The sequence below is a fragment of the Lichenostomus cassidix genome, chromosome Z, assembly GCF_008360975.1.
Source record: "Lichenostomus cassidix isolate B80296 chromosome Z, HeHo_3.0, whole genome shotgun sequence".
In the NCBI taxonomy this organism is placed as follows: domain Eukaryota; kingdom Metazoa; phylum Chordata; class Aves; order Passeriformes; family Meliphagidae; genus Lichenostomus; species Lichenostomus cassidix.
Genome location: NC_139511.1, coordinates 63,993,354 through 64,137,532, shown reverse-complemented (window position 1 = coordinate 64,137,532; position 144,179 = coordinate 63,993,354). Strand labels below are relative to the sequence as shown.

The 144,179-nt window shown below is 42.2% G+C and overlaps 1 protein-coding gene and 1 long non-coding RNA gene across 3 annotated transcripts; both read left to right on the top strand.

The window, feature by feature from the left end:
* Positions 1 to 14,093: 14,093 nt before the first annotated feature.
* On the top strand, positions 14,094 to 15,854 carry LOC146425086 (uncharacterized). Its single transcript, XR_014847104.1, has 2 exons — positions 14,094 to 14,194; positions 15,718 to 15,854. It is a non-coding gene; the product is annotated as an uncharacterized LOC146425086 (long non-coding RNA).
* Positions 15,855 to 50,785: 34,931 nt separating this feature from the next.
* RAI14 (retinoic acid induced 14) lies at positions 50,786 to 138,547 on the top strand. 2 transcript variants are annotated; one of them, XM_085041742.1, is made up of 18 exons: positions 50,786 to 50,912; positions 61,541 to 61,632; positions 100,103 to 100,233; positions 119,176 to 119,264; positions 121,050 to 121,114; positions 124,333 to 124,390; positions 124,587 to 124,657; positions 126,079 to 126,185; positions 128,427 to 128,605; positions 129,255 to 129,283; positions 130,222 to 130,308; positions 130,903 to 130,989; positions 131,689 to 131,749; positions 132,070 to 132,188; positions 132,703 to 134,214; positions 134,994 to 135,143; positions 136,285 to 136,350; positions 136,553 to 138,547. In XM_085041742.1, exons 2-18 carry the CDS (start codon positions 61,597 to 61,599, stop codon positions 136,628 to 136,630), a joined length of 2,925 nt encoding a protein of 974 aa, XP_084897868.1. In that variant the 5' UTR covers positions 50,786 to 50,912; positions 61,541 to 61,596; the 3' UTR covers positions 136,631 to 138,547. The 2 variants fall into 2 exon arrangements, with proteins under 2 accessions (XP_084897868.1, XP_084897867.1); XM_085041741.1 differs by lacking the exons at positions 50,786 to 50,912; positions 61,541 to 61,632 and adding an exon at positions 93,835 to 93,957.
* The last annotated feature ends 5,632 nt before the right edge of the window (positions 138,548 to 144,179 follow it).

Sequence of the window (144,179 nt, the reverse complement as noted above, 5' to 3'; positions counted from 1 at the left end):
GCCTCCTTCCTAACAGCCAGCCTGAACTGTGTTCTCAGTGAAGGCAGTATCAGCCAGAGACTGCCTACCACATATGCAAATTTCTTTTAAAACACACTCTTCTGCTTGGCTTAGTCTGAGGTCCTGCTGCAAATTAATTTCTGCATCCAAACTGAGATTCATGCCTTGAAGGAATTTGCCATGTGACACAGGATCCTGCTACAATGGGCACTGCAGACAGGAAATATTTGCTTCTGGGGAGGAGAAACCCCAAAATTACCAGAATTTCTAGTGGTCTTGTTGGAAACAGTACAACTTTTAAATTATTTCTCTAGTTAGGCTTGGTTTGACTTTGCCTTGAGGAAAGGATTTTCTTTTTAAGTTTTTTTTTAGGAGACGTAGCATCACTCTACAGAGATGGGCTGAACATATCAACAGACTGAGAGTAGCCCAGAAAGATAAAAGGCCATCAATGAAGCATTGACAGAACATCAGTGGCCACCTACGAACATCTACTCCAGACACTGCCTCTGGCAGAGTTTGAGACATCTAGTCCAGAAAAGACTCATAAAGAAAATCAAAGAATGAAGATCTAACTAACATCAGAGGCAAAGAAATTTGTATACAATAGGAAACTGAATACTGGGGGCAGCTCAACCCTGGGCCAATGAACTTTGAAACAATACAGCTCTATGAGCTTTGCCTGTATGAAGTTTGAAGGAAAATCCTGTAAAAGTATGTGTGTTTGGAATATTTTCCTTGTCACATCCTGGCCAGAAGATAAAGTAATGCCTGATACTCTACCACTTCAAATATAGTGCTAGAGGGTTTTTATTTGCTTCCCGAATTTTGGTGACAAATCAAAGCAAGTAGGACGCTCCACGTGCAGTGAGCAGAGCAGCAGGAGCTGCCACAGGGGCTCCCAGTGTTGCCCAGTGTGGATCCCTGCAGTGGATGGAGACACTGGAGGCAGTAGAAGGAAGGAAAGGAAGGTGAATAAGGGGAAAGAAACATTTCAGCTGAGGCCAGAGCCAGCTATCTAAAACATTCATTGTTATATACAGGCTTCATCAGCAGAGAGAGGAGGCAGCCCTGCTTGCCTCCATGCCGGGAGTGCATTGCATGTCTGCAGCTTGGTGACAAAGGACACAAATCCTGCCCAGTGCCACACATCCCTGTTAATTGAGGAAAAACTGGAACTGAACCTGGAGAGAGACACTGCAGTGGGGTCTGCGGGAGGATGCTGCCAGGGAGCCTGGGCCAGCTGGAGCTGCTGCTGGCAAGCACTGCCAGCAGCTGCTGTCCCTGTGCTGGCTCTGTGACAGTCACAGGGGTGGGCATGGGTGAGTTATATACCCTGTTTTCTCCAGCAAAGCACCATTCCCATTCTGGTCCCACTGGATGAAAGTCCTTAAAGCTGTGTTTTCATCTTCCTTTGCTTAGCCAAGAGTTGATGTTGCTTCCTTGGTCCTCGAGGAGCTGCACTCGGTGCTCGCAGGTAGGATGCTGAAGGGGCTTGAGAAGCTGCTGCTGGCCCCAAGGACCAGGGGGAATTTGGGAATTCAATACTAAGGTGTATCTCAGAGCTGCTTGTGGAGGCTTGTGAAGGTCATTCAAATACTTCCTCTGAGGCCCACAAGAGGAGGATGTATCTGAGCAACCATGTGGGTTGGATATGCTTCTGAGAGGGAAAGAGCAAGATCAGAAAACACAGAGAGATCACTAGTCTAGATTACCAAAACCATACATTAATAACTTGAAATTCTCCTTTACACAGGACATTTTCTGTGCCTCTGAATTACTGGGGCTCTGCTTGCCAGCCCTGCTGTATTTTGGCTGCACAGGAAAAATTGTGTGTAGAAAATCCATTCTTTGAGAAATCCAAGGTAGAAACTTGGTGAACATATTTTTATCTAAATTACCCTCTTATGCCAATCCATTTCAAAATAGTGTCTATAATTACTCTGGACACATACTTAAACAACTAACTTATTTTGCTCTTGTGACACTTGTTAAGCTTTTTTTGCCTCCCACATGCTTTGCATGGCACAATGTAGTGAGCACTACCATCCTTGAGCAACCACTAGGGAATTTTGTATCATGAACATCTTGCTGGGTACTATAGCACATTTGCAGATGCTTGTGTGAGAAACCATCTGCTTTTAAACTTGTGAGAAGTATCAGTAAAGAGCACATGACTAGAAACATGGGTTATAAACATGGGCTATTTTGCTATTTCATTTTGGTTTTTTAATTAAAATTGGTGTGTATCTGAATAGTTGACTTAAAAGGTAATGAGACAGCTCATCACAAAAGAAAAGTGACTAAAGAATAGAGCAATGCTATTTAAGAGGCTTATTTCCTTCAGTCTTGCTTGAACAAGAGCAGCACCATCTGTTGCTCTCTGTGCTGTCACTCACAGCAGCTTTTTTTTTTCTGCCTAGATGACGATTAGGAGAAATGAACCATATGCCAGAGAAATTAAATGAGGAGGAAAACGTTTATTTTCAAGGTAGGCTTAGACTGGAATAATTTAACCTGATCCACTGGATACACAGGGCTGAATCACAACTGCTTCTGTGTTTTACAGAAACAATGCTCAATCTATGAGGCTTATTTTTAAACCTGGTAAAAGCAGTGCTGATTTCCCATTTCTCCAGCAGTCTTGCAGTGTAGGAATGACCCTCAGAAAGTTATAACCACTGAAGATGGAAAATACATTCAAGGCTTATTCTGATCCCTAAATATCAGGTTGAGTATATTCCTCAGGGTGCATCTTATCCAAGCAGCACCACCCATCATTATCTGGTTGGTTGAGGAGCTGCATTTCTCTGGACTGCATTCCTGACACTTGCTCCCAGAAGGGTTAGATGGCACTGTGCTGAAAGCCCTGCTTCCAGCTGGAAGCTGTCTGACAGCCAGGCTCTCACATTGCTGTGGCTAACCCCTGATAGCAATGGTGGAAAATTCCTCTCTGTTTTCCTCCAAGCAGCATGAGCCAATATATGAAAGAGTGTCTGGGCTGTGAAGCAGACGTGGGCAAGCCATGGAATGTGAGCAGGGATCTCCTGGGCTGTTAGGCTTGTGCTGTTCATCATCCTGTAGCTCATTCTCATAGGTGGAGATCCTTGTCCATGGCTTAGCAGAGGAATGCTGCTGTTTGTCTGGGTTTTGCAGCTCTCCCTTAGTGAGAGCTTCCTCTGGGGAGTCCAGACAGTGAGGATGGCTGAAGCCAAGGCAAGCTGGGCAAACTCTGCATGCTCACAGACCCAGACTTGGGAGAAGGGATGTTTTATTTCAGCTAGTCTGCTGTAAAGAGTGTCTTGTCTTACTGTCTAAGTTATTCAGAAAAACATTTGGCAGTTATAATCCTCAGGTTTGATTGTTTCTTGCACAGCAAGGAATGTGCTTTTTGCAAGCAGGGGAGTAACCAAAGTCTGCAGGGCAGAGCAGTAGCACCCAGGAGGACGCTCAGGGCAGAAGTCCTGCAGCAGTCCTGTGTTCCTCAGGGCACAGTGTTTGGTGGCCACAGGATATCCAGGACCCATGCCAGACCAGAGGAGAGTTCCCAGGAGCTGCACACCTCCACCTCACTGCAGTCCTTGCCCCTTGCTTTGTCTAGGACTAGTGCCAATAGTTTCCTTTGTCTGAATTTTGAATATGAGGTGAGGAAAACAAATTACACTGTTCTGAGCAATTGAAAGAGGGTGCTGAAAAAGTCAGAGGAGACTGGCAGCTGCTGTTCTCCTTTACTTCAAGGCTGTGTTTGGAAAATTGGGTATCAGTGTTATGGTTCAGATACCTTAGGGGTTCCTGATGGAAAATGTGACTTCTTCCACTCCCCTCCTCTTACCCCACACTCAAGTGTTCGGTTTCTTTACATAAAATATCAGAATAAAACTGACATTTGTTTCACATCAAGTCTCAGTTTTCACTTAAAGTTTTAAAATGTGAAGAGAAGTAAGGGGGGAAAAAAGGTGGTTTGCTTCCTGCTTTTTTGGAATGGTTCCTTTTGTCATCCCACTGAAAAGTGGGAATATATTAAAAAAGAGGGGATAAGGGAAAATTTTAAAGGCAGAAAGAGAGTAAGCTAAAGAGCACAAGTTAAAATTTCTTTCTTTGTAATTTGTTTTTCAGAACTACACTAGGTTACTTATTTGCACTTTTCATATTAAGATTTTGGTCCAAAATCAAAGCTGTTTCACAAAAGTTTTCAACTTCAATGACATTACAGACTTTGATGGAAAAATACTCATCAAAATAGTTTGAGGATTCCTTCCTGTGCAGACAGAATGTGCATGGGCTCTCTGGAACTGGCAATACCCATTCAAGATGTCCCTGCCACTTGATGAGCACAGGCCAGCACAATTAGCTGGAGGTGGGTACACTTTTTAGCCACACAGGGCACAGCCACAGCTGATTAACACCCTCCTAATGCACCTCTGTCTAGATCAGGGAAGAAAGAAACAGTAAATGCGAAGTTAAGATATCATTGCACTCCATTAAAAAATGCTTCATGTAGGAGCACTGGTGTGTCCTCTGCGAGATCTGGGAAACTGCAGAAAATAAATACCTACCTCAGGGCTTGACTTTTGTCTGCTCTGGTTTGTATGTTGCAATAAAATAAAGGGAATATCTCAGAGGAAGACAACAAAAGTTAAGGACAAACAGTTCAGCCTCCAGTGGTGGGCTCTCAGCTCCACAGATGAGAGGCTACAGCTGAAGATGCTTTGTCATGGCAGGAAACATCTCCCAGAGAGCAAGTTCAAGTGAGACTGATGCACAGGAAGAGGCACCAGGCAGGGAAAGGATGCAGGAAACTTCATATTGGAGTACTGGACACAAGAGAATAGTGTTAAAACCAGAATAATTTCTCACTAGAAAGGCCACCAGGGTTGGATTTTACCCACAGAATAAATCAGAGATCACATCGCTGTTGGGGAGAGCAATTCTGAGAGCATGCACTGGTGAAGATGCCCAGGTAGTGTTGTGTGCACAGGAGGTAGGAGATTTCAAGAATCTGAATGCAACAGCCCTGTCAATCAGGCACCTTTCAGCTTTGGGCCTTGGACACCACATGATACATGCATAACCCCAAATAAAATATCATTTTAATTAAGTGTAGGCTTCACCTTGTTTCAGTTTTAGCACAGAAACCTGAATCCTCAATTCAACACTCTGCTTCAACACAGCCAGGGCTTCCTGGCAAGCATAGCACACCTCAGGAACCAGTGCCTGTGTACTCATGATCTTATGAGCCCAGGAGCAGGAGTGAGAGAAAGAGTAGTCTGAAAGAAGCTTCCAATCTTGCCTCTTTGGTTTCTCTCTTTAGGCACTGTTTGCATCATGCCGTCCTCACTCCACCATTTACCTTCCACTTTCCCCAGCCCTGTGGAAAATGTTGGTTAGATCCCACAGAAAGAAAGGTCAACAGAGAGTTGTTTGATTGCTTGTAGCTGCCAGGACGCTTACCAGCACTGTCTACATGTTTCCAAGTCTTTTTCTCTGTCATTTGAGCCAACACCCCTTACTCTGCAGTCACCCAGCACTATTCACCTCCATGTCAGGACAACTGCCAGCAAGGAAAACCATAACCTGGCCTTGAGGAGTCCACAGAGACCAGCCACAGCTGCAGGTTATCCTGAGCCAACATTGTTCCTCCTGCCAGCAAGAGGAACAGCTTCAACTGTCCTGCCCAGATATTGAAATCTCAATATCTCAATATCCCAGCACATTCTCTGAAGCACTGCTGTCTCTGAAAATATGTAGGATGGCTGCTGTCATGCCAGTCCAAGCACATCCAAATTCTTTTCACCTTGGGTGAAATTTGGATGCATGTACTTTACCCAGGGCTAAAATATTCCTTATGTCCTGAAAGTGAATATAAAAATGGTTCTACAAAGCCACAAAAACACATTCTTGAGAGCAAAAGAAATATTTTCTTGAGTTTCAAGTCCAAGTGGGTTTTTTTTTACTGTCCAAACCTTGATATTTGTTTCTTACAGGTATGTTAGATGTCCCAGTATGATGAGACCTACAGTCTCATACCACAGTCAAAGGCCTTCATTCAAACAAACAAAAAAGGAATAATATCCAACCTGATAGCACCGCAGTGCCTGAAGTAGTGTAGGAAGAAAATGAGAACAAAATGTTGTCTGAAAGAGGAGCTGACAGCAAGTTCACATCAGCTATATTTTTGCTCCTTTGGCTTTGCATCCATTTTAGGCTGCAATGGTCTTTCATCCACACTCCTGCAGAGAAGGTGAGTTCTTAGAACAGTTCTTCCCCTTGAATGTGCCTGTGATGACACAGAGGCACTCCCCTGCAGCTTTCATATGCAGTCACAGCATAGAAAATCAGTGTCAAAGGAAGTTTATGAAACAGTCTTGCGAGGTTTGAATAGTCTGAAGACTATTCAAGTCTTACAGTCTCAAAACTGGTGGAAAACACATCTCTCTCTCCCTGCAGCAGTCTGGGCACTGCCAGGAGCCACTGTGGCTACACCTCTCCTGCTAGTTCAACCTGACCTTCAGAACCCTGCAACACTCATTTCCAACAGCTGTCAAACAGAAACCCTGAATTCAGAGCTCTCTCTGCAGTAGAGGCAAGCTTGGCAGGAGCTATAAGCTCATGGAACAGCCATGTGAGAGTTAAACATGTCAGTGTCATGGTAAAAAAACAAAGTACTTCACAAAAGATTCCGTGCTACCCTATCTTAAAATACAAACAGGGATAATAATCCTGTTAATTAGGCTGTCTGAGAACAGCATCAATGTCTCTCCTCTACACCTCTATGAACAAACACTTTAGATGCAGCTGTTACTTCCTGGCTCATCTCTGACCTTCTGTTTTGAGAAAATAGCCCCTCATAGCTGTGAAGAGAAGCTGGAAAACAGGACCCCAACACAAACAAAAATAGATGCACCTTCTTTATAGGGCTGCCCTGATTGCTCTGGGATTTATCTGATGCAGAGTAACATTGCCAGAGGTGCACCCATCTGAAGGCAGGAGCACAGTGGGGCAGTGACCTTGCACAACTCTGAGCATTGTCATTTATCATTACTAACTGCAGGTGTTTCTCCTGTATGTTTTTTAATCTCTGTGATGTGTGGAGGGGGCCCTGCTGTATCTGCTTGTGTTGAAGATGAGGGATCTTTCCCCAGCTGCCTCAACCCCAGTCTGGGAAAACCCCAAGGATGCCCCATGTTGCTGATGCCATGGCTTTGGCTGAGAGTGACACCAGCACCCAGCCTGAGCCCTGCCACACTGGGATTCACCTCTGCAACATAAATAAAGCCAGGAAAACTACTTCACATGGCTAATCTGTGCATTTTTAAAGGTTTCTGGGGAAGGAGAGGAGTGCTGGGGCTAGGTTTGCATGGGAAGAACGAACTTATGGGGAATAGGTAACGGGGCTGGTTTAGTCAGCACTTTACATGGTTGAGTATCAGTTAAGTAATTAGTGTAGTATAAAATGAAATGTAATTTATGTAAGGATTTGAGAACTGTTATGAAAACAACTGTGATGTAAGACTAGGTTTTTCTTGCTTAAACTCTTGCTAAAATTACAGGAATTTAACTGTCCTTAGCATCACTTTCCCTGTACCACAAAGACCTAGAAAAATAAATAGGCTTTTCTTCATGAATTGAAGACATGCTCCTCCAGCACCACACACTCCACAAGGGGTGAATGGTTCAGCACACATTGTGACCTGCTGTTCCCAAAAGGTCGTGTGGGAGAATGGAGACACACAGCCAGAAATGCCAATGTGCGGGAGAATAAACAGGGAAACAGGCAAAGAGGTTGGGGGGAACTGGGAAAGGAGCTGTGCCAAAAGGGTTTATATGGCAGAGGACCCCATGGCCTAGGTGAGTATGCAGACAGTTTCTGAATTTGGTACACACACTTGATAAATCTCAACAGATTCCTTGGAGCCATGAGAGGATCTGTGTAAATATGTGCATTTCAGGTGAGATGAGAATTGTATGTGAGGCATGGGGAGGTTTCACTACTTTGAAATGGGTGCCAATGGGGAATTTGTAGCTAGTGTTTAAAAGCACTCCTGCATGTTCCATTTGGTACTTGGAACAGACCTAGGTTATGAAAATATTGTAAAATAATAAGCTGTTCTTACACAATAATGTTGAACAATGCTCTGCAGTGTTTGTCCTTTGCTATGGCAAAGGCTCCAAAAAATAATGACTTCCTAGATCAGAGTTCTGTAGATAAAATACAACTATTGTATTATCAATAATGAGTTATGTTAGTTTAGAAACCTTTTCCTGTAGCCAATTTGTGAGTCACAAGATGCAGTGTTCAAGATCAGGATCATTTTAAAATGGCAAGAATGCAGCAGAAGCCCCATTCTGAACGAAGGCTATGAAAGAGCTTTTGTGCCCTGGAATCTTGATATTTTAAAGTTTATTCACAGAGACCTACTAAATGGAATGACTGTGAATCCTAAAACCTCCCTAATTAGGAGATATGGAGACAGGAGTGGATATTGGTATGCATATTGGAAATAACAGAAGTAACTCCATGCAAGTAGGGGGCACATGGTGACCTCCTTGCAAGTTAACTGCTGCCAGAAGATATCAGCTTCACAGGCACAATTTATTCTCTGTGCAGGTAGGTATCTCACCTAATGCACTGTTAAGGCATGGATTGACACTGTGAACCCATGGGTGATTAATAGGATGTGTCAGTGTTGGGTGGGCAGGCCATGAGCTGCCATGCAGGGCCAAGGTTGGATTTATTCTGGGAGAAACAAGCAGAATCTGCTGTGGTCCACGAAAGCATCTGAAACAGTGTGTTGGGGCAAAGGATTAAAGGAGACACCACACAGCAGCAGGAAAAGGGTCAGGCAGGCCAAAGGGCTGTGTTCTTCCCGACTGGGAGAACTCTGGGTATCAGCAGCAGTGGAACAGACAGGCCAGGGCTTTTGGGGAGCACCAGCTGTGCAGCTGGGAATCAGAAGGAGCCATATGGGTGACTCATAGCTCAAAGTGTGACAGGGAGGCTTATGTGGAGCTCAGCTATGGCGCCTGGCCATTGCCCAGAGGGAGATGGATCCTGCTGGAGAAGAGCCTCATCCAGGGCTTGGGATGGCCTGAGGAAAACCAGCTGCAGCTCTCTCATGTAAGGACAGCACATCCACTGAAGCTCCACATCCTCTGGCAAGTACTTGAAGTTGCTCAGCCAGATGTTGCCAAAGAGAAGATTTGGAAAGAAGTGACCAGCAATGACCTGCAGTCAAGGTCCCTCCATTTTGATTTTCAGGCTGAGCAGAGGTCACCTCCAGGCAATGCAATTTACACTGTGACAGACATAAACTGGTTACTGCTATCTGTAATGTATTGATCCCAAGGATTGGTGTGTTTTCTTATTTTTTATTCGTATTTCCTTTTTTCTTTCTATTTTCGTTTCCTTTTCTTTTTATTTTCTCCTCTTATTCCTTTTCTTTTTTTTTTTCACTTTCCTTTTTATTTTTTCCTTTTCCTTTTTTTTTCTTCCTTTTTCTTAACCTTCTACCTAGTGCCTTCTGACCTCCTCTGGCAATTCCATGGCTGATCATTTGCTTGAGGTTGGAGGCAGCACACAGAGCAACCCCAGCTACTTGGAAGAGGGCTCTGGGAGGCTGTGGCACTGATGCAGCACTCTCGCTCATCAAGGAAGGAGGGAATTCTCTGTTTAGCCAGGTTTAGCTGCCTGGAGCTGGAAGAGAGGCTTGTAGTACCCCAACCTTTTGGATGGCTTCTGAGAAAGCTGAGGGGTGGTTTTTTCAGGTACCTGAGCAATGAATTCCAATGATGAGAAGTCCGGTTTGAGAACCATAAGGACAGCCAGTCCCACTGAGAGCTGGCACAGCCTAGCAGGGCAGGCAGATAAGCCCTGCTGAAGGGACAGGTTGTGAAAAATTTGTTGGACCCAAAGGGGCAGAAGTGACAGACTTGGAGAAGAGCACAGGGGCTTCTCTGGCCAGGCCAGGCACCCTTGCAGCTAAAGGGTGCTGCTTCTTTTCTTCTTCTTTTTTTTTTTTTTTTTTTTTTTACCCAGGACTGGTGGCATCATGAGGAGAATTGCATGTGTTTTGCCTAGCCTTTTTATGCACATTCACAGCTGATATTTTGCAATTTTTTCCTTTCTAATTGCAAGTCCCTGCTATAAATGTACTTCCTGTCCATATGTCTCAAATAATTTTACAAATTATAGCTGTATGGCAATGCAGTTGTCATTATTTGACAAGTAGATAAATCAAATAGAAGAAGGAAAATTGATTTGTCCATTGATAAAATAGTCTGACAAAGTTCCCCCATTCCCAGGCATCTCCTGCATCCAGTGCTGGGACTGGAATATTCTTATTACCTCCAAAACAAAGTTTGAAGAAACACCAGAATATCTCAAATGGAATTCTTTCCAATTTTATTCATAAGATAGCATTACACCAGCAGTCACATAAATTCAAAAACATAATGTGCCAGAGATAAGTAACTGCTGAGAACAGCATGGTAGCTGGATTACATGCTGTTTGCTAATAATCTTCTCATGTAATGTGGCATACATATTGCAAAATGCAAGCACTCAGACTTGCTTAAGTTTTGAATTGGGAATAGAATCCACATGACAAAGACTAAGAAACAAATGTTTGAGATATGCAGATTGATCTCTATCTTCACATCTGTTCTCAGAAAGGCAGGAGAAGAGGCAAATATAATGCAGAAATAAAGCAGATATACAAAACGAAATAGAGAGGACACAAAATTAAAGTTTCTCAAAAGTCCTTATTTCATGAAATAGAAAAAATCCTGGAGCAAAACACAATACTACTGTGTTTCTCTTAGAAGTGTCAGGTAAAAATGTATTTCTAACACAACCAAAGTAAATTTACAAAGCTGTAGACAAAAATATCAGACATATGCTTGAAGTCTCTGCAGGGAACATCAGCAGTAAAAAAACACAACAGCCACAGTGGCTCTACAGCTCAGCAAAATCTCCCAGCATGATGTGATGAAACTGAATTTGCACCCAAGGGAAAAACTCATGTGATCAGGGAGTTAATTTTGATCCTGGGAGTAGCGTTGATGAGTCCAGCTTTGGAACCAGGCAAACTGTTCTGCTGGCAATGTTGTTTTCAAAGATTTCAAAACATTTGGGGGTGGTAAGAAATGTTTTCAAAATGTACATTGAGAGTACATTTTTAATACAGTGATTAAACAAACTCATGTGGTGAAAACACCAAGAAAGAAACATACTGTGAGGACTTATTACTAGAACCTGCACCCAGGAGAATTCAAATCAGAAACTAGAAAAACTGTGCAAACAATGCATTGGCCAGCCTTTGGTGTGCCTGGCAGGTACTCTGCTGGAAGATGTGCTTGTTTCTGCCTGATGGAGGAGAAACAGGTTGGTGTGGGGTGGGCAAAGGTACACAGCAGATCCAATTAGAAGCTCTGCTCAGTCTGTCCAGCACAAGCCAGCCACGAGGCAGCTCTTCTAGGTGAGGTTGTAGGCTCCTTCTGTAGTCAGTACAGACTGTAAACTGAGAGAGTGAAGCACTATCTATCCCAGATATCAGCCCCAAGAGATGCTGAGCTGCTTTATGTGGGCTTCTTTCTGTGTTGTTTGGACTGGGAGATGAGGCAGCTTCTAGAAACTTCACCTTCAGACGAAGATCTGTGAGGTAAGCACCAATTCTGCCTGATGGTCCCTTCTGATCTGATGTGACCCAGCAGGAGTGGCTGCCACCACCTGCTGTCCTCCCTCTGGCTCCCCTCAGCTCCCACCCACCCACTGCTCTAACCAACACATCTGTTGTGAATGGGGATATTGGTCACTCCTGGCTGTATCTATATCAACACTATTCAGCAAGAACAGATTTTTGTCTCCAAACCCAGCTTTTTTCCCTGCACTTCAGCCATGCTCAGTTCTTTGTGTCCCTCTTTCAGTTACATTCCTGCTTGGTGGCATCTCTTTCTGCTTTCCCCTTCAGCCTCCCAAGCCCTTCACAGCAGATTCTTCTTCCTCATAAACTCTGACACATTTTCTACCGACCTTAAGACAGTCTCTCCTTTACACACTGGGTGTGTTTGTCCTGGAGCAGGCTCTGTGCCCCAGGCACAAGGCAAGAACAGCCCACTGGGGTCCCAGCAGAGGATGCCAAGTGCCCAGCGGGTCCTGTGCTCCAGCATACTCCGCCATGTCGCACTTCCCACTCATAATCTCAAACAGAAACAGAAGGTATGGAAAATGGTGCTGAAGGAGCTTCCTCCGGGCAGTGCCACGAGACAGTGCTCCGTCTCCCTCTAGTGATGCCTGGGAGCAGGGAGGCAGTCCCTAATCCATCTCAGACAGGCTTTTGCCTCCTCCAGCACACAGGAACCCAAAGCCCTCCCTGACCAGTGGTTCCCATCCCTGTCTGCAGGACAGAGCTCTGGTTCAGGGTTTGAATTATTCATTACTGCAAGCACCAGTCCTATGGAAAAGCTGCAGTCTCTCAGGCAGCCCAGTCTAGCAGAGGTCATGCTAGAGCTCACATGGGTCTGCTGCTGCCAGGTGGTGCTCTCTGTGTCCGGAGAAAACCATCCACAGGAGCTCACAAAGTGGTCTTGTGCCCCGTGGGATGTGACCAGTCTCCTCGATGTAGCCATCAGTCCTGTGTGCTGGGTTTGGCTGGGGCAAGTTAATTTTATTCACAGTACCTGGTACAGAGCTCTGTTTAGGACTTGTGCTGGAAGCAGTGCTGATAACACAGGGATGATTTAGTTACTGCTGAGCAGTGCTCACACAGACTCAAGGCCTTTTTTGCTCCTCACCCCACCCACCAGCAAAGGGCTGGGGGTGCACAAGAAGTTGAAAAGGGGCACAGATGGGACAGTTGACCCCACCTGATGAAAGGGGCATTCTACACCATATGGTATAATGCTCAACATATAAAGCAGGGGGAGAAGAAGGAAGCAGGGGGGACGTTGGGAGGGGCTGTGTTTGTCACCATTATGTCTAATGGACACGGCTTTCCTGGAGATGGCCAAACACCTGCCTGCCCATGGGGAGCAGTGGATGAATTCCTTGTTCTTTTTTGCTTCCACACACAGCTTTTCCTTTGCCTGCTGAACAGTCTTTACCTCAGCCCGCAAGTTTTCTTACTTTTACAATCCTCTCCCCCATCGCATTGGTGGGGGGAGGCTATTTGAGCCAAGCTGGTGGCTTAAACCACATGCCCTGTTCAGAAAATGCCCTGGATTACTCTCCTTTTTCCAGGAGAAAACCCCCCAAACCTGCTCTCTCTATGTAGCCTCATGCAGCAGGCAATAAACGTGGTGTCAAGAGATGAAAAGACACCTCGGTCACCTGTCCTGGCACCAGGGCTGTGCTGGGCAGTGTCCTGGCAGCAGCAGCTCCGTCTGCAGAGGGCGGTGGGACAAGCAGAGCGGGGACAAGCGAGGCAGGACAGGACCCGGGGGCAGGGAAGGATGCAGGACACGGCGCTTCCCGCAGAGCCCGCTGGATGGCACTGACAGGTCTGGGATGGAGCAGCTCTCGGAAAAGGGCGTGAAACAGCTCTAGTGCCTGTGCCGTGAGCCCACAGGTACTCAGGGCTCCTAATTTTCTGTGAGCTCCTTAGGCATGACCGCCCTGCAAAGGAGGAGCTTCACGGCAGGATGATGGATGCTGCTGAGGCTGCAAGTGCTGTGCTTTCTGCTGTGTGAATGGCCAGCATCACCTCTCTGGGGCAGCTGAGTGCATTTTCTCGGGCTAAAATCCAACAGGTCAGCGCTGAAGGAAGAAAGCTCCTTCTCTGCAATAACCCACCCGCTCCAAACACCGTGAGCTTCGCAGGCTGGCAGACCTGGCTTGCCCTGAGCCTGCACCACCTCCTGGGAGCACGCTGGGGCTGGCGGCCAGCGCAGCCCCATGGAAGGCTCAGTGAGCACCAGAATAAGCACAGTGGAGAAGGCAACATACACCTAGGAGCAGAGATACAATCAAGGAGGGCAGGACTGCTGCTACTTTTTTCGGGAAATATTAGTTGCTGCCTGTAACTTCAGCTTTAGAGATTTTTCCATAGGAATGTCCCTTTTTATTTATTTACTTTTTAGATTTTTTTTTTAGGAATACTTGTGGGTTTCAGATGGTCACATTCACAGAATCATTTAAAATAGTAATTTTGCGATGGACACCCAAGTGGTGTTTGTGCAGTTCAACACTCTGCTCTAGGTAGGTGAGACCAGGTTGCTCAGGCACTTTTCTGGCTGAATATTGAAAATCTCAGAGTGTGGATGTGGAGATGCCCTGCATCTCTGTGGCCTTCTTCAAGATTTGTTTGCCCACATGATGAAAATGTTTTTCCTTCACTCTAATGCTCCAGCTTGTGTCAGTGTCTCCTGTTCATACACCACACCACTTCAGGTGACTTGCCTACATCAATCACACCTTCACAAAAGATAATTCTAGACAGCGACAACATTTCCTTTGCCTCCCAAAGAACCCACTCCCAGTATTACACCAACAGAGTTTTGCCATCAAAAATTACTGCATTTTGTTTTAAAGTGGTATTTTTCAACAAAAGACATTTTGCACAGCATTGGGCAGGCACATACATAAACCCAAGCAAGAGTGTCCTGAAGCAAAGCTTTTCCTCTTGTTCCCCCATCATCAGTGCCCCTGGTAGCCCCGGTGGCTCACAGCAGCCACCCTGGGCAGGGAGCCACGCAGTGTGCAGCGCTGGGGCTCAGGGGGTGTCTGAGCAGCAGAGACACGCCAGGCTTGATGACCTCAGGGGATCAGGGCTGTGACTCACTCGTGGCCTTACAGCGAGGATGGGAGAGCTGAGCCGATCGCCTGCCCTTCTCTCCATCCCACCTCTGCTTGGAGGTTCCCAGCCCAGCTGCAGGCATGGCAAAATGTCTCAAACTCTCCCGAATTGCCATAAACTCTAACCCGGCATGCTAAGGTAAACCAGCGCCGATTTTGGCTCTCTTTCAAGCCACAGGACTGCAACTTGTAATTTCTTAACTGCTTCTCCCATTGATTATCTGGAACTTGGTGGGCGTGGAATGCTTCATTTCCAAATTCAGGGAGCTCTGGTATTCAGGCAGCTGAATCATACATATTGTGCTCACGAATTATGTGAGCTACAAGGAGAAGGAGAGCTTATCTCTGCACTCCCAGGCAATGAATCAACAAAAAGACACCACTAAAGAGCTAAAGCTGAGGGAGGAGAGCAGCATGAGTTCAAAGTCACATAAACTCGCTGGCCACATCTGAGCTAAGCAACCTGGAAGGTCACAAATTCTGCACGACTTCAAATTAACCTAGACAGCATAATGTTCTCTGAAAAAACAGAGCACAACAAGAACAGTATCGTTCTAGAAGCCACCGTGGTTGCCAAGTATCCCATTTAGTTATTCAAATATTCAAATCTCTATATGCAAGTAGAGCAGATCTGCAGAAATATCAGTCTAACTTTTAAACCCTTAATTCCTGATTAATTCAAAGCTTCCACTGAAATGTGAAGGTTTGACTGTCTGTAACTTGTGCTTAAATATTCCCACAGCCAGTTTGCAAAATAAACATTCTCCAAACGAGGAAACAGACACAAAGGTCTCCCTTGACTCTGATGATTTTCTATAATTTTTATGATGACATCACGATTTCAGGCACTAGCCCTTGCTCTCACTATCACATGCTGGATGAATACTACACCGTCTCACCACCTCTTCCTGATCCTTTTGATCCAGGCAGACACACCAGCTGCAGCTGCTGCTGACATTTGTCTGGAGGAAGAAAATTCTGTTCCATGAAAGATTTAAAGATTTTCCTGGTTGATTCATTTGAAGCTGGAATTAACCTTCTGAATTTATTTTGTGAAAAGAAACCTTGTCTCAAGCCTGTGGTGATTTCATTTTGACAAAATAGGAGTGTTTGTATGTTGTGCTGTAACACAGAACTCAAAAATGTTTGAATATTCAAGAACATCAAAGTGAAAGCAGTTTAATATACAAACTAGAAACACGTGTTGAAACAAGGCTTTTTCTTCCATCTCGTGAGTTGAAACATCAGCAAATTCAGTTCCACTTCTCAGAGCATGTCAAATTCCTCATATTTCCATATCCTAGCAGACTTTTCCACACTGCTTGTTTCACCACTTCCACTGCTTGTACCTACACTAGTTTCAGACCTGCTTTGCATTGATACTGGAGTTTCAAGAGTCCTATCACAGTATTTTTACATGTGGGGCCACGTTTTGGGGGGTTGTCTTGGGTACAGCTGTGCAAATTTGCTTAAAAAGTCAACGTAGCACAGGTCTGCTCGGGACACTGGCCAGCTCTGCCTGGCATGCAGTGGAACACAAATGGAGGTTTTTCTGGCTCTAGTAATTACAGCCAGACCTGGTGCTGCTTAATTTAACAGCGTGGCTCAGAGGCCAAGATTTTCTGTTTGCAGAATCACATGGGAATTGTAAAAGGCTCAGAATGTCTGAAAATCAGACAGCTTATCCAGATGGCTGAACAGCATGCTTGGGGACACAACTGCAGGCAGAGAGTTTCAAAAGTCTTGGCTGTACCAGCTATAGGAAGAAAGATTATGACCATTTTGCTTTTATATTGTGTATGGAGGTAGTTATTCAAAGAATGGAATCATATTGCTTAGGTTAGAAATCTAGCCTCTAATCTAGAGTGTACTGTATTGTCCCCCTTTCATTTGGCCGTTCGTAACTTAATTATGCAAAAGTTAGTCTTTACTAGGAATGGAAGAGAAATCACATTCATACTCACTGTTGTTGTTTGTTTTGAAATGGGAAACCATTTTCTCTGCTGTATTTTTCCACAGCAGAAACTAGTCAGGGTATCATGGAAAAGTGCTGACAAAGGAGAACTGGTGCTGAGACAGGCCAGGACAGAGCCTTGGGGGAGACACAGGGAAGCAAGTGCTGACATAAGCACCAAGAGTTCCCTCATTTGGCCACTCAGAGATCACCTGTCCAGCTCTTTCACCATCTTTCCCCAGGACACGTTTGAACTGCTCACCTCAGTCCCCCAGACTGTGCAACCACGTGGTGTTACTGACACAAGTCCCTTTTCCTGTGATGGCCTGTCATGTTGCTGATTTGACATCCAGCCCTGTGACTCAGCCTGGATATGATGGACACCCATCCATCTGTCCAAGGGGACACACAACAGTCTGGTCATAGATGAACCAGTCCTTTTCTGGAGCACACCTAATGAGATGCTGCAGGAGAGGATGTAGCATGTGTCCCTCAGACGCTTGTGGTGGCTCTGTGGCCCATCGTAGCTCAGAGGTTGGCTGCTGTGTCTTCTGAGTCCCACACATTCATTTGATCCTCATTTTCTTCAGGGAGGAAATGTTGGTGTCCTGTGAGCAAAAAGAACAGAACATGGTAACTCATGTTCAGTCACCACCCACATCCTCAGCCTAGCAAAATCTGTCCCTGGTTCATGTTACCCACTGGCCTTGCTGGTGTCCTTGAGAATGTGAGATACAAATTCATGATCAAACAGCAGGGGTAGGTGAGCCTCTGGCTGGCCCTTACAGTTGGCACAGGCAGATGTGCCCTGCATGCACAGTCCCCTGCATGCTGTCAATCTCTTGCCCTAAGGTGAGCAACAAATTCCCTGGGACTGCTTGTGGTGGCACTCTGTACCCTTAGGCATGGAGTGAATGGATGCTCTGGGGTCACTGCAAGCTGCTATTGCTACAGATTTCTTCTTCCTGGCCAGACATATTTTCCTTAAACAGTATCTAGGTTTCCACCTTATCAGTACTCATCCCCCCCTCTTCAGATGTCAAATGCCTGTCCAGGAACTAAAACAACATGACCTTGCAGAGTTTACCTGTTAGCAAGCAGGCTGAAGTTGCTGGTTCCATGGCCAGCACTGCTATGCAATGGCCAAGGAGCTTTACTGTTTCACTTGTGGCTAACAAAAGCTGGCAGCAAGCTTGCTTCTTGCCCCTCTGCCTCATGAAATTGCTGCAGCCCTTTGAACTTGATGGGCAGTAGTGCCAATTAATCACAGCACAGCTGGGAGACCAGCAGGCACCTGCAGGGAGAATGCAGCTACAGAAGGGACAGGGTGGCTGCTGTGAAGGGACTGTGCCTCCTGGATGAGGACATGTGGGTGCCAGGAGATGTCTCCAAGCAAAACATCCAGCAGGGTTTCCTCAATAAAGGACAGGTGTCACCACAGCAGGGCATCCCACCCACCCTGCTGCAAATGGATACCTCTGAAGTCCACAGTCAGACCCAGAGGTGTTCAGGGAACGAATTTCATTTTCAGCAGAACATTATAATTTAATTTCCCCTGGAGAAAAAAAGATAGCTTTTTACTGTCAGTCAGTGAACCTTGAAATACTTGCTTTAAAAAACAGAATTTGGAATTCAGTTGTGTTCTGAATAGAAACTTATCAAACTGTAAATATCACCATCATCCATCATGATAAAGAGAGACAGTTATATTGCAGGAATCATACCACAGGAGATGTAGATCAGCTGAGAAGCCTCAGTACAGAAACCTTCAGAGGTATAAAGAAACAAGATTGCACCATTTTCCTGAAAGGTCAAATGCAATGTTCAAACTAGATCATTTCAGCGTATGAATTAAAGACAAATTTTAAAACCACCAGTATTTTCCCTCTACAAAGTGCATGCAGTGAAAACACATATTTTTCAGTACTAAAACAGTTTGAATAAACCAATCCAACTAATTTTATCAAATTATTTTGTTCAAGTAATACCAAGAGGAAAAAGCCGGTGAAGACAACATGAGAAGCCATGCCACCACCAGCAGACACATTCCAACACGAAACAAAACAGCCCGTGGACTCTGGATGGTTCAACTTTCCCAGCACAACCTAATCAATAATCTCACACGCAAACCTTGCCAATAGCCAGGCTCAAGGCAAACACAGGACACAAACACTGATTTCCCAGAGGGAATGTGGCACCCTGAGTGCATGGGAACAGCCACTGTGCACCCATTGCTGCACACACACCTGGGGCTCCAGGCTGTGAACTCTGAGCCCAAACACAAGGATGTGGTGTTTGTCCCAGCTAAAAACATTTCAGTCCAAACCTAAATTTCACCATCCTTGCTGCCATCCAAATTAGTCCACTATGAAAGGTTCCCAGAGCTGTGGGAAGGGAAGCCCACTTGGTAATATGCCATTAGAGCTAAACAATATATTCACACTTCATTCCCTCTCTTTTGGAGAAGGAGCATGTTCTCTGGGAGCTCTGGCAGTTGCAGTCCTGCCATGTGCCAGCAGTGCCACACTGATGGAAAAGTGTAACCACCACACTGACATGTAATAAGTAAGATGCAGCAGGTAATACCTCACCCCAAATTGCCATTTCTAAAGCTCCACCTGCAGAACCTGAGTCTGGGACAAATGTTCTTTGGAAAGGTTGTAGACCCAAGAGGAATAAAGATGCCAAGAAGAATGATTAACTGTCTAGAAACCTTTTCAGAAAAGTTGAACTAAGGGAGTAGGTTGCCTTGGGAAGCTGAGGGGGCTTCTAAGAATAGGTTAGAGAACATCTGTCGGAAATGGTTAAATTATATTTGATCTTCTCTTGTAGGAGGGGAAGAGACTAGCTGGCCCTTCAACATCCCTTCCAGAGCTATTTTTATGTTTCCATGACAACTCTTTTGCAGATAGATTTTTCTTTGTATCAAGGCACTGGGATACTCTAAGGTGACTCATGAAAGCAGATTTTAGGATTTGACACTTAACACCTACATGTGAATTGCTAAAACCAGTTTTCCCCTAGATGATCCTCATATTAATTATCTGAGGACACTTTTTCTAATAGATCTGTCGTGATACCATTTTTATCTTCTTTGCATCCTCCTATTGAAATTCAGCTAAGGATGGGATGACAACAGAGAGATCACACCCAGTTTTGGTAGGACAGAGAGGGAAGAACAACATTTCCTGCAGTCACTACTAAAGGAAGCTCTTCTAAGCATGATTTTCCAACTGGAATTTGCCCAGGTATTCCAGAATTCAAATCATTGCTCTTTAAAAAGCAGTGTTAAAACAAATGGCTGGTGATAATCTGAATTTGCACTGCCAGGCTGAGATGGGACTGTGCAGCTGCAGCCTGGGGAAGGCAATGAGCAGGAACTGAACACGGTGCAGAAGCAATGCAGAAGATGCTGCCAGTTTGGACATATTGAGAAGGAAGCCAAAGAAGAAGCTGCAAACCAAGAGACCACAAATCAGCCAGGACTGATAAAAGAAGTTCTCAAAAAGCAAATATTCTTGGCCAGGGAATGCACTCTTACAAGAGGTTTCCATAACTGTACTAGCACACAGAATGGAAACAGCTATTGAGTGACACTGAGGTGGTCAGATAGAACAGGTGAGATGGGGGAAATTCACTTTGCCTTTTAGAGACAAGCTTAAATTCTCCTGCCTAAGTGGTATTCTACACCCTCCTTACATAACTGTAGGAAAATGTTAGCTAAACAGGCTCTGCTCTGCTACCCTGAGCAAGCTCTTAGCCAGCCTGGCGGGCAGCTTGGCAATTGCCTGGGATTCAAAAGCCCAGATGGAAAATTCTGAAACAGAAGCTCTTGCCACGTAGCACATTGGCATCCTGAGGAAAAGACCTTGGCCTGGAACCAGGTATTTCTGACTAACAGCATCAACCCCTGGGACAAGCTAGCATGGATAATTTTAATTGTGATTTACACACTGCTTTAACAATTTTAGACAGTGACAAGCACAAGAGTAATAAGACCACACAAGCATCTACTAAGACATAAAGACAGCAATTATGAACTGATGTTACATGCTGTTAAAAAAACAACCACATGCCTTTCCCTCCCTCCAAACTGTTTTTCTTGATTTTTTTTCCTTTTGCCACACCCCACCCCAACTTCAGATTCATGAGACATTCCCACAGGGCCAGCCCAGGCCACATACCCACGGGGGATCTGCTGGTCCCCCAAAATATATCCAACACCCCTTTACAGGCCTTCTTGTCTGGAGCTGCATCCAGCCAGGGATAGTGAAATCTGGGCCACTGGGGTAGGGAAGGTGTCTCACATTGTGCTGCTCTCACTGAGCTAGGCAACAGCAGAAACACAGAAGCTGGGCCAGATTCACATCTCACTTGAGCTAGTATTTAACTTGTGAATAAATTGGTGTGCAGCTGTGGAGAGCGAGATCAAAGTGAGCTATCATGCTCAGAAGGGAATACAGAGTGGAGGCAGCTCTAGGTCAAAGTCATAGGAAAGGCGCTGGGATGCTTAGTTGCATTTATAGTTACTATATACATTATATCATATGTTATGTTCTTCCTGCCTCTGCAGTCAACCAACAAGCCAGAACTGGAGTTCCTGAGGAAATGGCCTTTAGCTCTCCCCACTGTCCCCAGTGCGGCTTGTAGACTCTCTGTTTCTCCAGGAGCATGCAGGACATGGGCTGGGACAGCTGGCAATGCTGCTTTCAGACAACTTACTTAACTGCTGAAAAACTCCCCTAGCAAGGAACTTCCCTTCCAAGGAAGGTAAGGAAGGTGAAAATGTAATAGGCTAAAAGGAGCAGTGGAGTTCTTCACAGCAACATGAGATGAAGATGTATCATCTTATTTTTGGTATCATTTCCCCACACAAGACAACATCCAGGCAGCAGAAAGGGTTCCTTGACTGTGCTTCTCAGTGTTAGCAAGAGTGGGTGATTCTAGCTGTAACTCTAGCTACTTCAGATTAAGTATCTCTGGTCTAAGGGATTTTTTTATTCATTCTGCAGTCACCAGATAGAGCAAGGCAGCTGCAAAGGGGTGATTCACCCCACCCTAAAATAGATGGAATGAGTCATGACCAGACAGGCTTATCTCCTTTCACTGATTATAGAGAGAGACCAGACAAATAGCTTAGGTGAGATGCCACAACTTTCAGATGGCTAAAATTAAATGTGTGGTATCCCACTCTGTAATCACAGAGGTCTGTAGGTTTCCTGGCCCAGTGATTTTTCTGAGAGGCAAATCTCTCAGAAATTCAGAAAAAAAAAAAGCTTTTCCATCTTTCATTTCTGATGAAATGGTATCAAGTGCTCTTGTGTATTTAGAGAAATGTAGACCAAGCAGAGGTCTCAGCACAATAGCAGAAATTCCAGAGGAGGTTAAATAGGGCTCCAGGCAGCAGGACATGAAGAAAATCCAGTCTAAGTTATGTGTGCTCCATAGTGACTTAACAGAATGGAAAGTGTTTATTATTAGTAAAATGCATTTGTGGTCCCCCAGCACCACTTACTCTTGCACTTAAACAAACACACCATGGGACACTTTCTGCAGACACTGAACAAGGAACCAATTGAAGTGCTAGAAAATTACAAGATGCCTAAAAACAGGCCTTTTTCTGCAGGCATTTGTGTAAAACCTGCACTCTCTTCTCCCCTGTGTACATGTTTAGAAATCTCTGTCCTCCTGGCAGAGAAGAGGTGCAAGATTTGCCACAGCAGAGTAGAAATATAGCCATGTATCTTCTCAAATTTTCAGCATATTTTACAAAATAATAAATAATGGCCCATGGCATAGCTTAGGGCAAAGCTGCTAAAAACAAGTGAAGTCGATTCCGCTGGATAAGGTGTGGAGCAGGATGATTACAAGGGTGAAATATCAGAGCCCAGAAAAGACTGGGGCAGTGGGATGGAGAGGAAGAGCAGAGCTTCTGGCAGGTAGCAGAGTGATACCTTTGCACTGCCAAGAACATTTCCTGCAGTGTCAGTGTTTGCTTCGATTGCATTTTCCACATGACATCTGCCAAGGTGGCAGAGCTGCTGAGGAATAAAGCCTATGGACAGTGGCAGTTTCTTGGGAACTTGTGATGGAAATTGAAACACCCCAGCACAAACAAAAGGCCTGTGACTCACGCAGTGAAGGGACACTGTGGGTATAGACTAAGACCTCGAGAAACAAAGGTGAGCTGCTGCTTGGGAGTGTCTGGAACACAAACCAAAGCAAATATATTTCAGCACAGCTGTATTGAAACTGGGGAGGCTATTTTGTTGAAATCCCTAACAGCTGCCTGGGCCCAACCACTTCTGGAATACTTATAGCAATTTATGATGTTACCTCCCATGATGAGGGAGGTCTCCATCACTCCCAAGTTAGGGAAGAGTTAAATAACAGCATCCCAGGATCCCAGGGTGACGTGACTTGGGTGCTCAGACCACCTGGTAAATAGCTACACAAGGGAGCAATCCACTGGCCAGTTGCAGTAGTGAGGAGTTAAAATCCTTGCTTCCCCTCTCTTTAGACAAATAAATCTTTCTGTGGTTGCCTGGAAGGAAAAGCAGGCTGTGGTATGTGGACATCTGGGAGAGATTCAGGCCACCCTTTGTGGTGGGGGAGAGACCAGTGTGGTGAGGCTGCTGTGGGCCACCTCCTGCCCCAGGCTGCTGGATGGTTTGGCAGTGGCCTGACAGCTCTTGCTTCTCTTGCAGCTGCACTGGGATGCAGTGTCCCACAGCAGCCCACATCTGAGGGACATGGGCTTGTCCACACTAGGTTATTCTTTGTGTACCTTCCTGTCCCTTGAGTATGTAGCTTGCCAAGAAAATAGTCTCCAAAAAACCTCACAGAACAGGGATCCATGACCTATGAAAGAAACAGCAGAAAAATTAAATGAGTGAGTTAATAGCCCTTGGAACTCCATTTCCAGCAGTGCTGGGTGTGCCTTCCTATTTACATTTGACAGTGTTTTCCTCACACCATAAGGACGAGTGGCACAGAGCTTGATTTTCTGCACGGAGGCATGGAGGAGCCTGGCAGAGTCAGACCCCATTGAGCTGCTCAGAGAAGACCGTGCTTTCTGCTGAGATGTCCCCATCTGAACAGTCTCCTTGAATGTCTCCTACTGAGAATCCAGAGGCATAGCAGCAGAAAAACACTCTGTGCTAACACTTCCATGCAGTGTTGTTTTGGAAACAGTCAAACATGCCAAGTGTAAAAAAAAAGAGGCATTTTACCTAAAGGAAATGACTCCTGCCAGACAATGAGCTATCAGATCCCTTCCAGATGGAATTTGTATTTTGAATCAACACTGTGCCCCAAGGAACCATGCTACAGAGCAGGAGGCACTGACCTTGGAGGAAGTGGAAAGGTTTGCATGACTCCTCTGTGCCTGCTGCAAATCAGAGCTGACGCTCCTTTTCATGGACATGCAAAATTCATAGCAGTACAATTATAGGTTTGAAAATAGACATGCAATGAAGGGGCTGAAGGGCTCAGTGCTTTTGGAGGTAGTTTGGTTTCTCTCAGTCTGAAACAGGGGCATTTGAATAGGTTATGAGCATGGGAAGGAGTCCCAGATGCAGGAAGAACATATAATGGGGCAGTAGTTTTGATTCCAAATGCAGTGAAATCCAGTAATATCAAAGAGATGCTGATACCAGCTTTATGCACCCTGCTGTGGCATTATGGCCTGACACAGCTGTTTTCTGCATCGTCTCTTTGCACGGCTGCTCCCTCAGAGCTGGACTCATGCCTGGCCACTGTGCTCCCTGGGCTGGCAGCACTCAATCCTCTTCCCTCTGAAGAGCTGGAGCAGAGCAGGGCTGCCTGCACATTATGGAGCCTCAAAGTGGATTTATGCCCTGTTTTCAAGAGAGATATAGGAAAAAAGCTGTCTTATGTGGTAAGCTGTGCAGTGGAGTGATAGTCACAGGGATGTGTTGTCATTTCCTAGCTTAATCATATCACAGGGGGAGCAGAAGGCTTGTGACTGTCCAAGAGACACAGGCCAGCCCTGACCCTCACTGCATCTTTGTCCAAAGACTGGTGGTGTCATGCTATGAGGTGAATCATAGTCCTGGTTTCCCCTGTTTTTATGGAAGATGCAAGTGGTATTGCCCATGGCTGTTACATGATCTGCTTCCTCTTTAAAATGTTCTTCCAAAAACAACATTCCTTCAGTATTATCTTCTCTTTTCTTTTCTCTCCTCTCCCCTTCTTCCTAATCCCTTCTCCACAGACTGGTCATTTGTCACTGTCTTCTCAGACTAAATTCCCCATCAAATCCTCCACCAGTGGTGGAGAAAAGGGGCTGCAAACCTCCTGCATACCAGTCCTCAAGGCTTCACAATGCCTTGCACAGACAAGCCGTTTTGTCTTCTCCAAAACTTTCCAGAGTCACTCCTGTCTCAAAACAGATATCTCAGGGGATGAGGTGGGTGGTAGAGTGACTTGTAAATGCCAAGAAAGCTTAGTGTGGGGTGCTTGAGGAAAAGAAAAGGATCTTGTTCTACTCTTCTCCTTCCATCACTTACCCAGGCTTGCCATGTAGTGAGCAGCTGGTAGATTTTTAATTGAAACATCCACCTCACAACTTGTATTTGGTTTTAGTTTTACCACACTGAAATTACCAGCAGGATGCTGTGAATAAACTCATGTAATTTTTACAGGAGGTCAGGTACTAATTTCGACAAGCTTAACTCAAGCACTTCACTACAGGCTTTTATATAGATTTTTTTCTAGCAGCTGAAGGCAGGGGGCCAGGTCAGAGCTCAGGACAGGGCAGCTTGTCAAGGGAAAGAGGGCCAGGGTGAGGAGAAAACCAGATTGTACATAGTCTAGCACTGCTGTGGTTTTAGTCTCTTAGGATTAAATAACTTCACTGAGAGCAGCCAGAAAACATCTCTAATACACACAGCAGCTACAAGCAGCACAGGCACAGCCTGAGGAACAAGGCGGTGCCACTTCTCCCAGCTAGTCACACACCTGAAACCAGTTGCCATTGCTCACGGCTAACGTCTAGACTGTGCTTTCACTCATCTCCCTCTGAACAACTCCCACCAGCAGCTAAGAAATATCCCCAGGCAGGGAGTGGAGGAAAAAGCCAAAGGCTCTTGCTTAATCCACTTCTGAGTTGCGTTTGCCTCAGAGAGTCACCCCAACCACCGTGCACAAAGCAGAGAGCCAAGTGTTAGACCCTCAGGACTGGATCTCGTTTTCTGGGAAGTCGGTGACTAATCCCCGAGGAATAGTTTGCGGGTGGGAGATGCTGCTCAGTGCTCTGCCTCACAGCTCAGCTCGCCCCCGATGGTGGGCTGAGTGCGGCTCACAGGAGCTCCGCGCTGAGCACACTGCCTCGTGTTGCCCAGTAACTGCGAAAACATCGCTGTTTCTCACACTGATCCTTCCCCTCCATCCCTGCCAGCCTGAGCGCCTCACCTCTGGCTGAACTGATTATCACAGAGAGGCCGGATGGAGAGTGGTCGGACAGACAAGGGGGAAAGGGATGGACTGAGCTCTCCTGGTGATGAAATTCGAAATTTCCTCTCCAGGAGAGACCTAGTTATCCCTGTAGTGGGGAAGAAGCGGCCATCAGGAGCTGCACACTTTCACTGATGGGGAGAGCTGGAAACAGAAAAATGGGAAGACAAAATTTTACTTCATACTGGCTCTCATACACTTCCAATCTGAGGACGTGAATTTATCTAAACCAGGGGATTTAAAGCTCACATTTCACCTCTTGGGGTAGAGTCAGGCTAAAACATCCATCCCCTTTGGCCTTCCTTCTGAGTCAGTGTCGGAAATAAGAGTCTGCATGTCGAAAAGCCCCTTGTGCTCCATCAGGGACAGCAAAAGCTGGGAAACTAACCCATTCCTGGAAATCCCCTGCAGCTCCAGGCTGATGAGAGAAGCCAGAAATGACCAGCATTGCCTTCCAGGAAAGCCCAAGCAGCCTGAAGGGATGTACAAGGTCTGCACAGAGCACCACAGTCACTGGGGCATGCTGTAAAACAGCGGCACTGGGAGCTGCAGGGTGGTGAAGGACAGTGGGGGAGGGTGGTGGAAAGGAGCTTTGGCTTTTTCAGCAGGGAATAAACCAGGAAAGTGAAGATGGCTGAGGGGATTTTGCTTTCCTCCCCACCCTCCTGTGTGGGACTGGAGTTACCAGGGACCATCTGAGAGTGAGCAGGACCAGCATCTACTTCCTCTGCATTTTCATTTTGTTTATATATCTGTATTACTGTCCAGAAGAAATGTCTTCTGCATTCCAGAGAGGGATTATAAAATCCACTCAGGACAAGCAGAATGGGGATGCTGGCTAAGGCATCCCAGGCAGCCCAAGTCAAGGCCTTGGCTGTGCACAGGCAGCAGCCCAGCAGTTCCACATCATTTCCAGGGACTCTCACACACAGGATTCGGCTTCCTTCAGCCTCCTCCAGCCTCCTCCCCCTTCTTCCCACTGATCCCTTCTCTTCCCCTCCATCCGGTTCCCGAGGGAACCAAAGTGCACTTAGGAAGATGCAACTCATCATCCTGGGACTTGCTCAGGGTATTCAAAACCCCTTTCTCATTAGGGTTTTTCACATCAAATTGGTTTGATAAACGTTTTGACCTCTGCATACCACTGATAAACTCTGAGGGCTGCTCCCCTCCTCCCTCTACCCTTACTGTAAATATCTTGCAGATGCTCTGCTCATTTTTGTTCTTTTACAGCCAGCTGGCAACTTTGTTGGCATGCCAAAGAATTTCAGACCTTGGAGCAAAGAGACCTTTTAGTCTTCAGCTCTGGATCTTTTCTCACCAATATGTGAATCAGTTGATATTTTTAAGATTTCTATTTAATTTTGCCATTAGACCATTGCACAAAAAGTGTAGTCTAGAAAATGCTGTCCATTAGAATGAGAATATTAAATGTATGCAGCTGAGAAACATTATGGAAAGGGCCAAGTGAATTTCACAGAAGGTTAATGCCTTCAGACAAAATATTTAAACCAGTCTATAACATTTTCTAATATGGATAGAATTTTCTATTAAATTCCTCACGTGAGGCTAAAAGTTCACCTGGAAGGATCTCATTCAGTATTGAATTTTCATTTGTTGGGTACATCTCAAACATTTCCAGCTCAGTTCCCATATAATAGCATTATTTTCATCCTTATGACATGCTAAAGCTTTTCCACAGAAGAAGCAAAGCAGCTGACAGGATCTGCTAGGTAGTACCACTGTAGGCACCAGCATGCACAAACAGCACTAAGTCCATGAGGCTGACATCTGAGGAATGTGCACAAAATCACGGGAAAAATGTGCTGGACACAGTCGATTTGGAGCCCCTGTGGTGCTGTGTGCTGTGCAAGGAAGCAAGCCAGAGAGAGAGGAATTCGGTTCTGTCTCTGTCAGTGGTGAGAAGAGCAGATGAAGCACAGGACAGGGGGATTTGAGGCTGGTTCAGTACAACCTGTCCGTAATGGAGCTCCTCAGTCTGGACTCTGGGCCACACAAACTCAGTCCCACGGCTCCCAGGCAGCCTCAGGCACAGGCAGGGTGTGGCTGTTCCTGCTCACCATGCACCAAACAGGCAGATGCCCGCAGCAATAGGCTTGTCTGAAGGAAGCCAAGTTAAGCCTGTGGTTTTCAAGTGCTCCCAGCGCTCCTCTCCCATGGCCACCCCCATGCTATTCCCACGCAGCAGCTGGGGGAACTTTGAAGCAAATCACGTATGGGCACTGCCTTTTCCTTTTTCTCCACATAGCCTGTTGGTGCAGTGACTCCTCCAGCACGTAATGTCACATGAGGCACCATGGACATGAGTAACAGGGAGGCGCGAGGGTGACGCAACCAGAGCGTGGGTACAAACTGGTTAGGCAGGTGTAGCTGTTGGGTAAAACATCTACAGAGCTTGGCTCAGAAATTGAGGGGTTAATCTGTGAATAAGTGGGGGAAAGGTGTAATAATGTGAGGATCAGATGGACATGGTGTGGTGGACACAGACAGGAAAGGAACAGAGCAAGAGTGAAAAATCAGGGAGGTGTGAGGAGCACCAGAAGATGGAACATTGAAACTGAGGGAGAACAGAATTTTGAGGTGAGAGTTAGGCTGCTGAGTGGAGTGAAGGAACAGAAGCCACACTGATGACATGTCAGACAGTTCTGGAAGAGACAAATATAAAGTAAAGTTATAGATCCTGTTTCTGAGGCAGAAGTGATTGATTTGTGCATCACTGTTCCTTTTATCCAGCCTACCAAATGAAAGGTTGTTTGCTGTCACAGCATGATTCAGGAATTTTCAAGAACCATTGCTGGAGGACACAGCTGAATACATAGAGCAATGGTGCCTAACTCACTTGAGTCAATGTACTGGTAAAAAAGACAGTGTTTTAAAATCTTTACATTTGCTCAAGTAAAAGATTGCACCCCTGTCCCCTGCACACACAGTATTTCAACTTTCCCCTTTTTCCTCCAGATCCCATCTTTCCCTCTGACTTGTGCTCTGGATAAAGAGGCAATCACAGCCAGTCAGGAGACCAAGAGATACAGGAAATCTGCCTGACCAGCTGCCTACTGACTCCTAGCAAGTGAGAAGGTTAAAGGAATGGATTCACAGGCCACGTGTGCAGAATCAAACTGAGACACTGCTGAATTACTTTCTTCCCCTGGCTCAGCACCACCTCTGAACCACATCCCAATTCATCAGCTCCTGACAACCGAAACACTGTCTCTGAATGCCCCTGGGATGAATCCCTGCCTTGCTGCAGTGCCAGCACACAGCCACCCTGCCTGTCCCCACTAGCATCAGCCCTAAGCCTTTGCAGTCCTTTGGGATGAGTCCCATCCCAGTCTAATCAGCTCAATCAGACTTTCCCCTTCCCATCACAGCTACTGTCAAATTGAATCAAGGTCTGAGAACCTGAGTTTCCCAGTCTGTCCTTACACCTTTGTTTATTATCCATCCAGATCTCAATGCAGAGATGCCTTCCCCCCAGCCTAGTCACACATTTCCTGATGTAGTCTTTTCCTGTTTTTTCCTTCCAGACCCAGTGCTAACTGGGTTATGAAGTCAACCAGCCTGAACCCAAGTTCTCAGCAGTGACCTCTTCACCTGTGACGTGGGGAAGCCCTGCAGCTCACAGCAAGCTGGGGCAGAGGTGCCCAGTGGCCTGACCTGCCTTTTGGGTGTGAGATCTCCAGCAGCAAACCAAAACCACAAAACAAATATAAGTGTTTTGCTGCAAATACATAGCGTAGTTTGAGCTGAGAAGGATTTTCCCACGTATGTATGTTATGCTGCCTGAAGAAGGAGGAGCTTGAGAAAAATTTAAGACAGTGGCCTTTCTAACTGGGGGAGAGGCAAGATGGGAGCACAGGACTTGAATATCACAGTCTGATTAAACTGTGTAGCTTTTTCATGGGTATGAAAGTGCCAGTAGAGCTAGGTGGCTGTAACTGAGGGGACAGAAGGGAAATCTGAGTCTCATCAGCTCACCTGGCTGCTGAGGCAGGGGGTGGCAGCACATTTATCCCAGCATCTGCAGTGTGGAGTGGGCCAGAGGAGTTGCAGGTAAGGGACAGGCCAGCAAAGTAGTACAGGAGATTTTCTATTTTGTTTACTTATTGTAACCTTGTTTCCAGCCTTGTAATGCAAAGCCAGATCCTGTTTCTTCCCAAGTAAACTCTTCCTCTGTCTTTATCCTTACATTCCTCTGCAGCTGGAGGGAGTCCAAGTGGGACTCAGACTCAGTGGCTTTTTTTTTTTTTTTTTTGTTTCCGATAACTAATGTAAATAAAGCGCTGTGTACCCTCCCCATCTCGGGTGTTTGCACTGTGACATCTGTTTAGCTTCATGAAATACAAGGACCCTCCCCTGACTCCTCAGGCCAAATGAAATGGGAAGTAGGCAACATGGCAAAGAAGCTAAAGAAAACCAAGACATTGCATACACAGATGTACTCTGCCAGAGGCATTATACATTGGAAGCTGGTTCTTATCAGCCTGTGGGCACACAACCAGGCAGTCTGCAAAGTTGCTAGGACACAGGCACACAGCTGCAGCACCTGCAAAAGCTGTTTTGTGATTACATGATTATGTAATACAGTGTGATGTAATGTGAAACTACACCTGAAGTTGCTGAAAACCTGACTAGTAAATGCGAGGTTCAGTTTGGCATAGATCTACGTGTCCAAAAAAGCCAACAACCTCCTGCATGCATAAGTATATCAGGCTCTCAGGCCACGTGTTTGAGTCTGTAATACAGGTTTTACTGTTGATGGCTTTCAACTTTGGACACTTTGCTCCACTAGATTGGACTCAACAGAGATAATTTATTCCCGAGAGAAGCAGCTTTGTGTGGAGTACAAGGGAGATGAATCACTTCAGCAAATAAGGGTTCATATCTCTCTTTGCTTGCCCTATCTCCTAGCCCACCAAGGTACTCAGAAACTGCTGATGGCTTTAACCTATAGTGGCCACGAAGGATCCCCAGGAGAAGATACTTGTGTCCTGCTGATGCAGCTACCATCCAGATATGCCCATTTCTCCCCAGTAATGCAAAGTGTATAAGAAGTCCTATGAAAGTTTTTCTGTTCTCATTTAGAAGACAACAACCTTCATAAAGAAATCCATCTCTCTTCTAAATCAGTGTAACTTACAAAAGGAGAAAGGAAGCATAAAGCAAACCTAAGTTTAAGTGACCTGGACATGGGCCTCACCAGAAAAATCTAAAATGCTTCTGCGGTCACAAGAACAATTTTCACTCCATGTTTCTGGACTTTGTAACACACCACCAAAAGCACTCGACATTGGGAAAAGTAGATCTCTTAATAGAAATATTATAGAGTTGTAATTTGCTTAGGCAGCAGTTTCTGTAAAAAGATTTCTTACTATTCTAAGGAAATGAAAAACGTGTGTTTTGGGTTCATATAAAAAGCACAGCCATTAACAGAGAGAGGCCAGTAAACAGCAAGTGTGTTACAGCAAAAATCTTGGTGTAGTGCTATTTTAAGGACAGCTGGATGCTAGACTGCTGTGCTAAAAGACTTTAACAGACTTGTATGGACAAGACGTTTAGCTTGAAGTATAACGGATGGCATGATCAATATTAAATGTAATTTGAAACTGGTTTAGGACAGACTTCACTCTGGGCTTGAGTTTTGGTGCCATGTACACCAGCATGATTTTCTTGTCATCAGAGTCACAATTCAGATGGCACTAATCAGAAAAAATTTTTTTGCCCGTGCTTCATTGTCATGATACCATTAGACCAGCAAGCTCTACAGAGGGACATTGCCTTCACCTTAGCCTGCTTGCCAGATGTTCTTGCAGGCTAAAGGAACATTTTACACAAGATGGTAAATGGCTTGTTTTTCTCAGGATGCCCTCTGTCTTGCAATCTGGAGGCCCAGGATATGTCTGCTTATGGTGCCAAAATGCAGGGAAAGCTTCATGCTTATTTACAGGATTTACTTAGTACATATTGAAACCTCAGTGGATATCTCTGAGTGAATTTTATGGATTGTATTGCTGGCACAGTGGTAAAGCAGAAGCACAGATTTGTACACATTGAATTACACTACCAAATACTTTGAAGTGTGCAAGATTAATTAATACATACAAAATCACTTTTCTTCTCTTATTAAATCCATTAGTTATCTGTGAAACAAATAATTTTGAGTAGGTCTTGGCCACCATTAAACAGTTTTATGGAGGAAGAAGTATTTAAACAGGATAAGTGACTCTAGGTGTAAAACTTTCTAAAATAACTGGATGCTCAAAATATTTTAAGCACTCACCTTAAAAATATTCAAATCTTAATTTTCTCTCATATCCAACACCCAAAATGGAGTTACCCAATGCTGTAATTTTGTAATGACAAATTGGTGTCAGATCTTTGCAAAATCTAGCTCTGCTGTTTAATCTGAAACTGAATCCCTTTGCATTTTTAGCATATCCAGATTAAGCGTTTAGGTCTGGTCTTTTTTTTTTTTATGGAGAATGACCCAGCTGAAATGCTTTGACAATAATTGAAACATGCCCAAGGTCAGAGTGTTGGTGAGGATCCAGGTTTCTAATTCTGGCTCCTCTCTAATTTAAACCCCCTATTTGATGAATTTACTCAAAATAGTGAAGGCTGAAGGCTAAATGGGCTTGTGGTCATGCCTAGAAAACAAGGGTTTTTTTCTGTGTTTTTACTGGAAAGAATTTATATTAATCATGTAAGAATTTAGACTGACTTCTATCATTTTTAAATACCGTCGTGTCAAGGAAATGGGAGGAGATGAGAATTGTACTGTATGTCTAATAAAGGAGATATGACAACTGAAAATCAGCTTAAACAGGGATGGTCTAACTGCAATATTCTAAGTTAATAGTGAGCACATTCGTGGCAGACAGCTAACGGTTTCAAGTAGCAGCTCACTTGCACACCCACGCAGCCCCAAGCAGCATTCAGGCACCCTTTGTGGCATGTCTGCAGTCCTGCCAGGGCTCCACTCACAATGAGTTTCCCAGTTCACAAATGCATGATGCCTGGCTGAAGCAATGCAGGACGAGCTGACCTGCCATGTGAACTTTCCACGGTTGTTTTTGTGATGTCTGGACCCTGTGGAATGTGTAAGTTTCCTGTTTCACCAGTGTACCATGACTTGCATTTTGGGCAGGGAAACATGTAAACATAATTAGATGGCTGGCAGCTACAACTCCCTTTGAAAATGCTGTCAAGATTTGTGCCTTTCATTTCTATTTTATTTGTGATGGATTAATCTGATACTCCTGGAGTCTAACTTGCCTATTGCCTTATGAATTTGGGAGTTTTCCAGCACACTGCTTATGGGTTGCCTGTGCCTGCCTGTCCAGACTAAAAGTGATGCAGAAACTGTATGATTTTCACAAGTCAAGTATTCTTAATTTTAAGCAAATAAAAGATATGATGTGTCATCTGGTTTCTTTCTGGTTTTCCTCCCAAGTATCAAGACACACAGCTTTCAAATACCCACTAGCAGCAGGGTCTAGGCTTTCATAACTCAAAAACATGTGTGTTTCCCTGCTGAGGGTGTTGGGCTGAAAACAGTTATTCTGCTCCCAAAGCAGCCTCCTCCTCTGTCGATGTTGCTGCTCTCCGTGGTGAGGCTGAACTGAATCGATGTAAGGCCAATACATTATCGATCACCCTCTGGGCAGGCATGACAAGATTCACAGCCTCAGGGGCTGTAGGGAAAGGACAAAGGGACTGACAAAGGGCAAGGTCTGCTGCCGAAGGTCAGCAGTTCCCTCCTCTAATTAGAGACACTAATACCTGATTTTTGTAGAAAATACAGACTGGGAACACCCTTTTCACCACCTCCACAGTGGCTAGGTTGGAGATGCAGACTCCTGGTGTCACTGCCATTTACATTTCTCAAAATAAGATGACACCAGAACTTGTAAGGACTCTAACAGCAGGTCTCCACAGCAGTCCCCTGGAACCAGATAAGGATTTACTGCCCTGTCTGTGCTGGGGGAGCAGTATCACAGGCAGATTGATTTCAGTGCTCTCTATGCCAACTGTGATTGCATTGCATAGACAGACGCTTTTCTAAATTGCTTTTCCAGAACATCAAGGAAGGAATTTAAAAACTAATAGGCACAATGAAGATATATTACTAACTTATCTTCAGTCACTTGCAAAGCACTCATAGATGAGCTCCTTAAGCCAGCCTGTGAGAACTGCTTGATGGCTGGTGACAGGGATGTGCATTGACACCCATAAACCCCAGAATGACCTTTCCTTATTTTGCCTGTTTTGTTTCATAATAGTTTCCCTTTCTATGCTGCCACATTCATTAGACATGCTGTGTCTACTATTTTATTTAATCTTTAAAATATGTTTTCTCCTTTATCAATTCTGGACACATATCATCATAAAATCACAGAATGGTTGGGTTGGAAGGGACCATAAAGATCATCTTGTTCCAACCCCATGAAGGTGTCCCTCCCATGAGCAGGGACACCTTCCACTAGACCAGGTTGTGAAGATTTGTGAAAAGTCCCTCTCCAGATTTCTTGCAGGCCCCTTATAGGTACTGGAAGGTGCTATAAGGTCTCCCCAGTGCCTCCTCTTCTCCAGTCTGAACAGCCCCGTCTCAGCCTGTCTTCATAGGAGAGGTGTTTCAGCCCTTTGATCACCTTTGTGGCATTTCTCTGGACTCACTCCACGTCCCTCCCATGCAGGGACCCCAGAGCTGATGCAGTGCTCCAGGTGGGTCTCACCAGAACACAGCAGAGGGACAGAATCCTCTCCTTCCCCTGCTGCCCACAGGGCTCTGGATGCAGCCCAGGATGAGGTTGGTTTTCTGGGTTGCAGGTGCACATGTTGCTGTGTCATGTTGAACTTCTTGTCAACCAACAGCCCCAAGTCCTTTTTCCCAGATCTGCTCTTCATGAAGCCATGCTGGTTGTCCCCAGTTACATCCTTATTTTCCATGTGACTTAGCATAGTTTCCAGGAGGATCTGCTCCATGATCTTGTCAAGCACCAAAGTGAGACTGACCAATATGTCCAAGAACCCTGGTTCTTCCTTATTTCCCATTTTAAAGAGAAGAATGTCGGTTCTCTTTCCCCTTTTCCAGTCAGTGGGAATTTCACAGGAATGCCACAACTTCTCAAAAGTAATGGACAGTGACTTAGTCACTTCATCTGCCAGCTCCCTCACACCCACAGATGCATCTCCTCAGGCCCCATGGACTTGTGCACCTTCTTGAACCTGATCTTGTCCTACAGCAGATGGTTCATTCTCCCAGTCCCTGACTTTGCCTTCTGTGACTCAGGAGGTGTGGCTGGAGCATTTGCTGGTGAAAATTGAGGCAAAAAAGGTTGTTGAGTACCTCTGCCTTTTCCATATCTTGGGTAAGCAGGTCTCCTGTTTTCTTCTGGAGAGGGCTCACATTTTCCCTAGTCTTCTTATCACTGATATACCTGTAGAAGCTTTTCTTGTTGCACTTGATGACCCTGGCCAGATTTAATTCTAGCAGGGCTTTCGTTTCCTTAACCCAATTCCTGGCTGCTCAGACCATCTCTCTGCATTCCTGCCAGCCTGGGAGAGTTTTCATTTCAAGTTCAGGTTGCTCATGCTGTGTGCATAAACCAAACATACCCACAGCTCAAAATTACACACACAGCTCAATTTTTAGGACAAAGTTACAGATCTTTCCTACTTTTCCTTGGTGGCAAGGCCAGCATAAAGAGTCCCCAGTGTACACTCTGCTGGGATGTGAGCTCACAGCTTCCCCAGCTGAGCTGACAGGATTGCTTGGGAGTCGATGCTGTACACATTCTTGCAGCATTGGAAATTTAAGGAAAGTACTGGAAAGTATAGGAAAATACCTAATTGTCTGAAAAATACCTAATTATATTTGGAAATTTTCTAGGTAAAATCCTTCCTGCTTTTCAAAGTCAGAATATTTTTTCATTCCAGCGTGGAAGTTTTGCTGGAATATGACCTTTGTATTTTTATAGCTGATCCAGATCAGGGTTATCATTAGCTTAGGAGTTTCCAAACATACTCTCCCTGCCCGTTCTCCTCCTCCCAGGCTACTAGCAGTCTGCAAAAACTTGTAACAGCCACAGAGGGATCTTTTACTTGAGGCTGTGCAGGAGAATTTTCTGATGCAGCCTCTAGCTAGTATCATACCCATCCTGCTTATCTACCCAGGATGAAGACTATAGGAAATCCCAGTCTAGACCGAAATTCCTAAGCAACTGCTTTTTGTTGACTTTGAAAAATAAACTACATTTGAGTGACCTCTTTAGAGCAATTAGAGAGGTTTTCCAGTGTCATCCACTGTCACTTGCACATTTTTATTATTGCTTTTAAAAACGTTTATAGAACACTTGGACCTAATCACAGCCATCAAGTATTAGTCTCTCCCAGACTGCTACTCCTCAGAGGCAGAGGAGGCTGAGGTGGTCTCATGGAGGCAGATCTCAGCCTAGGGGAAGGACCAGGAGTTGTGCCTCACAGATCTAAGTTAATCACAGCACTTGAACTGCAGTGATTTTTGTCAGCAACTGGGTATGAACATAAGGTTTCTATTCAAAATCTTCTTTGGAAACATCAGAGTTTATAAATAAAAGACAAGTCTATCATGATCAGATTGACATTCCCTCACAGGGTTTTTCTTCCTATTAAAAAGTTTATTCGTGACTTTCCCAGTAAACCCTGTTCAAAGGTAAGAAGCAAACCAAGCAAAGAATGTTATTCTATTTTTATTTTTCTACCATTTCAAGAACGTTATAACTTCTAGAGTTGTTTGCAAATAAACAAACAAAGAAATAAAGATCTACAAGGAAAAAAGATGGATGGATTTTTATGGTTACCAGTGACCACTGTGAACATTCTATCTCATTACAGACTGTATTTTAGTATTTCCCTCCATTAATCTTCTACCCAGTCCAATAACTTGCAAGAACTCACACTCATGTCCTGGAAGGATATCTATTTTCCTTGAAGATTCCTTTTTGGATTTTTGCTGAATGTCAGGGCAGAGCAACCACTTTCCTCTAATGCCCCATCACATCAGTCTGAGATATTAATGTAATTTACAGTTATTCAGAGACCTTTTTTCAATGGCAGAGCCATGTAGTTAAGGCTTAATATGAGTGCAATGGAGTTTCAAATGCATGAATAACTAAAATTGCAAGTACACATGAGGCACCTGATGTGCTAATGGGGAAGCCCAGTGGCAAACTGTGTTCGGTTCCATCATGAAAATTGTGCCCACTTTGGCCTCCTAGAAAATGGGAATTTATCCTTGGTTTTAATTCCTTTTACCTTCAGGGCTTGCTTAAGTGCCCTTCTGCTTTCTAAGGTAATTAATGGGGGAAGCAAGGAGATGTGTGCTCTAGGAAGACAGTATGCTCTGGGAAGGGAGTACATTTTGAGGGGTGATAGCCTGGAAAATTAGTCAGATTAATTGATAGACATGAGTTTTCTTTTTTTTCCTGGTTGTCTGCTCTACAGTATAAAGATTCTCATTGTTGGGGTACCCATACTTGGGTGTAACTCTAGATGTATTAATTAAAAAATAATCTTCAAAAAGATCAGTTCATCAGCAGCAGCCTAGGAAAGCTGAATCTCCTCTTGAAGGCTGCCCTCTCTGCCACAGCTCCTGGGAAGAAACAATGGATGGAAGGAGGGAGAAGGGAGGAGGAGAGAGAGGCAATATCAAAACAAGAGAGGGAGAAACAGAGGCAAACAGAAGGGAGCAAACCACATGGGGAAAAGAAAACACAGGTCATGGAAGAGGGCAAAGGGATGAAGGGGAAGTGTAAAGGAAAAAAATCAGACAAACAGAGAGCAAATGGGCTGGAGAGTGAAAGACAAAAGATGTGGGGGAGAGTTGTGGGGAGGATGAACTAGAGTAAGTTATTTCATCAATTATTGTCATTACTAATGGAAATCTTTTGAAAAACCCTGATGGATGCAAGGTCCTCTCAAAAATTTACACATGTAGGTTGGGAGGGTTTTGAATTTGTTTAGATGCATGGCTATGAAACCCAAATTGTTCTCTGATTAGTGAAGAGAACTGTCAGCATAAATGATGTTTAATGGCTGGTCTTGACACTGGTAAGGATATCCTACACATCTGATTTACAGCCCTGAGGAAATAGATTATGAAAGGATCTTATACACTGAAATTCCAATTTAATAGACTCAGACTATATATCCAACAGGAGCATTGAATGTTCTTCTTATTTTTTTTTTTTTATGGATTTCATCTCATTTCAGAGCAACAAAACTTTAAGATGTGTTCCTATGGATGAAAATTTAAATTAAACATAAATTGGTCCTATTGATTATCTATCTACAGGGTCTCAACCTGCCACTACCTGGGGGTATGATGAGAAGCACTCACTCTCTTGAGCACATCTTCAGAGAAGTTCTGTGGCAGCAAAAAGAAAACCTTAGAATGGTGCATTTGCATGAAACAAAAAGATTGAAGAAAATGACTGTGTGTTGGAATGCTTTTAACTAGCCATAATACACACACCACCACAGATTTTAGGTATTTTTCTGACATTTATACCAGAATCACATTCTTATATCTATAATCTGTTCTATTTTAATAAAAGTGTTTTCTTGAGAAGAAGCTACCTAATTAAATATTTCCAGGACTGGTCCTTAACTGCTTTTAGTATCATTATCAGTTCTGGCCATCGGTGTTTTTTCATTCTAATGCCATAAATGAATGCTTGTCCTTTGAGAATTTCAAGGACCAGAAAGTAACAATAAGCCTCTTCTGCAGTTCCAGACTGAATACTCTGATAATTATTAGTTGATGGGTTATGCGATAAAAAGAATTCTTATTGACAGTGCAATTTATAAGGATAATTTGCTTTTGCTAAAAGGTATTATAGCATTTCTGTGCAAAGATGTGGCTGGCTGAGCTGTGTGCTTAGCCAGTTTTGAGCTGGTCTTTGGTGATGCGACCTAACCCAAAGAACAAGTACATAATCAGATAAGTAGCTCTGTGTTAATGGCACATCATGATTTCGGATTATTAGAGTTTCCACTTAATTTATTTTGTTTTGAAGACTGTAGATTCCAAGCTGGTAAGTAAAGAGAATTAAAAACCCACAACCAACGAAAATAAGCATTCAAATCTACCATCTATGCTGGTATGGCTGGAATGCTGGTGAAGGATATAGGCAGAAACTTAGGATTCAGTGCTTACTCAGCTTTTGTTAACACCCCCATAATTAGTTTTAATAATGAGATAATACCTAAGGATCCAGCCTCTACTGTTACTGGGAGCTGTAACCATGTAAATGGAAGAAATGGCTGCTCAAGCAGAGACCTATGAAACATTAGCCAAAGGAAAGAGTGGAGCACATGGATAGGTTCTTATTTACATGAAGGCAAGAGAAGCAGTGAAAATGTAATTGGATCTACTTTAAAGGAATCTTAAATGTAGTAACGCAAATTATGCCTGTAAATGAGAAGATAATCTGTTTTATTAGATTAAATTGGCACTAAATTAAGCTCTTGTAAATTTTTGTAATTTTTTCGTGAAGTTCTTGACTAATAAATATCCTCTGAAAAGAAAAGTGTTGATGTTAAGTGCAATTCCATAAACAGCAAGAAGCCCACAAAGCAGAAGTCTATGCTAATCTCCTTACCCTGAGACTGACCACAAATGGACAGTAAACTGAAGGGAAGAGACCATTCTCTAACCATTCAGAAGAGGAAGAAATGGGAAACAAAACCAAACCAAAACACAAAACAAAAACACAAACCAAAAAAAAAAACCACCAAAAAAAAAAATCCCAAACCAAACAAAAAGCATAAATGATGATAAATTGCATAATTTTTCTTCCTGATGTCAGGTAATAATTGCAACATAATTACAGATTTTTTTAAACTAATTATCTTAGTTCAATTAGGCCTTGCATGAGGATCATCACATTCTTCACTAATCTGATGGACTAGAGAAGCACAAAACCGTTCCTGATGGACAAATGCTTCTTTGGATACCAGTTGTAGACAGAACTACATGCTACTTTGTAGATTAAATTTTGCTTAATGCTGATGGCAATCTCACTCTGTCATTAACTTGAACTGAGACTTAAAGGTCTGTTGGCATGGCATGGATTCAATTTAATTTGATCCAGCTCTCATGCTTGGGTATCATGTAATCCTCCCTCCTGACGTGCACAGGGAGGATTTGGACCAGGTATTTGCTATGGCATACAAGGTAAATGGAACGTCCTGGTTCTGGTTCCTAAACTGAGTTAAAGTGATGCCTAAAGCAGGATTACATGAAACAAAGCCCAAGATGAAGTTAGGAGAATAAAAGGTGGACAAATTTCTTAAGGTCTTAGGTACATTAAAGGCAAACAAAGCCCCATCGTGAGGCTACACCCAGAAATGGACACCAGGTCACAAGCTCTTCACCTTTTATATGTTCTGTCCTATTAGCATATTGGCCCCTAATTCTTCAATCACACCCTTAGGCAATGATGTCAACCACCCCAAGCCTGCTCACCCCCAATTCACTGTTGTTCACATATTTTGGGGCTCTAAGGCAATGAATGTGTCCTTGGATTTCCATTCAGAGAAAGTGTTTTGGCTAAAGGTGCTGGGAGCAGAAGTTTTAGTGTTTTATATGAAGCCTAGAACTACACACCAAACCTACAGATACATGAAGAATAGAAGATAGAAATTCTTAAGGCATCAAAAGCAAGCATTTAGAAAAAGTCAGGAAGCTTGTACTGTGTCTGCATCAACATTGTGATTTGGCATGACTACAGAGTTAATCTCCCATCATGGTTTGACTTGCAGGGCAACTTTGGTGCATATGAATCGCAGAATCACAGAACCACAAACCACAGAATCAGCCAGATTGGAAGGGACCCACAAAGATCATTAAAGTCCAGCTCCTGGTCCTGCACAGCACACCCCAAGAGTCACACCATGTGCCTGAGAGCATTGTCCAAATGCTTCTTGAGCTCTCTCTGGCTGGTGCTGTGATCCCTTCCCTGGGCAGCCTGTTCCAGTGCCCAACCACCCTCTGGGTGAAGAACCTTTCCCTGATATCCAACCTAAACCTCCCTGACACAACTTCAGGCCATTCCCTCAGGTCCTGTCACTGTCACCACAGAGAAGAGATCAATTAGATTCAGAGGAAGCTCCATCCCAAAGGCCTATTAAATATATTCCAACTCCTTGGAGGCATGGGAGGAGGAGAGTATAGGGGTCTAAACCAGTGATTTGCATTTCTGATGTCTTTGAACTACCTGTGTTGGAAGGAACTTAACTCAGGGGATAAGGCCAAATATTGTCTGAAGGAAAAACTCCCAGCTGGTGCAGTGTAAATATGGGGCCTGAGCTTCAAATGTCTTGCTAAAGCAGGCATAGGAAGTAAATGTCCCAGCTGGGAAGGTGTATCTCACAGAGCCCTGCTACTCATTGTATAATATTCACTCCTCAATGATGGAACAAAGATTTGATTTGATATATTTTGAAGGACAGCATGTGGGACACTCAGGCTCCTGAAACTGAGTGCAGTCTTGGGAAGATGTGGTGCTGAGAAATAGAGGTGAAGGAAAGTTCAAAAGCTGCGTGAAAGCTCTGTCAGAAATAAACGTGAGCATGAAATTCAAAGGCAGGCCTACCATTCCCGTTGGGAATTTCTCATTCCTTGAATTATATTAATAAAGACTCTCAGGGTAAAGTGACCTATTTGCTTTCTCCAGAAAACACAATACTTCAAACAAGACTCTCAAAGCACTGACTGTGTTGAAGGATGAAGTTGGTGGTGGAGACTGAATCTTCACCAGTCCATATCTCATTCCAACCAGCTGCTACCTCACTGCAGCCTTTGAATAATGCATCATCCAGACATAATAATAGTGAATGTGATTCCAATTTCATTCTGCGTACTACTTCATATACAAACTGGACTTCAAACATCTAGATGCAGGATTTTGGAATAAACTACAGGACTGAATTTAAGAGTGATTTAATGAAATTGTGATGATTACGTGAGTTTTTGACCTGAACTGAAACTTGTTGGATATTTAATGGGACAAGGAGATGTTTATGAAACCTGATCCAAAAGGCAGAATAGCAGAGGCTAAGACTTTTGCCCAGCAGGAAATAAATTCTGGATAGAAATCAGATATGGGCCCAGCTAATGACAGAAAATACAAATATATCCAAATGAGATTTTAGCATCTTCATTTAAAATATTTGCAAGTAATAACTTTAGTATAACATTTGAAATATGGTTCAACTATGGTTCCTCAGGGATAGCTCCATAGAGAAAACTATGTTGCGGCGTTTGGAAGGCTCACTTGATAAAAGGGGAAAGGTGACCTACAATTTTTTGAAAATCAAATGACAGAAAAGGATTGTTTATGAACCATCTAGTAAGCTTTTATATGCACAAATGTTCTCAAGACTCTTCCTTTCTTTGAATTTTCTAAAGAAAAACCTCTTGGTTCTCCATATGATTGCAGAAACAAATGCTGAGAAAAGGCAGTGAAATGAATTGAAAATACTTTGGTTTAATTTCATTCCAACAATCACCAACTATCTAATCTACACAGAAAAAAAAAGTGTACTGTATCCATCTGTCTCCACTCTTCAGCATCCATAATGCAGCTATAGTTTTGTTATTCAATTACTTAAAATGGAATTGACAACATACTCACTCCTAACATGTATGCACTGTTTACTTGCAAAGATATGTGTTTTCAAATTGCAGAGTAAAATAAAATGACAAGCAAGTACCCAAGAAAGCAATTCATTCCTAATTACTTTTTGTTCTTTATTATTACAGTTTATTGTAAATGGTTCCATTCCTTCCAGTAATAGTTTCAACCTGAGGCTATGGTTTCTTGGCTTTCACTTTTAAATGTACTTAGAAGTTGATTAATAAACTGTATCCATATCTCTCAGTAATCGTATTCTTACTTGCAGGGCATCAGAAGTAGGGCAACTGATTAGAAACAAATGTTCCTTTTCTGTATTTAATGATTCTTATTAAACCTGAAAGCTTAAGGAATTGAAAGCAGCACCAGATTGTCAGCTGGGCTCTCACTGTCACAACCTGCAAGAACAGATTTCAGTGCCCAGGGCAAAAGCTAACAGGTTCCAGAGTCAGGCTCCATATTCCCTTAGAGATCAGAACCACCAGAGCCTTTTGTGAGATCAGATCTTTCTGCATAAGTTGGCACTCTTGCAAAAAAAAAAAAAGCCTTATTCTCATTTCTTGGGCAGCGATTCAAACTCAAAAAAAGTTCTTTCCTCATAAAGAACTGGTTGGAGCAAATTGAAATCTGTACGTTTTGTTTATTGAAAGACAACAGGTAAGACACTTGAAGATGTTGCTGACCCCCATTAGGAGCTGAAGATAAGAGTCTTAACTTCTAGGAACTCTGCATACCATCATGCCCATGGTTCCAAGGTAATTATTAGTGGATTTGGGCACAGCTAGTCACCTCGCAGCACAAACATGATCTGCCTTAAATCTGAGCACCTCTAACCTGGCATCAGATCAGCACATCTACCACAGAGTGTTTACACTGATGTGCACAAGGCACCTAATGGTTCCTAGAGAATAAAGGCTTGCTGTATGATTAGTGTAACTGGAAAGCAGCAGATGGGTTTGTGTTTCTCTGACTGGGAAAGAAGGGTAAGATTTGGCCTAGACTGAGTCACAGAGCTCTGAATCTGCAGCTGGTCATGAAGGATGAGGAAGTGTGTGGGAAGGAGAAGGGGAGATCACTGTGCTGGTGACCACTGACCATTTGACACAACCCTCACACAGGGTGATGTGATCCTGTGGATCATTCCAGGCAGTCTAATTATTTCTTCCCTCAAGGCCAGAGGAGCCTGCTATAAACAGATGAACTGAAGCTACTTTGGCAGTAGGCAGTGAAGTGCCTGAGACTGAATATTCAAGCAAAAGAGTAAATGTGCAGCATAAAATTGAGAATAGAGGACTTTTCAGCAATGCATTGTACAAATACTTGATGTTCCACATGAGAAAAATTCCACTAGACAGAAAAAATAATTTCAAGAAATCATTTCAAGAAAGCATGAATGATTTCTATTGAGTAGAGTGAACTTATACTCTGGATAATGTGGCTTTGGTGTTTTTTAACTTTGATAATACCAAAGCCAGACCTCATCACTTCATGAAACTCTGCCCCGGGTCCATATTTATAATCATCTAAGTACAATTGTATTACTCTGTGAGGTTTTGGTTTGTCACAGTCTCTGAAGAGTGGTACAGCATATCAAAGATCTACTCTCACTCCTTTGTTTGCTACATATTTGCTGGTAATTAGATGCTTCATTTGTAGAAGTCCTTAAGAAAAGCCTCTCTGCTGGAGCAGGATTACCTGAGATTTATATCTGTCCTTGTGCAAAGTGCAGAAATCTCCAATGTCTCCACACTAAATCACAGTCTTAAACTTCCACTTGTGGATCACATCCCACTTTCCAACCCTTTGATATTTTTTCTTGTGATCCAGGATAAATGCTGTAGCCATCTCTGAGAAGTAAAAAAGAATGTCTGACACTCATTTACATGAACACCAGCAGAGGCAGGGGCCTTTGCATGCAAATATGAATCAGACCCAAAGTTTGATTGTCATGATACCGTGGAAAGGAACCTTGGATTTTCTTTTCTCTTTTTCTTTTAACGATGACAAAAAATTCTAAACAAGTTTTAATATGGTCTGAAACCTTCAGCATCAGAGAAAGCATTTTAAAAAACAAAACAGATGACTGACAAAGCAAGATTTGATTCCTCTGGAGATATAAGGAAAATTCTTTTTCAAAACCTGGAAGAGTGTCAACAAAGATAGAATGCATATGGGATTTTGTACCTCCACAACAAAATCAGCAGCAGAAATTTTGTCATGGTAATACAGCATGGGACAGAAATGGAGTTTCAGATTGCTGATGCAAAGTGCATTAAGAAATCCTGTGAGGAGCAAAGACAAAAAATATGCAGTTTCAAATGCTGTTTGCAAGGTGCTTGGCTTCTCTGTAATGCAAATAGTCATATAAAATATGCAGGAATGTGGTTTTTTCAGGTTTGAATGGGAAGAGGAAATTGATTTACAAATTCTGACTGGAATAGGAACCTTAGAGCAAGACTAAAGACAAAGCACTGCACTCCTGTGTGGAGTGTATATGGCATGTATCTGCCTCTTTCTGTGGGAACTGCTTTGACTTTTGTGCTGCTACAACATAATCAAGGTGCTCGACAGTGTAATTAAATGCTAGGGATTTTGCTCTTCAGTGATCCTCAGATTAGTATAATCTTCTTCTTCGTGGTTCTTGGGCAACTGGCCTTTCAGGACTTTTGGTGGTGTGCCTTCAAAGGGCCCCTTGGGCTTGTGGAGGGTGGAAATCAGCTCTCCACGAGGTGTGCTCTCCCTGCCTGTGGTAGTCTGGTGGCTTCACACAGGTGTTCCCATTGGGCTTTTGGGAAATCAGCCCTCAAGCTTCCAGGGAAGCCTCAAGGCTGTGCAGAGTCTGGATAGCAGGGGAGTTTCTCATAAGTGATCTTGGATCTGTATGTGTGGGGCCAAGCAGAGAGAAGATCTTCCTCTCCCTTGTAGAAGAATGGAGGAAACTTGAGCAAGCCCATATGCACAGAATTTCCATGGCCCTGTGCAAGAGAAAATGAAGCACTCTTAATTCAAAGACAAACCAGTAGAGGCTACACATAAACAGTATTTATGGTATTGAGACCTGAAATACACCCTGCTGATTCTGGGATAGGCTTTAACAAAGCTTTGTTCTTTTCCTCCAGAGGTCTTGATATCTGTTTGATCACTCATATTTCTGCTTGATGAGCTTCTCTGTAAGAAGAAATGAAACACTATTTCTTTTTTAAATTTAAAAAAGCGTAAATGCTCTTCCATTTCAGGCACAGTCTGTGTAAGGGGTGTGTAATTTTCTTTTGTTGTTTCCGTGGGTTTGTGCTTTTAAAATAATTTCAGAATTAAATTTGTTATGGAGTAATTCTGAGGCTCTGTGGGAAAGCTGCATTAGATCATCAAGCCCACTTCCATGCAACACAAAGCTGAGTTTGTCCCTACAGGGAAGATATACAAGATAAACTTATTTTACATTGGATGTTAGTGAAAAGGCCAAGAAAATAACTTTTCCCAGTTAAACCTACATAAATCACTTTCACATCAAAGACACCAACATGCAAGTGCAGATTTCCATAATAATGTCAGAAAGAGAAAAGAAAAAAGAAGACAATTTTTACTCTTTGTACTTAAGAAGGATTGCATTAATTCCTTTTGTGTATTCCAGTAGCTACAACTAAAATGAAAAGTATATCCAGAGGCAGATAATGTCCTTTCTCTCACAGGGAAAGAACAGTAAACTACATTTCTGTTCTCTCCTAACTGGAACATCTATTCAGTCCCACCCAGGTAAGGCTGCTGGGTTTAGGGCTGGCTCCCCAGGGCTCACCTGATCTCTGCTGCAAAACCACAGAAGGGTTTAGCAACAGTGATATAGAAAGCCTGGCCTCATCCCTTGGCTCCTGATTTCTGCTCCTATGGCAGAGGAGGAATCTTCAGATTTAAAGGACAGCCCAGCCTCACAGTGCCACTTGAGGCCACGGCAAAGCAGGACCTTGTGGTGCAGGAAGAATCAGAAAGGCAAAACAACATGAACTTCACAGGAGCTTTCCAAGAAATGTCACCTGGGACTGTGAAGAGGTCAAGTTATAAAGTTATTCTCCTTGCAGAAAGGTGTGCAAATGTGAGTGTAGATGTAAAACCCAGAAGAAAGAAGAATGGTACTTGGAGGCGGACGAAAGTCATCTTGAAAGAGAAAGTTAAAATAATCTAGATAATTCCCTGAAACTATTACTGGATTTTTCCTTTAATCTTTGAAAGTTCAGTTCAAAGTAAAAGAAGTCCCCAGGTAGGCTTTCCTCTCTGAAGATTCTGTTTCAGTTAAGAGTCCAGTGTGAGCAGCTCCAGTTGTGAGTTTCTTCAATTTTAGTGTTTTCCTGTGTTGACCCTCTCAGGCTCACTGCTGTTGCTGTGCAAAGAGCATGGCAACAGTAAAGGCAAAAATTTCCCAACCAAGTTTTCTAAACATACCATATTGTGAAGAGGCATCAATCACCTCCTTTCTGTGCTAACAAGTTATTAAAAAAAGAAAGTGCTCTGGCAGAAGCAGATAAAAATGACAGTTTTTAGCTCTCTCACTTGTTACCACAGAGATCCCTGCATTTATGGGGACATCTGCTACAAAGGATGAAAAAAATTTTACTGTAGGCAAAGAACAGTTTGGGAAAAAAAAACATGTCTCAAAATCTAAACCCAAACTTTCTTTAAATTGTACTTCAGTGAAAAATAACAGCCAGAATGAGTAAACCAAACTACATTCTGATTGAAAATAATCAAACCAGAAGAAGTCTAACAAGAACTGAAAACACAGCACTTAGAGCTTGCAGAACAGGTTTAAGCTGCTTGAAGGATAGCAGGAAGTGATCAGCCAGCTCAGAAGTGTGATTTCCTTTGCAAATAATGGTACTAGGTGGAGATGTGGCCAGTGCTTTGTTTTCTGCCAAAGGCAGTAGCCAGAAGCAGAAGAAAAAAAAATTTAACTAGCCAGGAGCACATAAAAAAAATTAACAATGACAAGGTGAGCTAATTAGCAGATGCTATCAAGACAGTGATAAGATGTGATTAAAGACATCTTTAAGATGCTTCCAGGCCTCTCCCTTCTGGAGAAGTGGCTGGGAATGCATAGGTGGTTTCATTACTGGAAATGCATAGGTGGTTTCATTACATCCTCACTGTGGGTAGGCAATTCCAAGTCAAAGCTGTGTGCAACCTCTCACGTTTTCCAGAAGACCGAGCAGAGAAGGAGGATATTGTCTTCCTCTCCCATCCCCATATCCATGCCTCTGCACAAAGGAATGGAAGAGTATGGGCAGCAAGGCACATAGCCAACATGCTAATAGTTAGATCTTGAGAGAAGCTGCTTGTGTGGGATGTACTTTACTTTCCGCCTCTTGCAGGTTAGGTTCTCTCCATCTAGTTAACAATTTCTGTTAGCTCATACTGAACATTTAATGAAACTCTCAAACAGTTGTGTTTGCCCCATATTAGAATTACAGGTGGAAAACCATGGCTATGGCAGAGTACTGTAGCACATTGAAGGCAAAATTTGGAATAGAGCTGAGCTCATCTGGCTCCCAGCTTAATCCTTTGCCTGCAGAGGCTCCAGCCACAAAACTACATAGGAGTGTTCTGAATAAAAGGCAATGTCCAGCCCTTGGAAGGAGACCCAAAAGGGGGCTCAGTAAAGAAGAGATAAAAGAACAGTCTTCTATGCCAGGAGACTAACCTAGAGTTAGTCTCCTGAGTCAGTCAGGTTCTGAGAGAAAATCAGTTTGGTTTAATGCATTTAAGATTACTGCCACAACAAACCCCAAAGCCTTTGCCTTGGTCTACTGCTTATATAATGGACAATACCTCTCTGGGAAGTCATAAATATGGTATTTTCCACATCTCAAGAATGGAACATTTTATGATACTGTAGACAGAAGATACTATCTGTTATTTGTGTGTCATTTTATATGTGAATGTCCCATGCAAAAAGACCAAAACTCTGTCTTTTTTATATACTGGCATGGAGAATGGAAATAAAAATCATACTTGGCCAAACTATCCAAATGAAGAGATAATGACTAACTAACATTTTCAGATTAGTCACTAGTGACTACACAGAGGTTTTTTGGTGTTTGTATAAGTAGGTAGGAGACTTTCTAACAATACTGTACACATGTATTTGGCTTTTAAAATAACAGAACTTATAGATAACTCAGTAATAAATTGAACTTGTTTTGTAGCTGCTGAGCTAGCATTGCAGGGAAAGTTTGATTTTCCTATTTTTACTGGTTTTATGCAATTAAATTCTCATCATTAACTATATTAGATCAACACTTTGGGGAGTGTTTTTTTAAATTAAAAAAAAAAAAAAGAAAGAAAGGAAACAGTACTGGCACAATGATGGTTGTTCTCAGGTGTATAACACATGCAGAACAAATTGACCAAGGTAAGGACTGCAGATTAGCAGAGGAAAGTATACTTGTGGTGATAATCAAGTGTATTTGTTTAATAACAATACTTGCTACTATTACAATAATGACCCAAAGTTCTGAAGTGCTGATTTCCTCCCTGTACTGTTTGCCACTTCAGAAGGTGTGGATACTGTTGAGAATAGAGAAGATAAGAGCGATTACAGAGATTAAAGAAGAATTTCTCAGTCAGGGAACCCAGCTGTGGTCAGTGGGACCAGTAGATTGGAAGCAGCTCTGGCAATACATGAAGGAAAGCAGCTCTGGTAGGACTCTTGTGGTGGGATGATAGGCAGAGGCTCACTTAACTCATCTGCAAAGTGCACAAGGTCTTGCACAGGTGATCGTTTTGGTGAGATATCAAGGTGGTTTCCCATTGGCTCAGCAGAAGACTCAAGAAAGGGCACTCTAGAGGTTCAGCTTTGAGAAGAAGAGTTTGGCCTACACAGGAAAGAGACTCCTAGAGCATAGCCAGTGAGTCAGAATCTTGGTACAGCTCACTTGTGATTCTCTAAGCTGCTCTGTAACCAAACACAACACCAGTCATTAATGTGGATCCTAAGAAAGAAGTAGCCCACTTCTCTTTCTTCTTAAGTGATCCTTCCTACCTAGAGGTCTGAAAAGGGGGCATTTGACACACAGGGAACCTTTGGAGAGAACTGAAATGCAGGACTTCCCTCATGCACTGAAGCACTTGTGCTTCTTTAAGAACTTGCCATCTGCTTGGCCCCTGTCCCTGTCCCCAGCTTTCTCCTAAGGAGATCTGAAGGCATCCAGAGATGGCAGCCAGCAGATCAGCACCCACCTTCAGCTTGGAGGAGACTGAGTGGAGACCTCATCACATTCTATAACTTCCTCAAGAGGGGAAGAGGAGGGGCAGACACTGATCTCTGTGGTGACAGTGACAGGACCTGAGGGAATGGCCTGAAGTTGTGTCAGGGAGGTTTAGGTTGGATATCAGGGAAAGGTTCTTCACCCAGAGGGTGGTTGGGCACTGGAACAGGCTGCCCAGGGAAGGGATCACAGCACCAGCCAGAGAGAGCTCAAGAAGCATTTGGACAATGCTCTCAGGCACATGGTGTGACTCTTGGGGTGTTCTGTGCAGGGCCAGGAGCTGGACTTTAATAATCCTTGCGGGTCCCTTCCAACTCAGCATGTTCCACGAATCTGTGATTCCTCACACTCCATCACGGACACACCCCCGCCCTGAGCCAGCAGGGTGGTCTCCTCGGAGGGTCCCCCACCCACACCCCCGCCCTCCCTTTCCCCCGTCAGCCCCTCCCCGAGAGGGAGGGGCAGGGCGGCTCCCATCCCCTCCCCTCCTCTCCGCCGCTCCCGCGGGGGCTCGCAGCCTCCTCCATCACGTGGCCGCCGTGTCCCGCCCGCCGCTCCATCCCGCTCCATCCCTCTCCATCCCGCCCCATCCCTCTCCATCCCGCCCCATCCCGCCCCCGAGTGTCCCGGGGCGCTCGGCGCCGCCGCTCCGCCCTTCGGCAGCGGCGCGGATCGCTGGGTGCGCGGCTCCCGGCACAGCCTCCCGGCGTAGCGGGACGCGGGCGCTGCATGAGGTGAGGGCGAGGCTGGGGCTGGGGGCTCGGGCTCGGGGCTGGGGCTGGGGCTGGGGGCTCGGGCTCGGGGCTCGGGGCTCGGGGCTCGGGGCTCGGGCTCGGGGCCGGCAGCGCTCGGCGGCGGGCGCTGTGCACGGGCTTTGTGTGCGGCGCCCACCTGCTCCCGCCTCCGCCGCTCGGCGCGGGGGGCTCGGGGCGCTTCCCGAGCGGGGAGACCTCTGCGGGGCGCAACAGGAGGGAACTTCTCCCTTCTCCTCGCCGGGCGCTGCCGGAGAGCCCCGTTTGCCCGCTGTGGGGGAGCGGGGGGACGCAGCCTGTGAGTCGCTGCCGCTTGGCTGTTTATTTTCATTTACTCTGTAGTTTGTGTTTTGTTTGCTTTGTTTCGTTTTGTTTTGCTTTCCTCTCAAGATGCGTGGCGCGGAGTGACAGCTGCCCGCGGGGTGAGCGGTGGCACGGCCGGTCCAGCGCCCCGCACCGCTGCCCGCCCGCACAGGGGTCTCTGCGGGTCCCTCGGCCCGAGCCGGTCGGGGGTCCTTGGTCCCCGGTCCGGCTGAGCCCCGGCGGCGGCAGTGCGGGTCCCGGGGCGCCCTGATGGGAGTTAAATCCTCCCCCGGAGTGACCCTCAGGTTCCTGGCTCCGCAGAGAAGGGTGGCCCGGCTGTCCCGGTGCTGTCCCCGGGGGTTTGGTGGGAGCTCGGGGAGGGGAGGTTCGCCGCCGGCTCCGCCGGTCCTCCCGCCCCACTGCCCGTATGGATCCCCGTACCCCCGGGCTGCCCCTTCCCACAGCAGCGCGGGCTTAAAAGATCCAGATTTTCTGTCGCTGATGGAAAAAAAATATTAGGTACTCTGTTTGTGGAATAGCATCGAGTTTAATCAGAAACCTGTGCTTCTAACTTCCCACAGGGCATGAGAAAGATTTATCTTCCTCTTGCACTGCGTTTGGCAGCACAAGCCTTCTGCAGACTGCTGTTGCCACTTCTGACATTCTTAACTTTCTCCTTGTGAAAAGAGTAGTTAAATTCTGCTTTAACAGCGTTCCAGGATCTCTAACAAATCCTCCTGTTTGCTTCTATAACGAGTATGAATGTGCTTACTACAGAACTGACATAAACCACTTCCAGTCTAGTGCTACTTTTGTAGAAGCTGTAGTCTCTTTCTTCTTTTTTCTTCTTCTCTGCCCTAGCAGGTTGTAGATTAGCTGTGTCATTAAAAAAAAAAAAAAAAAAAAAAAAAAAAAAGTACATCAAATGCCAAAAATTACGCATACATCATTTTAGAAAAGTCTTCTGGTGTCCAGGATTAACTAGGAGTAACTGAATTTAGTAAATATCTGTCAATGACTTGCTTGGCTCTTGTCTTGGGACACTCATGGAAAGCTGTCAATGAGATTTTATTTACTAATATAAGAATTGCATAAGAGCCATATGAACCAGAGTGAAAGAGCATTTTGAGTAGAACAACGCATAATATGAGCTCAGGGTTCCCTTGATTTGAAGCCAAGCTCAGTGCCAAGAAATAGCTGTGCAGTAGCAGACACCCATCTTTCCAGTCTCTAAAAATATTGGCCCTCTGCTATTCTCTTCCCCTTCCAAGAGTGCATCTGCTAGCAAAGCAGTAAAATGCTACCTCCTCCCGTCTGCTTCTCTGAACCAAGAGATAGATGGATAACATCAAGTGAAGAAGAGACTAGATGGGAGGCTGCTCATCTTATGAAGCGATGTAAGCATTTCACAAGAGGGTTCACTCACTTGCCTCATCTCGTCGTCCTTTTTATATTCTTTCTCTGTGTTCAGTTTTTATTCTCCCCCTCTCTAATGAGGACTTCATGACTTTTTTGAGGGAGAAGCTGTGATTGGAGGAACATGAAAGCTAATTCTTGTGTAAGATGTTGGTAATTTCTAAATCCTGCTGCAACAATACCCTAATCACATTCCTTTTGGGAGCTGATTGTGGGCTAGCTCTCTTTGCACAGGGATAATGCTTGAAATAAGTATAGAGAAAAAAACCAAGGGAAAGTAGAACAAATAAATTCAAAGCTTTAGTGCCTTGCTTAATGGCAGACATAGTAGAGTACTGAAAATGCCGAAGTAGAAGCATAGCAATCCATATCATCTTCTGAGGGTATAGATTTGAGCAGTTGGCTCCTGCTGTGTGTGTACCTCTTGCATGTCTGAGAAGCCAGCCCACTTGCCAGCATTTTTTGGAGCTGCTGCCTAGTGCCTGTGAGTGCATGCAGGTGATAGCTCTGTTTTTGAGGCAGCTTGGGCTTTGATTTCAGAATTGTCAGTCCTGCCTGCTCCTTATCATGGTCTTCAGAGTTCAGAGGAAATAGTGCAAATAGGTGTAATTCTGGTAATATATTAGAGCAGAGCTTGTCCCTTTCAAACTGCCAGAGACATGCAAGTGTGGTGAACTGTGGAAGAAACAGAAGCTCTCCACTGGCACTTCGGAGTGGCTACCAGTCCAGGTGTTGCTGAGGAGTGCTGGAGTGGAAGCACAGAGCAGTGGAAGAAAACATCCTTCCCTTGTGCTGATATCCAGAGCAAGATGGCCAGTAACACCTGGAGGGGATGGTGGTAGTCTGTGTGCTGAACCTGAGATGGTCACATCTGAAGGAGAGCCTCATGGTTAGTGCATTTTCCTGGGAAGTTTTAGGTCTTGACAAGTCCTTCCTCTGCAGGCAGAACTTGCATTTTAAATGTATGCTGTAGTAACTTAAGTATATTTTCTAAAGCTGTCATAGTCTTCTTTTGGTTTTCTGCCTGGAAGCTGCTGCTAGTACTCAAAAGTACTGGAAAACAAGATGTGTCTTACTTTTTTTTTTTTTTCCCTCCCACATGAATCTGTTGAGGGAATGGATAGAGAAGAGAGAAAGCCAAATTTGTTCAGTCATTACAACAGGAGAATAATTTGTATGCTGGTCTGCCTGTGACTCTAACTTCAGTTACTGGGGATATTCCATTTCTTTTCTCATAACTTCTGAGAGGCAGGGAGCTGTCGTGAGTTCTTGCAGACCTCTGACTTCCCAAAGGCACTTTGGAACACCCTGAAACAGCTCTGCAGAGTTTGACACTAGAGTGCTTTCTGAGGACCTTGTTCACAGCTACTTGCCTGAGACACCAGCATGTTAACTCAAAGGCATATGTGAAGATTAGTAAGTCTGTGAAGGCTGGGAGAATTCTCTTAAACACTGTATCTTCTTCTCCAATATTTGTACATCACCAAGTGCTGCTTCTATTGAATAAAAGTTTCAAAAACCTGAATAAAATCAGATAAAAATTGCTTGATTATCACTAGGATCACAGAATCGCAGAACAGCTGGGGTTTGAAGGAACCTCTGGAGATCATCTAGTCCAACCCCTCTGCTAAAGCAGGTTGCACAAGATCATGATAAGGAAGGTTTTGAATAGCTCTAGAAAAGGACATCCAACGACCTCTCTGGGCAACCTGTTCCAGTGCTGTCACCCTCAAAGTAAAGAAGTTCTTCCTCATATTTAGATGGAATGTCCTGTGTTTCTGTTTATGCTGCTTGCCCCTTGCCCTGTCACTGGGCACCCTTGAAAAGAGCCTGGCTCCATCCTCCTGACACACATCCTTAAGATATTTGTAAGCATTGATAAGATTCCCTCAATGGTTTCTTCTCCAGGCTAAACAAACTGAGCTCTCTTAGCCTATCCTCGTAAAAGAGATACTCCATTTCCCTTACCATCTGTGTCCCTCTGCTGAACCCTCTCCAGAAGTTCCTTGCCTTTCTTGAGCTAGGGATCCCAGAACTGGACACAGCACTCCAGATATGGCCTCACCAGTGCGGAGCAGAGAAGGAGGATAACCTCATTCAGTGTGCTGTCCACTCTGTTCCTAAAGCACCCCAGGATATTGTTGGACTCCTTGGCCACAGGGACATACTGCTGGCTTGTGGTTAACTTGTCCACCAGGACTCCCATGTTCTTCTGGATGGAGCTGGATTTCAGCAGGTTAATCCCTGACCTGGTCCTGGTTATTCCTCATGAGCTGCAGGGTCCTACACTTGCCTTTGTTGAAGTTCATGAGATTCCTCTCTGCTCAGCTCTGTAGCCTGTCCAGGTCTCATTGAGTGGCAACATAGATACTGTTCCATGGATATCATCTACCAAGATGTAGGGGCTGATCTTGCTGATGATATGCTAATTTATAACATTGGTAGTCCTCCCAAATAGAAAATACTTGAATTTTTAAGTGCTTTTTATTAAAGGATGGAAACACATGAAACTCACAATTTTTGTGTAATGTTAGAAAAGATGCTCTGTTTTCATCAGCTGAAAGATTTACCCAAGAGCTTGGTAGCTGAATAAGGGAGGTGTGTTATCAGCACAGTCTCTGAAGGTATTTCTACATTAAAGGAGTTTCCAGTAGGATTCCCTTCTAAGGTGTTTATGGGAGTGGAGCTTGTCAAGTGTCTTAGGTAAATTGCTTTGATGTTGCTGTCTAACTCAAGCCCTAATAGATGACAGGTCTGCCTTAGGCTGTTTCAGCATATTAATCCATAAAGTCATGGATATGTCTCTTCATAGATTTAATGTTGCAACTGTACAGTTAGTCATGTTTGACAGTTCTGAAGAACATCAGGTTGAATGGTTGATAACAGAATACTTGGAAGGAAGTAAGTATAAACAAGTACTAGGTGTTGTTATCCATGTGGGTTTCTCATTTAAGAACTGACATTTCAAAAGTGGGACTCCAAGGCATTTTTCTCTATTGCTAATTGTAGCTAGATGCTTTATTTCCAATCTTGTCCAGTTGAACTAAATGTTGAATGTGGAGAAGTCTTCAGGACGTATGTTGCAACATATATTGCAATGTATCTTATGTATGACCAAACTAAAGAAGATGGTCTCAAAATTGAGGGCTGTGCAAGGGAAAGCTTTTTGTTTTAGAGACAGGGAAATTGAAGGCAGAGAAAAAGCATCAGTATGTCCCAGTTCATGCAACAAGTCTTGTCACTTTTGTTGTGCTCTTCACTGACCTGGATGTGTGTTGGTAGACACTTCCAGGCAAAAGAACTGGAGTGGGACTAGAATAAAATTGTATGTAAGGAGGAAATGATGAATTTGTCTGGACTTCATTTGAGTTAGAATTTTACCCAGAGTCTAATACGCCAAGCAAACAAATCAGGTTGATGTCACATTTTGACTTTTCTCTAACTTTCTCCTGTAATTCACTGTGTGTAGGGCCTTGTTAGTGTTAGCTTTCTTCTGGCTGTCTAGAACTGTGTTTGAATACACTGTTAAACAAACTGCATGTATCCTCAGATCAACCAGCTTGCCTGGGTTTGTAGTGGCTGTGAGGCATCCTCAGAGGCTGGTTCTGCTTCAGCCGTAACATTTGCAAATTCTGGGTATCAAAGGGAGTGTAAGGGTACAGAGTTGATACAAAGTGTTCTGGAGCGAGGAGCGAGAGCTGTAGATTTGTTAGTGTTACAATATCTGTGGAGCTCTAACTTCTGGGCTCACATGCGTAATTTTGTACAGTTCAGCACATCCTTGCCAGTGATTTGTGAGCAGATAGAGGGAATGCACTAAGTTACCCAAGGCCCTTGCTATCTCTGATGTCTGATTCTGTTTAGAGTGGGATTAACTGTATATAAATCACTCCCACTCTTGTGTAGTGCTTGGGCTTCGCAGTGCATTTTTCAGTGTGTTTTCGTTAGTAAGTAATAGTAGATTAACCAAGCCAAGAATTATTTGTCTTTATAGGTAACACTGAGTTTATAAAATTCTGTTCCATTTGACTTTTCCTATGATAGGAGGGTGGGTTCCTAAAGATGGAAAAACTGAGCTGTGCTGATAAAGAGTGGGGGAATGTTCCTATTGCTTTTGGTCGCATCATACATGCTTCTCTGATTTGGCCTGAGAAGTGGAAGAATATGCTCAGCTGGATGGAAATAGGAAGTAGTCAGAGGAGGTGGAGGGTTGGGTGAATTTTTTTAGGACAGAGTGGGCTTGCTCCATTTATGTGGGAGCAGCCAAAGAGGCTGAGCAATGGCCAGTGCCTCCAGGCAGTGCTGTGACTTTGGCAGTGTTGGAGAGAAGCTTGGGCTGGAGCACATTCTTGGTGTTGGAGGGCAGGTGAGGGAAGCTCAGGGACGTGAAGCATTTGTGAATGGAGGTGATCAGCAGAAGGGAGGCATTAGTGTTGATGCCTCTGGCTGCTTTGCAGTGCTGGCTGCTGCTAGGCTGTGCTTCTGGGTCAGAGCTGGGCTTGTGGTTTAGAAAGTGATCATCCAGAGGATAAATATGCTGTGCTTTGGGGGAAGATGCTTCTGGGGCCCCTTATTTTCCCCCTGAGAGTAGGTGCAGTCACACAAAGGAGATCATAAATGTATAGCAGCAATGGTTCTCTTCCACACTGCAGACCCTTTTTTCATTTCCCCTCACATCTCTGTGTGTGTTGCCAGATCTTGCATAGAGTCTGTAAATCTCCTCTGTAACCTTGCAAAGTTTAAAAAAGTTTTTTTTAAGTGTTTTTGGGAGGGAAAGGGGAAATTAGTGGACAACATTAGTTGTGCTCTGCTGTGAGAGTGCTCTGTGTGAGGTGGAGGATTCTCAGGGTGTTCTGAGAGAGGTGCAAGATTTTTGACACCTAAATTAATTGAATTCAGCACTTATCAGTGAGGGGTGGCTCATTAGCATGAACACTGTGTGTAATATATGGTTTTACTGTAAACTTCCAGTTTTACTCAGGGAAACTAGGCTTTTCTTTGTTGTATCTCTGGATCTCTGGCCCCCTCAAGGAGTTAATTGTAACATTGTTTGAAAAGTCTTGCTCTGATTTTGATGCAATTTAATAGAAGAGGAAAAAATGTCTGTATTGTTGTTTACTGTGGTTTGCACAAATCTCACTATAAATCAGTGGGGAAGATTATCCTAATCTGTTTCCTACATTTAAACCTAAAGATTGTATTGTGTATTAAAACACAGTTGCAATGAAAATATTGAGGCCAAAGATTACCACCACTTCAGTGTCTCTTGTTTTATAACTAGATAGGTTTACCACCAACCTGAAGATATTTTTTGTGGCTTGTGTTCCTCAAGGCTGTTTCTTGACATTAAGCTAAAGGAAGATGAGATAGAGGACTAGATATTTAATTTTGGAGCTAATGGTTAAAAGCACGTGATCAGCATTAGCTGTTGAGAATCCCTGGAGTTAAGCACTTATCTGCTGCTAACTTGCTGCAGCTACAAAATGACAGTGCTCAGTATTTATTGCCACATTTGTTCTGAAAGCAGAGAAATGCCACTATTAGTAGGGATTGCTTCTTGTTAATACCTGTGATTCATTGCAGAAATATTGTTTTAAAGTGTCCTGATGTTCCCTAGTGAATTTCTAGTAGTCATTTCCTATCTTGTAAAACAGAAGAGTATTAATGGTGCTTCCTTTATCCCCCCTCTGGCAAATGAACAGTTGTCATAAAGCTCTGCTGAATCAGGATGCTGACCTCTTTTTGCATCGATTCCAATAATTGCACCCTTTGAGAGGGGACTTCCTCCTTTAAACAGTGACAGAAAAAGGCAGCCTTACCACTTCATGCATTTTTATCTCCACGGTTGAAGGATCATGGGAATTATGATGCACAAACTGTAATCTTAATATTTGTGTTTAACTATGTCTTAGGGGAAAAATACAGATGTTAGAAACACGCTGAGCTTGGGAATGCTGTTTTTGTGTGCTTAAGCATGCTTTTTTAATCATGCTGAGGATTTGAGTTTCACATTCAGTGTGTAAAATGCACTTACATAGGAGGTGAAGTATCTTGTGGGAAAAATAAGTCATCTTCTTCCAGAAACACTTCTTCCTTTCTCACAAGGGGGAGAATAACATACTAAGAGTGCTTGCAAAGCTTGTTAATTAGTCTCTACTCCAGGTTCCTCAGAGAACAGGGTCCAGCTTTGCAGCTGCTCTGTGTATGTACCTACAAGGAGTTTTCATCTCTCCCACAGCCTTGTAGTTGAGCACTTTGTCTTCCTTGGGAGCTATAATAAATCTTTTGTCCATAGGAGCCAAAAATGCTGAGGGAGTGGGAAGGGGAAAGAAAGCCTACAGCAGACAATTCTTTGGCAGTCTGTATGTGAGGACAGAGTTCTTGTTTTCAATTCCCTGTTCACAGGATTTATTTATACTTCATTAACTGGTCTAATTAAACAGTTTACTTTTTAAAGTCAAAGCATATTTAAGTTATAAAATAAAAAGTCCTGTAAAGTTTTGGATTTTGTGGGATATTGTATAATGTTTCACACCTTTAAAGTTTCTTTACATTGTTTTGTTTTTCATAAAAGTTTGAAGGTTTTTTGGTTTGGTCTGGGGTTTTTTTTGCTGGTATGGTATGTAAAGAAAGCCAGATAAATAATTATATTTCTCTTGTCTGTACCCTGGCATTTCTGGTCTTTGCAGTTCTCATCATCCTTTCTGTTACTAGAGGATAATTTAGGAGATTATTGGGCTCTGCTGAGGTTCAGGCTCCTTTCCAGTGCAGGTTATGTCAGCTCTTGTGGAATTTAAGTGCTTTCTCCAAAGTTTGGGTAGGTGTAGCAGAAACAAAGTGGTGTGCTTCTCTCAGAGCAATCTGAAGTAATTCCTTCTTTTTGAGTGTTCAGGGGTTTTTTTTTGCTTGGTTGGTTTTGTGTTTTGTTTTTGCTCTGTTTTTGTTGGGGGTTATTCGTTTGTTTTGGGTTTTTTTTTGCTATTTTACAAATAGTCTATCCCACCCCAGACAAAGGTAAGAAATTTTCACCTACATCATCAGGTGAAAAGGTTCTGCAAATGCTATTTTCCTTTTCTCCTTTTGCTTGCTAAAGAATGAAACAAAATGCTGTGTGAGCCCATTCTCCTTGTGATTAAACACAAGAATTTTTGAATTAAACCCCTTGTTCATATACCTGGAAGCAGTCAGGGTTCTGACATGGCTTGAAAATGACTGCTTAATTAGACTCAGAGTAATTTAATTTGATTTAATAATTTTTTAACAACCTACAGAATTACCCCATCCAGATTACCTGCTGCTGCTTATTGGAGGGGTGTGACCTTTGGGAAATGTGTTTGTGTGTATATAGTGTATGAGATTTTTTTGTTTGGTTGGTTTTTTTTTTAAAGAAATGTACTTGAGTGTGTCTTATATGTCTGTCAGATAAATATGGGGTTGAACAAAATAACATGTTTAGTTAGCACTGAATGATGCTCCTAAATGGCACCTAGGGTTGTGTATTGTGATATTGTGGAAGTGTTCATATATATATATGTGTGTGTGTGTATATTCTACAAAGAGTATACTGTGTAGTTGGATTTTTAAAACTCATAGTAGAGTTATCATGTAGAACATAGCAACTTGCCTTATAATAAATAATGAGATGTACTTTTATGAAACAATTGAATCTTGCTTTGGTTATCAAACTGTAATCTACTGTTTTTGAAGAGTGATGTGAAACACAGTGACCCTGCATGACCTATTTGAATTTATGCTCCAGCCCCCATTTCAGTTATTTATTTATCTGACTAGACTTATAAAACTTTTTTCTACTTTTTTTTTCCTAGGGTGGAGGGAGGAAGTTTATACAGCTGAACATCCTTGACTTTAAACTGTTCCTTCAGAAAGAATTTGTATAGCAGCTAAAACTTGTAGATGAAAGCAACTGACTGTTTCAGTAAGCTTACTGTAAAACTAGAAATGTGGAACATTTTTACCTAGGTGCATTTGCCAACCCAGATGTTTCTCTCTCATTAAATTTCTCCTCTGTGCTCTAGAAAAAGCACAAAGTAGCCATGCTGTTTTAATGTGCTTTTCGCTGTTATGTTGGATTGGCAACATGTGGTATCATTGAAGCTTTCTGTAGGAAACTTTGCTCTAGACACTCACTTTCCTCTGTGAGAGTCTGCAGCTTGTCTATTGTTAGTTTTATGTGTTTGTCCAACTGCTGCTTTCCTTCATGTGAAAGGGAGGAAAGGGAACATGACTGTGATAGTGCATTGCCAAGTTACAAGCAGCTATGGTTCTTCAGAATTCACTTACAGTTCCTTATGGGGAAGAATCCTAAACAATTCTTCCAGCAGTAACCTCTGTCCTGCTCAGGTGATTCTGTCTGCTGTTGGGCTGTCCTAGTGTGTGTCCTGTATGCTTAAATACAATTTTGATTTTGGTTAGTGGTTAGACTTGTGTATAAAATAGTGGTGGTACTTCTGCTATCCCAGTGGTGATGGGATAGTGAAGTTTTGATGAATGACTTTGCATGCTTAATTATGATTTTGCCACTTTACAAATGGCTGTCTTGATGATAATATTAAAATAGGCAGTGGTCAGAGAAATCTGGTCATGTATGAACATGATGGTGATATATTTGTGGAGATGTAGTTAGTATAACATGATACACAGCTGAGTTTTTGGTAAAGGTTTGTTCTGTTCTTCAGTGGTCAGCTTGAAGCTTACTTCTAAGTTTACTAAAAGAGTTAGAAACTTTCCCTTAGGTGACTGTTAATCTTTTTTGGAGCTTGAGGGCTAAATCCCCAAAAGGTGATAGAGGTATGCAAATTCATTTCTAACTTGCCTGCCAGTGAACTGAATGGTATCAAGTTGGAATCTTACTTTCTTTCTTTTTTGTTTAGATATTGAAGAAGAATAAAAAGCTCCTCAAAAGTTTGGAAGGTTGAATGTGATCACCATGAAGAGCTTAAAAGCAAAGTTCAGGAAGAGTGACGTAAGTATTTCTGCTCAGTTTGATTGCTCATTTTCGTGCTGGAAACAAGTTCTTCACTCCCACCTTGATAAGCTTGTAGGTTAATGAATTACAGAGAAGAAAACTTTTTTCCAAGCACAAAGGCAACAGCTGAGTACAATGTGGAGTAGGCTGTTTCTATTTGTAGAGCCATTCTCTGTAATGGCAATGAACAGTATTTTACTACCTTGGTCCCCATAACTGAATCTTACACATCTCTGGGAACTTCTGTTAGATTGTGCTGGTGCAAAGATTGAAACTTTGTTCCAGGTTTGGGATTAAGCCTAGTAAGGACTTTACTACCCAATCATATTTCTGTCTAAGCCTAATACCATTCTTATCAGTGTGGTGTTTGAGCACTTAACGTAATGTCTCTGCAGTCTGTGGCAGAGTTTCTTTGTCAGCAAGAATACAGGAACCAACTGAGCAATTAGGACAGCTGTGGTTTATCAGTTCTGGTGTGAAAGGAGGGGTGGATATGAGGCTGGAGCAGTGAGGAAGGGAGATGTAAACGTGGAGGTTCTCAGGAGAATCTTCAGAACAGCATTTAGAGAGACACGAGGCTGCACATCATCTTGCTAGCAGGAGAAGTATCAGTGGAGACACAAACTTCTGTGTGTATAGCAAACAATTCTTTCCTTGGAGCAGGGGAACTACTGTAGTGCAGGTCTGTTCTTGTGCCTCTGTTCCTACTAATCCTCATTCCAGGTTTTTGTGCTTCTAGTAAGAAGTCTGTGAAATAAGTGACTTTATGTTTAATTGACTTTCCAGATACTATGTGGAATTTGTAACAAATCTTCATGATCTGTGAAGAATATAGTGTTTCATTCTTAATCCTAAACTTTTGTGCTGTTTTGAAAGAAGTAATGTGTCGTTTGCCATGGCCAGAGTTGCATGGGGTCCTGGAGCAGACATGTTGGATGAAGATGTTTAGTTTTGAAAATGGAGCTTCTTAAGATGTTTTGATGTTCAGGAATAAAATCACACAGTGCACTCAGTGTGTGTTTTGGTGAAAAGATGATCTCATGACATACCATTAGTGTGGTGTGTCTTTAGCCAGCCTGTAATGCACATCAGTAGTAGTGAAGAAGGTGGAGTTACTGTTGTGGTGTAACCTCCAGATGTGCTGGTTACTGCTCAGAAAGTGTTTTGAGCTGCAGGTTAGCGTTTGGTGCAGCTGCTGAATTGGTATCCTTACAGCAGCACTGGTGGATGCTTTACTCCTTCAGTTTAGCAAGAGGCATTTCTTAAAAAGCTACCTCCATAAACAAGGCTAAATATGCCAACCAACCTTTGCTCTCTGGAATATCTAGAATATTCCAGAAATATTCTAATTTTGGGTGCAGAGGAAGACACTTTTAACTACTTAAGCAGAATTTGGTTTTGCTGGTCACCAGACTGAATCAGACAGTGGCACAATGTCTTGTGCACAACGTCTTGTGCCACTTCCCAACAAAAAAAAAATAATATCCCAAGTCTCTGGTGCCCCATCTAACTGAACTTGCCTTTCAGTTTAGCACTGCTGGAGTTCTGTAGTCAGACGTTGTTGCTCCTGTTGCAATGAGCAGCAGCAATTGCTATTCTGAGTTCGCCCACACCACTAAAACCTTTAATAGGCATCTGCCTGAGTAATGAGAGCAGTCTGTTGGCTGATACACGAGCACACTTGGAAGTTAGGTGTGCCCATGTGTTAGGATGACTTCATTCACACTTTGATGCTGCTTGGCTGGGCTGCTGCTCCAGAGCAAAGGCTAAGTGACATGCATGATGAAACCAGACCTTGCTGCAGCGACTGCAGCCACTGTCATAAATCGCACTGGTTCACTTATTCCTGACTTATCTTGATAACTTGTGTACGCCTCTCCCCAAAATCAAGGGCAGTCTGAATGTAATTGCTGTTTTGATACTGCTGCTGTCTACTGGCTGGAGACAAGGTTGACCACAAAGGATTTTTCAGATACCTAAAATTTAGACATGCAGCTCTAAGAGCAGAACAGTCTAAATCCATGACAGTCTGGTTCCCTCTGTTTGGAAGCCAAGCCTTAAGGGCATAATTCAAGGCAACCAACAGGAGCTGTTCTATATTTTCTGCAAGATAAGCAAGAAAAATTATCCTTCTCTTCAATTTCCAGAAGCTGCTCTTAGTTACAGCTTTTGAGGAGGAGAAAAAGGATGTATTTTTAATGGGAATTAGTTGTATTTATATCTGTTCATAAGATGTAGTAACTGCTCTTGGATTGGGGATGAGGGCAAAGTCAGAAGAGATGGATTGAGTATTTTTCTCACTCCTTTCTTAAAAGAAATCTTTAATGTATTCTAGAACTGAAGATGTCTTGGGAGTGTTACAGTACTCCTCTCTGTAACCTCATTGTTAGCATAAAAAATAAAGAGTGGGAAGAATAGGAAGTCTTCAAGGTGTGTGTGAGAAATAGGAATGACAAACATTTCTTCAGCAGTAGGGCTGATAACATAAAACTCTGAGCTGAAATGAAGACGACGAAGGAAATTTCACTGATGTATTGAAGCTCTCTAGGCTTTTCTGGAGTGGCTGAATTGAAAGTATAATTGCTGATATTAAAGTATTTCTTAAATGCCTCTGCCAGAAGGCATTGCTTTGGTGCTCGAGTGATACTGGTCTTGATGCTTGTGAAAGAGATGGCCCTGCTCCCTCTTTTTTCACATCTGCTTTTCTCATTTTGAGGTTATCTGACCCTGCAGGGAACGAATTCAAGGACAAGGAGTGACAGAAAATTACTTTGTGGGGTGAATGTCAGCTGGGTAGCTCTCTGTGCTGTGTTACTGTAGGGTCAGTTCTGAGAGGAGTGGTGGAAGTATGAGGAACAGCAGGACATCCCTTTCTGCAGTTGTTGCTTGGCTGAGTTGCATTGTCAGATCACACCCTGAGAATATTGGCCCAAAAAGCACAAGGATGGGCATGCCAGCAAAGGAGTTGCAGGATCACACAGATAAATGAGGCTGCTGATTTAAATATTCAGCACAATCGGTATGGTCCACAGCTGAGAGATGAGAGTATGACTCTTAGACGGAAGAGAGACTCCTCACTTCATGTTTTTGCTGTATCCCACCTGATTTACTGTGTGTGAAACCAGCTCCATTAACTGGAGAATCCTTTGTCCTTGACACACTTAATCGCTGTGAAATCCTTCCTGGGGGTGACTGTTGCCATGTGAACATGTGTATTTGGAGAGCAGGAATGAGATTTATTGCTCTGTCACAAATGATTATTGTCAAAGTGTGATGTCTAGTCACAGGAGGATGCTTGTAGACTGGGAATCTGTGAGGAGGGTGCCTGGGTGGGAGCAAATGCCAAGACTGGAAGCTAAGCAGTGGATGTGCACACTCAAAGAATGTGTAGACAGCAGAAATGGCAATCGTGTCTCGACAGAGCAAGTCTCTTCTGTCTGAGAAACTGTATTTTTTCAACTCTCCTCATCTCTTGCTTCTCATTATCAAACTCAAAACCTACCCTTTAACATGTAAAAGCTGGCCACCTAAAAGGACTATAGCCTCTTGTTGCTGGAGGCTATCACACGTAACACTTGAAAAAGTTGCTGTAGTAATGCCAGGAGCTATGACTTCAGAGCTGAATTTATTTATGGACAGTCCACAGTTTCTTCACACAATGGAGAATGAATGTCTCTACCAAGTAAGAGAGAAGTTCTTCACTGTTTCTGCTAAGAAAATAAGATTTTGAAAAATAGTAATTAAAACAAAAATGTAGCGACTGATGTCTTACCAGGGCTCTAATATTTGAGATTGGAGTGTTTTCTGTAATAAGTAGTCAGTTTGAGCCTGACTTCAAAAGCATCTAGAACCTTAAACAGTGGCAAAGTGGATTTTCCAATGTGTGAAGATTGAGCCTGCCTAAACATGTTTTGCCTGTTTCTTAAGGATGACAAGATGCTTGTCAACATTTTTAGGCACCTACACACATTTAAATATCTAGCTCTTTGATACTGAAATGATGTAGGTGCGTAAGTGATTTGTTCAGGTAGACTGGATTTTAACCATGTTCTTGGTTATCCTAGAAAAGACATATTGTGTGAAGGCTCTGAAGGTTAACATTGTTTTCACTCTCTTAAATCTATATGTGAAAACTGGAAAGTTTTACGACCCTTTTCTGTGAGTATTGAAGATCATCTGAAAAACACATACTACAATTTGACTGCAGACCAGTTTTCTTTCAGTTGCTATCTTGTCAAATGGACAAGAAGATTAGAATTGGGAATTTTTCCAAACATCTTCAATATTGAATAATTAAAATAGTAGAATGTCTTTTAAAATCAAAAATTGACTTTGCAGTTCAGCAGGAACAGGTAGCAATTATCAGAAGCAGAGCCAAGACAGGCTGGGATTCCCCAATACTAATTACCAGCTCTAACTTCTGGTATTTCTGGAAATGCCTATTTGTTGTACTATTATGTGGGGGTTGAGAAGTTTGCAGTTCTAATGAAAATTTCTGCTTTTTGGCCTTTGCTGTAATCACTGCTCCTTAAATCTCAAAATGATGAGGCAGCTGGGTATGCTGTGATGTAAAATCTCAGTCTTAATGTAGACACTATGCTAATTAAGGCTTGGCATTTCTTTTTAATGCCAAATGTTCTAAGTAGTCAGTTTCCATTTAGCAATTCTTAAATTATAAAAAGCTAAACTACTTGGGGTCTGGAATGGAAGGATTGCTGGGATACATTCAATTGAAATCTGTGTTCTTGTGTGCTTTGGGCTGAATGTGTGGGAGAGCAAAACTTGGGTGGGGCAACTTAAAAGTAATAATGAAGGATCTGCTGCAAACAGCCCTTAAATTGCTTTGTCCACCGAAAGCTACAATCAGCCTAAAAACGAGCAAGTGCTTGAAATTTACAGCATCTACTTTGTACATACATACATATTTTCTTTCAGGATATTTGTGACCAAGAAAAAACCCACATACAAAATTCACTCTGGCAAAAAGGTGAAACGGCAGTTTTGTTTGACCATTGTGCACAATTATTTAGGAAATGAACTACTGAAGCTTGCTTTTATTTCAGTGTCCTGCTTTTAGTGTGTGTTGGGTTGAATCAGCCTGGAACACATCATCATGAGTGTAGCTTTTGCTCAGCTTGCTGTGTTCTGCAGTAGCAGTCTTTGGTTCCACTCTACAGTGTGTGATGGAAGGCTTGATCTCTGGAGTGTATGGAATTGCCCTCAGCAGCCTCTTCCTGGGAATGGAAAATTGAACCTTCTCTCCCTCTTGAAACAGTTGCTAGTTGTTAGGGGTTGAGGTTTCTACCTTCTTCCCCATTTTCTGCTATTTGGCTTCATTCCTCCACTTCTGGGCAGCGTAAGGCTCTGCTCTACTCAGCTTCCTCTCCCATCTTGAATGCTTTGTCCAGGAAAGAAATTAAACATGTTCTGAGGATATTAGAGTAAGACCTGCTGCCTGTTGCAGTCAGTGTAGCATTAACCTCCTGCCTTCAAATAATGTATTTTCTCTATTATTGACAATAGGAATGTTCTCAGAGTACTTGTAAAATTATCTTATTCAGGTGAGCTGTAATTCTGGTGCGCTGGAGCCCTCTGTGAGGGGGCCAATGTCAGCCCATAAATTATGCAGCATCTCTTTTGATGGTGGAAAGAAAATGTAATGGAGAAGACAAGTGAAGACTGACAGATGAAGGTATGGGAAAAAAAGGAAGGGAAGAAAAAAGGTGTGAAAGGCAGGAGAAAGGAGGGACAGTTGAAGGGTCAGAGTTACCACTTTGTTAACTGTTCTGTGAGAAGAAACAACTGGGCTCCTGTGGGTTGCCTGTTTGTCATCTGCCTTGAGATGGGAAAGTACAAAAGGTGTTTAAGGCCAAATACCTTGCAGATATTCTGTAAACAACCTGCAGCATCTCCAAATGTTTGAGACAGAAAGGAAGGGGAATTGGTTAAATGAGAACTGTGCTGTGCTGTTTGGAATTACAGCAGACAAACCTGGGTTGGAGTTAGCTTACTTTGAATAAACACATGGTTATTTCCTTAAACAGGATTATGAAATGGGAGTGAGTAGGAAGGAGAAAGGCAAATCAGCATATGCAAGCTGGAAAAAACTTGTATTTTTAAATATAATGGTAACAAGAAAGGAATTTTTTTTTTAGAAACATTTCTTTTGTGTCCCTTTAAAGGGAGCACAAAAGTTCAAAGGCCTGAGTTTGGAATAGTTGAAAAAAAGCAATTGTAATTTTTTCATTTATTTGTTTATCTTTGGTAAGATTTAAATGTAAAGTAAAATAAATTTAAAAATTATAAATGAGCAGTTTGTGTGTTCTTACGGTGGTACACTATATCCCCTCTTCCTTTTTGGCACTGCTTGTGCCTGATCTGATATGTCCAGCTGTCCAAGTTGTCTGTTAAGACTCATGTGAAGGAGAGGATTTAAGGAATGGCCCAGTCTTTGTGTTTGGAGGCTTTTGCCTTGTTTTTCATTGTTAGTAAAGACAATGTGCTGTGAATATCTGCTGTATTATTATCTAGTGAATATAACACCCATATGTTTTATTTGAGTGGAGATCTCAGCCTTTTCATTCTAGGCTTATATTTGGTAGACTGTGAATGATGCAAGCAGACAATAAATGCTCAGTAATTAGGCTGAAAGAGATGTATTATTTACCTTATTTCAGCAATGAATTCTAGTGCTATTCTTCAAGAAGCTGTTCTGTTTGTGTAACCCAGGAAAATATCCAGTATTAGGGACATGTCCAGCCCTTTTCTGATTCCTTGCACATTGTCACACTTGAGGTGTGCTGAATATATGTCTCATACATGTTCTGAATGAACATCTGTTAAGCTAAAGTGTGGAGTAGAATCAGGGTGTCAGTGGCCACTCTTCCCAGGAAGTGGGAAGTGTGGACTTGTGTAGCTGTTCTGACCTCAGAAAAGCTATTTATTGAGCTATTTTTCCTACTTCAAGACCTAAGTGACCTAGACAAAGCTGCAGCCTCAAGCTTTCAAAAATGCTGTTAAGATTGTGCTCGAAAAAGCTTTCACAGTCGAATGTCCTTTGACTACAGCACAAGGTGTCTCAATTTTTTAAACTCACAGTTTATATCCACATTTATTGTTACCACAGGTACTACCTCTTCCTGTATTTAGGTTGTTATGTGGACTCCATATTTACCTTGAAGTATTTTGAGGTAGAAAACTCTTTAAGTGGTGTTCTTGTTCCACTTGACACTAGTGCTACATCATACTATTTGGATTTTGAGAGGTGGCATAATACCAATAACAAAATATAATCTGAAACTTCATTTAAATTTACTCCTGTATAGCTGTCTGAGGACTCTCATTCCCCAGATATACTGCATGTATATGTCTCAGATGGAATACACAGCTAAATGTCCAGAACGCTTGTATTGACTTGATTGCAATGATAGAAGCAAAGGTATTTTAATAACTTTGCAAATGATGTGGTTACTGATGCATACGTATGTGTCTGACATACCTGTGTGGCTCAGTTCGTGGGTGAATGCCTCTCCTCTTTCATCTTTGCTTCTTTGCTGTGTGTGGTGGAAACTTCTTAGGAATCTTGTAAACTTGGGTAACCTGTCTGCTTATCCAGAGCCTCAAACAGGACCCTTTGAAGTCAGAAGAAAGACTTCAGTCTGCTTGGCTGAGTATTGAATCAAGAATGAAAACCAAAATGGATGCATATGGCAGGCTCCAGTGAAGCATGGATATCCCCTCAATCTAACATGGAAATACACATGGATATTGAGGATGCTCAGAATGGCAGACTATCCAATAGCGGCTTCTTTTTGGGATCTAGAGTAGCTTGAGTTTTTGCTCTGTTCCTCCTGCTTTTTTTCCTTTGGGGGATGATTTCTTATGATATGATGTGATTCTGTTTGACAGGAGCAATAGCAACCCATTACATCTAGTTTCAATCTACCCTCTTTTAGTTTCAAATCATTTCCCTTTGTCTTATTGCTGCAGATCTGCAGAAAAGGTCCCTCTCCACTGTTCTTTACTAGCCCCCTTTAAGTATGAAAAGGCCACAATAAACTATTATGGTGCCTTCTCTTCTCCATGCTGAGCAGCTCTAACTCTTTCAGCTTGTCCTCACAGCAGAAGTGCTCCATCCCTCTGATCATCCTGGTGGCCTCCTCTGGACTCACTCCAGCAGGTCCATGTTCCTCCCATGCAGGGACCCCAGAGCTGATGCAGTGCTCCAGGTGGGTCTCACCAGAGCAGAGCAGAGGGGCAGAATCCCCTCCCTCCCCTGCTGCCCACAGGGCTCTGGATGCAGCCCAGGACATGTTTGGCTCTCTGGGCTGTGAGTGCCATGGCCAGGGCATGTCCAGCCTCTCACCCACAGCACCCCAAGTCCTTCTGGGCAGAGCTGCTCTGATCTGTTCATGCCCAGCCTGTGCTGATACTGGGGGTTGCCCTGACCCAGGTGCAGCACCAGCACTTGGTCTTGTTGAACCTCACAAGGTTCCCACAGATCCACTTCTTGAGCTTGTGCAGGTCCCTCTGTATGACATCAAGTCAAGCACACCTCTTAGCATGGTGTCATCTGTGAATTTGCTGAGAGTGCACTGAATTCCACTGGCTGTGTCACAGATGAGGACATTGAGCAGTGCTGTCCCATGCGTACTCAGAGGCTTCTGAGGGACACCACTCATCACTGATCTCCATCTGGACATTGAGACATTGATGACTGCCTCCTAGATGTGGCCATCCAGCCAGTTTGTTATTCACCAAACAGTCTGTCAAATCTGCCTATCTGCAATTTAGAGAGCAGCATGTTGGGAGAGGCCATGTGTTGATCACATTATTGCTGTGTGCTTATCAGGGGAAGAAGGAGGATGCTTTTCTTTAATTCCTGCGGCTGTGGCTAAGGGAACCTGAACAGCACATCACATGCTTATGCCTTACTCTGTTGAGAAGGACTGCAAGTTCAAACTGTCTTGGAGTGTCTTACTGGCGCAGGAATCGCATACTTAAGGATGGGATTTTTGTAGATTTCTTTTTGACCACCCAGTTGTATTCTTGTCCCACTTCACAGAAATAGCCTGCTTCTGTCTAATTTTGTTGGACTTGTCTCACAGTTGTCTCCTGTCCTGTGTCAAAGTGTAAGAAGGGCATCAGGCAGCAGGCATGCATCCCTGAAGCCCTGGTGTTGCAAACAGGGCTGTGCATGTGAAGTGCTGCACAGCAAGAAGCTGCCCTAGGCTTCATGTTGGGCAGCAGTTTTTTTCCAGTCGTGAATACCACTTCTTAATGCACACGTTGTTTGCTTGTAAACTTGGAGTTGCTCAGTGTGTTTTGGTTTTGTTATTCGCAGTGTAGGTTCCTTGTGTGCAAGCCAGGTCTCGCTTCAGCTGGATTGCTGTGCTGATTATTTAGCATGTTGTGCACTCAGGAGGAAGGTTGTGTTATCCATGTGTTTGTGAGGAGCATTAGCTCAGGTTAATATCACAGCAAAAAACTCTTGGAAGTTTCTGGTGGTGATGAACTGCAGCTATCTCCGATGATGGTAAGATGCATGGGGACAAATGTAGGCTGTTGGGTTTTTTATGTTTGTGAGTAATTTTGGTTTTCTTAGAGAGTCATTTAAGAGAGAAAATGTAATTCACATTAATTTATATTGCTTGCTGAGCTGTGATACAGCGAATGGGACAGGACAGGCATGAACAGTGTGTGAGGAAAATGGCTGCAGGTAAGTTTCTTCTGTTGAGAGGTGAACACTCATTTCTGTTAAATTGCCTAGGATTTTGGGATAATGTATGGCATGTTTTTTCACATGAGCCGGTAAACACCAAAGTTTTCTTTATTATTTTCTTCTTTTAATTTAGGCTAGTGGGGGGAGCATGGGACCCTCCTTTGCCCATAGACACTTGTGTGCACACTTTTCTCATTCACTCTATCTTTGTATAGTTATGGGCAAAGGAGCAACCGCTGTTTCACTCTGTAAAATACACTGAACCTACTTCACTTAGCTGTGCAGTGCTGAAGGGAAGGCACCCAGTCCAATCTGAGAATTTCTAATGCAAAATGGAAGAACATGAAGTAAGTGTTCTTCAGAGACCAAGAAGGCAAGTTTAGTAAATTAACTTGTAGCTGAAATGTGCTTGTCATTTTTAGTGTTTTTCTTCTGCTAACATAAGAATGTAATTATTATGCCATGGAACTCCATACAAGGGAGTTTCCGTGCCTGGAATTTAGATTTATAATCTGCTTCCTCCCACTTCCAGCTCCAATGTATCATGATACTTTTAGATGAAGATCAAGATCAAGTCACTATATGATTTATTCTTGAAAGGCTAAGTTGCCTGTTTGCTGCAGTGGTGTCTCTGGTTGTGTCTGCCTATAAGCTAACAAGAAAAAAGTCTGCTATCTGGAATTTGTATATAAATATTAATTAAAGACAAATTTCCTCCTGCTCTTTGGCAGTAGCAGTTCTTCCACTCATTCTCCTCTCCTGTCTCCTGGAAAACTCCCATAGGTTTAATAACTGTGGCTGGGGCAGAATTCTAATTTTCTTAAATTTATGTTTCTGTTTCTAACACTAATAGTTTTTCTGTTGTTGGGTCCCCTCCTCCCACCCTCCACTGGTCTGTAAATTACCTCAGCAGTGCTCAGTATCTTCAGTTTTATGAATGCCAGGATGGTTTCAGCTCTGTACACACAGTGAACACAATTAGCAAATTGCATTCTTTGACATAAGAAAAACAACCTTGTACATGGTACATGCACTGAAGGTGGCTTAAACAAACTTAGTACAGTCTGATTTAGGGGTGGGGGAATGGATACTGTAAATCTTGCCATTGGAATTTACTTAAGCTGCTAGCTGAACGGCATGAGAACTGCCAATGCAGTGCAGTAAAGGAAGGAAAGGTCAGCAGATTGGAAAAAAGGCTCAACCCCTCATCTTTCAATGCAATTTTTTGCAGCCTTGTGCAGGGGCTTATTACCCCACTTTCACAGCTTAAAAATAAGGGGGATGGGTGGAAAAATATTTAAATGGGGTAGTTGTGGACAGAATAGCAATTCTGCAGTGCTCAGATACTGTGGAAACATGGGGACCATGTAAATTCTCTTTAAGGAGAAACAAGCAGCTTCTACCATGCCCAGATGAACTAGTTTGTGAGCTCTACATAGCTTGGATCTCTGCAGACTGTTCTGACTTTGGTGTGTAAACCTCTGTGTTTGAGTTTCCCTCTGTTTAAAATTGTTGAGTAGTTAGTGTTGCACACTGCCTGGAGATCAGACCTGCTTTGCAGGGCATTTGGGTTTGTCCCAGATCTGTGTAATAGGACTGCATGAGGGTTCCATGAGGGTTCCATCAGTAAGATAAGATTCAGAGGGGTGACTTTAAACATAGACTTTAAACATATTGCTGTAAATGGCCCTGATGATAGTCTTCTTCAATGATCTTTTCTGAGAAATTGAGACCTAAGTTTATGGTGACAAGGGGCTAAGAAATTTGTGGGACCACATCTTCTACATTTTGGTAGTTCAGATGTAGGATTACTTGCAGTTTTTGTCAATGCATGATCATGCTCTGACCTGGAACATGTCCTTTCCTCCTGTTTACAGTGTGTGTGTGGGATTTTGGATGAATTGTCAGTTTTCACACACAGCTGAAATGCATCTTCTTTTCAAGTATGTTTGAGTAATCCATAGTGATTAAGCAAAACAAGTAGGAAAGAATGTGATCTTGCTATATGCCATGATTGTAATGACCCCCTCTTTGAAATAAATCAGTTGTTTGTCAGAAGACTCATGTCTGCATAAGCACACGACATTGCTGCAGACAGGAAGTGCCCTAGTCTGTTGACCTCGTCTCCCAGGAAAAATCAAAAGTTCTCATTAAATTAAAAAAAAAACAAAACAAAAAACCCAAAATCAACAAAAAAATCTCCCAACTTGTCTTAGTGGAAGATGAAGGCAATAATATATATAACCTCTTTCTTTTCTATTGTTTATGAATGTGCAATCTGATATTTAAATTGCTTTTAAAACCTTTTTAATGCAGCTGAAAGGAGTGAGGTCAGATATATTTTCTTAGGGTTATGTTACACTCCACAAGGGTGAACAGGAAATGGTTTAAAATGCCAAGAAGCCCCTATTCCCCAACCAATTCCCCTGTCTTCTTTTAACCAGCTTTATTTCACATTGCATGCTTCAGCTGCTGTGAGCATTTCTGGGTTGAGTATTGGGGAAGGTTTCAGTGTATTCTTAAGTTACATCATCCAAGTTCCTTTGCCTGCAATTTAAAGAAGAAAGCTCTGGATTCTAAATACAATTGTATTCAGAACCAAATATGGTGAAACAGAGATCTTGCTATATGTATTTCTGATCTGTTAGCAGTGGTACGTGTGCTATCTTATTAACACCATTAATGTGAAAAGAATATTCATCACAATTTCCAATTATTACCACCATTCTCAGGAATTTGTGTGTGAATTTATGCAGTACTATCCCCAATTACTGACTTTATTTCTCAAGTTCTAATTCTTCTGTTTCTAGAATTTTTTTTTCAAGGCAACCTTTTATTTTTTTGTCTTCAAGTCTAAGAATAGAAAATTGAAAAATCTTGCATATTGCCAAATGCATGCTCTCACAATCAGCCCCCTATCCCCTCCCCCCAAAAAAACCCCAAACCAAACAAAAAAAAAAAACCTGCCAAAAACCCAAACTCAAATTAAGTGTGGGATATCATACACTTACTGAAATGATTAAGACTGTTTATATCTCTTTGCTGGTTTTGCTTGTCACCTAGAATATCTAGTTAAGTAACACAAAGGAACATCTCGTAGGAAAGAAATTTTGGAAGTAGGTATTTCAAAGAGCTGCAGGGGAAGTAGCTTGTTTTCTGGAGATGCTGTGATCTGTACACAGCGTGAACTTGGGCTTCCTGCTATTCATAGGTGAGGAAAGTCCCTTCCTCTGTGGAGAAGGTTCCTTGCTCTACAGTAAGTCATTCCTTTCTGAGGCTTTGAACAGATGTAGTGAAGGCCCTCCTAACACCTGTTTTCTAGTCTAAAAGCTCATGAAACTTTTCATACCTTACCTGTCTGATTTTAGGGGTGCATTTGGTTAATAGGATAAATCTTGCAAACGTTCACAGTGTTTGCCAGAGTGCTGCCACAATGAACATGCAAGGCTTGACTAGAATTGTACTAAATTCCTTTAAAGAATGTGTGTGATGTGTTTTTTTTATAGTCTTGTCTCTTTGTCAGTTGTTTCAAACACATACACATGAAGTGCGAGTTCCAAAACTAACTTATTGCTTATCTTAAAATGTCCTTAAATAGTCAAATTCGGCATTATCCTGTGCTCTTTCAAACTCAGATATCAATCCAGGATGTCTAAAGCATGACAAAACTAGATAAGCTGACCAGCAGTGTTGATACATGACCAGGAGTTTAAACTAGCTAATCTCCAGCTCCTGTCCTGTTAGGAATATGCAGTTGTGGCTTCTGGACACAGTGATTTGGCTTTCCAGGGTTCAGCAGCTTTGCTGACCACTGGGCTTAGGTGATGTCTTGTAACAGTGTTTGCAGAAGTCAGAAATATTTGCACAACAGTAATTATTAAAGAGGACTAGGAGCTGTGGTTATGAAATCCATCACCCATAGCAATAATTAACACTGAATGGTTGTGTAGAAGGCATGTAGTATGCTAAGAATCTACAATTTGGACTGAGTGCTTGCTATATGAGATCAAAACTGTGGTTGTTGAATACTGTAACTTATTAAACATGGGGATAGGACCTTATAATGAAATTAGAGGGTCTTCTCTAGTCTTTTTGACACTTGCAATTCTAGACTTAATTGGTTTTTCCATGCAATTAATCCTCATCAAATGTGTGATTTGTTGCAGCTTGGGGTTCTAAGAAAAGGCTTAAAATTATAGAACTTCTGGTGTTACACCTCTCCCTCACCCTGCATTTCTGGTCAGTTTTCTGTTTGTTCCTGGGCTCTTTTGGTAGGGGAAGGCACTAACAGAGGAGACAGCTTACTGTTTTTCTTTCTCCTCCAGGAGTACTGTGGCAAAGTCAGCCTGAAACCTTTGCTGGACTTTTAACACTACTTGCTTCCTGCAGGGGTGGGGAGGTCACTTCAGTCTCCCTTTGTGGGAAAAGGCTTAAGACATTTGAGATTGCCTACCACTGTTGAGCCCTGGAGAAAAGTTCTTGGTTGGAAGCAAAACAAAAAAATCTAGAGGAAAAGAGAATACGTCTATTGACATGGAGCCTGAGTTTTATTTGAAATAGAAAAAGAGGAGCTTGCACTGACACGAATCATCATCATTCATGTTCTGTTCCTTGTTTTCTCTTCAGCTGATAGTGGGTGGAGTACAAAAGTATTTCAAGCTAAACTAACTTCAGAAGACACCAACTTGGGAGTGAGTTACCATCGGCTGGGCCTCCATTGTCCTCCTGCAGCTTTGAGGATCTTTTTGGCTTTTCTTCATGTGGCTTTTTTCACACTGCCCCTGAGGCATTGTGCTTAGCAGTGAATCTTAGCTGTTGTTACTGCTATAATGAAAAGCATCACTGCTAAGCCGTGCCTTCTTCCCTCTTCCCATATCCCCTTGCTGTTCCCTCCAAGCTCATTGTGTGTCTGTCTGTACCACAGAAGGCTTGTCCTGGGCCAGGATCTCACTATGCTTAGTGCTGTTATTTTTATCTCCCCTTCTTGCCTTTCCAGTTTGAGGGCTTCTTCTTTTATGAAGTTTTGTTCTGAAATGAAAGCCACATTTCCCACTTGTAAAGTACCAAAGGCAGATGATCATACCTTAAAAGAGACACCGTGCTTGTTTGTGGAGCAGTGGGTAAAATGTAATTTGTGCTATGCAGACATGCTGAACATTAATAAATTCCATTCACCCAAGCTGATGAAAGACTCACATTATCTGTTTCTGGCAAGAATTATATTGCATCTAATTAGGCCCAACTTTAGAACATAGCATTTCATGAGCAAAGTTAATTACAATGCTCTTAGTCTTTGTTACAAGAAAGCAGTGGTGGGGAAAATCAGCAGTTGACATTAATTTGTGTTCTCTTACTTAATGCTTAACTGTCTCAGTGTTTTAGCATGTGAGCTTGTCAGGGCTGCCTTGCACAGCAGTTTCTGGGGAGAACATAATTTCAGCTGATGAGAATGACGGAGAGACAATCTTTTTTCCAGTAGTGGAGAGCAGTGTAGTTTCCTTGTGGCTCTGTCTCCTCAATGACTCAATACAGAGAGTACTTTTAAAGGAGTTAATCAACTATTTTTTTTCTCTGCAAGGTGAGAGTTAGTGTTACTGCTGTTGGGGTTTAAAAGTACCAAACACATTCTATTTGTGGTCTCTCTTGCCTTCCTTCTTGATCCCCCCAATTTAAACCTGCTTTCTGAGCAAAAAAAGTGTCCCTGATTTATGCTGCAAATATGACCACATACCCTGCAGAAGTTGTAAGAAAGTAAAGTGACCCATTTAGGAAACATCTTAAGAGAGTTTGCAGTGTTTTTTGGGATTGGGCAGAATCGGGTCTTGGATTCCTTGGGTTTCTCAAGATCCTTTTGAGAAGCAGAACTACAGAATTGCTAAAGCAGGTAGTACAGGTAGCTCTTTGGCATTTGGCAGATCAAACAAAACAGCTAAGCTCATGCTGCAGCCTGTGGTGGAAGCACAATACTATTCTTGTCAATATAATCAGTTTTTCATGAAACTTGCATGAGCTTATTTATCTTGGAGACTGCTTTCTAGCTTTTGGTGATCTTGGAGTAGGCATACTGGTATAGAATTATAGCATAAATCTCTGGGGGGTGGGGAGGGGAAGGAAATGGCACCAAATTAAATTTTATTTCTAGGAAAGTTCTGTAACAAGAACAGGATCCTTAAACATATATTGCCGGGTTTGCTAAAACCAGCCTTATCAAGGGCTGAAAGTTTCTCTTGGTCACAAAGTAGAGCTAACAGAAAGCTTACCAGCTGGAATCCATTTTTAAAGCTGACAATTTATATTCAAGCATAGGGATGTGATTTCTTCCTGTGCTAAATAAACTTGTTAGGAGATCTGATTCCACTCCGTAAAATCACTGGAATTATGGAAGTAGTGTTGCACTGAACTTATTTAATAAAGCTACTTAACATGGCTGTTCTGGAGACTGTCTTTCACTAAGCATCTGGCTGTACTTGCAATTTGAGAATAATTAAGGGTAGATTTTTTTTCTCTAGTGCTTTGTGCAACGGCACTTTCAACCCTGACGGAAATGTTAGGATAAACTCAACTCTGACACACATCTGCCTGCTCTGTTTCTAATAAAATAAGTAGACCTCTACCTTTTGCAACATTACTATGGTTTCTTCCTACCTGTTATCATGTATGTTATGCTGATAGGCGTAACCTCTTGTCAAAGAATAGCCATATTCTGTCATTGTTTTTAGACTGATACAACTTGCATCCTGTTTCTTGCTACTATTATACTGTTGATTCAGACAAGAAAGAGAATTGTGTATTTTATCACGATCACAATTGTGCTTTGTTGTGTGATATAAATTTTCCAGCTTCACCCTTCAGAGATGGATGTTATTGACTCTTAAATGTCTGAGGATGCATGTGCAGGAATGCTGTCTGCCTGGTGCCTGCTCTGTCCAGGTTGCTGCCTCCTCCAGCCTGGCTGGGTAGCAGAGGTTTGAGGGGAGGAAGCTACTGAGATCCCTCGTCTCGGGAGACATTGCCTAAAAATTGGCTGTCATTAGACACTTTTCATGCAAAAGCTGCAGCTGCTGTACACGGGATACACACAGCATTCTCACTGGCTTTCTCAGGAGCTCTTCCCATGAACCTGTTACCTGGGCAAAGTGCTGTAACCCAGTGAACAGTCAGGATGTGTTAATGTCACAGCAAATCTGTCTGAGAGATTCTTGCATCTCAGGTGAAACACAAGTGAGGAATGGACAGATTCTGCAACACAGGTTCTGTGGTATAGCTTTGGAAACTCTTTCTGTGAGAATGAGCTCTTCATGGTCTTATTTGACTTTGCTTGGCTTCCTCTCTGTCTTCTGAGACCAGCAAGCAAGATGCTCCACTGTAGGGTATTGACATTGACATTGCACAGGTATAATGACTTCCATAATCTTTCTCTCTTAAGACACAAGTCTTAAGTGCAAAAAAGGATTGTTTGGAGTAGATGAACCCAAACAGTTGTGGAATTAGGTTTTTGAGACAATGAGATTTTGCCCTCTTCTGTGGGGATTTGTTGGGACTTGTAGCAAAATGCATCAAACCACAGTCTGCATAGCTGTGAGGAATATAATGCATAGTTGTGAGGAATATAATGCATAGTTGTGATACCATCTTATTTGAGCTGTACTGTTTCTGCTTGTGGTGTTTCAATGGTGCAGTTGTTTTGTGAGCCTGGGATGCTCTCTGGAAGGATACAGAGCAAGTGATTGCCCGTTGAGTCATCTGTGGCAGAGCAAAGACTGCAGCAGAAAAGTATGTTCTTGCATTCAGTGGTAAAAACAGGACTTTGGAGTACTGCCCTTCATAAAATACAAGCTGTCAGTGGCCTCTTCATTAGTATACTTAAATGCCTGATGCAGGAAACTGCAAAGACCTTACTGCACAGGTTTTTTTCCTTCATTACTTGTAAGCTGGCTTGGGTTTGCAAGAAAAAGCTCTGGTTCCCATTGTCATCTGAAATATGAACTCTGCTTTACATTCCTGACCTGTAACAGAGCTATTTCAAAAACATGCTTTTTCTCCTCCAAAACAGCATGTGTTGAATTATAATGGCCCATCCTGCAATGCAGACATTTTAATTTTCAACAGGCATGAATGTCTGCAAGGAGGTGAAAGTTCAGGGTGAGGGGGGAAGGCTAACTCAGAAAATATGAACAGAAATATGTTCCATTCCCAACCCTCTGTTCTTTAGAGCATTCCCACAAAAAGAAATTAAAACCAGAAAGAATTTTAAAATTATTTTTATCTTGAGAAGAACTTGATGCCTGTTTGAGGTTTTGCAAAGTAAGTCATGAATAAAAAGCCATCTTATTTTTGTGTACAACTTCACAGTATTTAGATGGTGGAGGGAAAACATGCCTTTTAAGTCTAAAAATAGATCTGTGATTATGCATAATTTGCGAAGATAACTGACTGCCTTGCTTAGCCTTGATATTTTGGCCTGTAGGAAGGGGAGCCTTCTGGAACCAGTGTTTTCCTTTGAAAGCACTTGACATTCTTCACGCCTTGTAAAGCATGTTGTCTGCAAGTTGTGTGCGTGCTGTTGAGCTGGTTAATTTCGGATCCCATGTATCTGTTGCTCACTGCTCGCCTGGCTCTGTTCCAAGCAGAAGATGAGCGGTTTGCCTAGGGGGAGAGAAGTTCTTGCTGGTGTGGTGTGATTGCAGCTTTTTGTGGCTCAGGGACTGGGCAGCACGAGGGGTACCTGCTGAGGTAGGTAAGGTACCAGTTTTGCTGCACTTCTGATAAAACATAAGGATGGAGACTCTGAGAGAGACGCTGGGAGCAAGTAGCTGAAGAGCTTAAACTGTGGTGGTGGATTGACTTTTGCAGAGTGCTGGAAATGTCTGCTTGAGTTCCTGAGAGAAGAGGAACGTCAAGTCAGATTTTTGCAAACGCAAATCCACGGCGTGAGTGCTGTGTGTCAGTAGAGCAGGGGAGATGGCACAATCACTCCTACCTCCTCAGGCAGTGTGATGAAGCAGGAGGCTGTTACATGTGCTAACATAATGGGGAACGTATCTCTTTTGAAAGGATCTAGAAGTCCTGTTTGACAACACTGTGTACAGAAATGAAGTGAGGCAGTGAAGTGTCTGTTTTCCTAGAGTCTGATTTATGCAGGAATTCACTTCTGACAATTTGGTGAAGAACATTCCTTTTCTTAAAAAAGAAAAAAAGTGCCAGTATCGCATGTTTTGATTTGTGAGTAGGTGAGCTGCACAGATGCAGTAAGAAAAGGCAGAAACTTACATGTGTCTGTTCAGAAGAAATGCTGAAATAGGAGGAAATTGTAAAATCAATGCAATGAATTCTAAACAAATTATATTTTCCCTGTTGTGGCCAGCCTATGTCTTTTGTTGACTATGTTACTCTGGCTTATTGATTATCCCTGAAATGTACACGTGCCTTAATAATGGGTGAAAATTGTGTTCAAATTCCCTGTGGTAGTTTCAGAATACATCCATGGAAGTGTGCATTTTTCTTTTTAATTCAGTGATTGTAAATGTCCCTGTCTCTTGTCTGTGTTCATAGATTGACTGTGAAGTGAATAGTTTGCAAAGAGTTAATGGTTTTGCCTTGTTGAAGACTGTAACTGACCCAGCTGTGTGGAGCACAGGTAAATACAGAAGGTACAGCTCAGTCTGGCTGACTGTGGAAAAGGTCGCAAGGATAATGCACTCTGTCCTCCCACCTAAACAGTTAAGGAAACTGGAATGCTTAACCATGCAAATCAGATACAATTGTACTATTTGAATGGATTCTTTGCCCTTTTTTTTCAGCTGTTGGTGCAAGAAATGCCCTTTTGTGCTGTCTTCAGAAACAGAACAAAAGTATTCTTGAATACTGTGCATCATCGTAGAAGTGTTGAACTCTGTTTTTGTAGGTCTTTCCATTTCTCCTGTGACTGTGTTTATTGCAGGGCTCCACACTATATTTCCCAAATACAAATTAACTTAGACTCAGTTTAGAAGGGCCAATTTCAAGATGAGTCTGCTGTTTGGTTATTTTGAAAGTAAACATGGGTATTTATTCCAGCATGCATCCCAAAATGCCAGGTCTCCATCCCAGAGACTGTATTAACCCAATGAAATAATTGGTATGTTTTCTACATTTGGTGTGGAGAAAGCCTACTTAGATGAATAATTTCATTATGGTACATACTTGTTGTCTGTACAATCCCTAACAAAAGCAAAAAAACAAAACCCCTTCTGTGTGTACAGAAGCCTTCTATCACACCATGGCATTAATACTCACCTGTGTAGTAGGATCTGGATGCAATTATTTACCTCTTTACTTCATGTTGAAATTCTAGCTATGCTGGGAGAGTCGTTTAAGTATGAACTAACTTGGTAGTTCTTTTCTTTGGTGTCCTTATGTCTTGCTCAAGCACGTAGAAGTTGCCTGACTGTATACAAAAGAGAGAAAAATTTTGGTAAAATACATCCTGTGAGTTCTGCCAGGGCTGTTTGGGAATGGTCTCCAAGGTAACCAGGCTTTTCCTGACATAACTCAGTAGCTGTATCTAAAATAAGTGCTGGTAGTGGCTGCCTTGGTACAGTAGCAAGAAACATCAGTTTTTATTGAGCGCAAGTAATTAGCTCTCTGGTTTTAGTCCAGAGTTTTCTGCAGAGATCATCCATGTGAGACAGGCTCTGCCACCTCTGAAATTGTTCAGATTCACTCCCAAGCTGCCAAAGTCAGAAGAAACACTGTCTTGAAACATGGTTGCCTTCTTGGGTTGAGAATAAATCTTTTCTGTGCTCGTCTCCACAGTGAATGTTCCTTCAGCCAACTGAAAATCAGTATCAACTTGCTTTCGTGGGAGGTGCATATGTAGACAGAGGAATACATAATAAAGCCTGGAGTTTTGCCGGGTAATAATATACTTCTTAAACAGTCTTTTTTGGTGGCTTAAAAGTAATAAAAATGTCGCACTACAGCACCTAACTTTTCTACTTACATAGAAGGATTGATTTTATTGCCTTTATTATTGTGTGCTCCAGTCTCATGCAAACAGCATATGGATCATAAACTATATGGTTGTCCCGGGTTAATGATAAGACTCTCTCCTCCGAGAGCGAAGGGCCCCGACACCCCCTCCCCCACCCACAACTGAACCTCTTAGATGGAAGTGAAGAAAAAACTATTTATTTAACAAAACCACGCAGAGTGCCCTACAAGGCACAGGGGAAGGGGAAAAACAAGGTGAAAGGCAGTTATTCAACCTGATTAAAAAGTCCTTTTCTCAGACGCAGTCCCTCTCCTCCTCGCCCCCACCCGGGGCCGGGTGGAGCTCCCTGGAGAGCTCTGCTGTCCTCTGGCCCTCCTGGGTCTCCGGGTGGCAAAGCAGATCGAAGAGAAGGGGTCCAAACGAGGAAAAAAAGAAGAAGAATGGAAAAAACGGGAACAGAGCTCACTCCGACCCCCGTCCAGCACGCAGTCTCTGCCGGGCGACGAATCCTCCCCCGGAGCGAGACTTGGAGAAAATGTTTTCAAAACAACCCGCGTTTCTCTCTGCGGCTGGGTGCAGTTAAAGAGACAGGACCACACATTTTTACACATTTTTTTTCTTTCTTGGGCATATAAGCCAACGATAGGGGATAAAGGATTATCATATCATCAATCCAAGACAATGGTATGTTAGTTTGGACTTTACACTGAAATTCTATCGTTGCTGTTTGCAAAATTGTGGCATCTCTTCAAATAGCAGTGGCATGACTGGCTATAGTGTTGAGGTAACTTAGAGCATGTATAGTGTGTCAGGATGTATGGACTGTGTTGATAAAGCTCAGTTAGACTGGCTGTCATCCACTTTCCACTTCAGTTTTCCTGTCTGACATTAGGTGTTTGGAAAACTTTTTGCATAGACATAGAAATAAAAGAATGACGCATGCTAAAATAAAACAAAGCTAAGGAAGTGGCTAGCTACCCATGAAGCTCAATATTAATCCAAAACTTCTATTTCCAAATAATGTAACATTCTCAGAATGTTTCTCATTTGCCAGAATGTTTACTGCCTTCATTAAAAAACAAGGCAAAACAATTAAAAAAAAAGACCCCCAAAATAACTCAAAACCCCCCCACCAAAACAATATCCCAAAACAAAATTAATGCTGACTCTTTTTTTTTAATTAACAACATTAAATCCATTGCATAAAAGCTCTTTATAATAGTCCATGGAGGCTGCAGGTAACCTTCCAGCAATCAAGAAGCCTTGGCCCAAGGTTTGACGTCTTGTTCAGTCAGGAGCATTTGCCAAAAAGCTAGTGGCACTGGAGATGGCCAGGCTGCAGTGGGCATAGCAGCCTGGTGTGACAAGGGGAGCACAATAAAACCAGTCCAGTGACTGGGCAGGCATTCAGCGAGCAGCCTGAGGCAACGTGTTGTGTCAGGGGCTGTGTACAGAGCCTTGGACAGCTGCAGCACAGAGGTTTAATTTATAGTGACGTTGCAGAGTGTGTGCCAAAACTTTCCTCATTCTGAAGGAAACACTTTCCAGTGCATAGTCGTTCAGTCTTGAACAGTTCTTTAGGGATGTTGAAGAGCATTTTGAGTGTTTTTTCCTTGAGCAGATAGCAATGTTCTGTGGTGAGATTATGGAGGAATTGTCTGTTCACACTTTACTGTAATTTCCATAATCAGTACAGTAATGTTACTCCCAGATTTTGCCAATAGCAGTGTCTTCACTGTGACCTCTTCTGGAAGAGTAACAGAGATAGATTTCACTTTCTTAGCTTTGTCAGCCTCTTCCCATTCAAATAACATACCAGGCCAAAATCTTTAAAATTTGATTTCTCAGAAGTAATTGCAGGGCTGTTGTGAAATACTGTGTGGAGCTTTCCAAACAGAAGTCCTTGATTTTTTTTCTTTCTTTTTTTTTTTTTCCTTTTTATTTTTTCTTTAGTATGGTGAAGAGTTTGAGAAGGATGAGACAAAACTAAAATGTGGTAAATTCAACAGTTTCAAAAAATATACTTTTACTAGCATGAGGGCCAGGTTCTTGAGAGCTTCTATTTAAAATCCATATTTAGGTGCATAAACAAGATATTTAGCTTTCAAAATGGCTGGTTCAACAAATAATTCAATATTTTTATTGTGGGATGTGCATAGCATAAAATATATTTAATGTAAGAGATGATAATCCCATGAAGTTGTATCCTTTCCTAGTAAAAATGTGTCCTCAGCCCATGTCAGAATGACTGTTTTTATCCATGCTGAGGTTTTTATGCAAACCCTGAATTAAAGTGTGGCTGTAGCCTGTCCTCGGTTTAGAATTCATCTGTTGACTCAAGTTACCATTAAAAGCCTTTGCCAGAAGATTATAGAAATTGGTAGCTGGGGCCTGAGAAGACCATGCAATCAAAAGTATTCCAGCTTTCTGCCCAAGTGGTTAAGGCAGCATAGCCAAATCTGGTGGCTTTAAACCATTTTTGCTCTGCTGTCTTTTAAAAAATGTTGGTCTACTGATACAAAGCTGACCTGCTGAATTCAAGATTGCTGCCTCACTTTCCTTTGTTGTGTTTGGATACTCGAGAAAGAGCAGAGAGATCTGCACAGACCCATTTTTTGGGGATTGCTTCAGCACAGGGGCTCATTCCTTAGGACTGTGCTTCTTGGTGAGGCAAAGCATGCATGGGTGGTAGCAATTCTGTTTTTTTTTCTTTCTGCTTTCTGTCTCTCACTGCTGAAGAAAAGCAGGGTTGTTGTTTGTGGTTAGCTGATTGTTAAGGGCAGTGTTTTTAGCCTGGCTTGATCATGGTGCCTATCGGGCTGTACAGGCACCAGTATGTTGTTGGGTTTTGCTCTGCAGAGCAGGAGAGGGAATAGGAGCTGTGGCACAAAAAAACAGTGGAGCTGAACAGATTTCTGTTCTATTGTGAACAGAACAGTCCATGTGAGGGTCTCCAGTCTTTTGTTTCCAGTAGTCCCTGCTGGGGCATATCTCGGGAAGAGCAAACCCTGAGCGTGTGTGACACCTCTCCATAATACTTTCCTACCTGCTTAGTATTTTCAGCTCAAGCAGTTTCCTGCACATGGAAAGTAATTCCAAGTGGAAACTCTTTTCCTAAAATTTGGTGAAGCTTTCTGCCTAACATTTGATCAGCCCCTCCCTTTATAAACTCAATAAACTTAAACTTAAAAACTTATTGTCTGCAACATCCTTGGAAAGGACTTCCACAAGTCTGGTACTGTCTATCTGTTGTTATATTTTGACTTGGTTCCACTTTCTTGTCCGTCACTGTGCTGTAGCAGTTGATCCCTGTCCACCTCCCCCATGTCAGTGATTTTAGTTGTCTTTGTGTCCCCCTTGGTTTAACTAGGCTGAGGTACCCTAACCTGTTTGTTCTCCATACTAATGTTGTTTTGGATCATCTTTACCCTTCTGAAACTTTTCCAGCTCTAGTGCAAATTTGGAGAAAGAGACCAACACCACACGTTGGTGAATACAGTCCATAGTTGTTCTATTTTCTTCTTTATGCCTTACTGATGACTCCTGGCACTTTGATTTCGTATGAATTGGACTAGCAGTCGGGAAACATGGATACTTTTCCTGATTCTCTTGTGTGGTCACTTGGCTTCTAAGTTTCTGCGGAAACTTTGTTTCTTTCTAAACATCTTTGTTGATGTGGGTAAAGTACACACTCTTACAAAGGAAAAGGATACTCTGTGAGCTCAGGCTGACCATGAGTCTGTGACCATCAGTCTATGTTGCAGAGCAAAGTATTACAGCGTGGGGCAATTGCAACATGGAGTTTTTCCGAAAGGCTTTGGAGTAGTTACACCTCAGTTAGTTGCCAGAAATTTTTCCTTGCTAGTTTTGTCACTACAAGAAACAAAACTATTCCTGCTTGTCATTTTTCTTTCGTTTTCATGCTAGAATTGGTTTATTTTTCTGGGAGCCTGACTTGATCTGTGGGTGGATTTAAACCACCTACAATAAGAAGTGGAGGGTTTTTTATATAACTCTTAGACACTGCATGCTTAATTAGGGCATCTGTGCATACTTTCTTAAATGGCACCCTGAATATAATGAGGACCAGAGCAATAACAATGTGCTGAATGGTTGCCATTAACTCTAAGGGATTATGTGAAATATTTGAGTAACTGAGGTATTGATGGCTTCTGTTGCACATATTACAGTAATTAATTAATTGAAGAGTACTTAACCACTTACAGTTGATTACTCTGATTTCCTTCTCAGCAGGTCTTTTTATTCAACTTTTACATAATGCAGAACATTACATCCTTTGCCCCTCAGTGATGTGTCTCCTTAATTGATGTGTATTCTTTTCTTTCCTAGATATTTCAAAAGGTAGGCATTTTTTTGGCTTCCAAATAGTCCCCAAAACTCCTTTTTCCAAAGAAGTTTCATGCTAGTAAGTGTGAAGTAGTGATAAACCACAGGTTGCTTTCAAATTTCATAAAGGCAAACTTTTTAAGGCTGTATTGCTGCAGAAAGGTGTAACAACTTGTTCATTGTACCTATTTAGTTTGTCATGATAATGGCTAATGCATTAATGTAGCTTTTAAGAACAATGCCCATTTCTTTTCCAAGAGAAGGTTTAAGAATATTTATCTTGGAGTCTTTTAGAAAACCCTGCTGATTTGTGTAATACCTTTTTAAAATAGCTGGCCAGATGGATCCAGGGAATGCTTTTGCATGTCACATGTGTCTAACGCCTTTCCTTCTCCTGGGACCAAACTCCATTACATCATATTTTATGATTACAAGACAGAATTTTGGTGGAACTTAGCCATATGGTTGAGTCATCTGCTCTCTTCAGTTTTGGAGGGATTATACTAGCATCTTCAAAAGACTGCTAAATTTATTGGCTTTTTTAACCCATAAGATTTGGAAACCTTATGCTGTCTCTGGCAATGAAAACCAACCCATTTTCAGCTTATTTATATAATCCTTTGCAGTTATTAACTGAATCTGTTGAAGATGCTGTTACAGGATGAAAAAAGAGAAAGGATACTTGTATGTTATTCAGGGTTTCCTATGTCATGAGATGGAAGGGACACCTAAGATATATGACATAGATTCCTAAAACAAACAAAAAACCCATCAAATGCCCATTCTTTGAATTCTTCTTATGACTCTTAGCCATTATCTCTTATTCCATGAAGACTTAAAACCAGTTACAAATCCTTGCTCTCCCTCTGCTCCTCCAGCCCTTCACATGAATTATTGAAAAGCATGTTTTGAAAAAAGATGAGAATTACCTCACTGCTGACTGGCCATTTGCTCCTGGGAACATGTCTGAACCCAGCAGTTAGTTAAAGTTGTTGTGTTAGATGCACTCTGCAGAATCCAGCATAGCCCTGGTGTGCAGCCTCAGTCTTTGAAATGCATTTAGTGTAAACTGATCATGATGGGGAGCATGATTAGGGATATTGTTCAGGTCACTCTTACTTGTAAGCATAAGGGGAAAACATTTTATAAGATTTATGATACTATGTGGGATTTCTCTCTCATGTCAGCACCTCCAAGAACTGTGACAAAATGGTTATAGCTGTAACAGGGATGTTTTTGATGACAGAAAAGGGGCTTACCAGTAGCACAGCCAGCCCACTCACTTTTCCTGAGGTTGTGTGCTCTTTTTCCAGAGAGACTCTGGGCACTGTACTGCCCTTCAGGATTTTGTGCTTTGTTAATCTTTTCATTATAGATTTTTAATTTGCAGTAGCTTTGTACTGGGGAAGTTAAAAATCTCTAGGTTGCTGAGCTCTATTACAGAAAATGTGTGTGGATCTTGTGAAGAAATTAGAATACAAACTAGAGAACCTGCAGCAGGGTTGCTCAGTACAGCAGCAGCACTATTCCTTAGAGGGGGAGGGCAGCACTTATCTTGATCACAGAAGAGTGTCCTGATGATTGTGACATGCAAATATAGTCCAGTCTAGGACTAATTAGTAGGAGCCAAGTGAATCTTTAATTAAAACAAAGGAAGCACATGGCTGTTTGTAACTCTTGTCATCTTGTGTGAGCAATCCTAGTGCTTTTGGTGAGGTGCAGGGTATCCAAATTAGCAAAAGCACTTTAGTGAGAGGACTGAGTGTTCTAGAAAATCACACATTATTGATCAGAATATTCAGATGAAAACAGGAAGGTCACTGATGTGCAGATTGGCCCATTAATACTGGGCTGTGATGGTTGTGCCAGCAGACAGCTCAATCGCTGATCAAATAGGCAAGAGCTGAACCCCCAGCACTGGCTTGGGGCAGCACAGGCTGAGCTCCCAGAGGCTGCCTGGAGGAAGCTGTGGCTCTGATCAGATGAAAGGCAAGGCCATCCTTGCCTGCTGAAAATTTCTGCATGTCATTATTCATCCCCATAGAGAAATGGAACTCCTGCATGGGATGAAGCCTAAGGGAAGGAGCCAGGGTGAGTGCCTGCTTGTTCTTTCTTTCCTTTAGCCTCAGGCCTGCCATGTGTGGGCACTTGATGTTCTGCATACAGAGAGTCTGACGCATAAAAGACTTGTCTGATTCTCAGTGCATGTGATGTGGAGGATAAACAACGTGGGAAGATGTGGTGGTGTGAAATCTCACATGTTCTTCACTGGCAGCTGAAGTGGATTTTATTTTCATGCAAAACAATTGCTTGCTTTTCCCCGTGACTCTTGGATTTATCCTTCATTGCAGTCATGGAAGTAAAAGCAGCTAAGCTTAGCTTGCTGCTTTAATATCTGATTTTTGGAAACTGACAAATATTAGATCTAGAGGTCAATCCACAGCACTAACATCTGTTAGTGGCCTCAGGAAGATCAGACAGATAGTGAAACTTCTTTGCCTTCTTATGTAGTCATGAAGTACTTTTGGAGATTGAGTTGAGTCCTTGAAGACTCCAAACAAAATAATTTCTTGGAATAGGGATTTGTCTCTATGCTTGCATTGTGTTTTGTTTGGCATTGTCATGGGTTTCAGAATAGAAGGCTATAATCCCCTAACAGTGGTTATGTCCTTTACAAGAATGACAAATTCAACTATAAATAGACTGTTTTTCTACTCTGATAGTTTTGAAATGTTAATACATATCTTGTTATGAATTTGGAAATTGTATTTCTTCCTACAATGCCATTCTAGTAGGTATAAAAATATTGTCAAGTGTTTTTAAAACAACCATCTGTAATATTTTCTGGCACTTGTGGAGAATATTAAGATGGTGAAATTTAGTCAAGTAATCTTGCTATTAGAGGGGAAAAAAGGAAACAACCTTCACTGTGAGCTGGAATTTCATGTAGGCATTTATAATACAAACACAAAGGGCCATGGTGGCTTGTACCTTACAAATACATTTTACAGCAGTACATCTTACTGATCAGTTCTGGACTGTGTGCAGTTCTGCTTGGTGTTGAATTATTTCTTGCTCTTGAATGCAGCCTTCGTGTCTGTATTCCCCTTTGAAGAAAAATGGGGAGGAAAAATGGGCTGCAGCTCCTCACTTCATGAAAATCAGCTTACTGTGCAGAAGTTGCAAGATAAGCAATGTTTTGAGAGCTTTAAAAGTAGACATGAGGAAGGATGGAGTCATAGGCCTAAAGTGTGAGTACACAATGAATTTAGCCATTGGGAGTCAAGAAGATTTGTCAAGTACCTGTGCTCTCTGACTAAGTTTACTAGTCAATAGAAACTGGAGCATGATAGTAGAAATCTGGATAGACACAGTTGGCTCTGATAATCAAACCAAGTCATTGAATCATAGAATGCTGATTTGAAAGGGACCCATTAAGATCATTAAAGTCCAGCTCCTGGCCCTGCACAGCACACCCCAAGAGTCACACCATGTGCCTGAGAGCATTGTCCAAATGCTTCTTGAGCTCTCTCAGGCTGGTGCTGTGATCCCTTCCCTGGGCAGCCTGTTCCAGTGCCCAACCACCCTCTGGGTGAAGAACCTTTCCCTGATATCCAGGCTAAACCTCCCTGACACAACTTCAGGCCATTCCCTCAGGTCCTGTCACTGTCACCACAGAGAAGAGATCAGTGTCTGTCCTCCTCTTCCCCTCATGAGGAAGTTGTAACTGCAGTGAGGTCTCCCCTCAGTCTCCTCAGGCTGAGCAGACAAAGTGACCTCAGCCGCTCCTCACACAGCTTCCCCTCTGGACCCTTCACCTCCTTTGGATGCTGTCTAGTGGTTTAGTGTGCTGAATTTACAAATCATCCACTAAGGCATTAAATGTTGAGAGCTAAGGGACTGTTCCTGTCCCTGTCTGTCTAGAACCAGAGTTCAGATGTGTGCCTTGGTCCTTAGGACCTCTCTGGTCTTCACAGACCACTGTGTCTATCACAGTGTTGAGGAATGCAAGATAGTCAACTCAATAGTTGAATAAACAAACTTTTTTTGCAGAGTTGGCAATGTCCCAGTATTTTACAGCCTCCTTACCACTGAAATGTACTTACTAGATAAAAGGTCATGTTAGATTATGCAGGCAATTTCACTTTGAACCTCATGATTTCTTTTTCCCAACTGACCATGAGGCAGTTGTGCAGCAGAAATCCCAAAACTTGAAAGGCGTTATGTAAGTTGCTATTTGACCTTGGTAAGTAACTAAAATCTGTTGGTTAAGTAGTTAATCAGTCTTAAAACATTGTCAGAAGGAGTCTTTTTCATATGTCTCATGCTGATTATCAGTTTCTTGTTTATATATATTTTTATATTTAAGGGTAAAGAAAACCTGAGGATCCTTGGATAGCCATTTGAGAAGTGTGGTCATTTTTAAGTCTATGTTTTGACACCCCACGGATTTTTTTGAAGGGAAGAGCTCCCATGTGTCCAGCAGTAAATAGTAGTTTGTTAGATATGTTTCAGTTTTAGTGCAATTACTGAGTAATTTCAAGATGAGAACAGTCATCTGAGTTCTCTGTAGCTCAGATCTCTAGAACTTTGAGAAAAGACAGAACAATGGGAGATGGTCACTTCAAACAGGATAGATTTAACTTCTTTATTTTTAGAAAGTCCCTTGTGTTTTTTCCTGTGTTAAGATAAACATTGTTTCATTTATACAAATATACACAATTAATTCTTGGCTTTACTTTCTTCTGTCTTACTGAGAGTGATTGTTTGCATGTGGTGTGGTTACTGCTACATCCTTGGCTATCTGAAAATAAAGATAAATCTTCAGTTGTTGTATTGATGATGTGTGAGATGACAAACAATGGACAGTAGCTGGACTTACTGCCAATGCTCTGGCTGTATGTTACTAATGATTTAGATATACTTTTTCTGGTTTTGTTCTAATGCTTTGTATGTTGTGAACTTTTTTGCTCATCACTTTTTCTTTATACCCAGTGGAGTGAAGTGGGTTATGTGAAAACATCAGTAACTGCTTAAAAGAAAAGGTGTGATGTACCTAGATGTAATGTTAGCAGGAAGTGCCACTGTTCCTTAAATGCAAAGATTTATTTATGTCTTTAAAAAAGGCTGAAAAGTAGTATCTGAACCAAAAATACCATCATGGCCTTTCGTATGAAGTGAAACAAGCAGCATGTGTGAGCTGTGTGCCTTCCAACCCACACAGAGCTCCACCATGAGCCTCTAAACTCGCTAGATGAGGGCTGACTGTGCTCCCTGGTCTGGTGAAATGTGTCATGCTCTCTCGGCCTCCTTTACTGACTTTTGCTCTCAGTCTTGTCACTTATCTTACAGAAATGAAGTCTTGCAGCTGAGTCACAAAAAGGCTGCTTTTCTATGCTTAAACTGTGCGTGTTCCCTTCCTGACCTTATGGCTACTCTGCATTCAAAACCTGATTGGAACTGTGAAACTAAACACAGGGCTTTTTTAAAAAACCAAACAAGCAGCAAAGCAAACAAATAAACGTCTCACAAAACCCAACCAAACCCCCACCAAAACAGACAAAAAACTCCCAAGAAGTTTACACAGAAGAAATACAAATATCTCAGCAACACAGCAAACTCTTCAATGCACTTATTTCCACCTTCATTTCCCTCTTGAGTGTTCTTGGAGCATAGCTCACAACCTGCTGCAAATTCCAGTTGCCATTTAAGCAAAGACCACACTAACTTTTTTCTACAACTTCCCTCCCCCCACACCCCCACTCCCCAGACTTGCAGTCTCAGATGACCATTTTAGTCAGGTCATCTTTGCCCTTCTCTGTTGGTGAAAGACCCTTTCATTTCCCAGCTTGTGGTCTCCTTCTGCCAGGAAAGTTTCCGGGCAGCCTCACTGGCTGATAGAAGTGCCCTGCTGAGTGACTTGCTGTTCAGTTACATTATTCTGGGGTTCAGCATGAAAAAATGGTTTGCTTGGATAATAATCACTTCTTTATCTACAGAAGCTACCCCGTGAATGGGTAATTATCAAGGTTTACTGACAATCTGCCGTTAGTCTTTTGTTACCATTCCTTGTCCATTCACTCCAACTGCTTCCTGCCTTCCCTGTCATTCTTTTTATCTCCAATTCAAATGGAGTTCATGGTCCGACAGAAATACAGGCTCCAGTATCAAATGGACCTCATGCCCTTCTCATGGCCAGTTACCCCAGCTTGGCACCATAGCTCAAGAAGTGAGAGGAGGGCAATGGATTGAAGCTTCTGGTTGTAAAATGTGCACAGGATACTTGCATTGCTGCTGCTCTAAAGAGTGGCATTTGTAATCTTGTAAGTTGCAAATGTTTCATCTTCTTATGTAAATATAACTTATATTATTAGCCATCCGTCACCTAAAATAGGCAAAATGGATGGTCAAGCGAAGCTGGAAAAGACTCTTTTGTAGCAATTAGTGCCATTTAGATAATATCACTGTGAATTACTTTGAAAGCCATTGTCACGCTTTGCTTTTTTGACAACTTAATTAGAGGTCTAGACCTTACTTGTGGTGAAGCTAATGAGCACAGCCTCTTTTGGCATGGCCTTGCAGGGCGCTGGCTCGGTCGAGTGCGGTGAGCAGAGGTCAGCTGGCAATGCCACTGAGCTGTACCTATGCCCAGGGCAGCCCTTGGGAATCACAGCAGCTCCTGGCATCTGCTGAGCTCTGAATGTCCTGAGAGGTGCTGCTGCACACTGGAATAAGCTGTTGCTGATAAGATCAACAGCATCCTGCCCTCCTGCAAGTGAGATTTCCACTCCCACCATGCAAGCTTGCTGCTGGCTCCTTACCTACATACCACTGACTCCTAGGTTATAGTGTTTTCAGATAAGCCATTCTTTTGAGAAAAAACTGTCATCTGTTGTTTCAACTTCGAGGCATGTTTTGTTTAGTGAATGCCTTAAGTACAATAAGATTGTTCTTGTTTTTAAAAGTCCCTTGGGAACTCCAGCTCATGTGGACTTCTGTGGATGACCTTGTGATGCAGTGGTGTGCAGTGTCTTTGCTATGGGATTGTTTGTGACGCCAGTCTTTAAGTATTCCTTTCCTTTTCAGACACTGAGTTGCTGAGTTTGAAATTATCAGGAATTTCAATTTGCTACTCAGCTTCCCTGTAGTTCTGATTTCAGTGGAGATAACATAACTCTGTCTCCAGTACATTTGCAACAATGCAAGGTCACTTAAATCATCTCCTGTAGGCTGCATGCCAAAGATAAAGAAACAAAGTTGTTGCCAGTTAATGTTTGCTCAGGTATGTGCTCGTGGAAAATGTACAAGTGCTAAGTAGAACTATCACCTCTTGTTATATGTTATTTCTTGCATGATATGTGCTGGTAATCTCAGACAATTGAGGCTTAATATCCTGATATAGTGGTGATGAAAAAAAGAGTAGGTACCTTTTTTAAACATGTTTTGATTTGTGAGTTTCTCTTCTGGAAAGGAAATTGTTCACTTTGTGACAGAGAAAACAATGTGTAAAATAGGTAGTGCAAGCTTTAACTGTATAAGAAAATAGGCTTTGATGTGAAGGTTCCTCTTTGTGCTCAAAATCTGTCAACTTGTCAACATGCTTTTTGTGATCCCAAATATGAAGAATTTTTACTTGATGTTTTCAGCCCAACGAGTATGATAAGTACTTTATTAGTATCTTGCAATCATAAAATTGGCAATAAATTGTGCTTAGAAGGAGCTTACAGGAGACTTTGCAGCTCTCAGGGCAGTTGCTGTTGTTGTGGAGCTGCGGTTTTGAGCAGTCATCCTGGTAGGGATTACTGAAGGTGATGTAAGCACTCTGCTGGCCTGAGCATTGCCTTTTCTAATCACTAATCATAAACTGGTGATGTAGATCAAGTCAATCAAGTTCTCAGCCTCACTTCACTAACACTGATCACACAGTGCCCTGTGCAAGAGTGACTTTCCATCCTCAGCAAGGCCTTTTCATCCTCCTTCCTTCCAGCTCCTTTCTCAGGTTCCTGTGTGTTTCAATATGAAAAACACTGGACTGTTACCAGAGAGAAGCTTCTGAGTAAGGCCCTACAGCACACTTTTCCATGTGAAAAATGAAAATCAAGAATAAAAAGCCTGCTTGAGAGGGATGTTCAATGCCACCTGATTGGATTTTATCATGCCATCCTTTCAGCTATCAGTGTTGTATCTTAGGATTTGTTAGAGATGACAGATTATCTGATCCCCTGCACATTAATAGGAAAATATTTAATATTTTTAGGCATGACTGAAAAACACTTGTTTTATCAGAAAGCTTACACTTCTTGAGCTTTGATCAGATTTACTTTGTCTCTGCCTATACTGAACAGTATACACATAAAAAAAAACCACAGACAAGCAACAGACTAACTCTTCTCACTGCCCCAAACCTGAAGAAGTACTCAGTGGAGCACTGGCTGTGGTCTGTGAAGCTGAAATATGTGTTTCATCAATTTTGCATGTGTTCACAAGCCATTGTTATTGCAAAATGTTAATTGTTTGAAGGAAGGCTGTTGATAACTGTTTGGCATGTGGCCCACAGGACTGGGAGGTGTGTGTAGGGTGGGGGTGGAGGTCAAGACAACTCACATGTGCAGTCTTTTGCAGGATTAGATTCTTCCAAATTCATTACATATATGTGTTTACGCTGAGATGCTCAGGTTTGGAGTTTTTTACTTTAGTTCTGCATACTCAGTTGACTGACTTGCATATTTGCAGCAGTCCTAACATAAAACAAGCAAAAAAAAGTCCAAACAAAACAAAAGAATCTCCAGCTTCATTGCTGATGAAAAGTACCTGCTTAGCTATTGGTTTTTTCACTCTTGTGCTATAGTAATGATTTTTGTCAAGACCATACTGCTGTTTTGTGTTAACCTTGGGTTTGAAGTGCTCTGCGTGGGTTGGTTGGCTGAGAACGTTAGATGTGGAGACTTCTCTGACGTAAAACACTTTCATGTTACCTGGAAGGGTGGTATAGGAGAACTGAAACTTCCCCAGGGCTGTTTGGTGGATGGTGCTGTGCTGTTTGGATGAGATCTGAAAGCCAAGGGAAGTGAGGAGTCTTGTGATAGAGGGGGCAGGACGTGGCTGAAGAAAGGACCTTACGAAAATGTCTGGGAGGCTTGGAAAAGTGGAATGGGATGGTTTGGGAACTGCAGTGGAGGAAGCTTGATGCAGTGGGTTTATGAATTCAAGGTGTCCAGTAGTGCTGGCCATCCTGTACTCCCGGCAGGAGAGAGCATCTCCCATGTGGATGTTTTCCAGGACAGACAAATGCTGGTGCTGCAGGATGGGTGTCAGTTCAAGGTGAATTTTACACTGAACAGCAATGGGGAGTACCCATGGTTTGCATCATCCCGACAGAAGTTACCTCCCAAGTCTTTGGTGTATACTTGATGATGTGTTACTGGTGGGGTCAAAATGAGGCTAGTATTACAAGAGATTCCAAAAATATGTGTAATGCAACAGTCTGTCGCTTCCTCTGTTCAGAAATCTGTGTTTTCTGATCTGCTGCAGGCAGTAGTGCCTTTGCAATTTTTGATTGCATGAGACACTTTAAGAGCCCTACTTACTTAAATGCCTCCTACTTTCTTGCCATAGCCTGGGTACAGTGTCTTTCTGGGCTCGTATGTATTCTCTGTCCTTCTAGATTTTTCTTGCCCTGAAGAACATGGACAGTAGGGCTAGCATTCCATGTTGAAATGGGTGTTTTTGAGAGTGTATTGCATGCCATTTATTTCATTAGCTGTACCTTTAACTTTTGGAATGCGTTGTACAATGCTGGCCTTTTGAGCACAATGGGAAAGAAAAAAAACAGTTTGATCCTATCAGAAGAATACTTGAACAACAGTTGATGCCTGCATACTTGTTTCTTCTGTGTGAACAGATTTATGCATAATTTCATTTCGAAAATAAAACGAGATCTGTAAACAGATTTATGTAACTTGTATAAAATTGACATTTCAGCTACAATAGTGACACAACATGGATGCCTTAGAATGGAATCTTTATTGCTTTAATGAAAAGATGAATGACTTCACATGAGCAATAGAGTGTAATGGCTTTTAAACATGTTAGGTAGAACACAGATATTTTAGTTTATAAGTAAGAATAACTTGCAGTGCAGTAATGAAGAGAAATCCCCTGTATCCTTTTTGTTTTCCAGGAGCAAAACAAAACTTCCACTACAGTAATGTTATAGATGTTAAATGTGCAATTGCAAGACCTAATAAATGGATTTAGATGTTTTACAACCTCTAAAATTACTCATTCCTTTAACATCTCTGAGTCACAATGCTTGAAAGAAGAGACACTAATTAGATAAAGAACTGAAAACAGGAATCTAAAATGACTGCCAAATACAGATCTAGCCTAGCCACCAGCCTCTACCACTTTCCTCTAAGAAGGAAAAGGAATTAATTATCCAGTTCTGTGTGAAAAATAAAGAAATGTACACTGATAGCTTTTCCTTGACATTGAGATACATCTGATGTTATCTGAGTGTTTTCAGGGTCACTTAATGGCTTGTCTAAGTTCAGTTATAATTATTTCTCAAGTATGAGGGAATCTGTTTAGCTGTACAGATAAGCAGGCAGCAGTTTTTAATTGAGGCATCATTAAGTCTTTCCTTAATTTTGTTTGTGTGTGTTCATTTTTGGGTACCATAAAGGATACGGTTGAAAACTAGAGTAAAGAGCATTTGCTCTTGTAAGAGTGATTCCATACATCATAAAATGTTTTACTGTTAGCAAGAACATTGCTCTGCATCATCAGAGTTACTTGCAGAACACTCCTTTCAATATCTGTGTGTCTCCTCAGTGAAGCTTCCATTCTGCATAAATACTGAGGGGTAATGGGGGACCAAACTGTGTTAGTTCCTCTTTGGTCTGGGATTTTAATGATAGTGTAATTACAGATGGATGTAGTTACCTCAGCAGCTTCTCAAAGGGGAAATTGACACTTTAGATCTGATATTTCTTAAATTTGAAAGTCAGTATTAGTGTGATTACTTGCTTGTACCAGAACACTGAATATTGAATTATATGTCAATAACGTTTCAGTTTAATAGCTGACTATTGAAGGAATATTCATTAAACTGCTTCTTGACGGTGTGACCATTTCTGTACTCTAAAGCTGAATGTTCTTCTGAAAGCTGTTCTGCCAAGGATTTTCAGCAGGCCTTAATCTTAACATTTTCCTGTAGTTAATTCTGTTTCATGTTTCAGAAGTAAACTGATGATTTCATGTCAGGAAAAATATCTTAAAAATGTGTTGTGCTTTTTTCTTCGAAGTATGGGTTAGTGTTGGATTGGACATGTGTATGTGGTGTGTGTAGATTATCATGCTACCTGCCATCTCTGTCTGTCTTTTCCAAGGTACAACACACACACACACACACACACACACACACACACACACACACACACACACACACACACAGAAAAAGTTTTAAAAAAAGGTGCAGAAGTTAGGTGATTTTTTGGTAAGACTGGTTTAAAATTTCTTCATATGACTGAATAGTAAAAAATGCTCAGAAAGAGGTCAAACTCCAAAACAAAAGGCATAATATACTGTCAAATAAAGAGTGTTAACTTTAGAGGTTTTTATTTACAAGTAAGATACATTTTTTTTTTAACATCTGCTTTTAATAATAGGCTGCCTTTAAAGCATGAAATTCCCCAAATGCAGAATAGGCAATGAGTCTCATTTTGGGTGGAGAGCCTGCTGCTTGGCTGGCCCACTCATTGTCATGGAGTCTAAATATTGCTCAGGGAAACAATTTTTTTTTGCTGATGTAATTAGTGCTCTAGAGTCTGTAGAAGTTTATTGCAGTGCTATAAGGATAAAGACTCTAACCTCCTGGATGTGCACTGACCCAGCAGTCATTTTACTGCCATAACAGACTGCAATTGCTCTGTCTGCATGCCAGTTCCTTTGACAGAGCTGCCATTCATGCTCTTGGTTCCAGGTGGTGTTCTTTCAGCTCTTGTCTGTTCTCCTGCACTCTCCCTATTTATTATTGTTGCTGTTATTGTTTATTAAATAACTTTTAACCTGAACACTTTCCCCCTGTTCTGGTTTTTCACAGTGTGAACAGTCTGTGGAGTTAGTTCACATTAACATGCACATCACACACTTTTCCTCACAAGCTCAGACAGAGAAATTTTTGATGTATCTGGAGGAAAAAAAGTCTGTATAGAGTTTCAGGACAAAGTGTTATGGTGGAGGGGAAGGGAGGGCGTTATTTAGTATTTAGGTTTTTTAGGGGAGGTGACATTTATTGAGTATTTCTCAAGGTGGACATTAATATGAATTTAGTAGTAACAGAAGTTGTGTGCAAATCAAGTGCTTATGAACAGGCAGTCAAGCTGGGGGATGAGCTGACTAGTGTCAAAGAGAAAGCCACAGACTGTTGAAGATAACTCTCCTGAGTGTGGTAGGATACCAACCCTGGTTCAAATGCAGCTTTTAACTGCACCATACTGCTTTTGCTGGAGACTGAACACTGTTGTTAGTCCAGATTAGAATGCATGTATCCACCTTTTGACTCCTTTTCCAGAGCTCATTGTGCTGTGATCACATGGAATACAGAAGGTTAACTGTCCTCTGTTTTCTTAGGATCCTGCTAGATTCAACTTGGAGGACTTTTAGAGGAAATGGAAATAGGCTTTTATCCTGAGTGGTCAGAGGAGGAGAGAGAGTCACTGAGTTAGGAAGTCATGTCCTATTCCTGACTCAGCTGCTGAAAGGGATCAAAAAAATTCAGTGGATTAAGTTTGGAAAGATCTGAAAGTAGGGTGGTTTTCTTTTCTTTCAGTAGCATTATGTGAGTGGTTTGTTTGTTTGTTTTAAAGACAAATGAAGGGAATAAAAGCTTGGTAAAGCTAGTTACAGTCTGCAAAGGGCAGTCTCTTAACCCATTACCTTCTACAAAGTGTAAGCTGGAAAAACCTTAAATGTGTAAAGTTTTGGCTGGCTTGTATTGTTAGGGTGGGGTCTGGATAAGATGAGGCACCTCATTGCTTATCCGTGTGGTATATGTCTTGAAGGTCCGGTGGGGCCAGTACAGCTCTGAAATGGAAACCAGGACTAGAAAAATAAAGGAGAAATTTTTAAAACACACTAAGAAAATATGGATTTTTTTTTTCCCCCTGCACTACTCATCTACAGAGTTTCCAAGTTACAGTTCATCTTCAGTCATCACTTAGGCCCTGGCTTAAGCCATTGAATCCTTTGGGAACCTGTACTGCGCAGCTTGCAGGTTACTTTTATGTGGCTTTCCCTGTGACATTTCCTTGGGTTGGGCTTTTTTTTAAGCTTTCTATCATGATAAATGTATGGAGGATCATTTTGGAGAGCCTGTGCACAGTGCTGTACTGATAATATTTCTCCTTTCTTTTCCTTTTCCTTAGACCAATGAGTGGAATAAGAACGATGATCGGCTGCTGCAGGCGGTGGAGAATGGAGACTCTGAGAAAGTGGCTTCACTGCTGGGCAAAAAGGGAGCCAGTGCCACCAAACAAGATAGTGAGGGCAAAACTGCGTAAGTCCAACCTAAACTTGTGTTTTAAGCACCAGGGAGGGGAAAGACCCAGTCCTAGATGCCCATGCCACTTCTGTGAATTAAAACCCAGATACAATCCTGGAAATGAAGGTTTCTTTTTCTTCTGAAGCACAACATATTCTGGAAAGCTCCTTTCTCATAGTCTTTATGTGTAATTCTGCATCTAGAGTGCCATTTCAAAATCACAAACCCATTAAGGTAACTTGAAGGTTAACAAATTACTGGGTAGATTGGGGCCATTTTAGGACAGAGTGCCTTCGAATTTCTTGGCACACTGCAGAGCGCACACTCTGAAAGGTGTACATCTTTTGGGCTATTTTTTCCCATGGACATTATTTTAATAAGGCAGAAATTAAGATGAATTTTCATCCTAATGGGTTTGTCTGAACTGAAACTATGGTGACAGAGTTTTAAAATACTGCAGATGCTAAGGACTCACTAAGTGTTCCTTGTTTTGGTTGAAGTATGGTAACGAAAGTTTTGTGTAAACGAGGTTCCTTTTGTGCTCTCAATGTATTTCATATATACCACTTTTGTCTTCTGTTCTTCCTCTTTTTTCTCCTTTGAACATTCTGGACAGTGGAAGATAAAAGATTCCAGGAAGAAAATTACAGCCAAAAGATTGCTATCCTTAAACTTTCTTTCTTATAGCACAGAAAGATGATTAAGTGGGTAAATGACAAATAGTCATCCCATGACAGAACCAAAACCTTCATAAAATTCTGGATAGATGTGGACACAGGAAGACAGTTTATGGTCCTGGGAAGGGCAGCACAAGGCAGTTTATACCAAACTATAAGTTCTAATAAATTACCTCTGGGTTACATTTATTGAGTCATACCCTGCTTCTTTCTTGGTCTGGTTCAATTTCCTACATCTGCTCTATTTCTGCTCCACATCTGAAGAAACTGAGTGATGGATTGACTCATAATGACCTGTAATTTCTTACAGCAGAAGTCCAAGTCACCAATTACGTCAAGTGGGCTTTCTCCTCCATACTTTAATAGGTTTTTAATTTTTAAAAGTTGCATACATATGTTTTTCTTTTGGCTGTTGAATCTTTGGAATTATGGCTATATTTAGCATTTCATGTTTTTACAATCAACATTAACTCCAGACCTAGATTCTTAAGCTCCTCTTAAGCTGCACTCTATGCAGTGTATCCAGTGTAACACCTAGTCTTCAAATTCCAGGTATAAACCAATACTATGAATTTTTCTACAAAACCACCCGAGACTGAATTTATCAGGATCTCTTAACTCTAAGAATGTATCTAGGTATTGGTGCAATGATTTTTTGGCTTTACATGGATGCAATAAAAATCTCCCATTTTCACTCTTTATTTACAGCTACTGAGAAGTCAGTAGCCATATATTTATATGAATGATGCTGTTAGTAATAATGCAGTTGCAAGTAGTTCTTTCAATTGCTTGGAACAAATGTGAGTTAGTCCTATAAAGATCTCTGGTTCTCCTTGTTCTGCATGCTCATTTAACTGTCATTTACTTTTAATTTTTTTTTTTCTGTTGTGGTTTAAAAGACAGCTTGAGAGAGAACAAAGAAAAGTAGCTCTGCTGTGATGCAGAAATACAGCATGTCAACTCTCATTCTTTCTTTCCTAGTGCTTTGGGAAATTTAGCAGACCTGTTCAGGTTATTTCTGTCTCCATTTTGAAAGATAGAGACTGACAGGTGTAGAAGCAATGACACTGACCTAGAGAGACGTAGCTACCAAAGATGGCCGAGAAATGTTCTCCAGCATGGCTTATTAATACTGGGCTGTGTCTTGTTTGTATTTTTATCACTCCAGAGTACTTTTTTTGGTGTGTATAAAATGGAGTTCAGCCATCATTTCTGTATATACTTGTTTCTCCTGTGTTTGCAGTGTGATGCCAGCGCTTCATTCCTGCTGTGTGTCTGGGTGGCTCACACCACTGTTTGTCTGACCCCAGAAGATCTGCTCCGAGGCACAGACCCTTCTGCAGCCCTGCACTGAGCTCTGTTGGTGTGCTGCAGGAGCATGGTTTGTTAGCTACCCTGTCTGTAACATCAGCAACTCCAGTGCTGGGAAATTGCAATCTGCACAGGATTTTTTGGTGGAGCTGTCCACCCTTGTGCTCAGATTTCATAGAATCGTAGAATGGTTTGGGTTGGAAGAGACTTTAAAGGTCATCTCATTCCAATCCCCCTGCCAGGGGCAGGGACACCTTCCACTAGACCACATTGCCCAAAGCCCCATCTAGCTTGGCCTTGAACACTTCAGGAATAGTTCTTCCACAGCCTCTCTGGGCAACCTTGTCCCAGAGAAGGGACACCTCACCTCGTTCACAGTAAAGAATTTCTTCCTACTACCTTGTCTAACTCCACCCTCTTTCAGTTTGAAGCCATTCACCTTGTCCTACCTCTACATGCCCTTATAAAAGGTCTCTCCCTAGATTTCTAGTAGGTTCCCTCCTGTAGGTGCTACAAGGAAGGTGCTACAAGGTCTCCCCAGAGCTTCCTCCCATGAGCCTTGCACATGGAAAATAAAGCAGTGATTGGTGACAGCCGGCATGGCTTCAATAAAGGCAAATAGTACCTGACAAATCTGTTGGCCTTCTGTGGTTGGGTTACAGCAGTGGTGCCTGAGGGAAGAGCAACAATGTCATTTGCCTGGACATGTAGAAAGCATTTGACACTTTGACACTGTCCTGCACAGCACTGCTGTCTCCAGCCTGGAGAGGCATGGTTCTGTGGGATGGACAAATGCTCCAGGTGGGATCTTCTGAGGGCAGAGCAGAGAGGCAGAATCACCTCCCTTGACCTGCTATTCACAGAATTCTTTTGATGCAGAGCAGAATACAATTTCTGGGCTGTGAGCTGACATTGTTGGCTTATGTCCAGCCTCTTGTCCACACATCCCCAAGCCCTTCTCAGCAGGGCTGATCTCTGTCCATTCTCTGCCCAGCCTGTGTTTGTGCTTGGGTTTGCCCTGAGCCAGGGGCAGGACCACCCCTTGGCCTTGCTGAACCTCATGAGGCTCATGGGGTTTCACTGGTTACGTTTTAGAAAGTTGTCTGCAGTGCCATGTGGGAAGGGAGCTCTTTAGATGAGTGGTCTATTGATCCCTGTGAGTTTGTATTGATGCATTTGTTTACATAGTTAGGTTGAAGCTGAACCAGAAGAACGTGATGGATTCAATTATGTAACAGAGTGCTTAATGTGATTAAAGACTTTGGAATGTGCCTGAAAACAAAAACAAGAAACAATTACACATTGCAATACAGGTTTCTTAGCTCCACCATTGTCTATTCCCTTAAGGTGTGACATGTTTCTTTAAAGACTTTTCTTTCTCATTCTTTTTGCTAAAAACCCTGCAAACAAAATTTTCAATACTGTCCAGATTTTTTAAGCTATAGTAATATAGTATATTATTTTGAACAGAAGGTGGAGGAGATCATTTTTCATGCTTTGAGAGGTACTTTAAAGTTTTTATTTCATAATCAGATGGTTTCCTATTATGAAGTGCTTGCACTGAGAGGAACAGAGGCCAGAACTGAGGATTTTATCTATTTGTCCTGTTGAGTACTGTATGTATCATCCCAGTGAATCCTGCTATGGTGTGCTGCAGCTCTGGCTCAGTTTTGGACATTACCACCTAATGTCCTTTTTGTGTCCTCTTTAGTCCCTGTCCCTTAGGACCTTTACTTTTGGACTTGTTGACATGCAATAAAATGAAGATGCTTAAATTAATGAGGTCTAGGTACCTCATTAGTTTAAGGTATTAGTATTAAGGTAAGTATTTCTCAGAAATACTATTTACAGTTTTCATTTGGTTTAACTCCTCAGCAGTATCTCTTTAAAAGAAGGTATTTATAAAGTACCTTGTCAGAGTAATGAAATTATGGTTTTTTAAGATTTGCTTGACTTTCCACACCATCACCCTGCCTTTGACTAAGTTCTTTCTATAAACAATAAATCACTTTTAAGGCCATGGAGCAAATCCACCTTTGGCATAAGTTGACACAGTCCCATTGTTGCTCCCACTTACATAGCAGAGACTATTGCCAAGCATAGTTGTAATAGAACCTATCTGGAAATCTGACTCTGTCATTGTAGTCTTATTTTGCCAGATAGATTGGTTGTTTTTCCTTTTGGTCCAGCTTCCTTAAACAACAAAACGGGGCTTTCCAGCTTGGAACTTGATCATTTAAATCCACTTAAACTTAACAAAAAAGGGTTTTCAAAGAGATCCCTTTCAGGAGCGATAGGATTGGATTCATTCATGTGCTGCACTTTCCACAAGATCAAGTGTTCAAATGGGTTGTTATTTTAAGAAGCTACTGCCATTATTGAGGGGAAGTGGAGGGATGGGGGTGGGGGAATGATTTTGGAAAGGATTTATGGTGTACAAATGGTAGCACTTCCTTGTCCTGAAGTTATTTTGTCAGTGTGCCAGTCCATTACTGCCATGTTTGCATGTTTCTGCAAGGTACTAAACTAGAAATAAATGCTTTTGGCTATTAAGTAAAACAATAGATCTCTGTACATTTTTTTGAACTGCAATTGAATCAGCTGTTCTTTAATAAAACGACTGTGACAATAGTACAAAAAAGCTTTAGAAACCTCTGCAAATTTACTCTTTAAGAACTCTTTCACAGAACTATTGCCAATAGCTGTTAAGAGAAAGGATGTATTTTCATTTGAAAGAGAATGTTCATGCCTTGGAGGCTGAACTGAAAATAATTTTTGGAGCATATTCCAACTGCAAATACTTGATATTTATTATGTACATTGTATTCATTTTTGTTTTCTTCCTTTTGGATCTTACTGTATAAGGAGCTGGGGATGGGTGAAGAACATCACTTTTCAAAAAGTAGTTAGTATTTTAATTACCTTTGAGAGAGAATATTTCCTTGTACGTAATAATATTTATCTAAAAAGAAGCTATTGGAAGAATACATGGAATGATAGAATAATCTGAATAATCTGAGTTCCTTGTGGGACCCACAAGGAACATCAAAGTCCAGCTCCTGGCCCTGCACAGCACACCCCAAGAGTCACACCATGGGCCTGAGAGCATTGTCCAAACGTTTTGAGCTCTGTCAGTCTCGTGCTGTGAACACTTCCCTGGGCAGCCTGTTCCAGTGCCCAGCCACCCTCTGGGTGAAGAACCTTTCCCTTATATCCAACCTAAACCTCCCTGACACTTCAAGCCATTCCCTCAGGTCCTGTCACTGTCACTACAGAGAAGAGATCAATGTCTGCCTCTCCTCTTCCCCTTGTGAGGAAGTTGTAACTGCAATGAGGTCTCCCCTCAGTCTCATCTGCTCCTCACACAGCTTCCCCTTCAGCCCCTTCACCATCCTCCTGGCCCTAATTTGGATACTGTCTAATGGTTGAATGTAGTTTTTTATTGTGACACTCAAAACTGCCCCCAGCACTCAAGGTGAGGCTGCCCCAGAGCAGAGCAGAGCAGGACAATCCCCTCCCTTGCCCAGCTGGCACTGCTGTGCCTGATGCCCCCAGGACAGGCTTGGCCCTCCTGGCTGCCAGGGCATGGCTGGCTCATGTTCAACTTGCCATTGACCCAGAGCCCCAGGTCCCTTTCTTTGGTGCTGCTTTCCAGTCTCTCATTCCCCAATCTATCCACACAGCCAGGGTTGCCCCAGTCCTGAAGCAGAATCCTGCACTTGCCTTTATTAAACTCTGCATGGTTGGTGATTGCCCAGTCCTCTCATTTGTCATGGTCTCTCTGCAAGGCCTCTCTTTTAGGGAGTCAGTATCTCCTCCCAGTCATCTGCCAACCTACTTAGTATCCCTTCCATTCCTGTGTCCAAGTCATTTATGAAGATGTTGAAGAGCACAGGGCTGAGGCTGGAGCCCTGTGGAACCCCACTAGTGACAGGTCCCCAGTCTGATGTCACCCCATTCACTGTAACCCTTTGTGCCCCACTCGTGAGGCAGTTGCTCATCCATGACTGGATGTGTTTATCCAGCTGTGAGCTGGACACTTTGTCCAGAAGCATCCTGTGAGAGACAGTGTCAAATGCTTTGCTGAATTGCAAGAAGATAAAAATAACATTAACCTGCTTCCCTTGATCAATTTCTTGGCTTCATGGGTCCTTGTCATGAAAGGAAATCACATTTGACAAGCAGGACTTTTCCCTCATGAAGCTGTGCTGGCTGTGAGAAGTGACTGCATTGCCCTTTAGTTGTTTTTCAATACCTCCCAGAATAATCTTCTCCATAACCTTAGCAGGCACTGCAGGGACAATGGCAGGACTGTAGTTTCCAGAGTCTTCCTTCTTGCCATTTTTGAAAGCTCAGACAATATTAACCAGCTTCCAGTCAGCTGGGACCTCTCTGGATTCCCAAGACCATTCAAAATTCATCCAGAGAGGTCTTGTGATGACATCAGACAGCTCTTTGGGTATTCTCAAATGAATCTTATCAGGCCCCACAGATTAATAGGGATCCAGCTGGAGCAGCAGATCCTGCACAAGTTAATGGCCAACTGAGCACTGGCCATTCTTGCAGCCATGGTCCTCCAGATCAGGTCACTGGAACCCCCTCAGCTTGTTGTCAGTGTTGAAGACAGACATTAAACATCTCTGTCTTGTCCATGTCCCTGTTTGTGAGGTGCCCATCCTTATCCTGTAACAGGCTGACCGTATTTCTGCACTGCCTTTTGCCATGAATATATTTAAAAATAACTCTTTCTGTTGTCCTGCATGGTTCTGAGCAGCTTCAACTCCAGCTGAGCTTTGGTCACATGAATTTTCTTCTTATAGTGGCAGCAGCATCTCTGTATTCTTCCCATATCACCTAACCTACACTACAAGCTGGACATAAACCTTCTTTTTTCACCACTTTTCCAAAGCAAGATCACTGCTTAGCCAAGCTGGCCTTCTGCCTCATCTGCTTGACTTCCTACACTTAGAATTCCCTGCTCCTGTGCCCTTAGGAGGTGATGCTTAGAAAGGGACCAGCACTGGTGGACCCCAGCACATTCAAAAGCATTTTCCAAAGGGTCCCTATTCACTAGTTCCCTGAGCAGCCTGAGGTCTGCTCTCCCCATGTCCAGGGCTGAAGGTTTGCTGGCACTTCTCCTCCAGACAACAGAGATTCTAAACTTGATTGCTTTGTGGTCTCTGGGGCGAAGATGACTGCCAATCTCCACTTCACTCACGAGACACTCCGTTAGCAAGCAACAAATCACCCTTGGGCAGCCAGCACCACACAGCCAGGGCATAACTCCAGTGGAGATTGCAGACTGCCAGTACACTGTTATGGCCTGATGGATGTCACACCATCACTGAGTGCTGCTGTGCCTAACGTGCTGCAACTTCAGTACCAACTGGATCCAAGGCAGCAGAAATTCAGTGTCCACCACTGACATTGCAAATGCCTTTTTCTCCATCCTTCTGGCAGCAAAGTGCAGGCCTCAGTTTGATTTCACCTGGAGGGGCGAGCAGTACATGCGGAACTGATTGCCCCAGGGATGGAAGCACAATCTGCCATGGGCTGATCCAGGCTGCACTGGAAAAGGGTGAGGCTCCAGAGCACTTACAGTACATTGATGGCATCATTGTATAGGGATGCACAGCACGGGAAGTGTTTTGGAAAGGAGAGAAGATAATCCAAATTTTCCTGAAGTCGGTTTTGCCATAAAGCAAAGTAAGGTCAAGGTCCCTGCTCTGGAAATTCAGATTTTAGGAGTAAAAGGGCAGGATAGAAGTCATCAAGGTTCCAGTGGATAGGGCCAACGAAATAGCAGTCTATGGCCCTACCAACCAGCAAGAAGGAAACATAGGCTTTCTTAGGCATGGTGGGTTTTTGGATAATGCATATTCTAGAGCACAGTGAGATTGTCAGCCCTGTCCATCAAGTGACATGGAAGAATGATTTCAAATGGGCTCATGAACAACAAGAAGCTTTTGAACAGATCAAACAGGAGACTGAGTGGCCCAAGAGGGCTACTGCATGGCCAGGGCAGGGCAGGATGTGAGGAATGTGCTCTACACTGCAGCCAGGGAGAATGGGCTTTCCTAGAGCCTCTGGCAGAAGGGACTTAAGGAGACTCAAGGACTACCTCTTGGGTTTTGGAGTCTGGGAACAGAGGATTTGAGGCCAGCTGTGCCCCAACTGAGAAAGAAATTTTGGCAGCTTATGAAGAGGTTTGATCTGCCTCAGAAGTGACTGGCACTGAAACACAGGTTGCCGAGCTGAAAGCCATGCTGCTGGCTTCAGATATCACTGAATGGGAGAAACAGACAATGCTCTGCCTCTACACTGACTTGTGGGTGTGGGCAAACACTCTGTGAGTGTGGCTGGACAGATGGAAAAAGACCAATTGGCAGTGCAGAGGGAAATCCATTTGGGCTGCTGAACTGTGGCAAGACATTGCTGTCCAGGTAGAGAAGTTGGTGATAAAAGTACATCATGTGGATGCCCACGAGTCCAAGGGTCAGGCTACTGACAAGCTGTACATCATTGATTTGATCTCTGAGAAAAAAAAAAAAAAAGTTTTAATTTACTTTTATCACAGTATTTAATTTATGATGCTCCAGATGGTCGCAATAATGTCAAGATTTCTGAATGTGGACAAAGTAAGACCACAGGGATCTCAACCTTTGTTTTATCTCCAGCCAACAGATGGCTGAAATCTGGTTCTTACTCCAAAATTTCTTGTAAAGTTTATTTCCATGGGAGATCAGAGTGTAAAAGCTTTTGTCTCTCCAAAACTTTTCTGAAGTTCTTTTTAGGTTCAAATCATGATTGTTCATTTCTTTGTCCCACCCCTCACCCCCCACACCCAAGCCCTGCAGCACTGTTAGGGATGTAGTTTAATTAAGATACTGATATTAAGTTTCCTGAAAAATTGCTTTCCACTTTAGACAAATGCTCAGAAATGCTAACGAAACTCTAGGCTGTGGTTGGATGAATCTGTCCACTGCCAGGATACTAAATTGGGCTAATTAACTTTCTATTACGTTCAGTGTGAGCTGATTGTAAATGTGTGGTGAGAGGGAATGATTTTATCTCCACAACAGAGGAACAATACTTCACTTCGATTTTATGATTTGGTGATACATGAAAAAATCCACATTGCCTACAAACATCACTATATTGACAATCATGCAGGCTTTAAATGAGATCCATGCAGTGGAATTTTTGATAGTAGTTTGTTCCTGGCTCTTGACTGAAACTGACCATTTCTGATAGTTTTGAGCACATGACCTCTCACTGAAAGTTGGAAAACTTCATGATCTAATTTTTAGTTCTTACTTATCTTTTTGACAGGATTTGAAATCAACAGCATCCAGGCTCTATTATACACATTTTTAAAGCAATTTTTATAAGACATTTTAGCATTTTTATATCTTCATGTTATTAGGAGGGGGAAAAAAAGGAGAAGAGGCCATCATCTGAAGAGACAGAAATTAATCATCTTTAGTTGGATTTCAGTTACAAAGATCCTAAACTTCTGGCAAACTGAAACTTTTTACTTTTATCTCTTTAGTGATTTCCTATGTTGTAAATCAAACAAATTCCATGTATTTAAAGAACAAACTCCCTGTTCCCTATAAAGTTCTCTGAGCATTGAGGAGCCTCCCTATGGGTTTTGCATCTTACACACGTGGGGCTTCGTGCAGATGATATCTAAAGTTCAAAGACTAAACAATCAGCCTGCAATTTCTTGTAGGAGCCAGCTTGTGTCTTCTGTACTATATTTGCTTTGCTCACACAGCTGATGGCTATTCTTAAGAACTGTTGTGTTTCATTGTCTATTAGCAGGGCTGTCATCTCAGAGGGAAGCAAATCCTTTCGTGAAGGGCGCTTGCAGTCGTGTTTGGGCAGCCTTTGAGCCTTCTGCCCATGGGCAGATTCAGCCAAACCTGTAATGCAGCACCAGACAGCTGCTGGAACTCCTGTTAAGGCAGCTCTACTTGCTGAGTTGCCAAATACCCAGATTTTGCCAGACCTGGCCAGCTTTCAGCAAGTTCCAGTCGCTTGGATCAGAGCACAGGCTGAATGGTTGGAAGTTTTCGTGTGCCTGTGTGCAAACAGCTGCAGTTTGGCTCATGGGCAGGCAAAGCCCATCCCCAGATCCTGTGGGGAATGTGCCTCTCATGGGTTGGGCCAGAATCAGCCTCCTTAAGGCTGGAGGAGACAGGGTTAAGGCTGCAGTTGTTTTTCAGATTTATATCTACCTAATGGGCTGCAGTTGTTTTACATGTTTTTCAAAGACTTATGCAACCAAATGAGCTGTATGTGTAGATTTTAATTATACCCATTGGCTGTTACTGGCTTAAAAATGTACTCTATTCTAGGAAGGGAAAGGGAACAGGCAGCCGAAACAGAGCAATGTGCAAATGTTGAATTTATTTAATTTGTTTTAAACTTCAAACTGAGGTCTCAGGCAATAGACTATGTTTCACTCTGTTTTCTGCTACCTTCTTTACAGGGGCATTCTCTATTAAGAAATTGCTGAAAAGTAGCTGGAAAGTAACTGAAAAATGTAGAAAAACTCTGAAGTGGCATTTTCCTGCACATGCCTGTGGTCCAGTCCCTACTCCTCTTCAGAAATAAGGAATCTTAAGCAGTATAGTTATTCTGAAATACAAAATAAAAAGTATGTTGCCATTAAATTCTGAAGAGTTTATAAATAATAACTAAGAGGTATATTAACCAGAGATCTAACATATTCTTATATGTTACAAGTAGATTAATCACTATGAGCACATGTTATTGCACTTGGGTTGCAATTATCCTGTGAAGTAAAAGAAGTTCACTTTGTACAGCTTCAAAAAAGATAAAAACTGAAATTTGAAAATTGAAAATCCAAACAGCTGCAAAGAGATGGGAAGTATTATGAGTGTAGGAGGTACAGAAACATCAAGCACAATATATAACCCTGGGCCATCCTTTGTCAGTGCTCCTCAGGTTCATAAGGATATCCGTGCTTGCCAGTTCTTGGAGCACTCAATGCAGTTCTTAAGCCTTGCTGGATTTTCATGCTACAGAAATACTTATTTTTAATAACCTTTGCTGAATTGTTCTCACTCTTTCCAGCCCTTTCCTGGCCTCTTGTTATGCCAACACAGTTTGGGATTTCGCTGCTCTAATACTCATGACTTTCCATAGACTAAGGTGATTATTGGCAATTGCTGACCCACAGGCAGCAATACCAAGTGAGTTGTGTTGGAGGATGAAGGTCAGGGGAGACAGTATTGCTCACATTTTTGGGCTTAATTTGAACTCTCATGGGCCTTGAAAGTGCTGCAGGTGGCTAGCTGGTTTTATCTAGCTTCAGGAAGCAAGTCGTCTTGACTTGGGCACATCCCTGGTATCCTGCATCTGATTTCACTCTGTGCTAAAAAGATGTACCAGAAGGTGTGTATATTGACAAGGTACTTGGACTTTTTATGTGGGATGTGGTGTTAAAGGAACTATCAGAAGGAATCTTCCTTATTTGTTTGCCTTCCTTATCCCTTGGTACTTGGCTTTGGAGGCTTAGCCACACTGCACAGATTTCTGGACTCTTTAAGCTTTCTGAGGCTTCATTGTTGTACTTGGTTAATTCTTCTGCCCTAGAACTCCAAAAATAAAAGAAGTATGTCAAAGTTTCAGACTTTCTGTCAACACCTAGGAGTGCCCTGAAGCTTCTGCTTGCAGAATCTCTGTTGCATTTTGCTGACATTAGTTACTGAGGAATTTTAAAAATAGACACTGTGCAAGAAACTTTATGTGATAAATCTAAATTGTGAGCATTTACGTTTACAATTAATGGTACAAGGAAGGAAAGTCCATACATTTCAGACTTGAAGTGGGAGTTTCTGTTAATGTGGTAATAGAGTTTGCCAAAGAAAACTGTGTATGAAAATGGAACTGCTGGAGCACAACCTGAGAATGAAAAGTACAAAGCTGCTGGGGATCCCAGAAATATCTCTGAAGAGCAGCTGGATGGATATTTTGCTGAGTTTGAAGGCTAAAATCAGGAGTCTGTAGCTTGCCAGCTCCTGTGTTGCATTATACAATCACTTCTTTTCTAATAAGAGAACAGCTTTTAAAGAAGCTTGCCTTTTTTAATGTCCTATAGCTCGAGTTGTGTATGATTGAAAAAAGATTTCTCATGCTACAGTGCGAAGATGAAAACTTTATATGAAAACGGCATTTGTTTTGGTTTCAGTGGTGGTTTTTTTTGATTTTGTTGTTTTTCAGAAAGCTGTCCCAGAATGTATGCTAACACAAAAGTGGCATGTAGGGTTTTTACCAGAGGGTTCTGTGTGCATTGGGGCAGGGCAGATGCCATCTCATGTTAAAACAGAAGGACACAAGCTGTATGCAGCACTTCATTTTGCAGTGGCTGTTGCTAAAGGGGAGAGGGAAAATAATCTCACACAGCTCCTAGGAAATCCATACCTGCCTATGTCAACTTCTTAATATCCTGCACGGTACTCACTCTAGGAGTTGGTTGCTGCAACTTATTAATTGAATGTTTAAAACTCTGAAAACACAGTTTTCCAAGCTTGTACTGGTGCCAGCTCTGATTTGAAAACAAAATGTATTTCCTCTGTTTTTCCTGAGATGATTTTTGCACTCTTTTGGCTGCATGTATGCGAGTGACAGGATAATGACATGCACTGCCACTGTTATTCAAAAGCCACATTTTTGACACTTACTCTTGGGAGGAGATAAAATGGGTGCAGTGTGAAGTTGTAATTTTTATTTGTTAAAAGAAAATAATAAAAAACTCTGAAGAACTACTAAGTATTGATAGTGATTACCTGTAGCTGTCTGATTTTCTTTTAAGGCAGTCTGATCTGCCAAATATCTGTATGGCTCCTCCATAATTAAATGACTGGTTCTCCCTAAGATATATATTGTCTCAAATGAATGACAGCATCTTGATAATGCAGTCAGGAAAGGATGAAGATACTTTTGACTTCCGTAGTGAAACATTCATGGTTTAATCTTAGGTTTAAGGTGAAATTCTTCATGCTGCTCCTTCCTTTTCACAGACGGACTGCCTCTGTGTTGTGTGATGAAAGAGTGGAAGTCAGCTTTGTGTTTCAGCTGGTTTTGTTCCTTGTGTCAGCTCACCAACCACACAGGTACCTGCCTACCTGTGCTGGTGCAAGGAAGAAGCAGAACCCAGAGAAGGCTTGCAGAGGAGGCAGAAGACACCTCCAGTTTCAGAACCATTCTGGGACTTTCCCAATAATTTAATCTGAAGGTGGTAATTTTTCTATTATTAGGTTCAGGGTGTGTCAAAAAGGGCTTGCTTTCAAAATTGTTTTAATGCTGATAAAATCTCAAGCCCTTCACAGATCAGTAAACTGTACTCTTCTACAGTGACTTGTCATGGTGCTACACGTGAGAGGATGCCACAGTGGACTTCCTCCTGTGTGACACCAGGTATTTTCTTCATGCACAGAATGTACTATGCTAGTGGTAGCTCACAGCCCTTTCTCCTTCAAGTCAGGTCTTGACAACTTTGGTGTTTCTGCTGCTCAGCCTGTGATGGAAAGGAATCAAAAGCCAGATATAATATACTGTATTTATTGTGGCTGTTGTTATTGAAGGAGGAGTTGAGGCCTTGAGGGATAGCACTGTAAGCTAGGTGCTGCTTCTAAAATACAAAAAAGCTCGAGTCAGTTCAGAAAGTCAGCCAGGTTATCAGTAAGTCACTTTGTGGCTCAGATATCTGGTGAATTGCTTGCCTGTCTGATCTGGCAGTAGCAAAGTCTTCCACTTCTATATGGCTTTTTTAAATCAGCAATACAAGGTCTCTAGGCAGCTCTGTATCTTTATTTTATCATTCTTGTTTGTTTGTGTGAAGGTATTGGTCAGTTGGGAAACCATAAATCATTAAACTGTTGGCAGGCAAGTTAGACTTTTTAAAAGTCAACAAAGGGTTGCAATCCATTATAAAATTAAGAGGAATGATCTGCTTTGGGGAGGGATGTTTTTACTCAAAATAAACCTTGACAATGAGTGTATATGAGTTCATAGTGTTTTTCAAACATTCTTGCACTTAAAATATTTTCAGAGCACTCAGATTAAAATGACAGAGAACAATAGTATTATACTCTTGCATATAAGTTTGACTGGGTTCCATGTTTCTTCATATAAGTTTGACTGGGTTCCATGTTTCTTATAATAGGAAATAGCAAATACAATATTCACTCAGCATCCATAATTCAACCATGTTCTTTATTTGCTTTGGATTTTGGTAAGTAGTGTGTTGAACTACTTTCAGGCCCTGGAGAAAATCTGTGTTAAAGAGAATGTTAATTCTGCCCTGAAAAAACTCTGGAGCATGACCTTGCCAAACAGAGATTGAACCCTCTGATTGGGTGTCATTTTTCTGCTTTTTCCCCCCTGTTTTTCTTTTCACAGATGAAAATTTCCTTGTCAGAAGGTTACTGTCTTAAATTAAGACTTGATATTTATTTTTTCTGATTTTATCCTGTTCCACTTTACTTTTGTGGCACTTCCCCTAGATATATGGACCACCCAGTTGTTTTAAGCCAGCTGTCAAAATAACATCCAGTAAGAGGATTTGCAGGAAGTAGCTGTGCAAATGGTTGAGCAGAGAACCTGAATATAGCAGATCCATGTCTCACTGCTAATACCACCTTGGCAATTGCCATCAGCTACAGTTTTACAAGTCTAAACCCTAAATATGGATTATTTCTGTTCTTCTACTTATGGTGCAATGATTTGTAAAGAAGTGTTCTATGTGAGTTGAGTAATAAAAACGATAGTCCTTTCTCATTTGAGTTAGACTAACACTTAAATAATTTCTGAAAACACTCATACTTGGTCTTTTGGCGCAAAAACTGGCTCCATCTTGTGCTTTGTCTGTCAGATGCTGGTTAAAGAAGTCTTCGTTCCCTTGCTGGCTTAACTTTGTAACCAAAATGTAGGAAAGTCCTTTACCCTGGATAAGAGATGGGCTTATTTAGGGCAGTTGTAAGTGCTTCACCAGTTGGCATCTCCTATCTGTAAAAAATCTACTGCTTCAGACTAGTTTAGGGATGTCATTCACAGCTGTGCTCTCTGTTCAGTCTTAAAAAGCATCTATCAGTGTGGGATTTTTATCTGAGTAACATTTCAGGTCAAGAAATTTGAGGTCTTGACAAGATTTGGAGGTCAATCTTGTAGTTGTTTTCCAGTTGACCCTGAACCTCATGAAATGAGTTCACTCTTACTCTCAAGGCCTGTTTACTCCAACTGGGCTTTGCATTTCCCACAAAGAATATAGTTTTTCACTTTATCTCATTAAGGACTGAAAAATTATGAGACCTGTACATTCCCAGTAGGAAGAAGCAGTGTCAACCAACTGACCTTTCATCTGCTGCAAAGGTGGGTTTTGAATGCTGACCTGCTTAATTTCTGAATGCAGTGAAAAAACCACTGGGAATGGTAGCTGTTCCTCTGCTGCACAGAAAGGTCTGGATGCAATAATAAAAGACCATCCTGCCCCTCAGGAAGAATAGAAATGTTTTACAGCAATAAAATGAATAAATCTCAAATCGGTTCAGGCTGGGCTATCAAGATGTAGCTCTAAGTGGTAATGACAGGCTTATCTATTGTGAGGGGAAAATGGACTATGTTGTAATGGGATTTTCAGCTGAATGAGAATCCAACTCACAGTGTGGCCCTTGATCCAAATCAAGCCTTGCATGTTTGTTTTTGTTTACCTAAGTCATTGCACAACCAGGAAATGGGAGGAAAAGTTGTTTGCTTTCATACCAAGCAAAGTTTATCCATGGAAGATGTAAGTAAAATGCACTACTCCTTAAGACATCCAGATGGTGAGAACTCCAGTGTTTAGAAACCTGCAGCTTTTTCCTCAAATATTTTAGGAAATTATGTAGCTTGTAAAGAATTATTCTGTACTGAAATGAATGTCTACAGACTTCTTTGTTTCAAGAGCCTCCCTTGCTACATAGGAGTCCTCAGTATCTACTACTCAAGTGTTTGAGTTTGGGGTTTTCTTTGTTTGTTTTGGGTTGGGTGTTTTGTTTGTTTGGGTTTCTTGAATATAAAAAACAAAACATAACAAAACAGGGGCTATTAACTTCAGAATCAGAATTGCTCCTCAAGGGGGAGGTTTTTCCCAACACTCTGTAAATAATTTGACTGTAATAGGTTCATCCCTGTCTGCAGTCGTTCTGGTCTCTGTTGAGCAGGGCTTCTGTTTACTAAACCAGCATTTAAGTAACCATATCCCCCATTCCCCTCCAATGGCTTTGAGACCATTAAAAAAAAAATCTCACTGCAGGTTTATGTGAGAGATGGTAGCAGCACAAGAACACAGGGACGGGACACACAGCAAGCAACTGTTTGTGAAATAAAACATCTGAATGTGTGGTGACTTGTTGAGAACTGCCATGGGAATTGTTTCTGTTGGTGGGATTCATGTGTTCATAGGCACATAGCCTGAAAAGAGTTAATTTTTCTTTTCTCTGATACTGTTTTTGCAGTCAGATTTTACCTAAATAAAACTTCTTTAGCTTTTGAGTGTTCATGTTGCATTTGGCACTGTCCTACACAGTCTGTCCATAAAACCTCAGTGCCCCAGATTTAGCCAAGTTATTATTATTCAGGTATTTAGTATTACTATGAATATTGTCAAATGTAAGTTAGCCAAGTGCGTGCTTCACAACCTTCCTAACATATAAGTGAATTTGATTGCATTTTGTGTTTACACAAATGGATCTGAGCATGTTTTGGTACTTGCTGGTATGTTGTGCTGGCTAAATTAGAGGTGTTGGAATTTGTCAGACTCCTCTTGTGCCCCTCCCCCAGTCATTTTCCCATAGCCTGAGAAACCACTTCTTCTAGAGAAGAATGTTTACACAACTTTGCATTGGTCACCAAGTACATGAAGTTTTGATTTTGAATGACTAGAGGACAGACAGCAGCAGTGGCTTCTTGCGCTCTTGGAAGTGTTAGCTCTTCAGTTTGTTTATGGCAGTAGAATTCACAGGATGAGCACACAGGATGCTTTTATATTTGCAGAGAATGGTTCAAAGCTGAAGTGCTGCCTGTCTGCCATTTGCAATCAGCAGCAGCCGGTGTGGAAGGAAGGACTCTCTGCAGGAAGTTAGGTGGTGAAGTGAACTCTCTTCCAGGAGCTCTCCTGGAAGATTAATTCTCCTCTCTTTGCCAGGTGTGCTCTGTACGTCTCTTTCTCTGCTGCGTTTTCAGGAAGGCTGCAAAGAAGTTTATGTGTTGCAGTTCACAGATTCTGTGCCTGAAATACCCATTTCATTCCTGTCTCTTGTTCCAAGTTTCCCTAGTTAGCAGGCTAATACTTTAAAGGAAGCAGTTGTTCAAAACATTAACTCCTAAGTACAGTAGTTGATGTGGCTCCATGATTTATGATGTTTCTGTTAAATTCCAGGGGAAAATCCCTTTTACTCAAGGGTGCATGATGGTAAAAATTAATGTCTCCTTTGGAAGGTATTAGAAACCATCCCAGGAATTCTGTCTCATTCCATTTGGTGCATGTAGATGGAAGTCCTAACTTTTCACACACAATGTAATAGTAATTGGAAGAGCTTTGTCTTGAATTTGTTTTGCATTACTCCCACTGAAAATCTGCTCTGTGCACATCAGGCTGATTTTGCAGGACCCACGTGGCAGCATGATGTTTGCCAGTACTGTGCCCATGTCTTCTGACAACACTGGCATGCTATACATCAGGAGGATATAAACCTCTCTGTTTTCAGAAGTTTTTCCCTTGTTTTTGCTTCGGGGGAAAATGAAGTCAGCAGCATCTCTGTAGCACTGCTTCTGTGAATCTTGATGTGCCCAGCCTGAGGATGTCAACCATAAAATTTCAGCTGTAAAAAGGCTTGGATTCAGTATAATTCCTTTGGTTTGTCCTGTAATTACATCTTAGGTAATTGATGCTTGGAGAAGTGCGTCTTGCCATGGTAACGTCTGCAGTTTCACACTGTTTAAACAAGCAGGTGCTTGCGGTGAACAGCAAAACCAAAAGTGGACAAAATACATCTCTGGCGTAGTCTCACAAATATCCAGTAGCTTTGATCTCTCCAGGTGATGCTCACAGTAAAGTGTTTTCCCCTATCCATACACAAAGGAAAGATGAGTTCTATAAAGGACAGTGCAGAAGTGCGACTTGATTTAGTCTAAAGAATCACAGAATCATGTTTTAGAGGAACTAAATTTTGTCCCCTGAAAGGGGAAAATCTGACTAAATCTAACTACATCTGACTGCTCTGACTAAAATGGCTTGAGCAAAGTCAGTTATTCTGACAGTTTTCTTTATTAATTCCTCAAGCCCAAGCATTCTTTGGGTATGTATTACATCATATGGGACATAAGTTTGGAAACTGTGTGGGACTAGATGTACATATGGTACATGACATGGGTTAATGAGACAGCAATCTGTGTAAAATCATGGAGTCATGGGGTTGTTCACATTGGAAAAGACCTCTAAGATCAGTCCAACCAGCAGCCTGGCAACCCAAGTCTGACCCCACCTGGCTACAGCCTCCTTTCAGGGAGTTGTAGAGAGAGAATGTTAAGGTCCCTCCTGAGCCTCCTTTCCTCCAGGATAAACATCCCCAGCTCCCTCAGCTGCTCCTCACAGAACTTGTTCTCTAAATGCTTTGCCAGCCTCAGTGCCCTTCTCTGGACATGTTCCAGCACATCAACATCTTTCTTGTAGTGAGGGTCCCAGGATGAACACATTATTTGAAGTGTCGTATGAAAGTATGACTACAAAGTTTTTTTCATGCGCCATCTCACTTCCAGAGCTGTTTTCTCCCTGGGAAGCAGTAGAGGGACGCCAAAAGATCTAAGGACAGGGAGGAAAGAACTTGCCATTATATAGTTTGTGAATGAAAGGGGAAAGAAATCTTAAGAATACTGACTTGTAAATGTTCTCTTCCAGTTTTCACCTGGCAGCCACAAAAGGGCATGCAGAGTGCCTCAGGATCATGGTGACACATGGTGCAGATGTGACAGCCCAAGATGGTGCAGGTATGCCTCTCTGAACCTATACAAGTAGGATGATACACTCAATTTGCTTGTGTAGTTCTTGATATGCAGAGTGAAACTACAGATTTGACAACTTTGCTTTTCCCCACACACTGTGTGGGAAAAGCAGTTGTAACCCTTGCAGGTTTAGGCATGCCTGCTTTCCTGCACAGAGAATTCACATTCTGAACTCCTTAAAAACTTTTGTGCTACTGCTATAAATTTCAGCATTTGTAGTGGACTCCAGATGTAAAATAGTTGCTTGATTTTTAAAACTGTTATTTTTAAGTTAAAAAAAAAAAAAGAAAAGAACTGACCTCCCTCCCCCAGTTCTTATTATTACAGGTTGCATCAAGATCTTTGATATTGCTTTTATGTTTATCCAAGCTATTAATCCCATTAACTTCACAGGAGTTGCAGTAAGACATTTCCTCAGGATTATGACATAGTGAAAACAGCTGATACAGGCTAAAACAGAGCTGAGAGCTATTAAGTATGATGTTTTAGTTCTCAAAAGTCCTATGCCTAATTACTGCTCCACTAGGAGAATGATGGGAGCTGAATTTGAAAGGGGCAAACTCTTTTTAATAGATTTCACTTGACACATCTGTGGGATCTGTGGCCCAGCGTTTTCTCTGGCTAGGTGAGCCGCCTGGATGTGCTGTCAGCATTCCTTCTCTCCAGTAATGATCTGTAAATGTTGGGCTCCTGGGTTCTGTTTTGGACAGAAGCCTGAGGGAATTTCTGTCATACGTGCGAATGGTTTGCCTCTATAAAGAAGTATCTGTGATACTGGAAGAAGCATTCATATTTTACATAATGATAAGGGAATATACGTACCTGATGAAGGCTATTATTCAGAATTCATGCTGCACCTTGCCTGATGATTTATCAGTTGCTGGGATAATAAGAGTTTGCCTTCCTGCTTCCACCTGAGAGTGTCAGCCCAGTTCTCTTTAGTGAAATCCTCCTCTGTAAAAGTCACATCATTTGCAATGAGCATTTCCTGTCACAAGTGTCTTTGTCCTTGTTGGGTACTAAATCCTGGGTCCTTTTCTTAGCTGCATAGATAATTTGTTCTTTTGCTATCTTGTCATCTTCAGTTTTTCAGATGATCTGTAAGATGAAGCTGGAGGAGACTTCAGTCTTTCATCATATATCCAAAGTCAGTAAATCGTGGCATTGCATAGCTAAATATGAACTCAGAAGTGCTAAATAGATTAATTGAAATGCAAACTGATACAGACCTGTGTTTGACAGGGAATAGGGAATCTATGAGATGCAAACCAAAGTAGGCCTGGGGTTGAATTTTCTACGTGCACTTCATGGATGATACAAGTTTAATATAGTGGTAGCTGATGAATTTGGCAGGCTTTGCTCTTGATGCTGGGTTACTTTTTCATTGCCAAATAGCAAAAACCATGAAGACACCAACAGACATCTGTGTGCAAGGGAGCCTGAGTAATATTGGAATATTGTTTTCTAAGAAACAAGACATAATGTACAGTCTTAGACTTACTTCTGCCAATGTGTTGCCTGACACAGTGTTTGTGTCACTGCTTTATATGAATGAAGACTTTCAGATTTTTCTGTTAACCTGCAGGAACAACAGTCTGTATTAAAGATATTCTGCTGGATACAGGGTTTTTTTTTTCTCCACCCTTACTTTTTATGTGTTGTGATAGGAACAAGATGGATAATTCAAGATTTTGCCTTTGTCATGGAGGAGTTTATTCCTGTGCTTTGGCATGATTGAATAATTAATTTGCTTTTCTTTTATTCATTTAGGGCACAGTGCTTTACACCTTGCAGCAAAGAACAGCCACTCTGATTGCGTTAAGAGGTTACTTCAGGTAAAAGAAAATTCAAATTAATTTTGATTTTTGAAATTTTCATTTGGTTACACTAGATGTTGACCCATTTTCTGCTAATAATCTGCACCACATTCTTACACTGTTGTCCTATCTCCTTGACATCATGAGAGATGCATCAAGAGCTTAAAAATAGTGTTTAAAGATGTTTTAGGCACTGTGAATGGGTGATAAAAACAGTTTAGCTTTCCTGAGTGGTCTGCAAATACAGTTTTCTGTGTCCAGCTTATCTGTCATAGCTTGGTTTGGTTTCAAGCAGGTTGCAGCTTTAGTCTGACTTCCTGTGTTTTGTCTGTGTGGTTGGATGACTTGGAATCAGGTGGATTAAGAGTTACAGGGGGAAAGGATTTTTCACTTCTGGGGGTATTCTGATAATGTTGCACTGGAATGCTTTCTGTCTGTTCACTACAGAAATGTTTTTCCAGTTTGAAGTCAAAGAGAAAAAAAACTGAAGTAGTTTAGAGCCAAAAATAATATGGAAATAATCAAATCCTCCATGAAATAAGGTAAAAGACAGTGAGGGATTTGAAAGGGAATTGAGAGAATGGGGAGAGAAAACAAGACAAACAAAAGTGAAGATGGATGAAAGACTCTCATGGTGTTGAAGATGAGTGTTAGTCAGCAAAGACACTGTCCATCTCAGCTCCATTCGAGAAATACAGGAATGTTTTCATGGCAGTGATCAGAGAAATGGAACAGATTTTTCGAAGTCTGGAGTTATCAGTAAGTCTCCGATGAAATAATGAATACAGAGTGAGAATGCAGATGGAATAATGAATAACAACCCTGCTTGAACACAACGGTGCAGAAAGAGGTTGGATCCTATATCCCACCCTCTACGTTGTTTTTCCCTGGTTGCCCCAGGGCTCTCCAGCTGTCCTGTGACTGACCCCCGTCAGTGTCTCTGACAACACAGGGTCCAGTTTCACTGATTCCCAGCTCCACACTCCTGGCAGGCTGGCTCCCTGCGGCTCCACAGGCAGGAAGGGTTATCCCTGGCCAGTGGCTCATCCCAGGATCCACATCCCATTGCCAGGATCCACATCGCCATCAGGCCGTCACTGCTGGCATCACAGGCAGCAGCACGGCTCAGAAATAACCAATTGTTTTAACACCAAGAATCTGCTGCCCTTCCACCTGCCTGCTGCAACCACAGACTGCTTTTCTTGTTGCTTTTCTAGTTTTATTACAATATGGAGATTTCTAAATACGTTCCTAAGTGCAAACCCATTGATCATATTCTCCAGTAATTCATGCTCTTAGGATTATCTTCTGTGGACCAAAGTGTGCATGCAAGGGATGTCTAACTGCTGGTGAACTCAAACAGGCTAAATAATTATTTTACACAGACAGAACCTTGGCATTTTTGTTGCGGAATGTAGTGATCTGTGTGATCCTGTTTGCCTAGATAATCAGAGGCATGTTGGAGACAGTGCTGCATGTAAAAGTCAAAAGTTACAATGTTTGTTTTTTAAAATCACATAATTTCAGGGTCTTCTCTTCTCCTGTCCAAAGAAAGGCATTGATGCTGGTGAAGGGTTTAGAGAACCAGTCCTGTGAGGAGCAGCTGAGAGAGCTGGTGGTGTTTAGCCTGGAGAAAAAGAGATTCAGGGTAGACCATATCACAATGAGAAAAAAATGAGAAAAGAGGAAATGGCCTCAAGCTGTGCCCTGGGAGGCCATTTGGATATTAGGAAAATTTCTTCACCAGATGTGTTGAAAGAGGCTGCCCAGGGTGTGGCAGAGTCACCATCCCTGGAGGGATTTAGGGTATGCATAGATGTGGGACATGTTTTAGTGGTGACCTTGGCAGTGCTGAGTTAATAGTTGAATTTGGTGATCTTGATGGTTATTTCCAACCAAAATGAATCTAAGTTTCTATGATACTCTTTTGTAACTAAAACAAAAATCTTCTGCACCAAAACAAGCCTTGATAATGATTTGAATTAATTTTTCATTACTATTTATTAGTTTGAAGTCTAGATTGATCAGTAGCATCTGATAATTGTAATACAAGATATAACTGGATTGTTGTTGCTTTATTTTAAAAGTGCAAATAATCCCTTATTGCATTTGACAGTGGCCCATGGGAATCTCATGAGGTATCAGCACAGGCTGGGCATGAACAGATCAGAGCAGCTCTGCCCAGAAGGACTTGGGGTGCTGTGGGTGAGAGGCTGGACATGCCCTGGCCATGGCACTCACTGCCCAGAGAGCCAAACGTGTCCTGGGCTGCATCCAGAGCCCTGTGGGCAGCAGGGGAGGGAGGGGATTCTGCCCCTCTGCTCTGCTCTGGTGAGACCCACCTGGAGCACTGCATCAGCTCTGGGGTCCCTGCAGAGGAGGGACATGGACCTGCTGGAGTGAGTCCAGAGGAGAGACACAAAGATGCTCAGAGGGATGGAGCACCTCTCCTACAAGTAGGAAAGGCTGAGACTGTGTTGTTCAGCCTGGAGAAGAGAAGGCTCCCAGGAGACCTTAGAAGTGCTTTCCAGTACCTAAAGGGGCCACACAAAAAAGCTGGAGAGGGTAATTTTACACAGGCATGTAGTGACAGATAAGTGGCAGTGGCTTCAAATTGAAGGAGGGCAGGTTTAGATTTGATACGAGGAAGAAATTATTTACTGTGGTGGTGGTGAGGCACTGGCACAGGTTGCCCAGAGAAGTTGTAGATGCCCCATCCCTGGAAATGTTGAAGGCCAGGCAGGATGGGAATGAGCAGCCTGGGCTAGCAGAAGGTGTTCCTGCCCAAGGCTGGGGTTTGGAACAAGGTGATCCTTAAGGTCTCTTCTAATCCAAACTATGAGATGTTGCTATCAAATAATACAGAACAAATTGCCTTAGGACATGATTGCTTTAGCTTTTATGCTAATGTTAAAAAAAGAAAAATCTGAGGCAAAGGAGATTATTTTTTCCTTTTTTATTTACTGATTTAAATTATTCTGAAACTATAACATTTTTTAGGGACAGCTCTCTTGACCATGAGGATTTCCTGTGCCTTCAATACAAGCTGGTACCAAAAACAGAAAGACCAGATTGGTAGTGAGGGAAGCTGTACCTTCCTTCAGTGTTCTTTTCTGAAGCAGCACATAAACCTTTTCACAAAGATGTTCAGCACTCTGTCACTATCAAACATATGTTTTATTTTCTTTGTAGTTCTCTAATTGTTTTTTTTTCCTTCTCCTTATTGACTTGTGCAGAGTAAATGTCCAGCAGACAGCACTGACAATTCTGGGAAAACAGCTTTACATTATGCAGGTAACTTCTTTGATGGAAGTTTGTACTGTTTTGTTGTGCTTGATATTCCTAGCTCTTCAGCCTAGAATTAGTTTCTTGTACCCCCACTGTAATGTTGCAGTATTGCAAGTGGAAGCATGGGACACAATTTTTTCATTGGGGTTTACTGGGCTTTCATGTTTGTCTTGTTTTTTTAATTTTATTTTATTTTTTTTAGCTGCATGTGGGTGTCTTCAGGCAGTTCAACTTCTGTGTGAACACAAATGCCCCATTAACATCAAAGATTTGGTATGTACCTCTTCTGTTGTGTACTGCAGATACTTCAGGGCTTTTTTCATCCTCATTCCATGCAGCAGCCAACCTCCATCTCAGGTGCAACAGTTCAAAGCAATGCTGTGCTCATGTATTTTCCTGGATTTTTCTGCTGGAGGAAGTTCCCTTTGCAGTTTGCCATTGCAGAGGTGTGGAAGTAATTCACAGTCTGATACCACAGTGGCAGGATTTGGTGATCTTTGAGACATTGGCACAAGTAGCTAGAATCAATTCTTACACATTCAAAACATAATAAAAAGTATTTCCATTGCCTCCAGGAGGCTTTGGAAAAGGCCCAGTATGTGGCCAAAGGCTGCAAAATGCTCACAAAGCCCAGCCAGAGTATGATAAGCCTGAGGGGAAAAATTATACCTGACATATTCCAAAGGCTCAGAGACACTGCATTCACTACTGTGAAATGTCCACAAGCAACCAGGTCTGGTTTTGGGAATGATGCAACTGCCCTATAGAAAACCTAATGATGAAGGGAGGGGATCTGTGAAGCACAGGCCAGGCAGGACAGCGTAAAGATACCCAAACTTTCTTGTTTGTTTTCAGTTTTGAACTATCTCATCATCTGGTCTTTCTAACAAAAACAAATATGTCACAGACATCTGATCTAAGATTTCAACAGATGCATTTTAAAGGCATAAAATGTTTGTTTAGTCTTAAGAAGAAAAGGCTGTAAGAGCATCTTTAAAATGCTCTCAGCTACATCATGGTTGGTCATAGAAAAGAGAGAGACCAACTTCAGAGGTGCATTACAAAATGATAAGCAATGGTCAGAATTTGGGTAGTGGACCTAATTTTGGAAGCTCCAGTAGGGACTAGGAGAAAAGTAACTTCACTTTGAAGGTGGTCAGACACTGGAACTGGTACCCAGAACTGTGTCTTTACCTTTGGAGATGCCTAAAATGTGACTGGAGAAGTCTCTGAGCAATGTACTCCAACTTGAAGTTTGCCTAGCTTTGGATTGAGAAAAAAGTGGGAGAAACTGCAGATATCTTGAAAGTTGTCTTCTGACTGTGTTATTCTATGACTTGATGAAATACTGTAGTTTTGCTTTGTACTTAGTTAAAAGTATCATTTTTTGTTGTGGAGCTACTGAAAGATATTTTGTAGATTCAAAAGTAGTAGGTTTTGTAGTTTTAGCATTGAGCAATCAGCAAAGGGAGTACAAAAGCAAAAAGCATTCCTAGTCCCTATGTTTTGCATCATCCCAGCAGACAAGAAAGAAATTATAGCACACTCAGCTATATTTATGGTGCACAAGAAAAATGTACTGATAGCATCTCATTTTTGCTATGTAAATCTAAAATTTATAGCTGACTTTAAATCTCAGCATGTTTTTATTAGTGAATGGAATATTGTTCATAGTTTCTTTATGTGCATTTCAGGATGGGAACATACCCCTGCTGCTTGCAGTACAAAATGGTCATGTAGAAATCTGCAAATACCTTCTGGATCATGGAGCAGACATCAACACCAGGGATAAAAATGGAAGGTACAGCAGGTTAACATGTTGATTCTTCACCAAAGCTGACTGTCAAATGAAACTTTCTTCTCAAATCCTTCCCAAAATTGTTGATGTTAGGCGACATAGTGCTTTCTGTACTAGGCAGAATATCCTGATTGCTGAAAAGGCTTTAAAGAGAAAGATTAAACAGAAACTATGTGGCAATAAAACTAATGTGCCTGTAAGATTTCCCTTAGTCTTCCAGAGCAGTATATCCCATTTTTAAATGATTACTGTACAAATCTGATTGATAGCACTTACCCACACATCATTTTCTAAGAAGTGTCCCAGTTTGAAATGCTGTTCTGTTCTTGGGATGAGTTAATACCTCCAATGTAAATCCTTAAAACTGCTACTTGAGAGCAAAACCTGTGGAGGGTTGTTTTTTCTGCCATAATGCAGCCACAGCAGCAAGAAAAAAATACAGCAAAGCTCTTTAGTGGAGATGCTTTTGTTAGAGAAGGTGCCAATTAGAGATTTTTTTTGCATTAATACATAGTGAATGTATCAGAAAAATTTTTAAAAAGCAACATCCTTGTAGTGAAAAATGCACTTGTTCTGGTGATACTGACAAAGATCAAGAGTCTAAGAAAATTATGGACTGTTTTATAAACAGTTGGTTAAACTGTGAAGGTAAAGTAGGATATGGGAAGACTTGGCACTTACACTTCATAGCAATTTTGATTATTCTGTGCGTCACAATGCTGATACTGTTCTCTGGCAGCACCTGTGAGTATAAGACTGGGCCCTAACTTGTTTTTTATCAGTCCAGAGTTCATTAGTTTGCTCTTTGTTTTCAGATGCCTGAAGAAAACCCCTTTGTTTTCTGTCAGTTTTCATGGCCTCATCGGTGCTTTGAACCTGAGGTGCTGCACACTCTGGGAGCTCTGCCTTCCCCTCACTTTCCTCATGTTTAATCAGCTGTGTTAAGACTTCATGCTTTAATTGCAGGAAGGAGTATTTGCCGTAGAGAGGACTCCCATTTTTGTATTTTTTTTTAAGATAGTACTGTGTGTAGACGCAATAAAATGTTATGGAATGTGCTGGTTTACTTCTTGCTTTCACTGTGGTGAGGGAAGTGATTCCTCCTGCATCTCATGTTCACAAAAGTAGTTAAGATTTTACTGAAACAGGAGAAATCTTATTGGGAGAAAAAGGGGATAACCTTTGAAAATGACATCTCCAGATTCCTATTTTGTCCAGACTGAGTGAATTATTTTGGTAATCTGAAAACCATCCCTGTGACTCTGGAGATGTTATCCAAATTATCACTCCCCACTACTTTTACCACAGCATTGCAACAGCATCACTTTTCCAAGGCTTACCCATTACAGGGAGTATGTTTAATTCATTAGTGAAACTATTGTCTTAGTATTTAGCAAATGTTATTACTGTAGTAACTTTTCAACTTCATATCTGCATTGAGGAATGTGTTTGGCAGTAAACTTGGCCAACACATCTGACATGTTTTCATGCTGAGAAAGGAGACTTATGCCCAAGCAGGAAGGCAGTATTAGAGCATGCGTGAAAGGTGAGGTTTTCTGTGTGTTTTTCTATAATTATTCTGTATGTCTCTTGTGACCCCTTCAAATAATTGAGAAAAGCAGATAAAACCTATTAGGAAAAGACTCCTGTATAATATTCTTGCTCTAGGAGCTGTCTCTGTGCCGCTGCCCTGTGCTGGAAAGGGAGTTGTTAGTGCTCTCATAAACTTTTTTCTTTTTTTTAAGCTCACAATGATACAGGGTTTGAGGTCAAACTCATCACTTGGATTTGCTCAAGATCTTTTAGATTTGTTTGTCTTTTTGATTGAAATCTGTTTGTTTGCTTTGTCCCAAACACAATATATGAAGGAAAGCAGCAATGGAATAAAGGCTTTCATAATGTAGCACTGCTGTAATTTGGAACACAGCAGTGAGATTTGTTACTCTGACTTTATCCTGCAGCCATTACTGTCTGTGACTCTCCTCTCAGCCTCAGGAAACCATTTTTAGAAATGTTTGCAGACCTGTATTTGCAGCTGGACCATATGAAGAATGGGAGGAGGGGCTGACAGGTGTTTGTAAGGAGAAGCAGCAGCTACATTTATGTACCAATTCACATGTTGATAGAATCTTGGACTTCACTGCACAACAACAGTCACACTTTTTTTCCTGAATAAATGAGCTGCTTAAAGAATATGCTCTTGACACTTGCTCTCTGTGTTTTGTTTTTTTTTCTCCCATTCAGAACTGCTGTGATGATGGCTTGTGAAGCTAGTAACCTTAACATGGTGGAAGCTTTCCTTAGGAGAGGTGCTGATGTCAGTTTAGTAGATGTCTTTGGACAGAATGCCCTGCATTATGCCAAGCTCTCCGAGAATACAGGGATCCAGAACCTCCTGTCGTCGAAGTTATCACAGGATGTGGGTATGTGAGAGAGGCTGACCTGCAGTTTGTCACTTCTTGAACAGGCTACGTGTATGTTTAGCACTAAACAAATTTATTTCAAAGTGTAGCCTGAAAGGTTGCAAAAGCCATTTTCAAGATCATCTGGCTGAGACTTCCCTAATGCTCCTTGCCATAGATGGTAATGTTTAGCATGGGATAAAGCCCTGAGCTGGCCAGAAAGAGGTGTTTTGGAGAAAAAAAGAGATAAGTTGATGTAGCAACATCGTGAAGTTTTGCTTACAATTTTGGGATAGATTCTCTTTTATGCATAGAGCCCCTCAGTACATAGGCTGGAGAAGGAAATAAAGCAGGCAGAGGGTTTTGTGGTCAAACTATTATGAATTTCTAAAGTAGGAAGCTTAATGCATGAGAATGATGCGAGACTATAATAGAATAAGAATTGTCATGATTCTTTAGATTTTATCTCAGTGTGAAACCAGACAGTAGCAGAGAAAGGATGTGATTGAAATGGAATTTGCAAATTATATTTCTCAGGTTTCAGGCAGGAATTCAAAAACCAAACCATTTATCCACGATACGGGAAGTAGAGTGGAGAAGTGGGTTAAGAATGTCTAATAACTCTTCCTTTGATAACTTTTCTTTGTTCCACTTCATTTCTGCTCCACAGATGCAAAGTCTCCAACAAAAGCGAAGCAGGTATTTGTCCTTTTGGTGTTGAAGATACTCTGGCTCTCTAGACTTGTAACACAAGAAAAAACAGTAACTGGAAGCACTAGTAAATGTCGCTGTGAGATGGGTTGCCATGACTACTGTGTAATGTAAAAGGGTTTTGTTGCTTAGCTAAGAAATGTGTTTCAGGAGCATTACTTTTAGATTTGGCTTCTCAGCAGCCAGCAGCCCTGGTGAGAGGAGGAAGGGAGGGCGAGTGTGTCTGTGCATGTGTGGGATGATTCCTGCTTTCCTCGTGTAGTGCAGGAGCTTGGCTTTTGGACACCCCGTCTCTTTAAACTGCAGAAAAGACCATCTAGAAAAGTCCTCTGTTTCTAAAACATAAAATTGAAGGTTATCCCTGGTTGCTGGAGACCGCTTCCTGTGAGAATCCCAGCATATTTAGGCGATTAAATTAGTTTCTCACGTTTTTTATTTAGTGTCATATCTTGGAGTGCAAGTAGACCTTGCAGACCTGCTGGTGGCTGGGAAGTAGTCAAGGGTGCATTGGTTCATTCCTTCTCTGAGTGCAGAGGTGGGTTTTTCAGGGGCTCAGGCAGAAGCTGGTGGAGAGGAGAGGTGGTAGCTGTGAAGAATGGCATGACTGGGCTGCGTGTGAACAGAAGTGTTTTAAGGTCACTGGTGCTAAACCTATTGTCAGCTTCTGCTTTTTCACTAAATCTTGTTTGTTTTCACTGAAGCATGGATTACGAGGGAGATTCTTATTGTCAGGCATATTTAATATCTTTGTGTTAGTGGAGATGTGGTCTTTACATAGGGGGAAAAAGGCACTGCATGAGCTGCTGAAGTTGATATTAATGTGGGATTTTTAAAAAATTTTTTATTTTTTTTTAAATAAAACAACTTGCTCGGACTTTACTAACCAAACTAACAAACCTACCTTTTCTGGCTGGTGAAACTTTCAGCATGATCAAGGCTCTAAATTAAGTTCAGAAAGAAGTGGAACTCCAAAAAAACGCAAAGCCCCACCTCCTCCTATCAGTCCTATTCAGGTAAAGAAAAGACCAATTTTGAGATGCTTTTAGGGGATGTAAAGCATTTTGAACATTATTAGAATTATGTGGGCTGGATTTTCTCTGTCACTGTTATTTTAGATGCCTGTCTTACCATCAGTGTTTTTCCTGACATTAGAATGACACCATGAAAGTACATGTTGGTTAGGTTAAGTAAAATTGCTTAAAATACAGCATGGTCTAAGAGACAACTGTACAAATTTTACTTTACAATTGCTTCTTGCAACTAAGGTTGAATATTTAAACTGCATTTTGATACTATATAAATCTATTTAATAGTTAGGTTTAATCTAAAACTAGAATGTTGCCGTGTAACAGCTACACTCATAATGTAATACTGACCCAGAAGGGCACTAAATAATTAGGTCTGTTCTCTGAAGGTAATCTAGAATTGTGATTTATGTTAGTGCAGGTGAAAGTACTCCTCCATGCGTGTGTGTATGTGTATATATATATAAACATATATATATATGTATACATTCATATATATACATATATATATATTTTTATATAGGCACATGTTAGAGAGGTACATGTACATATACATACGTATTTATATAAAATTTTTTACAGGTCAATGATTTGTCTTCTCCACATTCATCAACTTCAACTCCCATGACTGGAAAAGGGCAGGCTTTCTTTGCTGATCAAGTGTGCAAGGTATAAGTGTTCCATTCTTATGAGTTTAGGGAAGGAAAGTACAGGGTCTGTTTTGATTAATATTCTATTTTGATGACTGCAGAGTCTCCTGTGACTTAATTAGCTGAACTTTAGGAACAAAAATTAATCCAAATCTATTTCAATGTAATTTATAAAACAAGTGTTAAGATTACTTTGATGTGTAACAAATATGTACATATAAATAGTCTTAGATTAGTTAGTGTTTAGGAGTATGGTTATGAAAGTAAGAATTAATGCTCCAAGAGTTCAATTTCCTAATAACCAGCAAAGTGCATAAAATTGGGCAGTGCATAAAGAGACCCTTTTACAAAAAGACCTCAGTGAAAGAGTTGAGTGTGTTCTATCTGATCTTTACCTAAAGTTGCTGAAGATTTTTTTAAAATACATGTCAGTATATTGCTATTACTTATCACAGAGTCTGCAATCTTCCAAACTGTTTGCAAGATAGTTGCCTGTATTTCATTAGTATTTAATGGGAATTGGGCAATGGAACTCAAATGGCTTTAGCAGACTTTGAAATATTGGACACATGCTACAATTATACAAGACCTTGGGGACAGAAGACATCCACTTGGACAGGCTTTATCCAGCAGAATCTATACTGTCTGTAGCTCTTTTTGGTGAAATGTCCAGCTTCATATCTGCCTCCTGTGAAAATGTTTTCTTTTGATGTCTTAGCTGGAAGAATTCAGCTCCTTGCATAAAGATAATAAAGACAGACTGAGTGACAGCACAACAGGTATACAATTAATCCTTATTTCATTCAGTGTTTTAGGTGGCATGAAATGTTGAAATCCTCTGTACCTTTCCACTTAGAACATGAAACACACTAAGTATTAAGAGTGATGTTTTGTAATTTCACAAGTAGCTCCCCACCAAGACATCCTCCTTCTATTGCATGAGCTTAGCACATTTGTGGGGAGTTTATAGGAGCAGTTTGCTTGCTCACTGCATTTAATGGTCATGGGAATGAACTGTTTAATTTGAAATGTTAGAATAACTAACTAGCTAGCATTTCAGCATTTTAAAAGCTTTTGAATCTTTTATTTTTCTCTAAAGGTGCTGATAGTTTATTGGATGTGAGTTCTGAAGCTGACCAACAAGATCTACTTTTGTTGATGCAAGCAAAAATTGCCTCTTTGACATTGCACAATAAGGAGCTGCAGGACAAATTACAGGTGGCATATTTTTGTGCTGTTCTGGTGCTCTCTTAATCTGCTAGGTAGAACAAAGGGCTGCTTACTGTTTTAAAGAGATGTACTGTGAAGATCTTTTAACAAGCTTGTTGGTAAGATCATGGAAACACTCTGCCCCAAAGGATTAAATCAGTGTTTTGATCTTCTCACTTTTCCCATAAATTACTGAATAACTTTGTTTATTATGATTACCACATTCTAAAAGATGTTGTTAAGAGTTGTGCTAGCAGAATTTTAATTTCCATAGCTTTGATTATTAGCTTATGGAGCTCAGCCCAGACTTTCAGAGGAGCTTGGCACTTACTGCCTTCTCTCACTGTAGATGACTAAATGGGAGCAGCTGGATTTTGAATTTTTCTAAAACTTTCTTTCATGGTTCTTTAACCATCTGTCTCTGTAGGATGTGGCAATACTTCCTTGCTTACTCTATCCTAAAAAACATAGTCACGTACTTTTTTTTATTGTGCAATTGTTGGTGGTTTGTTTTTTTGGACAGGAAAGAGCACCTAAAGAAGGGGATTCAACTGTAGAATCTTATTCAACCCAAACAGAGTTCGAGCAAACGGCAGAGAGACCAAATGAGTTCTTGGCACAGGAGCTGAAGCCTACATTAAATGCCACTCAAATCCAGGAAAAGTTGACAAGCCCCAGAGAAGTAAAAATTAAGTACCTCCAGGAAGACTTAAGGGATGTGCAGAGAAAATTAGAGAATTCTGAAGCCAAAAGAAAGCATGTGGAAACTCAGGTCCAGTCTAGAGTCTCAGAAACAGATTATTTAAATAGCCCAGACATTTCAGAAAATGGTTCTGATCTTAATCTGAAGTTCCAAGACACTCAAAACAGGTATGAGGAAGCTGTGAAAGAGGTTTTGAATGCACAAAGGCAAAAGAAGCCAGGTCTTGTTTCCTCTGAAAGTGAAGAAACCAGTTCTGACCTGAGTGTGTTGAAGGTTACATATGGAGAAGTTGAAGCACTCAAGCAAGAATTGAAGAAAGCGTTGGAGGAAAGTGAAAGACAAAAAGAAAAAGTGAGAGAGCTACAGAAAAAGTTTGAAGATAGAGAGCAGAATGTGGCAGGCAAATTGTCTGTGGAAGAGTGTGAGGAAATGAAGAATTCATATTGTTCAGTTATTGATAACATTAATCAAGAGAAGGCATTGCTGATTGAGAGGTACAAGGAAGGGCAAGAGGAAATTAAAAGGCTACAGGACAAGCTGGCAAATCAGATGCAGTTGGAATCTAGTGCTGAAGCTGGAGAAAGGAAAGATGTGATGAACAGAACGATAGATGAGCTCAACAGACAACTTAGTGAATTGTCTCAGTTATACAAAGAAGCACAAGCAGAGCTTGAAGACTATAGGAAGAAAAAAACTCTAGATGATATAGCTTCAGACTACATTCCTAGAGATGAACATGAGAAACTGATGGAGGTAACAAATTCTTTGAAATATAAAGCAGAAAATGAGTTATCAAAAATGAAATCCCAGTACACAAAAGTATTAGATGAAGCAGAAGAACTCAAGCAACTGTTAGACACTCAGAAACAAAACTCTTTGCCAATTACTGAACACCGCCAGGTGATAAATGCACTCAGAAATACTATAAAGGAGATGGAGGAAGAAATAAATGAACTCAAACGACTGCTTAGCAACAAGGAAAGTGAATTAAGAAACTTGGAAAAGGCATTACTGGAAGAAAAAGCTGCAATTAGTGAAGCAATGGTACCCAAGGCCACGTATGAAAAGCTCCAGTCTTCACTAGAGGGTGAAGTCAGTGCTCTGTCATCCAAACTGAAGGATGTAATCCGAGAGAAGGAAAATATATCCTTAGATGCCATGAGACTGAAAAATGAAATCTTGCACTTGAAAGAAGCAAAAGAAGGTATGCATACTCTGCTTGAAGCAAAGGAACGGGAGGTGACTGATCTTCAGCACAAGTACCATCAAGTGCAAGAAGCTCTTATTGAAATGAAAAACTCATCAAAACTAGAAGAAGACAAAGATAAAAAGGTCAGTGACGTGCTACCGTGGAGGGGGAGTGTGAGTTCAGAGTGCAAAGCATGTTGGCTGGTGCAAGAGTGACCTAATAGACAATGTTTGTTCAAGTAACTTCTGAGTGCATTTGCCCCTCTGAAAATCCAGATGTTGAAGTCAGAGAAGTTTTCAGCATGTTTGGCTTTGCAGTTGGTTTCCCTCCCCTCTGGAGATACACATGATCTTTCAGTTTAACTCCTTTAAGTTTGGCTTCGGCTGGGTTCACTCTATTCAGGCAGCTGAAGTCAAAGGAGTGACATTTCCAGCAGGAAGAGATTCCAGAGGAGATGGAAAATAAGAAAGAAAACAAAAATACCAGGCAGGAGCAAAAATTGACTGTTGTGATATTACTACATCATCTCAACCACAGCATGATTTGACTAATTTTCCTCTGCAGCTACCATATCTGTCACTACAAATTTCTTTATAAAGAGCCATGCATTTTGGTAGCTGTGAATAGCTGCCCTGTGTTTTGTTCAGCAGCAGAATTTGTAAGGGTTGTAAATGCAGCCCTTGTTAAATATTGCTGATGTTCAGAACAAGGAGTGCAGTTTGAAGACAGCTAGGATGGTGAATAGAGAAGCATTGTAACTCTTTGCTTGCATGACATCTCTGTTTGCCCATTGAGTTCATTTACAACTTGGTTTCCCCCACTTCTTAAATTTGAGTCACAACTAACTCAAAGATGAGACACAAAGATGGGAATGCAATATGCATAGCATTTTTCAGTGAATACCTGGTTTTTGCCTCCCTAGATCAATGAAATGTCCAAGGAAATTAGCAAATTAAAAGAAGCACTGAACAGCCTTTCTCAGCTCTCCTACTCAACCAGTGCCCCCAAAAGACAAAGCCAACAGCTGGAGGTGTTACAGCAACAAGTGAAGCAGTTGCAAAACCAACTGACTGTAAGTGTGATAATTTGTAAACCTAACATTAATCCCAATTCTCCAAAGCAACACGGGCTATTCTTCACTCTGCTTTATTTAAAATAGAGTGCAGTCAGTGAGTACATGGAAAGGAATTTTCATCCAGAAATTCTGTAATTTCTCTGTTTCTCTGAAATACCTAGGAATCTGCAAGCCATGGATAGCACTTTAAAAAGAGCCTAACTAAAGCAAGCTGGTTTTCCACATATTTTTCTCAGACCAATAGAGAAACAGATTTCATGTACTTGCTATAGAATGTAATGACCAAACTTGCTGTTCAAGCCTTAATTTGTGGAAAAGTGTGATCAGTGTGTGCAGGGGGTTTTCAAGAACATTCACCAGCAGAAGTTGTTTTGGGATTTTACGCTTTTTGGAAGAAAGCATGATGTTCCAACTCAAGCAAATGCATCTGTTTATGAAGAGCACAGCTTATACTCTGAAATTCTGAATGCCTTACAATTTTTTTAAATTGTGTTGTTTGTGCATGAAAGGTCCAGTCTTCTAAGCTGGGTTGAGTCATAATTGGTATTTCCTAGAGCTTGCCTGCCCTAAGGAGCACTTTCATTCACTGATGAGGATGAAAAGAAAGTATTGTCCACCGGAGGCCTTTGTTGAGGGCTCTGGAGTGACTCTGAAAGAAGAATTCCCAGACATGCTAAGTGTTGTCTGCTTCATACCTTTCCCAGCAGAAAGAAAGAGGTTTCAGTATGCAAAAAAAATTCCCTTGCAGCCGAGAGAAAAAGTATTGAGAGCATCCTGTCGATGTGAAGGCCCAGACTTTCTTATTCCAGTCTTCCCTGTCTGAAAGAGCCCTTAGTCTCCCACTAATTAAGGACCAGCAAATTAGTGCAAAGTGCAAAGGTGTGCCACACATAAGAAAAGCAGGTAGGATTTAAAAGAGGAGAGAAGCACTCTTTCCTTCTGGTAGGTTAGCTTTCCTAACAGCTTCATGTTTGTTTGGAAAGGTGGCTTCTGGGTTGTGGCAATCTGTGATCACTGAAAAGGAGGTTGGCTTTCATTAACTTGGGGTCTTACAGGGTTAGACTTCATAAGCTAGTTGAGGAGTTCTCAGTTCAGTTGTTCTGAATGCTCTGTGCTTCTCTGCTTAACTGTTTTCTAGGAAACAAAAAAACAACACCAGGAAATTGTCTCAGTTTACAGAATGCATCTTCTCTATGCTGTGCAGGTATGGTTGCATGTTGTCAGTCACACAGTGTTAGTATTTTACCTGAAAATGTTTCTTCTGCAGATCTAGTGAGAACTTTGCATGCTTTAGCATTCTTTAGCATTCTTTTGCATTCTTTAGATTTAAGAAATCCCCCCCAATATTCTTAAAGAGTGGAGCTGCATGAATTCAATAATCTTTTTTTCTCTCTCCCCTTGTCTAGGGTCAAATGGATGAAGATGTCCAGAAAGTGCTTAAACAAATTCTATCAATGTGTAAAAGCCAATCACAAAAAAAGTAAACAAAAAAGCCAAGGAAAACTCCCTATTTTTATTAATCCTGTTATGGTTGTTTATCTAGATCTGCCTTAACATAAGATTTAAAATTGGCAATTTGCTGCTTTCGTGTTATTGTGCTGTTTGTGAGGGGGATATATTTGTCTGTCTGTACCACTTCCATGTGCATTTCCATGTGCTAAACAAATGCCTGCTTTTTGTACCCAAGATGCAAGTATGTTCTTCAGTCTTTTCCCATAGGCCACTCCATGTCGTGTTTACCCTGTAAGTACTTTTCCAGCTTCCTCCAAGAGCAGAAGGTTAACCTGGAGGAAAGCACTGGTGTTGCCTGGGTAAAGGTGAAATTATCTGAAAATATTCTGTGCTGATTCTAAGCTGCATCTCATTGCTGGTATGTTTGATGCTGTAGCACTCTGACATTTTGCCACATGCAGTCTTTGGCAGAGCAGAAGTGGGACTTGCAGCTGCGAGCAGGAGTAGATATTTATGCTAAACCAGGAGGTCAAACAGCTACATTTCCTAGTGTAATATTGTTCAAGATTAACACACTAAAAAGTAGCTGCCCCAGTTCACCCAACGCACTGAGTACACAAAAACCATACCATACTTCATAGTTTCCTTAACTACCTGGTAGTGGAATGAAACTATTTCAAGAGGTAAAAGCATTAGTTTATTGAAGTTATGTACAAACAGAACTGTCTATATAACCAGCCCTTTATGATAGGTTTAGCTGTCTATGCAAGCGTTGGCCATGAAGCTCAGGAACAAAACCAGGACATATACTTTAGACAAGGGATTCTAGTGAACACAGGATGTTTACAGTGAATGTCAATGCCTCATACTTCCTAACCTCACTTTTGTAAAGATCTTCTCTTCAGTATATTTTTACTGGCCCTCTAATGAATTTTTTTGTAACTAAACCATTTTTCTACATAATATTTGCATTAAGCTTATTAACAAATATTTTTAGGTAATTGTGTCTTAGAGAGTTTCTTTTTATACCCCCAAGTATTCAGTAATAGTGAAGCATAGTGAAGTGTTTTCAGTTTGTACGAGATTTGTATGGAATAATAGACCTGTCTGTAAGTGTGGTCCAGAGCAGTGAAGTGTAAAATTCAGCCTACTGTTCCAAAAAATTTAGAAATTATAGGTGGAGAACAGCAGGAGGTATCAAAAAGTTCTACATGTTGTTTCTGGAGGCTAGGGGCATCAGTGAAGCCTTTATCAGCACTTCTACATTTAAAGTCAAATAAAAATGCCTGATGTGGGATAAAATGAAACTATGGAAAAACGTTTTAAGCACACACTGCACACACCATTTTAACAAGCTTGCGGCTTCAATATGGTATTGTGTTTTTTTTATTCTATGGGGATATGTCTCTATTAATAGAGAAATCTTTCAGAGCTATATAATCTATGAAGTTTATATAGAGTCATAATATGACAAGAGTCAGCAGTGCCTCAGGCTGACTGGACTCATAGGTGCACTTATATCAGATAATTCCTAACTCTGGCAAAACTAAATGGATTTTAAAAGCAAAAAGAAAAACAACACCTTTGCATCAGTTAGACCTTGGTGTTACTTTTCTTGAGTGGTTTAACTAGTGCCGTCTAATTTTGAACAGTATTTTCTATTTAGACAGCTTTGAAAATGCTCCAAAGAAATGTGAAAAGAATTTTGCTGCATCACTTCAAAAAGAACAAGATTTTAAGCATGCTAATGCTGCAAGTATAAAACTTGATGAACCATTTTGTAGGTTGCCTGATGGATTTAGTCTTCTACTTTGGTTTGGTTTGTATATTTATTACAATTATCTTTGTGGAATATTGGAAATTATATACTACAGCATAACAAGTTTCTTTATATGTAATTTACAAGAAGTTTCCTTATGCAGCAAATAAACTATTTCCAATTTTTTTTTCATTTTTGTCTTCATTTACTTTTTGGTTTGAGGGAAATCACACTACACAGTTCTAACATAGTACAGATGTACTTTCTTTAGATCCTATTTAGATAGATGCCACAAAAACTGTGTTTTCTTCCCTGAAATTGCAACTTTGTTATTAACTATCTTGATTTATTGTGTGGAATAAATCCAGTCCAAACCCTATGCAGTGAGTTTTGGAGAGGATGCCTTCTGTCTCATTGATAAGTTCAGAGCTATTTCTCACGTGGACATCCTGCAGAGGTAGCACAGGTTTCCCATTTGCCACTGGATTTATTCCAGCTAAGTTTAAAATACCTTAGAGCTGTAGCACAGATCGTTGATGTCCCACAATTGTCCAGAGTTATCATTCTCTGTCACTCAGCACTTCACAGCACTTCACACAGAACTACAGTGGGATTATATATAAGTATATATGCATATGGATATAGGGATATGTCTGCTTTTTAAACTTAATTACACAGTCAGCTCCATTGCCTTTGATCATCTCTTCTCAGTTTTATTTGAGAAACTGTTTTTTCAGTAACTGATTTGCTTTCAGTATCTTCTTGCCTGAGGGAATCGCATCTCTTGTGATCACATCCCATGGCTCGTTAGCCTCTTGTAGCAAATTTCTGTAAGCTACCCAGCACTGGGTTTCCTTTGAAGATAGACAAACTGACACGGAGAAGCTCAGCCTGTGGGGTACATCTGCCTAAGCTGCTGACCTGAAACCCCCACACCTGTTTCTGGCCCTCCTGCATGGCCAGTCATGACAGAACAGGCAGCATTTTTATAGCAAATTCCATTCCCTCTCCCCACTAAATGTATGAGTACTGGGAATGAACTGCTCTTGTCAAACTCACTCACAGCAGTTGGCACACAACAGAGAGAATTTGGTCAGAGAGCTTGAGCACACTGGCTCTTCTCACCCACCCTGTGCCCTGCCACAGTAGGGAATGGTGACAAATGGTGGCAGCAAGCTTTGGATGGAATTTGGGAGGAGACAGCATCCTAAATCTGCATTAAGATCAACTTTTCCTTTTCTTCTCTTTTTTCTTTTTGTCCACCTCTCTTGCTGAGTAAACTAAGCGCAAGTTCCTGTAAGCAGGCATTGCCCTGGTTATTTCTCATCTGGCTGTCACAGGCCCCTTCTTTTGCCAGCCCAGGTGGACATGAGAAGATGGTGGAGGGTGGAAACACAGATTTCAGCAATAATCAGACAAGAAATTATGGCAGTGTGCCATGTCTGCAGCAGCACACAGTGGCACATAACCAACACCTGAACTCAGAGGTCATTACCATCTGAGATGAGCCTGGGTTCCTGGGCATGTTGCACACCAGATGTCCTGCTGGAGCCTCGTGGGCAGAGGCACAGGTAGGGAGCTAATCTTCCCCCATGCTGGCTGAGCAGAAGGCTCAGTGATGGCAGAAGGGCCTGCTGGTTGTCTTTGCACTTCTCCTCGGGTCAGTTACAGGGTGATGTGCTGTTTGTCAGCATAAGACAGAAAAAGCCCAGGGAAGACCACACTGCTCTGTGCTACAGCAAACTGCACACAGGGCCCCAGGAGAAGCTGGCAAGAATTCCCTTGGCAGATGCCACTTCACTATACAGAGCTGTTAAAGCCTGCTTCATCTGCTGTGAGTTTTCCTGAGTGGCTGGCTGGGGGATGGAGGTAAATGGCTTGTGATTTCAGTGCTGAGTGCTTCAGAGCTACAGGAATTACTGCTGCTGTATGTATGTTGTGTTTAGACCATAAGTCTGCTCTCTGGGGGGCTTTAGCAGAGTGGGGTCCCAGCCTAAAGTGTGCAGGAGGGAGGAGGGTAAGCCAAGAGGCTGGAGTACCATGTGGGACATGAGAGGAGAGCTGGCTCATGGCACTGGAACAGAGGTGTTCATGTGGCTGTCTGACCTTCCCCAGGGAGATTCTTGCTTGGGTCAGCCACTCCCAAAGCATCCTGAGGCTTTCTTCACTCCAGTGCCAGCTGTTATCTGAGCAAAAGGCAGACACATAAGGCTGAAACCATCTGCCCTCAGACATGGCAAAGACCCAAGTGCTTCAGGGAAGAATTGCTGGCTCAGGTGGTGTGGTCAGACCTCCCAGTGCAGAGCAGATCCTGGAGCAGAGGGAGCCTGCTGAGGCTTTGGCAGTCTGTGGGGTCAGGGCCTTGGTCTGCTGCTGTGGGACATCTCAGGACCCAGGCTGCAGAGCAGCTGTGCCTGTTGAGGAACTGTGGAAGAGCTCTGGGGGAGTTAGGTGCGGAGATTTCAGAGTAGCATAGGCAGATGTGATATACTCCAGCACATGTTCTGTAGGCACAACCATAACACAGTGAATATTTTCAAACAAATAGGAATGGGTGCAAGACTTTTAGGACATTTCAGTGATTTAAATCATCTATTAGCTGGGTGTGGTCTGTCACAGAGAGTACTAGAAGTGTTCTGAATTTAATGTCAAGCCACAGGACAAGAGTTTGAGTACCTTGCAACCTTCATCTCTTGTACCACTTGGTTCTGCAGATGTGGGTCACTGAGGGTGCTTGTGGGTCGTTGCCAATTCTCAGCAGAGCATTCCACAGAAGGGAAGTTTCAAATGCTTTTCTTCATCCCTGCCCCCTCCTCTGTTTGGATTCTGCGTAATCCTTTTGATCATAAGTAACAGAGATAGAACCATACTTTGTCGTATAGAGCCATACTAGAACCGTATTTTTCTTTGTATTATGTCCATGTTTTTCTCAGGGCAGTAACAAATTAATTCTCCTCAATTTCCTTAAAACCCCTGTCTTAGTATTACAGTGAATTGCAGCTGAATCAAAACCAGTAATTTAGTGTCTACTAATTTGAGGAAGCCTGAGTTACAATTTTTGTAGCTACAGAATAGATCTACCAGGCAAGCCTGCTGCTGGTGAGAAAACTCTGTGTTTTGCTCAACACCAGAAGTGTTAGTAGGGCTCCCCAGGCTTCAGTACTGTGTGACAAAAAGTCTTCTAGAAGTGACAGCCTCTACCACATTGGACACAGTGGTGGGATCCTGCATGGACTGTCTCTTAGCATATGGCTCCTCTGATGATCAGTTTTTGCCTTTGCACATGCAGCAAAGGTTTGTGCTTTTAGCCTTGCTGCTGCCCAGTCCCACTGGTGTCTCCAGGAGGGTCTGTTTCCTGGTACAACCCTTAGTTCCTGGGGCATTTTATGGCAGTGCATTTGTAGCTATTTACAAACCTTTGGCTGCCCTGACAGACTCTTAATTGATGAGTTTAACACAGGTATTTATGCAATCATCGGGTTTTCAGTCTATTATTTTAAAAGCCTGCTTGCATGCTGATCTGTCCAGATTCACAGTGTTGGCCCTCTTTGTACATTTTCCAACAGCCTGAAATGCTCAGACAGTTGGTAATGGGGCCTCCTACCAGCAGCTGGAGATTGGAAACAGGCACATCTCGCTGACATCATCTCCTGCAGCGGCTCAGGGCTGGAGCAGTCTCCCCTTGTCCCTGCGGGTGGCTGTCTGCTCCTGCCTGCCTGGCTGGGTCTGGCAGAGTGTGCTGGTGTTAACCCTGCCCAGGGGGGATGCCGCAGGTGGTACCCTGCACCCAAAGACCCTCCGGAGACTGGCATTTCCTGCATCAAAACACCAACGTGCTGGTCTGGGAAGCTGTTGCTCTGCTGTAGTCACTCTTCCCTTTGGGCTCAGCTCCTTAGTGACGGCTGGGCTCAGGCCCACAGCACTCTTCCTGCACTCCTTGTCATAAAGCAGCAACAATCCCCACACACTGCACTTTCAGAAGCCCTGTCCAAAAATATTTGGATGTATTTGCCTCTCTGTAAACACTCTGCTGCCCACCAAAATTGTTTGGATGCATTTGCCTCTCTGTAAACACTTTGCTGCCCACCAAAAATGTTTGGATGAATTTGCCTCTCTATAAACACTCTGCTGCCCACCGGGAGTCATCCCCCAAAAAGTCTAGGGGGGAAGGGGGGTGCTGGATTAAACGGCATTTTACAGACAAAAAGAAAATAAAAACCCTCAAAAAATTCCTGAGAGAGAAATCTGGCATTCCTTCCCCTCGGAGCTTCCCTCACAGGGAGGAAAACTGTGAGGAGTGACAAAGCACAAAGGTCTGCACTGCCCCATTCCTAGAAATAGTTTGTCTGGATTCTTGCTGCTCAAAGTGCAGCTCCCAAAAAAGCAGCGCATCGTTCAGCAGTTGGTGGGGCCACAGCTGGGTGCGAGCACACCTGGACAGATGTTGCAGGGCCAGTGCACACGGGCCTGAGCAGATGTTCCAGAGCCTGCAGGAATGTCCTGGTGGGGAGGGAGATGCTCCCTGGCCGTGCTGCTCCTGCCTTGTCCCTTTCACACGTGCGGAGAATCTGGGAGCGGGCGGTGGGAACGGGACTGTTCCACAGCCAAACACTGCCTGACGGTGGCTGTGTGGCTTCCAGAGTGTCTAAAATTCCTGCCCTTGCTGCCACATGAAGAAATCGTGTCACCATCCGATGGTCCAATGACCAGCGAGGGCCAGGCTGGCGGAGATTCCTCTGCAGATATTGGTGGATGTCTGGCACCGTGTTCCCTTGCAAATATCTGCATAATTAAAGCCGTGAGGGATCACCCAGGCTCTGTTGCAGCATGGAAGAAGAGGAGGCTGTGCAGCTCTGCACAGCTCTCTGCTGCCTGAGCCTCTCTGGCAGTTTTTCTGGGCGCTCTGGTCAGCTATGCAGTGACTCCTCGCAGGTCGCAGCTCAGGTGTACCCCAGCTCCTCCAGAACCTGTTCCATGGCATTGTTCAGTTTTTTAGGAGAGTGAAAGTCTCTGACCAACTTGTTGTCCAGAAAAAATCAGATTGGTTATTCAGTGTGCAACAAGCCACTAATTACACACTCAAGGGAGACATGGATTATTTATTCCAGTTGCACAAGCCTGGGTGCTCAGTGGTGTTCCACAAATCAAGCACACCAACTATCAAAACTTTTTACTAATTATGCATTCTAGTGTTAAGAAAACTTCCCAATCTGACCAATCTTGAGCCTCTGTGGCAGTCACGCTCCCAATGCCAGACCTTCACAGCCAAGACCAAAGCCTCTTGACAGCCCCAGGGCTTCGCTTGGATGCCACACAAACCCCGCTTGCAGTCGGACCAGGTTTCCCATAGCAGAGTCTCAGATGTCTCGTTCCATAAAGCCATTTATTCCTGGCACAGTAACACAGAAACAGCCCGAGCTGGTGCTGCTCAGGAGGGATGCCCAACACAGGAGCCCCGGGACTTTAACACCCTTACTGTCTACCCAGGTGCAAGTGTAGCTCCTCCTTTCCAGTCGGCTCCTGGCCCCTCTCAGTGCCAATTCACCTTGCTGGCATCACCGGTCTTCCTCTCTTTTGTTATCCAAAATGCCTGCAATTCCCGGCTCCTGCTGTGTCTCCCAGTGTCCACTCACCCTGTCTGCTTTCACCGGGCTTCGTGCCTTTGTTAATCAAAGGATTGGCAGTTCACGGCCTCTTTGTGTCTCTCTGGGCTCCCACCCAGAACTCAATCTGCATCTCGAATTCAGCTTGCACTGCACCAATTCCAGCTACCTGCACCAGATGTATTCCTCAACATTAGAAAACATAGGCATTCATGTTCA

Bases quoted from the DNA above. Each gene is read 5' to 3' on its own strand.
- RAI14 (XM_085041741.1), top strand. From the start codon at position 93,910: ATGCCAAAGATAAAGAAACAAAGTTGTTGCCAGTTAATGTTTGCTCAG. The intron at 130,990-131,688 runs GTATAAGTGTTC...TTGATGTCTTAG, and splicing joins TTGCTGATCAAGTGTGCAAG to CTGGAAGAATTCAGCTCCTT. The intron at 135,144-136,284 runs GTAAGTGTGATA...ACTGTTTTCTAG, and splicing joins AGTTGCAAAACCAACTGACT to GAAACAAAAAAACAACACCA.